The 144,179-nt window shown below is 41.7% G+C and overlaps 1 protein-coding gene and 1 long non-coding RNA gene across 2 annotated transcripts; both read left to right on the forward strand.

Annotated features, from left to right (window-relative positions):
• The first annotated feature begins 7,172 nt into the window (after nucleotides 1-7,172).
• Nucleotides 7,173-104,030, forward strand: LOC122161423 (multiple epidermal growth factor-like domains protein 6). The gene is made up of 16 exons (XM_042820862.1): nucleotides 7,173-7,235; nucleotides 53,362-53,484; nucleotides 70,677-70,799; nucleotides 79,571-79,693; nucleotides 82,785-82,907; nucleotides 85,026-85,163; nucleotides 87,303-87,425; nucleotides 87,856-87,978; nucleotides 88,678-88,824; nucleotides 90,717-90,848; nucleotides 92,791-92,919; nucleotides 93,271-93,399; nucleotides 94,349-94,483; nucleotides 95,330-95,464; nucleotides 99,773-99,904; nucleotides 103,897-104,030. Coding segments are annotated over exons 3-16 (1,704 nt in total). The 5' UTR covers nucleotides 7,173-7,235; nucleotides 53,362-53,484; nucleotides 70,677-70,798.
• Nucleotides 104,031-116,170: 12,140 nt separating this feature from the next.
• LOC122161452 lies at nucleotides 116,171-119,778 on the forward strand. Its single transcript, XR_006169194.1, has 4 exons — nucleotides 116,171-116,251; nucleotides 117,229-117,354; nucleotides 117,812-117,940; nucleotides 119,708-119,778. It is a non-coding gene; the product is annotated as an uncharacterized LOC122161452 (long non-coding RNA).
• Nucleotides 119,779-144,179: the final 24,401 nt, after the last annotated feature.

Consider the following 144,179-nt stretch of genomic DNA (forward strand, 5'->3'; position numbering starts at 1 on the left):
GCCCTGCACTGCGGTGCTGTGGGTGAGCAGCTGGCTGGCAGCTTGGTGGTGTGGTACCCAATAGGTGAGAGGAGATGCAGCACGACTTCCTTACTGCAGATGGCACCCAGACAGAAAGTGGGGCAGCCCTGTTTTGCCTACTGCAATTTAATTCTTAAAGAAAGTGGAGACTAGCTCATTAAAGCGTTCGAAACAATTTGTTAATTAGCTTATCTGTTCAAAAGGATACACCTAAGAGACTATGGAATAATTGGACTGGAATAACTGGAATTCCAGTTTCCATGGAGAAGCAGATTCAGAATTTTAAATCTAAGCAAAAGCATGCAGTGCACTAGCTCCCACTTCAAGCATCTGAGAGATAGAAAAACAAAGCTAGTGGTAAACCAAATCTCAAGCAATTCATTTAGCTGGAGAAGCTGCCCCAGGGACTTAGATCTTTTTCCAGAGGAGCTTCACTACCAAATGTTTGTTCTCTTTTTTTAGCTACAGCAGGGTCAGTCCTACCATTTTATTTCTCTATCTGTATATATTTTGTTGGTGATGCAAAGAAATTTTTTATTTTCGTTCACCCACATTTTCAGTTTGAGAAAAATGAATCCAAATCAGAACTACTCATCTTCTGTGCTTCATCATTTTATTTTCATATCTTTTTTCCTAGAGCTAAAATATACTTAGCCTCAGACCTGCGTGGCTGATACACTCACCCTCCATAAGGTTTCTCTATTTTGGATGTCCACTGAGACTTCCAGATAAATTGAATTGACCTGTGCAGCTCTCTGCCTGTTTTCTTGCCTGATCCTCCTCTACAAGACATGCATACAGATTGGAATGAATGTGATTATACAGGAAAGCAAATCCTCATTTATAATTACTTTCACTTGCTACTGCTTGGCAATAGGAAGTTCAAAACTCTTTTTCTATTCTTCCCCAAATGCGCTGTGTTTTTTTTTTTTCTTTTTTTCTTTTTTTAAATTTTCTGCAAGTATTTGTTTAAATGGAGAATTGTATAGACCAGTGATTGTGCCATGACTGGTTTGGAGATAGAATTGGTTAATTGAGAGCTTTGATTGCACGCCTAGTACTGCTGTTTGTTCAGGAACACGTGTACGTTTTTGCAGCTAAGGAAGACTCTGATCTGAGTGGAAATAATAGCTCAGTTTTTTGGTATTCTGCCTTATGATCATCAGCTCTACAAAAGCAGTTTTCCCATTTCATGTACAGTCTGTGGGAAATTTGTCTTTGTCAGCAGTGTTCCTCTGCTCTCCATACCTGAGGATGTCTTTTATCAGGTGCTTCAGAATTATTCTTTGCTGCACAGGAAGTCTCAGAGGAGGAATTTCTCCAGTCCTTTGGGCCAGGGATGTCTTCCCTCTGCTGCATTTCCTATCCAGCTTTTGCAATATTATGCAAACCTTTGCAAACTGAGAATTGTAACACGCTGTAACCAAGAGGGATGTTCACAACTGTGTTTTGCCTCTTGAAGGTGTAAATAACAAACATCAATGATGCAATGTCTGTTTCACGTCTGCTGCTGTATGCCCTCCCCTCCTTCCCATCCACCTAATTCAGTTGACGTTCCACTAAAAATGAAAAAAGTAAGGCCATTCAATCTAAAAGTGATGCATGTCTGTCCTGTCTGTCTTGCATTTGAATCACTGCTGAAATCCCCATCAATTTTTTCCCCTCTGTCACTTCTGATAGCGGTGTGTTCAAGGCAGGTTTTGTATAAGAAATTTAGGAACTCACTTTTTAAGAAAAAACACTGTTTGCTATGACAAGATAGTTCTGTTCTTTTCTTGCATAGAGAACACTGAATTATTTTCCTTTTCAAGCAGCTGCCTACAAAGTGAAAGGAAATGTTAAGTGCTACAGATAGCTAGACACAAAGCGAGGTGGGACAGGAATCTGCCTGCTGCTGCTGCTAGCAGCGACAGTGACACTGATGGCTTGTGGCAGTTTTGCTTGCCAGACGGAAATATTTCATTCATCACTATCTGTTTCAGTTTCTCACAAAGAATAGGATTGGAATTCATCTCTTTTAATCGCTGTTAGCGGAATTAATAGGTGGGGAGTCAAACAGCAGCGTTAAGAAGGCTGGTAAGTTTAATGCTTATTTTTAAATAATGAACTTACATATGTGGAAATTAGACACTTTTTTTCCCCCCTCACCTTATCTCAATGTGTAATCACAGACCTCACAACACCCATTTAACCATCTGGCACTGAGAGCTTCAATACCATTCCCCATTCCCCAAACTTGAAGGCTCATGGGAATGCCTGCAAGCACATATTAATAATACATTTTTCGTCTGGATTGAAATCATTTGTAGCGTTCCTAAAAAAGGAGATAAAATTGAACTACTAAGTCTGTCTAATTTCTCTGTAGAGCAGTGTTTTCTTCTTGCTTTTCAGAAATTTGGAGATGTGGATTTATCTAACATGAATGTTAGCTAAGCAGAGGTGCGACTAGTTTTCCTATGCCTTCTTGGAGAAGAGCATGCTATTTTACAGTAATAACTAGATTGTTGCAAGGTGCAGTGTTTGGTTGGGCACTTATCTGGCTCTGGATGTACAACGTTAATTTTGTTTGTGTATGGCTTCGTTCTCCCCAAGCCTTGACTACGGAACGTCTAAGCCTCAAACTTGCTCACAAAGACCCTACTCCCATCTTCAGACTACACTTATTATCAGCAAAGGCTCCCTGTAGGCATTACACAGAGCAGTCACAGTGCGAATCCTAACTGCACGTAAAGCACGTGTCCCACAGCAGGAGCAGGGAAGCTGACATTCCCAGCCACTGGTCCACCAACATGCCTCCATCACGCAGTCACTGGTGGGAATCCTTCCCAGCACAGAGCTGTTTGTTCCTGCTTTGGACTTCCAATAAGGCAGTATGTGTAAATTGGGTGTCAGTGTGGTGAGATGTTCGCTGAAATCTGAGTTGAAATCCTTTAAGTGTGGAAGTAGTATTAGGAGCGCAGACCTTACTTAGAAACCTGTGATTTTCAGCAAGTGTAGAATGAAGCCAACCTAACAAATGCTGATTCTGATTATCTGTGAGTATTTCTTCTTGCTGTGTCACAAACAATGGTGCTCTGAGTGCTATACATATTTAGATACTAAAAGCTGTTTCTTATTAGGCAGCTTTATTCTCTGAAAATATTTTTTTTTGCACCAAAAGAATTAGTGAAATCTCAGACCTCCCTGCTTGGTCATAAGCCCTCTCCTCTTCCACCACCTCCTTGCAATGATGCCTTTAATGAGACTGCAGTTCACATCTGGCTTTTAGTACTGTGGATGTATGACAGAACACAAAGGGTTCGTTGTCTAAAAGTGAAGACCTGAGGCTGGTAGGAAAGCTGTAGGAGTTGAAAGTGACTCTAAACAAAATCCATTTTAAATGAATTCAAGTCTTCAAGAGTGCTTCTTGTATATTTTGCATATCAAAGGCTTTCTTTTCTTGTTTATGATAGTTGAAAACCATATAGGCCATGGGTTGGTATTTTGTCTTATTTTACTGTGTGGATGTTTGGTTACTTCAGGGTATTCTGTCAATCTATTTATCTGTTCTATTTGTAGAGAGACAGTGAATCTCTATTCTCTGCTCAGGATCTTTATGTTCATACCGGACCAAATATTGCTGGTTTTTGCAGAGGAAACAGCAAAGCGTTCTGTCTGGTAGGCAGACCCTGCTGATGGGGGTTGTGAACACAGGACAGCTTCCAGAAGCCCTGAGGAGGAGGTGATGGGGCAGTCCAAGAGAGCTTTAGTGGCTGATAGGTCCAAGCTGTTGTGAGTAAGGGGCTGTGAATCCTGCAAGCCAAAACCTCCCATATTTCAGAAAAGAGTGGGCATTTTATAAAGCGCTTTTTCATCTGCAAGCAACAGCTGTGGAATGACTTTAATGGTAATCTGTAGCTGTGAAGAAGGTTATGATCTTTTGCTGTCCAACAGAAGGTGCTTGCACAAAGCCCCTTTTGCAAAAAGAGCAGAAATACATTAGCTTCAAAAATTACAATTTTTATATCTCGTGTTTTTGCAGAAGTTCACCATATGTTAAGGGAGTGATATAGCAATATATATTGCTAGGGCAAGCAAGGGGGCTCAGGAGACCTGGCTCTGCTTTGGCTTTGCTGTAGAATTGTTTTGCATAGTCTGCGTTAGTGCGTTCTTTTTTTTGCTTTGGAGCATTGTTGCTTTCCACCTCCTATCATTTCTTTCACATTCATTTGAATTACTTCATAACGGGGATGGTTTCACCCTGCCATGTGGTCTCATCTGTGTCAGCTTGGATTTTTCCCCAGATTACCTGTTGCTATTTCTGCAGCTCATTTAGCCACGCTGCATCTGGTGGCTGAGTTAACTGGAAGCTCGTGGGAGGTGCTGGGAATGGCAGTTTGCCCTGCCGTGTAGGCACACCTTGATTGCTTTTGTACAGGCTGCTACAGCTGAGATCTCTAGATGATACCATAATATTTGTGCTGTTTTTAGATGGGCTGGTTAAGATTAAAGCAGCTTGTGTCTTTTTGTACTTTTCTTCGGTGCCTAGCGTTCCTTCTCAGCATTACTGATTTCCTGTAAAGAAATACAGTGTGGTGCTTCGAATTAATGGCATGTGCCCTCTTCTGTGAAGCCATGAGATTCTGGAGAAACAGGAAATTTGTGATTATGAAATGACACGTATTCCTTCTAAGAGTACACAGAAAGTCATAGAATCACAGAGTGATAAAGCCAACTCTGTTTTAGGCAATGTTTCTCTTTCCCACGTAGTCATTCAGGCTGGAACTTCAATGAAATTAGGTTAGAGCTGAAATTGGAAGAGAACAGAGATTTCTCCCATAACTAAGTCTACTTTTTTCTCTTTGAGCGTTTTTTGTGTAGTTCCACAGTAGGATTTCATATCTCTATTTCATATCTCTACGTGCTTTCAAGGCAAGCAGCTTTCAGCTGGACAGCTGGAGTTAGTCAGTGTGCCCAAAACAGTGCGGTCCTCAAAACAGCAGTAAGGTTTAGACTTTGCATTGTGGTGTGTGAATACCCTTTTTGTGTATAACCCTCAAAAGCAGGCAGAAAGTCTTCTTTCCTCTCCTCCCTTCTAGAGGAAAAGAGGGAAATGAGCATAATGAGCTGTAGTAGCCACTGATTCAAAGAGTGATGGAGAAACAATTTGTAGTTGGGCTTGAATAAAACACAAGCAAGTTAATTTTATTGCAAAATTTCTGTTTTTCACTGACAAGCAGCTGCTGGGCGCAGCCTGGAGGTCAGAGCGAGCCGGGTTGGCAGCTGGTGGGGAGCAAGGGTGGCTGCTCTGATGTCTGCCCATTGCTGGGACAGCTGTTGGGCTGTCTGGTTGGGGTTGGTGATCCCAAGCCAGCCCTGGATGGGGGATTACAAGGTTCAGGTGTCCATGTGCTCTTGGATGCTTACTCTGCTGATTTTGAGGTTTCTGATATATGACAGACAAGGCCCTGGAATTTTGTCTTCTGGGAAGTTGTGTTGTTTGTGTTGCCTTTTGTTTCACAGAGGTTGATGTACTTTTTGCTGTTTTCATCAGTAATGGGAAATTTAGAAGACTTGATTCTTTGTAGTCAGAGTATCTCCTGTGGTTTGGCACCTGGATCTGTTCCAGAGCAAAGATCTGTCTTCCTCTTTGGATTTGGTCAGAATATTCCAGGAGCTTTCAGTCTAGGCAGAGAGAAATTTAATAGTTAATATAATCAGGCTTATGCAAATGAATCTTGATCTATTGTTCTGATGCCTATAAATATATTTTTTTAAGTAAATGTTAATAAATGGCTGAGAGCTCCAGCGAGACCAATGTTTTGCATTGCTTTCCTTTACTAATCAGGCAGCATGCAGTGCCAAGAAGCATGGTGATGGTTTTCTGATATTCCTTTTCCTGGTGTGCCACACACTGCACCACTCGTGCTCTTGGGCAAACTGGCACATATGCTTTATGTTAAACAATGTTCCCTGTGTGTGTGGTTGGTGTAAGCTGTCCTTCAAACTGAAGATAAGGAGTTTCATCACCTCTGAATTCTGAACGGTTGCCTTTGTGACACATGGCATATTAAGAAATAAAGCCAAGCAACTAAACGCAGGAAAGATCTCTACTGCCTAAGGGAACCAAATACAAGAAAAGAATTACACTGAAAAGCACAAGCCTTCATATTTAACAGACACCAAAAACTCTACTTTCTGTGGACAAATTGTTTTTTTGACTGTTTTCTGTTTCTAGAGCAGACAGAACTCTTCCTGGCCAAAGCAGTTTTCACCTTCATTCAGTTTCTCAATATGTGACCTGATTTTTTTTCCTGTTAACCTTTCCTGCTCACACAAGGTTAAATCTTCAGGGATGTTTCCCTTTCCAACTAAAGCTCTGGTATGAGGAAAGCACAAAGCGTAGCTTAATCTGTTGCAGCTCCCCAGTTAATACAAACTCTGCAGAGATTGCAGGGCTGGCTGCTGAATTGCTTTTGCCTACCACTTGTCTGAGAGGTGACACAGTAATGGTTTCTAAATGCCCCCCCAGCACCTGATCTCAAAGCATATGGCAGATTTTGGTGGTATAAACTTTGTGATAAATGAGAGAAACTGGGGCACGTTGGTGTTTGGGGATGGTGGACGTATTATGGCTTATTGAAATGGCCATAATTAAGCAGAATTGCCCAATCTCAGGTTATTTTTTCAGCTCCTACGTTGCAGCTCATGCAGGATAAAAACTGCCTTCGACAGATTTGTATTTTGGTGGAAATCTGCCTGTCTTCCTGCAGAACTGTCAGCTGCAGAAACTTCGTTTCTCAGAAGTGCTGGCTTCCCAGATTGTTAGAGAAGGCAACTGTGTAGGTAAGCTTGATGTATTCGAAAGCGTGGCTTCTGGGGATGCAGGATGTTACCCACTGTCTTCCAAAATTCAGTTAATTCTAGAAAATGGATGTAGCTTTCAGCAGTGCTGTGGCTGAGCATAAATTCAAATATTTATTTGAGACTTTTTGGATGGAGTGACGTACCGTGTGGTATAAATAAGACCTTAACAAGCCTGTCTGAAGCAAAAATACAGCTCTTCCCCATCCCTTGCACTATCCCTCATCCTATTTATTTCTTTTCTGAATCTTTATGTTCAAGAAGAAAGAGGTCATCCACTTCCTTGAAGCTAAAGAGAAGCGCAGTGATACTTTCTCCTTCCTCCTTAAGAAATTCACAACGTGGAAAGAAATTCTGTGGGGAAACCAAACGTAAGCATCTAATACTTTATGAAGAATGACTTCTCCTCTAGGGTTACTATTTCATGTTTTTATTCTAATAGATCTTGTTAACCAATGAGGCAGGTAACTCTGTCCCTACTTTCAATGACTGGTTTTCAACAGAGCACAGCTGTTCATCAAGTTGAGTGCTTAATTATTGTTCCCTAGGCCATTTACAAATATACCATGAAACAGTCTATCAGTGCAAAGATTAATTGAAGTCATTTTGATGTCTGGGGAAAATCTGAAGTCATTTTGTTGTCTGGAGAGAATTTCAGCAACTTTTTGTGATGTTCCCTGATCTTGTGAGTAGGATCCCAGAAAAGTTGTCCTGGACTCATGTTGGGGTTGTCATGTGTAACAGACAGCATTTTCTTTTTTCTAAGCTTTAAACAGCCTGTCACCATTCCCAAAAACAACACACTTTTGCTCAGCAGCTGATCCAAAGCCTGTATCTCAGGCTTTCAATCAAACCCTGGCTAGCTGGTTTGTGTGTTTGGCTCAGCTGCTGCTTGTTCCCTGCTGTGACTCAGAGGACCAAAAGAGCATCCACTTCACAGCCATCAACAGGCTGCAGTAATAAGAGAGAATGGAAAGACAGTTATCTCTCTTTTAACAGCTAGAGAAAGTTGCTTCATTAAACCAACATCAAAAAATACCCTCTCAAATAGTCTGTGCCTACATGCTAAGCAGTTGGTGTCCTGGGTAAGGTTTTATATGTGATGTTTATCCAGCTTTTCATCAGTGACTTTGGGCTTTATGAAGAGTTTATGAACTCCTTACATGTAAGAATTTCTTTGTTTCTCTCATTATAAAAAATACATTAAGCGTAAGGATGGAGATCCTCAGATCACCTCAGAACACCTACTAGTAGCAACTGGAAAAATATGCATTTGTTTATTAAAAATAATTATTTTCCTCTTATAGAAGCATGTAAAGGTATTAGTCACTTGGTGCCCATTTTTGTTGAGCCACGTAAAGCTACATTGCAGGAGGATGACTTCCTTTCCATGCATTAGCATAAGACAAATATAAAATGAGCAATAACAGGTGGAGGCAACAGATTGAGGGAGCACAAGTTAATGATGATATCACTATAATTAAAGTATTAGCAGTGGTTACTTTATGGCGACTGCTTAGTTGCTGTCAGGAACAACCTATCCAGCTCAAAACACAGATTGAGATAGGTGAGAATGTAGCAGCTAGTGACAGTTAACAGCTACAATCTTGGCATTCATGCAAACACATCTTAATACTTACTGGATATAATAATAGTTCAAAATCACTATTCCACCTCTTCAAAATCTGATCTATAAGATGGACTCGGAGCATCTAATCTTGTAGTCCTCTGTTTGCTCCTAACCCATGTTGCTTTTGATATGCATTTTTAAAAATCCTGCAGCTTTCTGTGTTTTTGGGGGAGATTGTATTAAGGCTTAAATATTGAAGTTTTAAAGAGTTCTCCCTTCTGGGCTACAATCTTGGAGTCTATTGTTTCAAAAATTGATAGAGAGACAGAGGGAAGTCGTGTGTCTCTGGAACCATGCTGAGTTAAACTCTCCTAAGGCAACAAATGGAAGGTGAAAGGAAGGCACCCATTTCATCCTTTTTTGGGAAATCTTGAAGCGTGTTGCCTGATGAGGAAGCCTGATAATAGAGGGCAAATGTCCCTGCAAGTGTATTCAAGTGTCTCAAATTTGTCCAGACTTCTCAGGAGGAGCTGTTTTACCTTGAGGTAAAGCATCAGCCAGAGGAATAACACTGAGAATGCTATGGCCATAAAAACAAGAGCAGCTTCAAGGCAAGCACCCCATTTGAGAGATTGGCATAAAACAAGTTTTCTTGCAAAAGCTGCAAAAATGCTTAAATTTCAAAAGATCTGAAGGCAAGCAGCTCAGGGTGAGGAGCACGTGGACTAAGGTAGGGGAGGTCCGAAGTTCTCCTTCTCTAAAGTTCCAACATATAAAATATTTCTTATTTTAGTCTTTGCCCTCGTTAAGATACGCCTCTGAAGCAAATGCCATTAAGAAGATGAGTAACTTCTCAGTGTGCTGAGAAATGCCCAGAATCTAATAAAATTTGGGAGCTTGTCCCCACCAGGAGGTAATTGCTTTAGTCCTCAAACAGCTGATCTGCATAGAATAAATGATTGGACCAAATACATCATTAGCATATGAAATATTTATCCTAGCTCTTCCTAAAATAATGACAGTGCCTGGAAGAGTGCAGTGCAGCTGGAATGGCCACCTTAGTTTGACTTTTTTGCTTCGAAGAAGTGCTGCTGTGCGTGCAGGATGAAGGTGAGGGACCAGGAGAAGCCCTTGGCAGCAGGTGCTCATTAATCCCTGTGGGCTGCTCAGTCCTTGCAGCTCCTCCAAGGCTCCCAGTGCTCCGATCTGTGCCTTGTCCTGCTGCAAGCGGAAAACAGAAGCAGCTGGGAAAAGAAATATCCCAAGTTTTGAACTTATTTTTTTCCAGAAAAGAGTATGGAAATGTCATATACAAGAGAACGATTTAATAGGAAGAACTCCTTGAAAAGGCAGTCTTGCTGATTTTTAGCTTTGTAATAGACCCTTTTGCAATGTAAGGTTGCAAGACCTAAAGCATGTTTTCCTTACTCAGAATATTTCATGTATTAATAATTAAAGTTGGATTTCAAGGGACAGCTGGGCTTTGATATGCAGCTCCTCTGTTCTGCCTCTCCCTTTTTTGTTCATTAGAGACCTTTGGAGTGAGAGAGGAAAAAAAAGAGAGATTTGCATTGCCCTTTTGCTTTGCACGGGGACCGGGGAGTTTTTGAACTGCATTTACAAATTCATATTTTCATTGGAGTTGCTGATTGGATTAGCAATACTGCTGGCTTTATTATTATCCCTGATTAGAGTCAGAGCACTGGGGAGCTGACAAATGAAATCTGTCTGTAGTTCACCCAGCACACACTGTTTAATCCTGTTGATTGCAAGGCTTACCAAAATTGTTTAGTCACAAAGCTAGTTCTGTAAGTCGGTGAGGAGAAAAAAGGTAAATAAAAGATGACTCAGGAGGAAATGAGTTTGCAAATTATGTATGCTTACATAGCCTCCTTCAGCAGTCCAGAATATCAGGGTGTTAGAGCTCTGAATGACCTTTCAGTCATCTGGTCTGCATTTGTACTAATGCAGGATTATTTCCTATGGTATATGTCTTTTAAGTCCTTGCAGAAAGGAGATCAAGTCTGAGTGCTGTGCCAGTGAAAATGGACTTGGTAGCAAAACAGGAGAAAAAATGGTACATATTTCTTTTTTTTTTTTTTTTTTGGACCATAAGACCGAATAGAGTAGTGATTCTTTACTAAGAGTACTAATAGCAGACAAGTAACTAATCAGCTGTTTTTTGGCTACGATCTTTGAGGTTTGGGGTTGTCATTTCTCTCCAAGAGCCCTATGTATGCAGCCCTCCATTGCAGGCAGCAGCCCTGCTCGTCTCCTACCGCCTCCAGCCCAGGAATGAGGCTGCAGTGAAATTTAATGGCAATCCTTCTGGTCTGTGGTCAGAACAGCTGTGGGGCTGGCAAAGCTCAAGGCAGGACGCAGGTTTGCTGCTCTGAGCAGCCCCTTAAGAAAGAAGTGGAAAGGTTTTCATGTCCCTTGGTTTGTGAGCTGTGTGCTGTAGTTATGGAGGACTAAGCAGCCTCAGGGCAAGCCAGAGCTCCACAAGGTTCCCCACTTTGGTGTGGTTTCTCATCAGAGCGCTGAGGCTTGGGGGGTGATGGCACAGAAGACATTTTGCCATGTTCTTTCTCATGCTTGCCATAAGCATCTGCTGGCTTCTGTGATGGTGAAAATGTTTAAAAAAGAAACTATCAAAGGAAACAGGACTCTGATTTTTTTAGCTGGTTTAACTGATGGATTTGCAAGACAACCCTCAGGCAAAATTGTACAGAGGTGTAATTCCTGTGAACACATTTATGTGGTGCATCCCAATGACTCAATGCATCCCATGCTGCTGAGAATCATCCTGCTACTCAGCAGAGAAGTTTCTCAAGTTTCTCAAATCCGCCTGACTCAGGCAGACGTCCCAGCACTGTGCTGGGTTTCCATAAGCACCACGCTTAATTCCCTACAGTCACCTATTTTCTGGTATGGTCATGGTCAGCTTATGACTTCCCTCGTTCAAAAGCATTCTGTTGGGTTCCCTCTTTGCACAGTTACAGTGGGAACTGTTTCAATGTTTGTGCTCCTGGAGTGAGCACCAAGTCTGGTTTGTGGTGTCCTGCTCACAACCACTGCTTCAGGGGCTGGATTTTTTGGATTTATTGCTTAATTCAGTACAGTAACACTGGAAACCTTCTGTTAGCAAATGCTAAATTGACTTTAGACTGTAGAAGGAGATGATATAAATGAGATGTGATAAATCAAAGCATGTAATTTGTACCGAATACTCTTGGAATGAGTGTTGTGGCTTTGGAAACTAGATATTACAATTTCAGAGTGGCAGAAATATGTTTTGGTGAGAATTAATTCCCAAGTAACAGAACTATGTTTGTCTACTCAGCCTCTCCCTTTCCAAGGCAGCATCTGGCTTATTTTCCTTCTTCATTTTACATTTGGATGAGGTCTGGATGGCTGTAGAGCAGCTGAGCAAGGGATGCAGTCCTGCCGAAGTCCCTTTCTAGCTCTCAGCTGCTCCCCATGCTGGTTTGTAACATGGATTATTTTTCTGTAGATCCAGTTAACAGAGATCAGTGAGTTCAGGTGGGAGTGGTACTGGACCTAAAAGGCTCTCCTCCCCCCTGCTGCCTTTGGCAGTTCATGTTTTCAGCTCTTCCTTGTTAAACTTTCTTACTCTCTCACCTTTGAGGCCTTGGCTTCTGCATTTTTTTAGTACATGTAAAATATGGTGTGGTGCTCCAGTCTCGTGAAGCAATGTCTGGGCTGCCCTGTACAGCAAGTTAATTGTGTGATCACCACGTGGTTTAAACGTCTGCTTTGGATTTGAAGCAAAAATGCTGCGTAATTGCTCTCCACAAATTGTAACTCACACATGGGCTGGATTCTGCCAGGCAGATGTTCTTTTCATTGCCCAGCACGCTCCATGGCTCTGACTCTTAAGTACTGATGCAAGCAGAACATGCTCAATTAGCTCGATTGTCTGTGGCTAACCATTATGGCCCACGTTTTGTTTCTAGGTATGGCTCTGCAGTAACTCCCGACAATTTTCTCATGCATTCATTGATGTTAGACCAGCGAACCGAGCCAGAGCTGCAGCACGTGACAGTACAGAAATGCTAAGGGAACACAGGGTGATAGAACGGCCTCCTGACACTTGGGCATTGATAACATTTACAGGGGGAGGCCTGCGATCCTCCCAAGCCAATGCCACCTCTCCCACCAATCCATGAGCAAAGCCCTCTCCAAAATCTTGAGCTTTCAGTAGCACGCGAGGCAGGCGGTGATCAGTCTGGAAGCATTGTGGTAGGGCACAACTCCAGTTGTACTTTCAGAATCTCTCCTCTGAGACTCTGCAAGTGCTTAATGTTCTTAGGACTACAGAGTAGATCGCTAGAAATATTTGGAAAGATCTGGTTTTGGTACTTGTAGTGCATGGTAGCATTTTTCATAGAATCATAGAATGGCCTGGGTTGAAAAGGACCACAATGATCATCTAGTTTCAACCCCCTGCTATGTGCAGGGTCACCAACCACCAGACCAGGCTGCCCAGAGCCACATCCAGCCTCGAATGCCTCCATTCCTCGTCTTCCTGCTCATCATTTCACTAACTAAAAAATTACATCTACTTTTTCCTGATTTGCAGCACATATTCATCTCTAGTCAAACACATACTGCCTTCTTGCATATGGATTGCTTCTGCTTGGCATCTCTTCATTGGTCACAGTGTTCTTTGAGATTTCCATTACCCTTTTAAGTGTATTTTAAAGGCAGTGCATCTGGTGTTCTGCTGGGAAAAAAATGTAATAAATCTTTTTTTTTCCTTCAAGATGATTGAAGGTGATCCATCACGTTATCCTCAGTCTTCTTTCTTTCATCTATCCCATAGCTCAAATTTATTTATGTTTTATCATGTTGCAAAATATTCCAAAAGTGGAAAAAAAAGCCCCCAAAAACTAAGGAAGAGTTTATTCTACGAGCTTGGAAAAATTGGTACAAAGAAACCCAACTGTAATGTTAGTTCTTAGAGCTTAATTAAATCAGCTCTAATCAGCAAGTACGAGGGATTTCTGTCCATGGTGAGGCAGGAATTGCTTTCAAAGGTGCTGTGGTGGGTCATGACTGTAGCATTGAAGAAGAGCCTAATCTTGTATGGAACAGGCAGAGAGGAGTAGTAGTGATGGGATTTGGGTGCCTTGAGCCCCAGACTTTATTATTATTGCCATTCTATGCAATTGTTGGCCATTAAACATCTAAAATCCAAATGTGGGTGCTCAATTTGTCTAAATTTTCTCTAAGAATTCAAATTAGACTCTCCTCCCCTTACTTCTCTGCTGCTGATTGCTGACAAATTACTTTTTATATCCCTTTGTCACCAATGTAAGGAGAAATAAATATCCTTGAACACTGACTCTATTGCATAGGTGGGACCATCTGCTTTTAAGTTCACTCTGTTGTACATCAGATCCTGAAGATGTCACAAATGAACGTTAAAAATAGGAAGGCAAATGTGGTGTCTGAGGTCCACATCACTCATAATTCTAAATAAAGCACATTTTGAGCTGTAGATAATATTTCCTTAAAAGCAGAGGAGCAGCAGAAAGTGTGCACATAGGTGCACTTGTCTTCTGCAGGATGAGGTGCTACCAGGACATTGGAAAACTCCTGCTGCTGAATTAAGGAGTTATTAGTAGGAGCTCAGATCTTAGAAGCTGAAACTTCTAAGTATGGTATGCCAACCCTGGGGATGCCTCAGGCCGTGGATGGGGGTCTGGGCAGCCTGAGGTGGAGGTGCAGCCAGGCCACAGCAGGGATGGGGCTGGTGGGCTTTAATTTCCCTTCCAACCTAAACCATTCTACCATTCTATGATAAGTACTGATCACACTTAAGAACACGTATGGGATAATTTTTCAAGGGAAATTAGGGCAAATGGATAATATCTTGCTCAAGAACAGCCTCCAAACTAATTTTAGGAGCCTAAAAAAAAAACAAGTAGCTCCCAAGGTGCAGAGTAAAGCTGTAAAGTGAATGTAGCTATAGTTGAGAGTCTGAGAATTCCCACATGGTCATCCTGAAATATTGTTAAATTAAGTTAAAGTTGTCTCATGATAAAAATTGATATTATGTCTCCTCATTGGAATTCCTTCCTTCAGGAGAAAGCAAACACATATCATGTTTGTTGTATTTAAAGCACACACAGGCACCTGGAAATCTGACTGGTGGATTAAAATGTGTTAGGGAATAACAGAGTTTCATTTCTGATCCAACCAGAACTTTCATGCTGAAATTGATGTGGCTTTTGGGGAGATCTGGTCTGACTGTCCTGGGCAATTCTGTTACAGAAAGCTGCAGCTGTGCTGTGAGGGAAGGTCTGATCCATGGTTCTCATTAACACGAAGGGGTCTGAAATGTGGGCAGGAAAGAAGAGATGGAAACACAGCAATTCCTTGGAGCATGTTGACATTTAATATTTCAAGATAAAAGATGATTTTCAGTAATGTTATGATACATCTTGAGCCTCACTGGTGCTATTTGTCTTTGCATTACAAGTCATTAAGGATTGCCTATAGATTAACCCAAGTTCCATGTGCTCTTTTAAAACATTGAGCTCTTCTGAAATCTGTTATCAGGATTGTCCTAATACAACAATGAACTTGTTGTGGCCAAACCAAACTGCACACTACGCTGCAGTATCTTGCACCCTTCCATCCAAAAGCTTCTCTTGACCTGCTGATAAGAGTACAAAGGATCCAAGAAATAATTTTTATAGAGGATCGTACTGTGTGTCATAAGAGCTACACTAATGAGGATTGACTGAGATTCACTGATCTTGGAAAAGGCAGGAGAATAGCTAATTATTTTGTGAAGGTAAATAAGTAGGAGATGAGATCCTTGTTTATGGGATTGTTTTGTGATAGAAGAACACAGCATCCCCCTGAGAGCTTAGAAGTGGGATAGAAAGCATGCCAACTGGTTGTGCTAAACGGTGATGGTAAATGCATGGAATATGAAGAGATTGCTATCAAATAATTCAGATTTAGGATTGGAAGAAAGCTCGTGAGCCACTGACAGAGCTCCCAGCTAACATGAACAGATGTGTCTTATTAATTCCTCTGTAAACTTTTTAAGCAGTTGCTTTAAAAAAGACTGATGTTCTCATATTTCTATCTTTGTTGGATATCTTGCTGTCATGAAATATTTTTCAGTGCTGTTGTTGTTAAACCATCTGGCTGTGGATGCAGAGCTCTATTTTTTTCCCAGGTTTTCCTTGTCTCTTCCTGCTGGATTTTGGCTTTCTTGTTTAACAGCAGACGTAAATCCAAAGAAATGAAGAGCTGAAGGGCTAAAACACTGTTACTTCTCCTATTTTATGACCCATGCACAGGCAGCTCTGATTTATAGCATAGACAGAACCTTGACTGTTGTGATGGAAATTCTTCCTTTACGTTGTGTTTAATTAAAACAAACCTTTGAGAGCACAAAACATCACAGATCTTGGATGACTTCTGTAAAATCCGTCTGGGCTTTGTTCAGGGAATCAGCAGAAAAAGTATGAAAAGAAAAAAAGAAATCCTATTGCTTTCCCTGCACAATTTGTCTGCCTTCATCCCCATGGGAATGTTTTTCTCTACACAGAGTTGGCTGCAAAGGAAAGTGTTCTCAGGAATTGGGCAAAGCAGCCCTCTGATATCAGAGCTGAAAGTGCTGTGCAATATCCATTTTGTTGTAGAACAGGACAAAAAAAAATCTTAACACTCTCAACCAACTTCAAAGTGGAGAAGCTAAGAAATGTTCTATTTCTGCTTAGACAAAAGAAAAAAAAAGAAAAAAAGGAAGAAAAAATAAAGCAACTTCATGCTAATTGGAAAACATGACAAAATACCTGTAGATGAGCCTGACCAGTCTGTGGCACTGGGTGCTACTGGGGAATGAGATAGCAGTAAGTCTGGGAAGGGAGACAATGTGAGAATGGAATGCTGCAGTGTTACTGTAGAACAAAAGCAGGTGACTACAGGGATGTCAAGTAACAAAGAAGAAAATAGGAAAAACCTAAAAGTATGTTTAAGTAGAGTATTTATAGTCAACTGTGATGCTTTATTTAAAAATTTAGACATGTCGCTGCACACGAAGTGCAAAATATTACAAATAATTTTAAAAGGCTTGATTTTTTGTATGACGTACATGGACACGAGGCACGACTTCTCAGGTTGTGGTTTTCTGTTTTGCTCTTCAGTGATTTAGCTCTTAAATGCTGTCACTGGACGATCACGGCTTCTCCTGGCTTTCTGACGGCACTCTTGTTGCGTGAGTCAAACACGGCTTGGTTCTTTATCAAATGGGCAGCAGCCAAGATGCAAAACACAAACTCCTTTGTCAGTGCCTGCTAAGGCTGATCGTATCAGCGTGGGGAAAGGCAATGGTGGGGGGAGGGGTTTGCTGACACCTCCCCACATTCCGTGCTGAGTGAGGGTCTTTCCTCTCCCTTTTACAGTCTGGTTCAAGAAGTAGAAGAAGTGGCTTGGGGGTCTCTTCCCATTTTTGGTTTCCCTTTTCCTTGGGTTAATGAAGGTCACATTCCTCTCTGGCACTGTTACTCTTTTTAAATACCTATGTTTCAGTGATCGATTTTAGAAATGTCAGCTGGAATGCAGGATGAAGTCCTTTTGTTGTCCTTTTGGATTTACATGTTGATCTGTTGTGGACTAAAATTACGCTCTCAATTTTCCTTACTTTCCTTACAAGGTGACTGTAAGACCCCCATCTCCACCTCCCCACCTTGGTTTGAATTGCAGCTCCAGCAGTTCACGTCAATATTAGGTATATCTGCTTCTCCTTGAGCAGTTGTGAGAACAGAGGAACCAACTGAAAGTGATATCAAGTGCTGGTGATGCTATTTTCTTTCCTGGGGCCAATTTGAATCACTCTAGCTAAATATTTTGGTGTGGTACACTTATACGTGGTTTCTATCAGCTTAAATATTTACTTACATGTATATTTCAGCTTGAAATATTTATTTGAGCCAGAATTGGCTCGAAGAGGTACCCCATAACAAAATTATTTCTGTACTCAAGGTTACCTTTGGGTTAAGCATCTTGTCTACCAACCTGATGTTGGATCCTCTTCTCACAAGCAGACTTCCCAAACAGTAGAGGAGGAGCCAAGCAATCCCTGCAGAGGGCTCAGCACAGCAATCAGTGCTGCCCCATGGTGCCACAAAAACAACTCGAGGCTCCTGGGTCACACGGCACGGGGAGGAAGAGAGGATGGTTCCAGCTGAATATTGAGAGAAGGCTGATGGGGAATTTAGGTGCCTCTGTGACCTCATATTGACTCTTTCTCTGCAGTATATCTGCTTAGTTAAACCTTTCAGTGCGAGGGTATGTGACATGTACTTTTCCCTATATCAGATGAATTACCCTGATGAGAATTTCACTCCAGCAATAAATTTTGCCCTGTGCCTCCCCCTCCCCATCTCTCCTTCCTGTTGTGTGTGGACTGTACATCCTGACATTCCCTTGAAGTGTCTTTACAAACGACTGTATTAATTTTCTTTCATGACTCCTATCCTGTGCACTGGCGGCGATTCGCAGTGGTGGTGGAGTTGTTTTTTAGCTAATGACTTGTATTTGATATCAAATGCCCCATTTTAAATGCAAACAAAACATATCCTGCCAAAATGAAAACAAAGCGTGTTAAGCAAAGAGCAGGCACACAGGGCTTGACAGATGCTCAGAAGTTATTTTTTTTCTCTGTGAACTCTTGTCAAAGTCTAGAATTCATGAAAGCAAAAAAGAGCCTTGATTCACTTCGTGTGCCCTCGGGGCGTATAGATGGCAAAAAGATTTAAAATTCTGATACAGCAGCTTCAAAAAAAAAAAAAAAAAAGTGGCATCTGAAATAAATTACTTTCACTATAGACCAGCAAGTGAACTTTTACACTGAAATTATTCCTTTTCAACTTCTGCATGGTGAGCAATGCAACTGTCTCAAGCCATCGGGCACCAGGCAATCTCTGCCTTCCAATGCTGGCAAGGGCTTGCAGCAGCTGTCAGACTACTGTCTGCTCCCTGGTATTGATCATTTGACTGGAAAATGAAAAGATGATTAACGGCCTGGTATTTAATAGGGATTTGTTCTAAAACAAGGCAAAAGCGAGATGGAAGGGATTCCTGGTGGAAATTACCCGGAGATTGCGTGTTTCACTTAACTGCAAATTCGCTTCCCATCAATCGTAGCACTTCTGTTCCATATTAAATGGATTTAGTGTCAGCAAATTTTAAAACAATGTCTGAAGTGTCTAATGAGTTTATAAGCCACTAGAGAAGATAGGATGCTTTGCTTGCAGCATGGAGCTTAATTTGATATTCAAGGTCAGCACATCAAACTTCTTAATCAAGACCATAATGAGGAAAACATTTCTACTCAAGCAAAGGAGCAGAAAATAGGAGCGGGACAAGAATGAACATTTTACATTGCTGATGAACATGTTCTTGTTTCAGACTCTAGCCAAAACTCTTAGACGTTCTCCTATTAAACTAATTCAACAAAATGTAGAAAAATTACCTTGTCTTCCAGGGGGCTGGTAAATGGGAGTGAAGCCACGTCATTCCATTTTGCTAACGAGGTGACAATGTTTTGGCATCCTACATTTCAAATGGAAAATCTGAAAGCTTCAAGATTTAAGGCATTAAGTTTTGCCCCAACAGAAGCTGAGCACAGGGACCAGGAAAGCTTTGCAAAGGAGCTGGGAGCTGCTCTGGGAATTAGCGAAGGTATTCTGTTTGTATTAGCAAATGAAGATAAGGACCGCTCAGTTCTATAGCAGCAGAGTTAAAATCTCAGTCCTCAGGGCACTCTTTTGAATGGAAAAAGTCTGATGCTTTAATAATTGTATTTATATGGCTGATAACAGGAATGGCTTCTGTTTGAGCTAGCTGATGACCAAGGCTTGGAGCAGCAGCGCTGTAGCATTGCTGCTTTCTGTGAGTGCTGGAGGCATCGCCCTTTGCTTTGCCCTTCAGCGGGGTCCTTCAGGCTCCGTATCTCCAGATGACATAAGCAGAGTCTCCAAAATTATTTCAATCTGAGATACTGTCAATATGTCATCAGCGGCAGCCTTACTGGGGAGTTTTAAGATTCTTTCCAGCACATAATGGATATATCTGTTTAAAGAGCCCTTAAAATTCTGAGGAGATAGACAAACCCAGCAGAAAATCAATACTGCGTTGCTAGTGGCTGTATTATTTATTAATTTCAAAACATCCCAGTGCACTCCTGTGTGAATATCAAAGGGGAGGGGGCTGTTATGAGACACTCAGGTTGGGTAAATATCTCTGGAAGGTCCATCAGTTGGACTCTGTTCCTTTGGAAGTCTGAGCTACATTTGCACAATTTAAAACGCAATTTGGGTATATGGTGATATTTCCATAGAGCTACTTTTCTTCCTAGTGCTTTTTTCTTTTTTTTTCCTCTGAAAATATTATGGGTGTTTTTTTTTTTAAAATATGTAGGCCTTGAGTATGATCTTTGTGTCAATGGCGTTCTTTAATCTTGCCAGGAAATGAAACAAAGTGAAATGTCTGATACACAGAGAAATTTCCTTTCATTTATTAGTCTGATGCATCTCATAAATAAAGATTTAAGAAAACCTGTTTCAGTAAGCATACTTGTATTGAGAATAAATCTTTTATCACAGTACAAGCCATTATTGCTCAGCGTGAGTATCCACTATACATTGGCAATAGCTTGGGGCAGCTTTTAAATGGTAAATCTTGATTATGAAGATATTAAAGCCTGGCACTATTCTGAAAATAAGCACATAATGATGATACCTTCTTACTTGCAGCTCTACTTTCTGCATGTATTCATAGTCCAACCTGCTAATGGAAGAAACTAAAATAGATTCTGCTTGCTCCTGGTAGCTCTGTAGTCAGCAAACTCCTGGAAATGGGAGTTGGGCTTTTCTCAGGGCTAAGCAAATCCACCATACTCATTATGGAAGGATCTTCGTGACCTGTAATATATTCAGCAAGAGGGAAAAAAATCAAGGTTAGATTCAAGATGAAGTTGCCAGGCTAATGGAAATCAGTGAAAGGAAGCCCATAAACCAAGCATGGGAAATCTAGAGATTTCCTGGGAATCTGGGGATCTCCTGGACAGCTTTTAGAGTACCATTTTTATAAAGAAAAACAGCATTTCGATGTTCAAAAATTAATGTCATTGGGGAAATCCTCTTCCTTCCTGCAAAAATGTACGGTCATTGGGATTTTATTTTTTTTTAAATAATATTCTTTATTTGAAAATTCAAATCTGGTCTGCTGTGAGTTTGGTGGGCAGTCAGCAATATACAAGGCCAGAAAGGAAAACCAAGCCCTGGACTACAGGCTGGTTCTTCTGCTGTGCTCCTAGGAGCCATGTGAACGTACCCTCGTGTGTTTGCTGTGCTTTTGAAACTGGTGTCAAATACCAAACTTCTGTCTTCTCATTTGAATTAGTAAGGCTGGGTAACCCAGGAGGTGGAAATCTGTTCCAGGTGGTTAAGCATCACTCACTGCCCTTGTTAGCCCCTGAGCAGCAGTGCCTTCTGGTTTCTAATTAATCCGAGTTGCTGATAGGCACCTTTTAGTTTTTGTAAATAGGTAGCAAATTATTTAAATTGAATTTGTAAAACGTTTATGTGTATTATGATTCTCTGAGAACTTTGCAGAGAGAGGTGCAAAGCTTTCACAGCAAGTTTCACACCTGTGGGCTGGTTGAGATTCAAGCCTTAGGGCTTATTCTCATCTGGCATTAAGGAACCTACTTCTTCCATGTACAGAAGTGGCAACTTGCTCTTTAGCAGTAAGCTGACTGTGCTAATTGATGGCTTTTAATGCACATCTATCCATCTGATATATAGCCCTTGTTTTACACCATTGTCTTCCTCCCTATAGCCCTCATCTTTCACCATTATCTTCCTCCCATGTGATGCAAGTGAAAGCAAATTTTTAGATTTTTTTTCTGTCTATATACAGGATTTAAGCCTTATAGAATAAAATCATAGTGCGATTTGTAAGACTTTGTAATGGAGAGGAAACTGCCCATCAGGTTTTTGTATTAATTGTTTCAGTGCTGTTTAATTCCTGTGGTTGAGGTAGCACTATTCTTGTTTGGGCTTATGTGCTTGAGGTGTTGTTTATGTAGCACGGGTACAAATTCCATCTGGACAGCCTTATGTACTTCGCAGGCACTATGACTTAAGATACAAAAATAAAGTATTGAAAAGTAGTCAAATTTGATTCTAAACTGTCTGGCCAGCCAAAGTCAACAACCAGTACAGAGAGAATGGTGTCATACTTTGAAATAAAAACATTTAAGGCACTAAAAAGGATGTGATAGCAGCTCTTAAGGACCATAGTCGGAGTTTGATTCTCTTGAGTTATTTTCCAGTCTAATGAATCTAAGCAGCATGGCTTTGTGGTCTATTCATGCGTTAGTATATGGAAAATTATGTCCAAATTATGCATGAATTTGGCCAAGTTTTGTCCAGGAAGAATGTTTACAAAATACTCCTGCACAGTGTTCTGGTTTAGAAGGTAAATGTACTGAGGTGTAAGCATGGGCTGGCACAGAACTGGAAGGAAATCTCTGCTACCCTAAGGATGCAGCATCACTTTGGGTTAGCTCTGGAGCCGGGTCTGCTTTAAGGGAAGGAATCTCTCTCTCTCTCTTCTGCTTTTCTGAAGCAGATGCAAGGAAAAAGGCCACAACATGAAGAAAATGTACAGCAAAAAGTCATGTACATTTCTACATATTACCTCATCTCCCTGTGAAATCTAGAGAAAACGTGTTTAAAATCTTTCAAAATGAACACTTATGTAGTGCTCAGGCATGGTAGTGCTTGTTGTTTCAAATAATTTTTTGTAGTAGTTTTGATTATATTTTAATTTTTTGAGTTGAGGTAAAAAATAAAGCAGGAAGGCATGCACTAAAACTAGGATTTACTCCACTTAGTAGCTTCTCTGTAAGAAAGCTGTACCTGTTTTATGAACTGAGTGATGGGGTGTGGATTTAGGGCTCCTATGGGAAAAGCAAGAAGTGGATGTGAGAGAGGTGTATGCTGTAAAAGCAGGAAACTTCAATTCGGGCATTTCCTCTCATTCTTTCAGCAGCAATACTCATTTGTTCTGTTTCACCACTAGATTGTGCAGCTGTAAGTCCGTAGTGCAATTTATTTTTCTACTTGGAATTCCAATTGACAATTGTAAGGAATTTCACATAGTGGGATTTGATTTAGCATACTTTTCTGTAATATATTTGAATATGCAAATACTGTGTTCTAGTTTATGGTAGCAAAATCCCTGTTAAATACACTTTTATCTTCCTTCTCACTAGAAAAGTCGTTGTTATCTGAAATATACTACCACTTTTTTGAAGATAGAACTTATTTAAGATCTTTTTTGTTTTCAATAATTTATGACATATAAATCTTTGCTTATAACTTTATGAAGCCTTCAGGCTGGAGGCATTTTTAGAAGAAGAGTTATATGAGGCAGTCATTTTTATGCGCTCCTAATAAATGGAACTAGGCTAGGTAAGGGTATAAAAAAGTCAATGCTTAAGAAGTAAAGACGTGAAGGCAGTAGATTGCATTTCTATTCTAGTCTGAATAAGAAACAATGCACACAGAATAAAGTGATGAAGCAAGGCTTGACTTGCATTTGAGTACACAGCAAATTCTGTGAAAATTCTTATTTTCAGCAAATTCTTGTATTATTCTTTTAAGTAACCCAAGTAGTTTCTGTGTGTCAAGCAGTTACATTTCAGCACAATTGTTTATCTTACATTTCAGATATGTAAGTACCTTTTTGATCCACGTTTGCAGGAAACTCGATTCAGCACAGAGATGAATTGCAGACGTAATTTTTCACCAAACAACTCTTTAAACTGTATTGATTGTGTGAAGCTATTCTTCCTTGTACAAATCAGTGCATGGGTGCACAGACTGAGGTACAGAAAGTGACAGAAAGAATGGCTTCACCCAAGGGATAGCAGGGTCTGTGGCTTTATGTTCAGTCCTGCACCAGGATATGTGATGGGCACTTGAGTGCTTGCAACAGGAGCTGATGCTCAGTGACTGTGGCAAAGGTAATTACACCTCTCTCAGGGCTGACCAGAGAGCACTTGAGACCATAGAGCTCTGAGTTTATAAATATGGGTCACATTCCATACTTGCATATTTTTATGTTAAGTAAAAACAGCCACAAACCAGGAAAAATTAGAAGCTTTCACCCAACGTGCTCTGCCACCCCCAGGGTCTACCAGCTACTATCTCTAACAAAGCCTGGATGTGTTTAGAAGAAAAAGGCCTGAGTTGCACTTCATAGTGAAAGGATGAATTGCCCAAAAATTTGGATGAAATCTGTCATCTGTCCTTCAGGACCATCTGCTCATGCCCATGGTCTGCAGCATGACATTGGGATTGCTGTGGTAGAACTCAAGGCTTGTGATGTTCAGACATAGAACAGAAATGAAAATGAACTTATCTTCATGCAAAGTGGTAAAAAAGAAAAAAAAGAAAAAAAAGTGTATGATATCTACACACTCAAGGACTGAAACAATGTCACCAGACACTGAAGTTCCCCAGTATTGGACTGAAACTGTGTCAGGGTGCCCTGCTGGTCAGTGTCTCCCCAAGCCAACGCTTGGTTCTTACGATGGAGTGAATCTGAGACACTACCTGGAGAGAAAGATTAATGTGTCAGTGCTGGCTTAAACTGTCAAGCAGGTAATATTTCTTGGTTTTTTTTCTAAAAAAGTAATTACTAGTGAGGTAAAGGATGGGCTTAGGCATCCAGAGGTTTAAAATGACATGAAGTATTTGGTGCTGCTATTATGAGCGGTGATTTATCCCAGTGGATCCAGAAGGCTGGTGGAATGAAAGTGTTCCTGCATGCTGTTACTGCTTACCATGCATAAAATCCCTCAAAGAGAAATATCTGAACCGTGCTGAAGAATAGCACTGGAACGAAACCAAGTATGGGTGGTTTCTTGCAGCGTATGAGTTCCTTCTTTCGTTCTGTTTCTGTTTTCTCCTTGAAGATTCCAGTAAACTATCATTAATATTTACACTGAAGAACTCAGTTTTTAGAATTGTAAACTGCTGACCTATAATTGAGGTGTATGCGAGATTGTTTGGCTGGTTGCCTTTTCACAATGACAGGTTTCCTTGTTGAGTGTGAAAACTAAATGCCAGTGTTTAAGTCACAACTGCACCTCGCCAACCTTTGCAGGTAGATGCACAGGGCTCTCCTTGAGGCGATGTTGGAGCCACATGGCATAAAGCAGTAATTGATGGGACTGATCTGCACATGAACTCTGCACGGTGTAAGATGTATAGTGGTGAAATTGCAGAAGCTGCGGTAATGAGGCAGGTTGTATTTTAGGCCGTTTTGCTAGATGTACACTGCTGCAGATTGCCCTGCTTTATGTTATGATACATAGTAAAAGGTGTCCAGATATAAACTCGACATTTTATCTTCAGTTTATTTCGAATCGGCTTCAAAAGTGTTCAGTATTTTGGAACAGGGATTTTATCAGAAGTACAAGTTGTCTTTTATGCACATTGTGCCAAGAAAGGGACGTAAACATATATATATATATGCATATATATATATACATACACATTTTTTATTCATTTGTTTTGTACTTTTTACGTGTTTACTTGCTTCTAAACAAAAGTTGGTGGCATCTGGAACATGACCTGTAGGTTTCTTGACGCTTGGACTGGATGATCTTGTAGGTCTTTTCCAACTTGGTGATTCTGTGATTCATACCGACTTCCAAGGTGACTTCTTATACATAACAGAACAGGTGTCTAACATGTTTGAAGTTCTTCAAAGAAAGAAAAGAGGTTACTTTTGTGAAGTAGCTCTTAAATTAATGCATGTGAAAGCAGCTATGATCTTGCTTAGTAGCAATATACCCATTTCCGAATTTGACCATAATTCTTCTAGCAAAAGGAGACAAAGGTTTAGATATACATATAAGGCATCAGACTCAAAATTTCACATTGAGTTATATTACTGCATATCCAATATATTTCAGATTTGACATTTCGGTTTCCCTTAATTCTTGACAGGAATCACTACTCTCAAAAACGCCTTTCCTTGGCTCTATGTGCTGAGAGGTGCCTTCCTCTGTTTCCATCATGGCAGTGTTTGGCACTTAGCACACAGCTCCACAGCTCAACCAGGGGCTTACGGTGCTATGGAGAAGCATGTCAGAAAGCCACCACATCCCATAGGCCATACCAAATGGGCCTTCCTCTTCTGGCTTTGTCAACCTCTATCACAGATGTATGCGGAGTCATGATGTGAAAGCAGAAAAACAGAAGAATTAAGAAAACCGATAGTAAACTGACTGAACAAGTGCGTGTGTGTATCCCCTAAATGATGGGCAAAGCCCATACAGGTCCTCGTGTCTCCTCCTCTGTTCCTGCTTTCTCCGCACTTTCAGCCATGGAAGTGCGCATTTTGGGTCTGGATTTCTGTGTAAAAATTAAGGCTACCTTGTGTTGCTGGAGATCAGTGATCTGCCAACCGGGGCAAGGAATCAGCGCATGGCAATCGTGAGGGGGGAAAGGAGTGGAGGGCTGCTAGTGTTTGGATCAGAGGAGTGGCTGGAGCTAAAAGGGTCATGAAATTTATGCATTATTGACAGAATAGCCATAACGACTCCTGAGGAGCTATTATACAGTGATATGCGATGGCCTACGTTGGGGATGATTTAATTTATGAATCATTTCCATGATGGATTGCCTGTTATGTCAGACTGGCTGCTGCACTGTGTTCCTAATTCATTATGAAAGATTTTATGCAAAGTAATTGCTGTACAACAGCTACTCTTCAGAATGAAATAATGTGAATGTTTTTTTCCCTTCCTAATAGCTCAAGCTTTTGTTCCTGTTATGAGCGATGTTCAGTTTGTGGAGGATCATCTGGAAAAGCTTTGCTAGGAAGCAGAGCTGCTAAAGAGCAGAGTTTCTGAAATGGCAAATAGTTTTGCATGTTGAGATCTAATCTTTCAGGTTTCAGATTTCCTTCTGTTTAATGGAATCTCGTGTTAACTCACACGTAGATCACATAGTGGAATTCCTCATTCACAAATCCTCTGGAGGAATGTAGGAGCTGGGTTTAAAATAGCTGAGGTGAAATTTAAAAGCAATGGATTTCTATTATTTTGATTGTCTTCCCATGCAGTCTTCAGTGACACTCATCATCTTTCTCTGCCTGTCTCTCCCCGCTGTGCAAAATAAAGGGAACATTCCCTTTCTTGCTTCTTCCTTAGAGAAAATGAACAAGTTCTTTCTAACAAGCAAAACAACAGAACTCATTTCTGTAAAATGAGGAGGACAGAAGCGGAGGTGAATTCAGAAGGCTCGGACAAATGCCATGCCCATCACTAACTAGGATGCACTTTTTGTCCCAGGAAATCACAGCAGAACAGAAGAGATCCAACTCTTCTGACACAGTGATTTCCCAGCCCAGAATAACAAACCAGGTCCTGGTCACAGGGGAGGCATCTCTCCTTCTCTTCTTTCAGCTGCAAGCTCTTTGTGGCCATGCACTCTGGCAGCAGGCAGTGGGAGCCCAGCTCTGCAGGCGTGGGGGTGCAGGGCCTGGCAGGAATACTTGTGAGCCCCAGCACAGGGAGTTGCATTAATGTGGTGCACACTTAATTTATTCTGCTCCTCGGGGGTCGAGTTGCAAGTCATTACTAAGAGAGAATATAAACACAGAAATCCAAGGCATGGTTCCAATAGTTATTATTATTATTATTTTTTTAAATCTTAATTCCTTCATTCTGCTTTCTTAATTCAAAGCGTGGCTGAAATGGTAATATATTCTTTTGGGAAGCATAAAAATGGATTCCTTTGGGTTAAAAAAAAAAAATCAAGCTTGAGCTTAAAAATAACTCAAGTGATCCTTTTTCTTTCCACTAATATATGCTATTTTTAAAGCCTAGAGATGAAATCTTCAACATTTCTGTTTAATAAATGGGTGAATATCTTCAAAGTGCAATCCTAGAAATATTGTGAGAGGGTACGAGCACCTCTGCCTTGGACAAGATTGATGAGGTTAGCCTGACTGGCAAGTGTGCAGTTTAGATGCTAATAGAAAATAGGCTGTCTTGCAGGGAGAAAATACGTTGCAGAGTAAGTGTGGAATGTTTATTAGTCCCAATAAAGTGCAGTGGAGACGGTACGAATGATGTAAGAGAAACGTTGTGCGGGAAATATAAGTCATTAGATCAGGCATATGTGTTTCTTGGCCAAAACCCTTTTGTTTTATCATCAGTCTGTAAGGAGCTGGTGCAGACAGGCGTCGCGCTCATCGCCATCCTCATGTTTTGGGTGCTGCAGGGAGCAGCACTCCACCAGAGCTGCCCCATGGCTCCAGAAATCAAGGGTGGGTAAGACCTCGTAGGACAACTGGCAGGCGACCCATACTTGGTTTCAGGGGCTGTGTGGCTGTCGTCAGCGTTGGCAATCTGCGTTCGCAAACATCAGGCTTGCTTTTTGTTGGTGAAGGGTGAAGCTCTCACCTCCCTGGTGATTGCACTGGTGATAAATCACAGAGAGGTTTTGTAGCATGGCAACTAAAAACAAAATGACAATATATCCCTGCTGCACAAGGTAAATATGAAGCACCTCGACTTCATTGACTTTAGCATCTTTGTGAAGAAAAAAGGAATTTTGTTTCACGACTGTGACTAGCCCATTACTTATGAATTCATCCTTTTTTTTAAGTTTTACTATTACTCTAGTTTTGGAGGAAGAAGGGAATCACATTTTTTGGGCTGTCCCTACTTTTTTGTCAAAGAGTAGAAGATTCCAATTAGTTTTCCTTTTTTGAATTCTGGCTTTATACGCATCCCTTCAAATAGAACAAGAAATACGGCAATGACTGTGTGTTCTTTTTATCTTCCCTACATAAACCTCTTCATTGCTTAAGCATGCTGGACAAACCTATTGAGTTTTCATTCACCACAGCTGGGAACGTACCCAAATTTCCATTTGTCCTGTTAGAATGGAAATTTCCAAAGAATGCTGCCCTTATGAATTGCAGGTGAATCAGGGTAAAGCCGGCAGGAAACAACCAGAGCCAGAGCAGCTTGTCCAGTGCCGTTGAGAAGAAATACAGCAAATCCATGGTACTGTTTCTCCTGGTAGTGAATCTGTTCGTGTTTGTTAGCATAGCTTCTGCTTTCAGTTACTCTAATACATCTCAGATTTGGTGTTCTTCAAAACACCTGGCCAATGGGCTGGACTGAGTAATCAGCACTTTGCTACATAAAGAGCATTTGAAGTCTTGTGCTTTGATTTTGGTTTGCCTCCAGGTACACAGAAGCATATGGATAAAGGACGTGCAGACAAACATAAGCCTCTTTTATATGACCAGTTGTTAACAATAATCTTAAAACGAGCCACCTGCTCTGAGTATGCCCCAGAAGTCACCATCAGCATCTTTTTAATCTGAAATGCTTAGAAATAAGAAAAACTCCAAAATGGTACTTTGATATAAACAGAGAATTCATACATTGGAAGGCTCTGGTGAAGAGATTAGGGTTTTTTTTTTCCATTAAAAAAAGAAAAATTCTCATTTATGTATGCCATTTATCCTTCCTGATTTGCATACTGGCAATGAAAATAACCTGCTCCCCCATTATTGGAATAGGCTTTTCAAGCCTGTTTCTTTTTTTAATTGCTCAATTTCCTTCTGGCATATAAGACAGAGTCTTTATTTTTTTTTCTTCATATTGTGGTGTAATAATTTTCAGATACATGCTCTTCTAGGAATATACGGTTTTCTGTACTATATTTTTAAAGCTGATTTACTGTTTTTCTTTTCTTAGCTTAAGGGTTAGAGGCTTTGGGCAGATTTTAAAGTCTGTGTTTGATCTTTTTTCTCCTATGAAGTTGACAGTTCACGGCAATCAGAGCGCTTTATCTCTCTGGGTTTTCTGCAAAATAAGTATCTCTTTATGTGAAAGTATATTTTTACATTTCAAACGGGGGCCATTTCAGAAATGCTTTTTTAACTTTTTAAAACAATGATAATGGTAAGAGACGATTCTTTCAAAACACAGAAAAAACAAAGTTCATTCTCTACCTTCCACGTTATCTCAGTGTGGATTTTGCTGTTCACTGGGATGAAGGCAGTGCAGTATATGCGTTCTATAAACCCAAAGCTGAGAGCAGTGGCATTCAGATGTGAACATAGATGCTGGTCCTGCACACAGCACTGGCTCTGAACACGTGCTCTGATTTATCTTGGGAAACCATTTCTGATTATACAGTAGGTGGCTCTTTGAATTGGGCCCAGTAAATGGACTGTGTTTCTATTTACCAAGAGAACACAAGTTTGACATTCTTCATTTTTCTTTGGCATGCTGATGCCTCTTTCAACTGCTATTAAGAGAGCAGATCTGCTCTTCAATGTGTGCACACAGAAGCCCTTTGGGTTTGGATGTGTAGTAATGTCCTGCTCTGCATACTGCTCTATGATGGAAATGCCGGAGGAGATGTTGATTATTGTTGACTGTGAGATAATACATCATAAATGTTGGGTATGGAGATATTAAAATTACATTATGTTAACAGCTGTTGTTATTTGTGATACTTATGGACCATAGGTAACTATAACACATCTGAAAGTGCTGGAAGTACGACTCCATTTTAAAAAATTTTTGTTTTGGTGAAGAATTGCTCATAAGGGCTAACCCCATCATCTTTTCCCAGTGAAAAGAGGGAGAAATTTTGTGCCTAAGTGGAAAGCATTTAACCATGCAATTAGCACGTTCATCTGGAGGCACGTGACAAAAGGCCCAAGAATCCTCCGGGACATGCAGTGCGAATGCCAATGCATTAATTAAAATCTCTTTACATATGTCATTACTCTGCAGTTGGATCCACATCTATCATGGGGCCATCTTTTTTCATAAAGTTACTGTGTACACATACAGCAAATGATGTTTATCTTTTGCAGAGCCACTTTACTTTGGAGGCACATTAAAGCCCGGAGGCTCCTGGGTTTATACAAAAGTCTCAGGCTGCAGAGAATCAAATTGTCCTTCCTGCAGGGAGACCCTGAGACACCCGCACGTTGTGCAGCGTAAAAGCAAGTCTGTTTGGGTTGTCCATCTGGTCTCCTTTCTTTGTTGAAACTACAAAACTTGCAATGTAAACACCCAGTATAAATAGCCCAAACCAAATGTCATCTATAAACTTTTTTTTTTTTGCATTGGGCTTCATTGTTTAAAATTCTCTGGAGTGCAAATTCCCAGACTCCTTATGCCTGGTGCTGAATCAGCAGATGCTTCCCTTTCATCCTGCTACTATGATCCATTCCACCAGGCCCAGGTTTTGTGGTCATCTTAGCTATTTTCTGTCTACTCTTACTCCTGCTGTCCTCTGCTCTTCTCAGTTACTCTCTTTTCCACTGTATTCTACCCCAGTTCTAAAATTTACTGGTTGGGACCCTAAGCCACATGAACTTAAAGCAAGAACAAATGTTGGTGCCTTGGAATCCACATCCCCACCAGGACCAGCAACCAGGTAGTGATGTAAATCCATGGGGCAGATTTTGGGGTAAGAACACCAGTTGTCATGCTGCTCGTGCCAAATCTCAAGGGAGATTGCAGCTGGGAGGCATGGCTGCTGGCAGCTCACTCAAAGGTAGCTGCAAGCACCACGCATCCCTTTGCTCCTGTGTGCCCCAGGTGGGGAAGAACAGTCAGAGACACACATTTTCAGCTGTTAATAGGCTGTAGTTGGCTTGACAGTGCCCCTTTAAGCAAGCCCCTCACGAATCCTATGTTGCTATATGAAGTTTGTAAAGTTTTCCCATACGATTTGTTGTTGCTAGGTGCTGGGTGTTGTTTTTTTTTCTAGTGTGCTTGTTATGAAGAAGCCTTCAGCAGGATAAGAATATTTTATAAGGTTAGAAAATGGTGTTAAATGTTAATTAGCAGTTGCATAATCCCAGGTGGCATCCTCCAACATGCACTCGTCAATTTTTAATGAGTGTCACTCGTGCACATCAAACTCAAAATTAGCTTTCTTTCCCAAGCACTGTATTTGATTTCCACACTCACTTCCCCTCCCCTTCTCCTTTGATGTTACTGACACAATATATCATGCTGGCATTTGCTTTGGTTTCATCTCCAGTGCATATTGTGATGTAGCTAGTTAGTTTAGCTGCTACATATACACATACTCATATTAATGGAAGCATGTCCTGGCTTCTTTTGCTTCTTAGGTGTATCATGTAGTAACTTGAATAAGGGAAATTTGATGCAAAGGCATTTCAGCTTTCGACCTCAGAATTAAGAGATATGCTCTCCCAGCTTCTCAGAAGGTAGCTGAAGGTGACCCAGTGACTTGAATCACATTGCATCCATTGAAGCCCTAATCAGAGGTGGAAAGGATATTTAGCATCCGTGTTTATTCTATATGGGAATGCCCTCTGACAGCGGTTGGGTTTGGGTTTTTTGGAGGAGAAAGGTTTTCAAAATGAGAAAGTTGCCAAGCCCAGTGGTGTCTGGCAGTTGTACATGTACAGATGCAGTAACCTCATGATTGTGATTCTTGCACTGAGTCATTGGGTGCTCTCAAAGCAATAATGGTGTTACTCAAAGAGCTGGTCTCATGGAGCACCCATACACAGGATGGATGCAAATAAAGGGACAAGCAGGCTGAGTACAGTCATTTGAACTTCTACAGAGTCTCTTTTGAGTCTCTCACGTTGAACAGGTCTGTAGACTCAGGTCTGTTAACCAGCCTGTATGGAAATCATGGACTGACTGAACAGAAGACTGGAGAACTGAATTTTTGTTGCTGATCATTTACATTTTTCTTCTTAGACTCCCCTTCCTTTGCCCCCATCTGCCCCTGTTCAAAGCGCACCATTTCCGTCTTTGCTTCTGATTTTGATCACATAAATAATTTTCCTTTGGTCTTCATTTTGCTTTGTTTTTTGTTTGTTAAGGAAGGAGCTCTTCCAAGCATTGGGGTGATTGTGTTTTGTTAAATGGAGTTGTTAGCTCACTTGGCAGGAGGCTTTGTGCAGACTTTGCTTTGATTTCCCCTAAGAATACCATGTGTTTGAAACATATTGGCTTCTTGACACCATAGTGCCAATGACCTCTCTTTCCAATAGAACAAACTCAGCTTTAAATTATTTTTATTAATCAAGATTTTATCTCTTACCAGAGATTGACAGTTTTCCAAAAGCTTTTTGACAGCTACTGTTGCATGCAAGAGGTGAATGAGAATTAGCGATTAAGAGTCACAGGCCTGATTCCTGCTGTTACTTACTGCAGTGTAAATTGGGGGAAAGCTCACTGATCCTCATGCAGTTACACCAGTGTAAATGAGATTACAATACGGTTGTGTATCCAGGAAAATGAAAATGTCACGGCAATGACTTGTGTCCAGCTTCTGAAATAAATAGATCCAAAAGTAGTAATTACATTTTGCTTTCGCCCTCTCTCGCACACAGACAATTCTCACCAAATTTTGATGATCTGTACTGAAAGTATAGATGATAATAAATACTTCCACACTCATTGCTGGTTTGCAAGAGTGATGTAGCCTCTTAATAAGAAGAAGGCAGCGGGATGATGATACACAAATCATTGAAATGTCAAAAGGCCTCTATATTTTCTGAAAGTTTTCTGCTTAAAATATCTGGTTTTTTTTTGTGTTTGTTTCTTCTTTTTCAAATTACAAAAGGAAAGTAGCAAAAGGAAAAATAAGAGCACATTTTTGTTTCGTTTTGTTTTGCTTTTCTCATATCTCAGCACTGTGTAGGTGCCCCAGTCACAAACAGAAGATTGGTGCAAACCCTGACCAAGGAGGGAGTAGGGATAACACCAAATGGTGCAACTGCTGCTGTCTTCCTTTATGCTCTCTAGTGAAAGCAAGGATATAAAATGTCCTAATAGAAGTGTCCAGTGTCCTAATAGAAACATATTGTGCTTTCATTTCAATGTTCTTATTGTGTGGGAGAACTTACAAGAACGTTCTAATATTAATTAAACCTTTTTGATCTTTTGTAAGAAAAAGTAATCCGTTCTAAGAGGAATCCAGCTCTTGCTGCTCCTGAACTTGCAGCCTTTCTAGAGCCATCTGGAAACTCCAACGTGGTAGATGACTTGGAGAGAGAAACTAGTTTGAGTTTTTTCCAGTCTGGACCAGAAATTGGATGTTCAAAATTTAATGAGATAGCTTGTTATTGTGGGAATTGGCACCCTGCTGGAATTTCTTAAAAGCTTTGAATAATAAGCAGTATCTATTAAGACTGAATTTAGGCTCATTTTGATACTCTGTCCACATTCTGATTTTCCTAGTTAGTTTTTCAAGGGATTTGGACTGCTGTCCGTTGAAGCTCTGATGAGATAGACACCACTAAAGAGGCTGGGTATTTCACACTGTTTACGTTGGTAGGTTATTAGACAAAATATCTGTTCACTCTGGAAGACCTCCAGTCATTTCATGTGAATTTGTCATCAAGCACGTCCTGCCAAGCCTCCCAAAGGCAGGCTTAGTCTTCTGTGTCTGCTGAGCCAGCTGCATCAGCCTTAAAAGGTTGTCTGAACTCTGACTCAACCTGGGAGAAAAGAGCAGAAAGGTGTTTTCAGTGCATTACTTCTCGGTCTGTTTCCTGACATGTAATTATATATTTTCAAACACACATACTATAGTACGTGAAACCTATTCATTTGGAGGGCAGGATTTTTTTTTCCCTCGCTATTGAATTACGGTTTACTTAAGGTAAGATATTCTGCCTTCCAAGAGACAGAAAATTGGTTATTTCTGCCAATATTTGGAGTTATAAGCCGTTGCTTGAATTTGATGATAGCATTAATCCCAACGTGTAGATTGTTATGCAGTTAAGGACTGTCATATCAGCTCTAACAGCCCTTGGTATTGCTTCAGACCATCGAGCAACAAATTGTCTGCAACGAATAATTTCTTGACAGCCACCCCCTCCCTTTTTGTAATGAAAGGTATTATATTTAACATTATGCTGTCTTTTGTTCAGTTGTCACCACCAGACAATGCCATCAACCCTTCAGTCTATATAATTGCCCAGTTATTCCCTCTCTTGGTAATGTTTCTCAGACAAGATGAGATCAATTATGAAGTATTTTGAAGTATTGGCAAGTTTGTACTTTTTGGTAAAGTTCATGAAATGCACATCTGTGCATTACTGTTTTTCTTAGTCCGTGGCAATTTTTAGGACAGACAAAAACAGATTACAGTCTGCTTTGAGTGTCTATTTGCATGTCAAAATGAAGTTTTGTAAGTTCATATATCAGCTTAGAGAAAGTTGTGGCACAGGAGGAATGTGCCAGAAGATGGAATTGCTGAGGAAACATGTATAGTTATTGGATAAAATTATTAAATAAAATTGGGGATGTGAAAACATCAGAACATAACCTTGTTTTGAAGTCAGATATGTCATCTTCTCAGTTGCATTGTGTCCAGGTCTGATCTACTCACACTCTGACTCTAGGTTGTGTGGTGAAAAGGGAAATAAACCTGTTGTTCTGAATTAATTTATTCCCTCTTCACAGCTTGTTCCACCAGAAAGAGGGATAAGGGCTTTTTTAGCCTCTTTCCTTGAAGTTTTGAGAAAAAAAGGAAAAACAGTAGGTACAAGATCTCAAGATGTAACAGTCTGGATGGGACATCATGGCATCAGCAGCATTGAATGATCTTGCTGTATCTTACTGACAGGTGAGGTCCCTCCTGCTCATAAACAACGTCCCTGTCTCTGTACCCCTACATGGGTACAGGTGGAGCAAATGCCTTTGATTTCATTTTGCTGCCCCATTGGAATTAATTTTGTCTCTCTGTAAATCAGCTGAGAGCTGGCCCAAATGCATCCCTAAAAATAGGCTGAGCAGCTGGGAGTAATGAGCAATTACACTGTGTAACGTCCATCCACCTGGAACTGGGAGCTCACAGGAGTGTAATGTTATGACATAAGGCAAGAAACCTGCGTGGAAGGTCTTTTCTTCTTCCTTGGCCATTTTATATAAGTATGGTTTAGGGTTAAATAAATGTTGGATTCCAGCTATTGTAGTGATCTGCTCTAGACAGGTATTAGTGCCTTGTTAGCACTTGGGCAGGGTGAAACCTGTTAAATGCCCTTTCTCCTCCAATCATTGAGCTTGGAGAACCTATAAAGCCTATAGAAAACTTCAGGGAGAGATGGTGTGATGTTGGTACATTGGTGGGGAGGTGCTGATTGGTACTGCCCAAGGAATTTGCCTCCAGTGAAAGGTGGGTTGCATTTTTTATCCCCATTATCAGGAGAAGTCGTGCTTTAAATTCGAACTGGCTTAGATATGTGCAAATTTGTTGAAAGCTTTTGGTGATGCAGAGAGTAACTAGGATGTAATTTGGCTCTGCAGAACTTGAAATAGGAAAGTGAGAAGTAGGGGGTCTGCTTTCCCTTTTAGGGTAATGTATCAGAAATAACTGCTGAAATTAGTGAACTACAGAACTGTAAAATTTGGGGAAAGTGAAAAGCAAATAAGTTCCATTACTGTTTTACTTGTAAACTCGATATATCTGATAAAGAAATCATTTAGAAATAATAAACATGCCATTTCTACAGTCACATTTCAGAGCAGAACTACACTTCAAGGGCTATAATTGTGACCTACATTCTGAATTAGTTGATAAGGCTGACCCCCCACGATAATCTCAAATTAAAATCTTATAAATTACCACTTTCTGGTAAGTAGGCTTGCTGTTATCATTTCAGTTTGACATTTATTCTTTGCTGTGGGTCACTGCTTTATTACTGTAAGAGCTTTTGGCCAAGTGCTGTTCCCAAAGCACAGGAAAAACGTTAAAGGTTAATTTCTTGCCAACTGTGAGAAAATGTTACTTCTCATTCATTTGGTCTTGCGTTACTGAATTTGCATTCTTTTTATAGTATGTGTATTAGTATGTAGCTAAAATCCCTCACAGCAAATCAACCAATAAATTACATTGCATTACAGTGCAGTAATGAATTGCTTGTCAGTTGGTTTCCAACAACAATAACAGGAACTTTTCTTTAGTGCTCTTAGCCAGACAATTAACGTATTCTCTTGTGGTGTAACTCTGAAGCCTGTGGAGTAATGCCTGCAGAATATTTGGCCCAAAGGTTGTAAATACCATAACAGTTGTTTGTCATATCTTTATCTGAATATGTCTTGGGCTGTAGAATTGCATTTAAAAAAAAAATTGTAGTGAGAGCAAATGTTTGGATCTACTGTGTGCTGGGTCTTCAAATGGACAGGCAATTTCCCTGGAAATGAGTAGCTGTTTCTCAAAGGAAAAACAATTCTTGAATGGCCAGCACAAGGCTGGATGGGTTAATACCTGCCAAAAAGAGCTCAACAAAACATTTATTCACCATGTAAGCTAAATTCTCCTGGGATTTGATGAGAGGATGCATGCAGTGGATTTCTTGGGATTTACTGGAACACGACCCTTCAGGTGGTGACGAGCCCAGAAGGCAACAAGGGTGATGCAAAGGGATAATTGCCCTCTGAATAGATTGTATTTGATGTGAAGTTAAAGGTATTAGTGTCAACCTTCCCAATGGGGACATTCTTCAGAGGAAGTGCTAATTATCTCCATGCTCATCTGCGATCCAGGAGAAGTAGGTGAACTAAAATGTCATAACTGCGTGTTGCCTGGGCAAGGACTTTTCCCCATGGAATTGAGGTTGTCCTTAAAAAAAATAAAAAAAGTGGAGTACAATGTGAGATTAATAGCAGTAAAGATATCCCCTCACCCACATCCCTTTGGTATCACTCAGAGGAATTTGGCTGTGTGGAATAGGAGGGAAGGAAATATTGACACAGCTCTTTACCAGACAGAAATGATTAAAAAATGAATCATGGTTCACAACATACAAGTTATCACCAGTGCTTCCCCTAAGAAATAGATTAATAAAGTCGTGGCCTAATTAAATCTCAGGTCTTTTTTTATCTCCTTGCCCATGTGAGGTTGACATTTTCAGGACTTCACCATCCCAGGGTCTCATGTGCCTTGTGTGTGGCTGTGGAAGCAGGTGAGATGTTTGCACACTGGGTCACTTAAGTATTTCCCTTTTGCACGAGGAAGTAATTTGACCAATCAATTAATTGCTTACTAGATTTTACTGCAGGTAGTTTATGCTTAAGATCAGGAAACATCTGTGCGACCTCTCCTGAGGTTTCTGTCACTACTCTACTGCCTAGCTTTAGTCCTCTCCAATTATTTTGGTGATCTTGGTTTCTCCCTTTACTGCTGAGTTTGGAGACTCCAGTAAGCAGGAAATTAAATGTGTAACCTGTGTGCGTGAAGAGCATCCATATCTTAAAGCCTTTGCTTCATTTTGAACGGCGTGGCTCTTACAGCAAGAGGAAGGTGAGCAATGTATCAAAGATTATCCAAGATTTGCTTTGGTGCCAGTTGATGGTTATTTGTAATTGAGGGTCTCCCAGGAAAAGCAGACAAGTGACGTGTGCATTCTCCTGGTACTGGGGGATTGCTGTCACTCATCCCAGGCCTAACACTAGTAATAGAAACCAAAGGGGTTCATCATTCCCAATGCTGGATGAAGTTCGTTTGAAAAAATAAATTTGATAAAATACTTCCTAAGGTGCTACATTGTGAGGTGTAAGGAATATATATACATAGCATGAAATTCACATCTTCATCTTTTGTGGCTTTGTAAGGGTTAAGATATAAGTTGGAGCATTCCATGTGTCCCAATTCACTATATATTCACTGTGAAGGAAGTCTGACCCTTTGAGACTTTTTTCTTCTACAGTTTGTAAGTATACTCCCTGTATTCTTTCATCCTGATTCAGACTCTTATTTTGAGTTAAGCTCATTGATGGCTGTCTGTGAAGGATGTACTTGCTGCTGCCCATCTTAAAAAGATATTTGAAGCTTGAGCAATTCCCCAACACGCACTGGTTCAGAAACATTAAGGGTTTCTGAATTGGTTCTTATTTCATTTGCAGTAAAATCACTTTTATCTTTCTTCGGGGAAGGAATGTATTCGACAGTGATTGGATGAGAATATGGATTTCAGGGATAGATTTTTATGGTGATATAGGTATGAAATACAAGAATTAAAGAAGCCACTGATGTGCTTATAATACCTTTAATATTAAATAGAAGGGGCATGCATTCCTCACAGAGCTAGTTCTCTTTTCTGATTCTTGTTCATGAGTAAAGAAATGTCAGTGATGAGGTCATTTTGGAGTAAGATCTATGGTTTTCCTCTGCTTTCCTTGTACAAGGATGTGGTTTGGTTTTGGACTTATAAACGAGTTTTTTCTTATGACTCCATTAAGTGGAGAAGATTTGATTGTGATACACCTTTGCTTTTGGACAGCTTTAACATTATATACATCTTCAACTTGTTCCTTGCACACACCCACAAGTCAGAATTTCTTTGCCAGTCTATTTGACAGAGGGGTCAACTTGATTGACCGTCTGACTGAAGAAAATCTTCCCTTGTTAGCGTATTTCCTTAAACTGTCTAAGGATTTAGGAACTAAGTAAGGAAATATGTGGCATTGGGTCATCCAAGCTTAGTGCTGTAATTCAAACTAGGCTAAGGAATGAGGAAAGGACGTGTTATGAGCCTAGAATTGTATCACTCTGATGACCAGTTTATCAGTGTGGCTTTTTTTATTGCCCATTGATGCTATGCTTTAATTCTAAATTTGAAACATGCAGTTTCAAATTTAGGTGTTAATGAAAAATAATCTTTTTTTTTTTTTTTTTTTTTTTTTTTTTAACCACACTGGTAATTAAATCTGTTAGTTAACTCTGGTTTTAAATCTTTGTCTTCACCCTATTCCTGGAAATAAAGTCAATTCCAATTTTGTTTAAGATTATACAGAATTTTGTTAGGCCCTGAATTTTGTTAGGCCCTGAAGGGTCAGGGTTTCTTTACTTTCCTTGAGGTTTTGAGCCCAAATTCACCATAATTGAAATGGTGTTCAGATTTACTTTTAAAAACAATGAATTGAAAATTCTATTCAGTTGCTGCGTTAAATGAAAATAATTCTTAAGTGAAACAGATTGCAAAATAGTGAGTTGTGGAATTTTGAGCACTAGTCTCGTAATTTGTATTGGAAAACAGATGTACCCTCTCTGCCTTCCCTTAGACTATCCATTGCATCACAGCTCAAATTAGGTGTGTTATCCATCATTCAGTAAGGGCTAGAGCTGTATCTCTAAAATGCTGTAAGGAGGTGAGGCTGCCACCTCCTGCGTATTTGTATGGTACTTCCATCAGTGTATGATGGAAAGTTGTTTAAGAAATGCAATATGGTCATTTCAAAATCTTATGCCGGGGAGAAAGCAAATGTTTCTCTGCAGAGTAAAGGTAGGAATAGAAAATGGCCAATGGAGTGGATTAAGGGGAATAAGGAGGAATTCCCTTCTTGCATAGTTCTACTCAGTTCTGCAGTTCCTTTCAATCCCTTGCTCTGGATGAGTGTATGTACTTCACTGATAGCAAACTGTATGAATTTGTCCTCTAGGTAAACACATTTCTGTTTTAAAGAGTGGTGAAATTGCTCCAAGATACAAGTAAATGACCAAACTTGCTATCAGCTGCTGGTGTAATTTTTGGCTTATTGATTTTGGCTGCGATCAGATACAGCACATTTAAAGCCAGACAAGGGAGGCAGTGGAAAACATCCTCCACTGGCATGGGCTGACTGAGTAACACAGCAGTTTTTCTACTGCAAATTCTGGTCTTCTAAATAGCAAGGATACAATGGACAACTTGAAAACAAGCAAGAATAAACCGACAGAAAAAGCTAAGGAGTTCTAGCTACAGATATTTGCTGTTAAGGCTCCTGAGATACAGTTCGACTGACCAGATTGTTGCTCTTCTGTTTGAACACACAGTAGAACTTTTTGAAAATCACTTGTACAGGCATGCTATTTCTCTTTGAGTAAAAACAAATTACCAGCTTTTATTTCATCTATCATGTGTGCAGGGCAGCAGCATTACCATACTAAGACTAAATAATTTTTCCTCTATTTCCTTAGCAGCGTTCGACATGGAAAACAACAACAACAAAAAAGATTTTCAAACAATTGAATAACCCTATTTCCTTATGAAAAATATATATATATATATATATATATATATATATATATAAATAAAATAAGGTTTGTAGCACACTTTAGTGCTTTAGGTCAAATGTGCTTAATGTAAGCATAAGTAAAATAATAGCTATTGTAATATTTATGTAAGAGACATTTTGCTGTGTGCTGTGTAGCAGAATTGTGGCTGTTTTATGGAGATTCCTAGATGCCAAGATTTAATAATCTTTTTGATTTGTCACTCTGATGGAATGAAAGAGCTCGAAATACAATTTTCTAATCGTTCTTAGGAAAATTAGAAATATATGGCAGATTAACAAACCAGCCATTCATCTGTTGGGTTAAACATACTAACAAGATCTTAACAAGCCGTGTCGTCTTTTAACACATGCAAAGGACCAAATTATCTGCTGAAAGACTGACATTATGTAAATGTAACATTTGCTGGACCTCTAAACCCTGTGATTAAATTACTGTCTAAATTATTCTGCAATATGAATGTCACCTACAAAAAGAAAAGCTGAAGAAGAAATGACTGTGACATCTTCTGCATTTGCAGTATTTCCAGAATGAATGTTTATAATGAACAGTTTGTATATATAACTCAAAATTTTAATGAAATAAGAAAGACAATGGAAGATCTGATTGGAGTGAAACTTTGCATAGGGGAAAATTTATCACAAGATTTCAGCTAGACTTCCTTAGCAGAAGTATGAGTTAAGAGGGGAATTTCGGCCTGTAATGAGGGCTTACCACGAGAGAGATGCACTCCTGCTTCCTTCTGTGAATGCACAGGGCAGTCAGTAGCAGGTAACCAGCTTTCACTTAAGATTTCATGAGAGACACATGGATAAAACAGCAAAAACACAAACAGAAGTGTGCTGAGACGCTGCAAGTAATTACGTCCCTGAAAAGCCACTTACAAACTGTGTTCTCAGCAAATAGAATCAGAGGCTTGAGTTGGAAGGGACCTCAAGGGTCTTCAAGCTTCAACCCCCCTCCACATGCAGGGCTACCAACCTCCCCATTTAATACCAGCCCAGGCTGCCCAGGGCCCCATCCAACCTGGCCTTGAACACCTCCAGGGATGGACGGGGCATCACAGCCTCTCTGGGCAGCTGTTCCAGCACCTCACTGCTCTCATATAGTGATCTAATAGTAATCTCGTGCAGAGCCAACCGGTCAGTTAACATGTGCTGTATCATGAACTCTTGTGAATTATCTTTTTCATTTTCTGAATGACTGAAATATGAATATCTGGAGGAACAAAAATCCTTCAAGAAATGGAGGGATAGAACGTTCTATTAATCGGCTGCTTAGTCAGCCTCCCCAACACCAAGAGGGACAAGGCAAGAGAGCAATTAATGGAGCCTTGTTGTACACCTGTGTAGTGAGTGAGTGACTTCTGTGATTACACAGCACCGGAGCCCACAGAGATGGAGAGCTGATGTTCCTGTTCCCTGAAAATCCATAAAAGATGGTTTGTCCCTCCCTTGGTGTCTCCTTGTCTCCTTGAAGCTGTGCTTGGAAAGCAGTGGTGTTGAGGTGCTTAGAGGAAAAATGTGGTGACCATCTTGTTGAGAAGCTGGAGATTTCTCTAAAAACTCAGCTTTAATTTTTTGTTGGACCTTTTATTCTGTGTAGGCATTTTTCTTCTTGCTTGCTCATCAGTGAATGCTTAAAGATAGGTGAAAGGAGAAAAATATGTCTTCATTTAGCTGAGGCAAGATGCTATATTACTGTTTTTAGAGTGGTTAATTTGAGCTCATGCAAAAGAAGACTGATAGAGAAATGAAGATTTAAAGAGTGGTGACAAGGGAGAAAAGGCAGGTATTTTTGGCAGATATTTTTATGTACTTTCAGATGTTCCAACCAAACCACACTTTCTTCACATGAAAGTCTCTTGATTTTTGAGATACCTTGTTTCATTTGTGCTCTTAGCTGCTAGGTACTAAGAATTTCATTCTGCCCAATAATACTTTGGAGTGTTTGTTCAGAAGTCTATATGAGAAGAGCATGCCCAGTGCTGGTTCTCAACAGATGGATTTTCAGGGTCCTTTTTGCATTAGTCTTGTGTACTGATCGGTTTTCCTTTAGGATTTGTTGTTACCCCAAGGGCTCGGATCCACAGCACCTCCCCAGTGCTACTGTGTAATCATGAAGACCAGTTCCAACCCCTGGGAACTCTCAATGGGACTTCCCAATTCTTTTTGTACGTTTTTGCTGTGATGACTAAAAAACAGACTGTGAGCTCTGTACCTGCAATGCATGTTATCTTAGACTGCTTGACAGCAGTATTTTGCTGACAACCGCATTCATTTGCTTGTGTGCCATTGCCTCTCGTATCATGAGGGTATCAATTCTATGTATATTACTCAAATTCTGAAGAAATCCAGATGTAATTTCCAGCTTAGTAGCATATTTCAATGAGCTGAGCCATTGTGGCACCATTTTCAGATGAAACAAATCTCTCCCAATCCTATGCTGTTCATGGAAACTTCCCTCATCTCCCTGTTCTCCCTCGTGATTTCATTCAGTGAGAAAGGGGATGAAGGGGACTCTCATTCAGGTAATCCTGCACTGAGCCTACCTGACTCAGCATACTGATGTTTGCCAGTTAAATTGGATATTACAGGGTTTTCTGCTAGAAAAATGCTTTTTGGTGGAAAGCCTGGAGATGAGCTGGTTTCCTTTGAAATCTTTCTGTTTGTTGTATGGGAAAGAAAGCAGAAATGTACAGGGGGAACAAGCTTCTCCCCAAAACTAGGAGAAGGCTGAGCAGGGGAATCTGATGAGGGAATCCGGCGAGGGAATCTGGCTTTCTTTGCCCCCAAACCCAGACTGCCTCCAAGATTTACTTCACTTTTGGTTGCAAAGGAAATATTTCTCCTGTTCCCCTCTGCCCTTTTGGTCAGTATCCCATAAATACACCAGCAAATAGTCCCTGCATTGCACTCTGTAATTAAAAATTAGAGAGAAAGAAACAGAAGCAGGAGAATAATTGGAATGTTCCCTGTTTTTCCAATTTATTCATATTCTGGAGAAATGGAGACGCACAGGAAAATAAATGAGTTTGAATGCTATGAGAGTGAGAGCTGGTCCTATATTTGATTCTTTCTGAAATGTATATTGCTCTTAGTTACACCATAATCCATGGTAATAGAAGAGATTGGTTACTTCTGGCACAAACTTCAGTAGTTTTTCAATATCTTGCTACTGAGCCTAAATTACTGTAGGTTTACAGTTGTGTAACTGTAAACTGAACTTAATCATTAATTTTTCAGCATTAAAAAGAAAAAGTAGGCTAAACTTCAGCTATAGATGAAGTATTTAAAATAATATCCCAAAGCCCTTCATAAATATGACATTGATTCATTGATATACAGACCATTAGCAGTTAGTCTCCTCTGTTCATATATCATTTCAATTATCTCTAGACTTCCCCAGGGTCTTTGACAAATGGGAGACAATTTGCATTTTGTACATTAATGACCTTGGTAGAATTTATAATTCTTTTTCCCCCCTTCTTATTGTTATACATTAGCATTTGAGAGGAAAACCCCACTAAACTTTGGATGGTCAGTTTGTAACTTGTAACCAGAAGTGGATGGCTGTGAGAAAGGGGAAAAGGAAGAGCTGTCAGTCATTCCCCCATACCAGCTGATTTGCACAGGAGGGACTTGCTGGTCTCTTACACTAGAGGAGAGAGAATTCCACATCTCTGCCCTTTGGAAGGGGCAATAATGAAGCTTCTAGTGGGCCAAGAAGGTGGTACAGTGTACAGAGAAAGTTGAATTGCCCACTAATTGTAAGTCAACTTGATGGATACTGCATCAGTTCTGACCTCAGAAGTCCCCATGGCCAGCTGTCAGGATTTGGGGGCAATGTGTTGCTTTTTTGAGACTCTTGTGTAGTAGATCCATCCCTTCTGATAAAAATGTGGTTGCTGCCATCCCAGGAATGTTCTCCAGCTGATAAAAATTCAGCATTACCATCAGTAACGGAGCGTGATACCTCAGATACCAGAGCCTTTGCCTTTAAACAGTCACTGCAGTCTCTCAGGCAACATTAGGTGGTGACTGTTGGCAACTGCTATGATGTTAGGAGCAACTTGTTTCCAGCTAGATCTTCAGAACCATCCAAAGCGCTACACTAAATGTGCTCTTCTTATATATCACACTTTCCTTCTGTGAGTCAGAACGATTTTTGGCTGTCTTTTCCATGCAAAAACAGTAATTAGGCTGGTTTGAATGTGAGGAATTTATTTTTTGATTGGAGCTGAAGGGTGAAGTTGCAAATGTGGGATGTGAAATATCAAATTCACTGATGCTCACACTTAGGAGGAACGGATGCATGCAGCAAGACAGGTCTTGGGTCTCAAGAGCCCACAGTGCAGTGTGAGGGAGGCTCAGGGCAGGCTGTTGTGCGTTGGTTTCTTCTGATGTGCATCATACTACTGTTATTCCACGTGCTGGAGAGCTATCAGCATTTGGCTTGAAGAGAGTGGGATAAATCAGAAGCTCTGAGTGGCCCGTAAGAATGAGTGAAAGATGAAGGTAAACATATTATAGATTTATTTCATCACCTTCTGAGAGCAGGACTAGGCCTCCAAATAATACATGGCTCTGGAATATGTCTCTGTTTGCCCAGGTTGCATGCTCTGCACACAGATGCTGTGTGGATGGCTTTATTTCTGCACAGCTTGCATGGCCATGCTTTGATTTTTCCACCCCGAGCAGTTGTTGTCCTTTGATGTCTGTTTTTAATTTGTTGAACATCTATAATAAATCTTAAGAATATTAAATATATTTCTAATAAATATTCTACTTAAGAGTATTAACTTTAATACTGTGACCTTACTGCTGCTGACAAAGTACAACTGGTTATCTTAAAACCAGTAACTTGATAGTTGTGTGCTGTTATTTAAGATTTTACAGCAGTAAACCCTTTTTAATAGTCAGGAATGTGAAAACAGGCCTAACATTTGCAGGGAGAAGGGTGAAGGAATGTATGTTTAAAAGTGTAAAAGGATCACATGTGAGAAGACCAATTGGATTTGTGAAGGCAGGAGTGTTTTGCACCATCTCACCAATGCTTTGCTGACAGCACAAATGTGAATTTCTTTGGTTATACCCCTGGAAAAAAACAGGGTAGTGGTTTGGACATGGCTTGTTTTCAGTCTTGCTTAACTCCATCCCCAGGCTCGGGTGTCCTGCTTGAATGCATCAGCAGGGATTCCTTTTCAGTACAGGGGTGCTCACCTCACTGCTGATTCTGGATATTTCTGGAACATTTAGCCCCCATTTAGAAACATTCGAGGCAGCTGTGGCTTTCCATCAAGGTGCTGCACAATGCTGCTCTTAGGAAACCTGCCCTGCAGGAGCACTGAGTAACAGCTAATGAGCACCCACTTGTGCCAAATAAGCTAAAGGAATTTGGAAGACAAATTAGGCAATGAGGTCTCTGGGAATAATGACTTCCCTGGGGTTTCTTTACAAATTAAACTGATGAAGATTTAATCATTTGTTTTTATTTCTGTGGATTCTTTTGCCCTTGACGTGCCAGATCCGTTACAAGAAGGCACTGTGAGTGAGCACAGCTAAGTGGCAACGACGTACGTCTGTGCAGACCAAATGAAGAGTTCTCATTTATGCTCGTTATTAAAGGGGTGACCTGGTTGTATGGTCGTGTTGCAGCCACCCAGGAGAGTAATTACAGAAAAGTTATTTTCCATAGTAGGAAAAAGTGAGATGGCTTTACAACCGTAGCTTGCAGAGGTTATTTAACAAGGTATCGAGTAATTCTACATGGAGAGATTTTGGGAGTCTTGTAATAATGAAAGACAAAAGACAAGAGGAAATATTCAGGAGGAAATAAGAAGAAAGAAATGTTTAATGCAGAAGCAGAGGCGTTGTCATTCATTGCTGCCTGATCTAATCCCTAGTGATGAGCAGAGCCTGTCCTACCAGTGATAGACATTGAATGGCAAGGACAACTATTAAGAAAAGAGAAGAAAAGAAAATAGAACTTTCCAGTTAAAACTCAATCATCATTGTAATTCTAAACCAGAAGCCTGGCATACACCTGTTCCACACTTCAGTTATCTGTATCTTCATACGCTATTCTGGCTGGCAGGAGCTTTTTTGTTTGGTGGAGGAAACAAATGGCCACAAGCATTTTCTGGAAAGGTCTCCGTGTGCCACCTTTTCCAGTACTGTGTCCCCTTTCCTACATGCATACAAGGTGAACTGAAGTTCCAAATTTGCAATTATTTTGCAGGACTGAAAAGAAGGAGTTGTGCATTTGCTTCTGTCAATCCATTCTTTTCCTGAGCACAGGAAAATAAGAGAGTCAAAGCTGGAATAAATACTTTGCTTTACATTTATAACGGTATTTTTCCTTGTTGCCTTTCCTGGAATGAGAAGAAAATAATCATGATTTGAAGTTCCATTATATTATTTGGAATTCCTTTTCCAAGGAGGCTGCTCTCAGAGGGCCCCACTTGCTGCTCCCATATCCTGTTGCCTTCAGCTTGCCCTGCTCTGTTGTCACCACCTCTGCTTGCTGCCACGTGTGGATGCTGAGGTAACAGCATTGCAGGCATCTAAACACCCAGTGTGTGCCACTGCTGATCTGGTTGGCTCTGACCCATTGTTACAGGCTTTACCTGGAATCCAGAGTACTTATTTCTTTCTGAAACTGCTGCACAGTGTTCTCTTTATCTCTGCTTTTGTTACTTCCGTGCTCAACTCGCAGTGCTCTACGCAGGAGGTGACATCTTAAATCTCTTGAAAATAGAGGTTGAGCAGAAGGTGCCTTCACATTCCTGTCATGCTTCTTTGATGTCAGTGCTGTTCACCTCTGAGATTGTGTTTGTTCCTGAAGATGTTGGTGTTAGCTAACCTGTAGCTACCCTTGGGTTATTTCCACATATATGTCAGTTGTCACACTCCTGCTATTGTGGCCTGAGAACCCCAATGGTTTTACATAGCCTTGACATAGCCTTTACATAGCCATTGTTTTGGGTTTTTTTTGTGTCAAACTAACTATTTCTTACCACTTGAGATTAATAAATGTAAATGCTAAGCTTTTAGCAATGACCTAGCTTATCTGCTTTTTCTATACAACTGCAGTCTGATGACCCATTTTATGGGTGATAATGGGAAGGAGGGCATAAGGCAGTAGTTCTGCATATAAATTTTCTTGAGATACAGAAGATGGAAGCTGGACAGCTCAATGGAAAAAAAAAAAAAAAAAAAAAAAAAAGAAAAAAAGAAAATACTGTGAACATCTCAGCCTTCATTTTTGATCAAAACCTGATTTTCTTACCCATGAAACAAGGGGTGGAAGGCTGCCAGATTGTCCCAGGGTCGAGTTGCTCTTCGTGAGCTCCCCAATAGGCTCCAGCACTTGGCTTGGCTGGAACCCAACACCTAACTGGTGCCTTCAATTCCTGCCAGAAATTGAGTCGGTCAGGCTCCCGAAGTCTCAATAATAATAACTGCTTTGGAAATGATCTTCACAGAATGTTTACCTGCCAGCAAGTTAGATAAGAGCTTATGTCGTGAAATCAAACCTCCAAAGTTCAGAGTCTTTTCTCCTGTTTGCATGCATATAGCCACCGCTTGTTGGTAATGGAAGTCAGATATAGCACAAAGAGAAGGCGTTTGTAACACAACTGTGTTTTCAGACAAAAGCAAAGGCTTTTAAGGATGTCACTGCAAAGCCTTGCGTTCTTTCTAAAAAGGCTCCATTTTGTGGCGTGTAAAGTCTGAGCAGAAAGAAATCCGTCTCAGAAGAGCTCTGCTGTAAGAAAAGATACATTACAGCAAATTAGGCTTTCTTTTATGTTTTGCTCATAACTGTCATAGCAGGGGAAGGCAAACTCTTGTCTAATTTGATAAAATATCTTTAATTGCAGCAGTGCTACTCGCGGTTTGGGCTGGGTGCTCTGTTTGTAATCATAGCTCTAGTTGTGCTCCACAATCATCTCCAATCACATCCAATTAGCAGTCGTTAGTCTGTTGTTGCTTAATTCAGGTGTTCTGAGATGTTCGGTTTCATTATTCATACCTCGTGTGCAAAATTGAAGTTAAAAATGAGTACTATTATGGGATTCCATTGTACCGATGGGCTTTTTTCCTTTCGTTGTAGTCATTCCTGTTGGTGTAGAAAACTTCATGTAGGTCCTTCAGTTAACTTTGAGGAAGTCGCTGCTCGTGCTAAAGGCAATTTCATGAAGTGGGATGAAAAAAAATCCAAGCAGTGTTTTTTTTTTTTTCACCCAATAGTTTGGTTTGGAAGTTATTGTTGCAAAATAGCATTGAAGCTTAGGAACATGAGAAGGAAAAAAGAGAGTGAAAGAGACCAGCCGTGTGTGTGGTTTTGGAGGATAAGCAGTAAGATTTGGAAGGACTATTAAATGCCAGGTTACAGGATTTAGTCCTGAGAGCAGGTGTTGGAGTGGGCCTTCTCCATCTCAGAGCACACGCTGAACATTTCCTGATCTTGCACCAGATTAACGGCAGGTTGAGCCCAGCACAGCAGCCCTGGCCAGTGCCTTGCTTTTTTAAAGCTGTTCTTTAACTTGCTATTTAAACTCTAAGGTTGGTGGGTTTTTTTCCCTTTTGCCAGTTTTTATTCTGATTTTAAAGGACTTATTGATGCATGCAAGGGCAGAGCACTGCTGCATTTTTTGGCTCTTTTCAATCATCAGCTATCATTTTAATAAGAAAAAATTAATACTGTTGATGTATGTCTAACAAGGAGTTTTATTTATTTATTTTTTTGTTTGGTTTCACATCAAGATTTCCTGAGATCAGGGTTTTTTTTAATGATGCAGTAACAAAGGCAAGCAAGCTCTTCAAGGATCCACCTCCCTGGGGAAGGGTGGGCCACGAGCACAGCAGATAAATTGGATGGTTGATGCTCTCTGTGTATAAGAATGTGACAAAGGGCTGGAGAGGAATGCATGCAGCAGTAATTTTTCTCTGAGAAAGGGAAAAAAAGATGTCTGTATAAAAGGAGGTGCTAACTGGTGGAAGCACAGGTTTGACAGCTGGGGGATAAGGTGGCAATGAGAGAAGCTCTCTGAGAGCTGGCTGGAGAAAAGTCTGTGCCAAACTCAGAGATGTTTGCTCTACTAGTCGGGAGCTTGTTAATAACAGCTCAGATTTACAGTACTTCATAACAGCACAAGAAGAACTATTCCTCCAGTTATTGACTTTGTGGAGAAAGGAAACCTAATAAAGCATAAGAGTGCTTAATCAATACACGTGTAGAACCGCGCCTGGCTATCAGAATGAGCAGCATTGTTTTCTATTCAGATGATAATCTATAGTTTGTGCTGGAAGTGATGGATGTAATTTATGTTTTCAAGACAATTACTGTCCAAAGCTGACTGTTATATAGATCTTGCATGAAATGAAGAAAAAGAGAGATGCAGGAGCTGGGCGTGAGCATTGTGCACTCTGTGTGTAACGATGCTGTGTTGCGTCTGTGTTCACATGAACTGTGCGATGTCACAGCACAGAGTGGCCTATAAAGTTCAAATCAACTTTCCCAGGCTTCAGGATTTATTCAGACATATGGTTTTGGTGGCAGACCATCTGGGCTGTAGTTTTAAAAGCAGTGTCTAAAGCCTTGTGGAGTTACGCATTCTCTGCATCTCTTAGCTCTTTCAAAACTGGAATCGAATTATTTAGATCTGTAAATGAAAAGTTGTCAAGTGTGCATTATAATTTGGAGGCACTCGCCTGTTGCACCTCCTTGTGAAACAAACAGCATGCATGCCAATGTACTTCTTTGTTCATGTACCAGGCACTTGTCTATCGTAAGATACTCAAATAGGTGCGTTTAAGTTGCACTAGATATACTTACACTCTCATTCAGTACATTGATTTTGTGCTGCAGTGCTTGCAGGGCTTTCCCTGCCTGGTGCAGACCTTGAGCAAGCCTCCATCCCTGCAGGCAGGGCAGGCTTTGTACCTCGTTGCTGTGGAAGATGCTGAACTCTGTGCTGTTGCAGCTCAGCAGCCCATACACAGTAGAGGTGTGCAGGGCACAGTTAGTAATACTGCAGATCACCTCTGTTAGGTCTAAATTTGGAATTACTGATGATAAACTTCTTGTCCAATGCCTGCATTTATATAAAATTTGTATTTATTTGTGGGAAATCTTGAGTCATCTCAACTTACCTAAAACCTTGGTGAAAGTTCGTTTTCTCTGGAGCTGGGCATGTTTCAGGTTTGCTCTGCTTTGGGGTACTGTGGGACAGTGGCATCCAGCAGGAAAGCAGATGGCTATTGGGATCAGCCCTTCTCTGTTCAGCACATGGCTCTTACGTATATTTATTTGAGCAAAAGTGATCCGTTTCAAGACAAACAGACATGCTCCTCGACTGTGAAGATATCAAATATTTGAGATTTTTGAACAAATAAATCCATTTATATGTAGGGCAGTTCTGTAATGCCTCACATTGGGAGTATGGGACAAAGGGATATGCCTACAATCTCCATCCATGAATGCTGCTGATTTAAAATGCAACATCATTTTTTTCTCCACGTGTGGCAGATGTCACGTGCAAGTTAATATTAAGATCATCCAGATGTTTGCTCTTTTTAATTTCTTTTTTCTATAAGACTTCCCACTGCAGGATTGAAAGCTCACATGGAGCACATCCCATGGATAACGTTTTTGTGTTGCAACATTGGATCTATAAATAAATGTGAAAAATAGCAGTAGAAAGCATCACATTTATTTTTCTGAGGTGCCTACAGCATGTCATTACAGATGGATTGATAGTCCTGATAACATTGAACTTTCGTCAGCCCCAGCCTTGGCAGACTTGTTACATGTCAGAAATTTCCTGTCGTTTTTCTTGCTATCCAAAAGGCAAACATATTTGCAACCTTGAATGACATTGAACATGGAAAGCAGACAGAAATTTATCATTTGACAGAATTGTTGTCGTCTTTTCCTTTTTTCTTTCCCTCTTTTTTTTTTTTTAACTGACAATTCTGTAATCATATAATATAAAAAGCAGTAGATACTTGGTGTATAAAGCAGTGAAGAAAACAAATATTGGGGCAGAGAGAAGGAAATAAGGGACACAGGATGAGAAAGAGATGGAAGAAGAGGAGTTTGTTAGTTAGGACAGCAAGTGCTGCTACTGGGGCAAAATGTCCAGATGGGTCACAGGTTTTAATGCTTAATAAGAAGATTCCTGATTGAGAACGAAAATGTGTGGCAATCAGGAGGAAAAACATTTTGTACATTAATGTGCAACAGCACCATACACTTCCATGTAAGTTATTATTGTGAAATCAAGGGGATAATGATTACTCATCTGGAAAGGTTTACTTTCAGTGCTTTGGATGAAAATATTGGTATTTTCCCAGTTGTATATTGGTGCTAATCAGTTGGGTTGTGTTTGGTAGACCACACGATGTAATGTTTATGTCAATATTTTATGCTAGGAGATCATGTGGTACTGTGGATGCTGAACTAGAAAACATGAGTTCCTTGCATAATTTTGTTTGCAAAAGAAAGAATAAGAGATTTTACTAGTTTTCAGCACTATTAGTGCTTAAGATGTGGAGTGGGGTTACTGTGCAGCTTATCACTGTTTATTACCACGAGGCGTATTGAGATGTGTGTTATTCAGAAGGAGAAAATCACTTAGAACACGTCCGCTTTGCCAGCCCTCTGCGCGATGCTCGGCGCTGCCGTGCCTTCTTCCTGTGCTTTGAGGAACAGGACTGAGATCTGTCACTTGTCATATGTTCTCCCAGCTTCTTGCTGAGAAGCAAACAGACGAATGTCTTATTTTGGTACGGTTTGTTTTTTGTGTTTCGGGGTGTGGAGTGTTTTTCTTCAGAAAATTTTCTCTCTAAATCACCAAATTGAGAGCATCTTTGCTGGCTTTGTGTGAGATAAGCTTTGGGTTGTTGTGTAGCTCTGACATAACTGAATATTTTTTAATGTAGCCTGCCAGTGTCACTGGGGATGAAGAAAGTTTTACTGCATCGCACTGAATTTAGAGCTGTAGAGTAATGAGGTCTTTGAGCTTATGCTGGTCCCAATCCACATTGTCAAATGTTGATGTTTCTTTGTATGTTTGTTTGTTTGGTTTTGAATAATCTGAAGCATTCCTTAAAATTTCTTTTAACTCTTTGATTTTTAACCAAAATCTTAAGCCAATTAGTAAAATTGATCTCAAGCTCTTCAAAGAACAAGCCTTGGTAAACCTTAGTCATTAGCAGCTAAGGACTGCTGTTGAAAGCAGTTGTTGACTGCTGTTTCTCTAGGGTACATATAGGAAATTCATTCTTTCTTGATTTATTTTTTTAACGTAACTTTGTTTTTCTTTTGGACAAAATCCAGTTAGATTTAAAAATTAAAACAAAGAAAAAAAGGGAGAAAAAAAATCCACATTTCCCTATTGGTGTTGCAGAGGGTCTCTCAATGATGTAATTGCTTCCATTTGTACAGTCAAAATATTGCTTACCTTCTGTTGCTTAATCATCCTCCTCCCAGTTCTTTTGTTCTCTAACCTGAATGCTGGTTGACTTTGCAACTTGCACTCAAGCAAAGGAGGAAAGTTTCTCCCATTGCGGGTTGAATTGTGGGGCACAGTATCACAGATGGGAGTAGAGATGACCAGAAGGGTCCTTATTTATTTCTCAGTAACTTTCTCATTCTGTAGAACCAAAATCATATGCAGTTGTTCTTAAATAAGCATATAGAATCTGATCACAGCCCCTTTTACTGACCACCTGATCTTTTTACTGACAGATGTAAACGAGTGCAGCACTGAGAACGGAGGCTGTCAGGACCAATGCTGTAACACCATTGGCAGCTACCACTGCAAATGTCCAGCTGGCCAGAAACTGGGGGAAGATGGGAAATCATGTGGAGGTAATGTGCTGTCCTGTGCCTTACAGCTAGTGAGGAATCACAGAAGGTATTGGAAAAGAAATAGAAGTGCTAGCTTTTATCTGGAGCCAGCTCAAGAGTGTGCATTCAGAGCTGTTAAGAATACCGATCGTCTCGTGTCTGGATTATAAGGATATAACTCTAAGAACACTTCAAAGGGTTGTGTTTTTTTTCTTTTGAAAAATGGTTATCGCTTAACCTGGATTGGTTGTGCCATGTTCTGATTATGGAATTTCCATCATCAGTTTTAAAAACCTGAAGAAAGTGTGTATGTTTTATAGCATTTTGTGTCTCTAAAACAAAATGGGTCTTATCAGAAAATACATATACATTTTTGCATTTCAATCACAATTCCACAGCTAGAGATTAACAGAATAAAAAAGGATTTAAAATCACATGCTACATAAACCCATTTGTCTTCTTCCTAAGGAAAATAGGAACCCAGTTTCTGCATTATGGGGTAACATTTGTTCTTATTCAAAGGTTTGACTTTCTGTAAAACTGAAACATCACGTAAGCTTATGTTAGAATGCTTAAGGATTCACTAAAGTCATATTGGTAAACATGGAGTGGATGTAAAAAAAAGCCCATTGGATCTGTTAATCTGCAGTCAATCTGCAGTCATTTTATATTTATCTACAATCATTATATATCTATGTAATAATAATTTTCTGATTTTTCTCGAGAGGAGAGATGTTAGGTACGTTTTTGTGAGCCGTGTTATCTCTTTACAAGAAGCCTCTGACTTTTCCTGTTGCACATCTCGCAAATTCCTTTCCTCCATGATTTCGTTTTACTATTGCCCTTTAACATGTTCCTTAGGACTTGTTGCAAAGCAATGTATTTCTTACCTGTGGTCACACTCCTTATTTTAATTTTATGATTATCCATCTCCACTCCTTTTCTTTCCTCAAGAAGTTTTGTAGAAATATCTTGCAAGGTAAGCTATCATTCAATATTGAGCTTGACAATGTATTTTATTTATTTGTTTTTATTATTTATACATTATTTCGTTATCATAGTTTTTCACTATGGTCCTTGGTGCTTTCTTTTTGGTCTTTTGAGTGCTGAAGCTAGAAATAGTACGCATGATTCCCAGATCCCTGCTACTTCAGCTCAGTCTTCCCTTGCCCTCTTGGTGGCCAATTGGTGATGCTCCTGTGAGCCAGTGTATGGCTCTGTTCGTTGATGAATACTGACTGCAGATCTGCTTAAAAGTTTACCAAAACTTGTAATTTTCAAAAGCAAGGGTCCTGTTCATTGTAATCCTAGTTGTTCAGCGTGTGAGAGTACTGCTTCAGTTAACATGGGTTTGTATCAGTTAGATTAGTGTTCCTCTGTACGAATCTGCTATTCTTAAGATAGTCTTCAAATTCTGTTATTTTGGCATTCTGTAAAAACTCAGAGCTAGAAATACTTGATTCATGTGTTACATAGGAATGGGAGAAGAAAGTACTGTTAGCCATTTTGAAGCCTCTGTTTGAAACCTTCTAACAAAAATGGAAACGTGCAATGAGCTGAAGCCGCTCAAGTCATAGATCAAGGGGAATGCAGCAGTGATGATAATTGCACCTGAACTTTTGTGGTGCAGGTAACAACAAGGAGCATATGGCTGTACTTGCAGCAAGGCACTTTCAGCAAACTCGTAGCCATCAGATTTAGCAATGTAAGTGACTCAGAGGTTGAGGGAAACACGAGCTCCCAAAAATACTGTGCATGTTGCTGGAAGGTGCTGATCTCTCAGGACTTGGTGCTTTATTGATGCAATGGTTCTACAGTCCTCAAAGGGCTCTTTTTGCAGATGAGGGCAAAGCAGTTTCTCAGGTTGGTTTTGGGGGGGAAGAAGGCTGATAGTCATTCTGGATAGTTACATTCTTTTTTATAGCTTTGCTGTGCTTTATGTCAGCTCTTAGTCTAAACTGTAGCATTAAATGGCTGCGCTCTATTGTTCTGCTCCCATTATCTGTCTCGTGGTTGGTTTTATTTCACTGGTAACTGAAATGATCAATTGCTGTAGAGTGTGGGTTTTTTGTCAGCCGGAGTACAAACAAGGCATACTGTTACAAAAGCTCATGGAAGAAGTGTAGGTTTTATTCAGTAGGTCATTATTAGTGCAAAGATTGATCTTGTTTTTCAGAAACAAAATAGAGCATCCATCTGACAGAAAGAAAAGATGTCAGGAAATTACTACCAGAAAAAAAAAAAAAAAAAAAAAAAAAAAAAAGAAATGTTGTTAGCTATTTGTAGCTGTTTAACATTGAGGAGGAGAATGGTGAATAAAAACTCACTAATCTGGCAACATAATGAATTGTATTACTGATTAGTCAATAATAGCTGCTTTTTGTGAGCTGTGTTAGGAAACTCAAGAGCCGAATCTGACAGTGGGCAGTTAATAGGAGTTGAGACGCTCAGCATCTCTACCTTCCTTGCCATCAAAGGTGTCCACAGGACACAAGGCTACATGAATATCAACAAGACAACGGTACAAACAAGCATCATCCTTAAATAAAAAATAAAAAAAAAAAAAGCTTGTTGCAGTTAGGATTGAGCAAACCTAGCCTTGGGGTGGTTCTTTCTATAAAAGCTGTATGGGAAAGGGTCCCACAACCCAGGGTACCCCATGCTGTGCCCCTTGCAAAACTTGTAAGGAATGTTTCTTACTGGTTGTGGTCTCTTATGGAATGATATGTGATTCATATACGGTATGTAACATCTTATTTCAGTGAGGGCTACTGGCATTAATAGGCAGTTACAGTAAGATGAAGGCATGTGCATCTATATGGAAATGCCAACCAAAGTGGTGAGCTGATTAGCCTTTCAAGACTAATTAACTACATGTTGTAATGCACCTTTAATCTCCAGTCTTTATGGACAGAACTTAAGTTTTCTTATTTGACAGAGAAATATTTTTTGGCAGATAGTCACATAGGCATTACGGATTTTGACATAAAGCTCATGCTTGCCTCTCACTCTTCACACAGCCTGTTGAAATTAATGATGAAAGAGGATTTGGATTTAAATCTCTGCATCTTACAATAAATTAATATTTGACATTTATTAGTACATGGCTGAAGACCTTATTCTGTGTCCAATGCATCTGTAGCAGCATTCAATATTTCTGGGGGCAGCCTGGCTGATGTCAGTGAGGGAATTTGCTCAGAAAGTTGTAGCTTGGTCTGAGTATGGGAGGAAAAACACATATTTGTATGCAGAAATTGGCTCCATCTTTGTGCAATAGCTCCTCATTTCTTGGGCAGAAGTAACCTTGATTCCTACATGGTATTCTGTGATACATATAGTATTCTCTATCTGTATTGTATATCAACCTGAAACAATTTTACTCAAGCATCACAAAAAAAAGCAAAAATGTTATTTTCTAAACGTTAATACCATTTTTAAGCTCACCTATCAGCACAAGCTCAGATCTGTAAAGCGTGCTGAGGCTGGAGCTACAAATGCATCTTTTCACACATGAGTAAGCTACAGAAGTCAAACGAAAAATGTTGTGACCTTATGTTAACCTTCTTTGGTAAAATGTCATTTCTTATTTATATTATTGTGTTCTCATCTGTCAAGGCAGATGAACGAAGTCCTATGATTAGCTGTTGATGAAAAGAAGCTTTTATTTTACTGATCAGAACAGTATTGCAATCAGTGCAGCCCAGTCCCTGGGCATCCCTGGGGGCTGAGCCCAGCTCCAGAGCCTGAGCAGATCCCTGACCTTTGCAGGAGAGGCTCAAGGAATGGCCACCTTCAGAGGATGTGTGTGACTTTGCAGTGCCACTGCTGTTTATCCAAGTAATGTAATAGTTGTTGGTGTCAATCATTTATCTTGATTTCTTGTCTGATGGGAGCTCTCTAAACACTGCTTCCACAGGGAAGTTATTAGCTTGACTAAAAGGAATGGTGAAGGATTTGTTAAAGAAAGTGTTTATTAGGGCGACCTCAGAATTTATTTAATCTGTAAAGCTTGAGATTTTGGTCAGAACTTATTCTAATCAAATACTGTGTTTTTGCCAAAGAGAATAAGCACACTAATTCTGTATTTGGACTGGTTTCCCTGCCATCAAATCAATGCATCGCGCTTCTGCTGTGTCCTGTGAAGAAACTGAAGGACATAACACTGTGCACCTGCAGAGCAATGCTAAGTAGTTGTTTTTCCTTTTTATTCTTAATTATTTACTTATTTTAACTGAGGAAGAGGATGCAGTCTGTGGGAGGGATCCAGTGTCTTATTTCAGAAAGTTTGTGGTTTCATACTGCCGTGATGTGCAATGGCACAAAGGAGAACGTGGAAAAGAAATGATAATTTACAAGAAGAAATATAAATCAGACTTGATTGTACATGCAACAAGTACCACTCAGCTTGAACCCAAATCTTAGAGTAACCCAGTGAAGGCACTCCTTGATGTGCTTAAAGCCACCCATCCCTCTTTATCTATCTCTACTTCAAGATTCTGTCCTGAGATATGGAAATAAAGCAAAGTCGTAGCAATTGCCCCACGGTTATCTAATTATGTGTGACTTACAGACTATGCCCACTTAATGTCCAATTCCAAAGTAATTCTTTTGGAAATTGACGCTTCTCTTTTTGTTTTACCTCTGGTTCTTTTGGAGGAATGAATGCTGGAGGTCATTCTACCGTCCTTTCCTGTGCACTCCCGTGCTGCATTAGGAGCCAGCCAGGATCGATAGATGCTGGGAGCTGTTGCACTCTCCTAGGCAAATAGTGTCATCTTTCTGCATTTGTCTCTCTGTGACAGTATTACAGCCAAAAATATACTCAGAAATAAGTAGGAAAAATTACAATGGATTCGTAGTAAAGGTAGCATTAATTGTAGGTTATTGGACTTTTAAAGTGAATTACCTGAATCCTGATTAATGGCGAGCCCAAGGCAGGCAGAAACCTGAGCTGAATTTTGGGTTGCTAATTGAAGGCTGACAGCACGCAGTGAGTGCTGCAGGTTGGTTTGGTCACTGCCCTCTCATTCTGTGTGCCCCTCCAAACCTAATCCACTCAATTACTCACACAAACCTTTTCCATCTTATTAAAATGTATCATATACTAAACTTAGCAAAATCACCCTCATTTCAGCTCTGACCTGCTTCTCTTCTACCGGGGAGGGTGGGGGATGAACACAGCGCTCGAATTGAGCAGGGCAGACAGGACCAGAGACTTCCAGCCTATATCTTGAGTAACAGTGTGGCACTTTTAGCCAGGAAGAGAACCTGATACTCTGATAATCGATTCGTTTTAGAATTTCAATTGCATTGCATTACACTTTTCCTGATTCATGTTTGGCCATTGCAAAAATCTCCCCTTTCTAATTTGTGGGACAGAGAAGGCTGAGTGAAATCACGGATCCCTCGAGGTAGATGAGCTATCAGCTATAAATGCATCCATTGAAGAGTGCACTTGTTTACCCCAGGTATGTGTGCTTAGTGGAGCCAAGGACACACGCTGGAAGATTTTGGTCACTTTTTAAACAGGAGTTTCACACTAACCAGTTGGGTGCAAGCAGGTAGAGTCAAGAGCAACGCCTTACCAAGGGGCTCCAAAACAACAGCTTCAGTACAGGAGTCCTACACAGCTCCCTGGGCAGGCTGGATCCCAGGTCCTATTCTCTTCTTTTCCATGGAAGACTTTTTTTCTTTTTTTCTTTCCTGACTGTTTCTGTTTAATTCAATTGCAGCATTTCAATAAGCCATTTGCATGAAGTAAATGCAACAAGCAGTTTAATTTTAAAATTATGTAAGGATGGCTCTGAGTCTTGTGTAGTTCTACATATATACATACGCATATATGCATTATATATTGATATGTAATATGTTTCCTACGGCACATCTTCTGCTATGTTCCAAAACAGCATGATTTTTAAACAGCATGGTATTATTCATAAAGCACAGAAAACTGGCACCTTGTTCTGCGTGTCAGCTATCAGATGAATTATTGATCACTGTTCTGACACAGACTGAAAGAGAAAAATTGTTTCTCAGTGGCACAGGCCTCCCAGGTAACAGCAAGCTCAGAGTCCCAGCTCTGCTGCTCAGGTCCGTATGGCACATGAAAGCTCACCGTGTCTCATAGCTGGCTGTGGGCTCTATCAGCAGGGTGGAAGTACTGTCTGGAACCATAACTTGCTACTATCTTTGGAAAGAAGTGGTTGTGTAAAGTGCTGGGAGGATGGCAGTCGTTGCCTTCGTGGTTTTTCTGTATGCAGTGCTGCTCATTTGTGCAGAATGCTGGGGGTGGTCAAACATGCTGCTGTGATAACTTCTCTTTGTGCCAACTGATGTACAAAGCTTTACTGGTCCTCTTTAGGCAGTGAAAAGATTGGAGGTTGGGAAACACTGTAGTATTTACTACACGAGTCAGGGATTTCATCTGTTTTAATTAGTGGATGCAAAGAGCTTTGAATAGTTAGACAAAAAGCACAGTACATGACAGCCCTATTATTGTCCAGACAAAATAAAGTAGTTAGAAATAATATGACAAAAATGATAGACTGCAGTACAAATATATTTTGAGGCTTTTCTAGGGCTCTGATTAGTTTATATTAGCTAGTTTTTGGTATTTGTGACTACCTCTGAAAGGCAGGTTACGGAGCATGTTAACGTTCCACTGGGCTGATTGACAATAATTAGTTTATTTTAAAGGAAAGGAAAGAAACACGGTATTGTTGCAGCTGACTAATGTGAATTAAAAGCGAGGTAATCTGTTCTGCAATTACGGAGATACAATGATTGCTGCTGTCAGAGAAGAAAATACACTCATACTTTCAAGAACCATTGTGTAGGAAGAGTTTTGCAAGCCTGAAATTGAAGCCCTGTTCATGGTCTCCAAAATTACAGTTAGTAATTTTATGCTGAACTAAGAGTTTTGAATACTTAAATTATAGCTTGTTTGTAGCAAGGTATTTACCAGCAAATATAAGCATCTTATAAACAGCACATGAGTCATCTTGGTGTTGGTTTTGAGCACATCGAAAATGTAAATTGCTCCGGAATTACTCTTGCGGAGAGAGGCAAGGCTTGGAAACCTTCAATTCGTGTTTTAAATGGAAATTATAAAAGGAAAAATGTGCACATTTGCCTTTCAGTGGAGAGCATTGTGCAGGGTAACTATTGCATTCTCTATAGCTTTGCCTACAGGCTTTGTAAACAGCGATGAGCAGCAGATACAGAGATGTGCAAAAGTACGGCTCCCCAGCGCTGTTTATATTCCTCTTTAGAAGCATTTAATGCCATCTTTAATGGGGACAATAACAGAAATCCCACTTTTTATTGAAATGCGCCTGGATTTTATGAGCTATCTGATATGTCCCAGGAAAAAAAAAAAAAAAAAACAACACGGAACTTTAAAACAATTTGTGATAGAATCTAAAGCGGAAGTCTGTCAGCCTCTCTGTTCAAAGCACTGGCCTGGAGGAAGCGATCCAGACGTGACTGTCAGCAAGATAGCAACTGCTGGGAAGGCTGCAGTTCCTTATTAAAAGATCAGTAGTGTGATCAGCATCGCATTGGATTACTTAAACTTCAATTACATGAGTACCTGAGGGTTTTATCTGGGATTTATTAGAAGACTGACTTGAAATATACCTGCTGGTGGTGCATACCAGATCTTTGGAAGACCCACCTGAACACCTTGTTAACTGTTCCTATCCCAAAAGGGATGCGGTGTCAGTGGAGGAGTGTTTTGGGATGTTTGATGCCTCTTCACCTGTTCTTATGGAGGAATCTCTGCAGTCACGGCTAACATATGTCATATAGTGTCAGGAAGAAAATCTCTGTAATATACTGTCTTTTCCTTGTTGACAATTTATGTTTTAGAAGTTCAGTCTGGTGTTACGATAGCTCTAGTGGGAGCATTTTGAGGAGGCATCAAATGAATGAATGGCTGTAGAGCAATTTCAGTGAGCTGGATTTTCAGTAATAGTGTGGGAAGTACTGTGGTCTCACCTGGGGGATGAGATATGCTCAGCTCAATATTGTGTTATTTCTTTCCCTATCTTCAAATACTGACAGCACTGCAAGCATTTCACGTGTTGAACAAAACAGATCTGACTGGCAACTTCTCCACCCTAACCAATTATCACCAGGACTGACTTCTGTTCCATTCAGTTAGCAAGATGAGACTATCCAGGTGATGGCAGAAAGCTGCATCCCAACCCATGCACGACGTTTGTCTCAAATAAGCATTTATGTTTCAGATGAGCAGAGTGCATGCACAGTAAGCAGGAAATATCAGATTATGAAGGTATTTGCAGCATTATCCTTTTTCTTGCATATTTTACCTACTGTGGAAAAGACGTCTCTGTGCCCAACCGCAGTGAAAATGCTCATTGGGCACAGCAAGTGTGCATTAATGCTGCTACGAACAACAACAAAAAAGAGGTGTTCTCATAACAGTCCTTTCTCCCTTTTTATTCCGTGACTGTTGTTTTTTTTTCAGTGACGTATCATGCTAAGAGAAGATGCTGATGTTCCAACACAAACCTCCTTAGTACCTCTTCAATTCAAACCCGCACAAGAAATTTGGCTGCATTGTGCTGTTGCTTATTAATGCATCTCCTCATGTATATCCTTTCCTCCTTTGCCACCCTCTCATCTCCCAGCATGGCCTAACTGAATTGTGCAGAGGAATTGTCTTTAAAAATTGATGGCATGATGCAGTCCCACAACAAAGTGTCCTGCTGCTGTTGTGCCTCACGTCACAAGCTATTCCAGTAGCACTGCCCTGTACCTTCTGATGCAAGTGATATCAAAGCCTCCTTCTTAAGCAGAAGTTACACAAGTGTTCAGCCCACTCTGTGGCAGTGCACAGACAAAATGTCCTCTTCCAAATTCACTGTTTGCAGCCACTTATCCTGGCAGCAGTTTGTCACTGCAAGCCTACGTCCATCTACGTGGGTTTCATATTGATGTGAATTGGAGTCATCCAGTGGGTCTGGCTCCCAAAATATCTATTAGTGTAACCCAGCACGGAGGCCGGTAACCCTATCAGTCTTCCTTCTTGGCTGTAATTCTCTGTGATGTGTACTTTGATCTGAGATTCAGAAATGGATCATTCTTTTTTCATTTAAAAAAAAAAAAAAAAAAAGGTGAGAGAAATGTGCAGATTTGCATTGTAAAAAGAAGATGGAAAGTATTTATTCACTGCTAAATGCAAGCGTTCAGTGTAGTCTGAAGGCTGCCCATGAGAATTCAAGTGTTCTTTAATTCTATACCCTGACTTTCTTTCAAATCATCTGACCCCAGTCGTTCCTTAAAGCTCACATATAGATGTCTGCGTGCATATATTTAATGAGGAATGCCTTGAAACTCTAATTAGGGCTGCTTGACTCCAAAGCAGTTTACATATCGCAGGCTCACACAGCTATCAAACAGATGCTTCTCCTTTTTTTCATTCAGCTGACATTTTCATTTTCTCTGCATATTTTGAGGACTGAGCAATGATGTGTTTTGACTCCTGAGGCTATAGATGGTATCAAAATGAGGATTAGAAATGAAACTTTACCTGTCAGTTAACTTATTAAGCTTGTCCTCCACAGCATCTATGCTTTCAAATGGCCTGTTTATTGAATTTGAAATAGTTTTCATTCCTGACCTTGTTTAAATTGAATGGACAGTTCTAATTACAATCTTCAGAGTTTTCAGCTGCAGCATATGGTTTGTATATAGGGCTGTGGATGAAGGGCTCTTGACTGTTTATTGAGTTAAACCACCACTAAATATCTCAGGAGAGACTGGTGTGTCAGGCACTGAAATTAAGCAGAAATCAGCAGTGCAGCTATTGGCCATTTTGTCTTCACATCCCTCTGCCCGTGAGATCTGCTCCTCACTGAGGAGTGAACTGAGATGGTGGGACCAGGATAGGTGAGGAAGAACAAGTCTCTGCCCACCACAATGCGGTTGCATTGTGTCAGTCTTTACATGAAAGACAATATTTAAAACAAATGAACAGCAACCACCAACAAAACCACCAGGCCCCAAAATGAATTCAAATTACCAGAGTTTTCGTCAAATCAAATGCCATTCTCTCAAATCAGCCATGGACCCACTAATAAGGTTGCATGCCATCTCACAGCAGTTTATTTGTGTGTTTATTGTCCAATAAGGCCAGTGACAGATCAGGAAATTGAAATCAGGACTTGATTGGGTGAATTATTCCATCCATCAGTGCTCCAGGCGTTGTCTCTCCAGATCGAGGGTGACTGCTCTGGCTGCCCCACGTTCCTCCCTGAGCAATCTGTACCTTAGAGATGACTCTTTCCTCTTCCCTCTTTGAAAACTGTCAAGAAATCAAGAAATGCATCTCCCTTCAAACCTGAGCATAAATATGTATTACCCAACATGAGCAGTGTCCCATAGATGACTTTAATTTAGTATTTTCCTCTGGTGTTCTCAGTATAAAGACAGATAAACTAGGGGTATGGGAGGGGAAAGCCAACCTAATCACAGCTTGAAGTCATTGAATCTATGAGGAAAAACATCAGAAATATAAGGCAAGATATCAACCACAGGGTAGAAAATTCCCCTCTTTGAGGTGACCGATTCAGCAGGGAGGTCTGAAGAAAGGAGACAGACTGAGAGTCAGTGAACCTTCTCCGGAAAGTTGTCTTTCTGTCTCTCCTTCTGTCTTTCTCTAATACCATTCATTTTCAGAGGAAGGTAAGTAATTAGATAACACGGAAAGCTTGTTTCCATGCATGACTAATTGGGTAGCCCTGCCGAAATAGGTGCTGGCTAAAGCTGCTTTGTGCTTAATCCCAGGCAAAGAAATACTGTGCAAAACTCACTGCACTAACAAGGGTCCTCATTCAGTGTGCAATTGGTTCTCAGCGACTAAATTGGGTAAAGAATCTCTTAACCATCCCTTTTAACCAATCCCTTATCAGATTTGACATGCTCCTTTCAGTATGACTTGCTCAAGCTATTCCATTAATTAATTTTGTTGCTTCCCTCGGACACCTGTGACTTACTGAAATTTAAGTAAGCTTCAGCAGTGATTTGAGCTAACCTGGCTGACTTTGAAGTGAAGCAGACAATGGATGCTCATATAATCCATTGGAGGGGCCAGAAAAGGGCAGAGACAAATGCCTGAGGAGCGAAAATAAAAGCCTGGGAGCGGCAGCAGTTTGAAATGACCCAGCTAACTCTACAGGAGCACATTTATCTCTGCTGAAAGCTGTTTCACTGAGGTGTTTTAACATCAGTTTCCAGTGGACCACTCAAGAGAGCTTGTCAGGTATTTATGGCATTTTTGGTGAAGTAGAAAAGAAAGTTCATGGAAGATTTTGCAACGTAAAACCTATCAAAAATTGCTCTCTTTGCAGCTCAGTTTGATTCAGTGAAACAGAAATAGGTTTTTAATTCAAATTAGCAGGAATTCTGCTTCTTCTTGTTGAACTTTAGACTTAAAACCTGTTGTATTTTATTCCTTACAGTCAGTGCTAATGTCAAACAACCTTCAAAGTGGAAAAATTGAACAAATATTTTTCTAGCACCGGGAGGTCCCAAACTCCTTGAATCAAACTTTCAAACCTCAAAACCCCTTTAATGGCCGTAAAGCAGGGGAGATCATTTTAAAAACTTCTGCTTAAGGAGCAAATCATGTCACGCTTCATAGTAAGTACATTTGTGAATGGATTCACACTGGCTGTCAAATTGCAGGCATTTCCAAGCACAAGACGTGAGGGGAGACGGCGTGATTTAAAGGGAGCTGAATGTGTCATAAAATTATCTACTGACAGTGGTTCTCACTTTATGTTTCATTCTCACAGAATTAATTTCTGAATATCAGCTTATGCACCACTGGATATTAAGCCTGTTTCCTCCCCTTCTCTTAATTATATAAATGATTTAACTTAGAAACGTGAAAATAATGTATAAAATCTACTTTGTGAACTAGTGGGAAAGACGGTTTGATGTTTTCGCTTCATCACTTGTGTGAGGTTTAGACATCCCTTGGATTCTACTAACCAAACCAGTGCAGCAGGATTTTTGTTAACTTCAATCCAGAAAATTCCCAGGTTAAACAGTTCGTGCACTTCTGGTGATGTTAAATGCAGCCCCTTTGTGTTTCTCATTGTGCTTCTTTACCTACTTCTCCCTGTCTCCCTATATCCCTACTGCACTGAATCCTCTCTGTACCATATCTGCGCCCACAGAGCTCCTACTTTACTAAACTCTAAGATGATGCTGCAAAGATCAAATCTATAAACAATTACTGTAATTGTTTCTAATTAGAGTCTGACTTTATAAATTTAAAACTACTGACATAAGACGTTCTCCAAGTAGATGGAAGCAGGATTTTGTGTTTCCCTTGGTTACATCCCTTCTGGTGGGTTGTGGTGAATGGAAAATGGTGATGTGCACGTGTCATTCATTCCAACTGCATGCAGTGTCTCTTGGGCATCTGGGAACAAGGGTGCAGTTGTGGAAGCCTTTGAGGTATGGTGGTTTCCCTCAGTGGGAGGAATTTTCAGTATTTCTGCAAGCACTGTGAGATCTGACATAGTGGCCATCCTATCCCTGCACCACAGCTCAACTCCATGTGTGTCACTATAGCAGAGAAAGAGGGATGTGAATGTACCACTGTGAGAGTGGGGATGCACTGGTTGTGGGAGTAGTGGCTGTAGAGATTTCCAAACAGCTCCCTTGGGGAAAAAAAGGATTTAAAAGCAAAGAGGACCTGGGATAGCAAAAGGTGCTGCCTGACCCCAACCCATGTTCAGCCTAGGGCACTGCAAATGGAAACCCACTGTAATGTGCAGCTGGTAGGAGCAGGAGGGTCAGGGGAATGGAGAGAATCCTGCAGTGCTTGGTCCTTCTGCTGTCAGAACTCATTTTCTTCTCTTTCTTTGGGCTGTCTTTAGTTGTGCATGTTATGTTTCTTAGTGTAAAAAGCGAAGCTGTTTGTTAGCAGGAAATTGATCTGGAAACACCTTGTTGTTGTTTTTTTTTCTTCTTTATAAAAACAAAATTGGAGGTCCACTAATTATCTGTGTCTGGCACTGCTCTCTGTTTATTTTTAAGGAACTGATTGATCATTGCTGTTCCTAAAGATTTTAAGTAGCAATACAAAAACAATCCTGCAGGCTGTGTACAAAAGCCACTGATGTGATGACCTTGAATTCCAAACAGGCAATCACACAGCTTTAAATTGTTTGTAATGCAATTTAAAAGTGTGTTTAAATGGGTATTTGGCAGGGAAATCAGTCTGTTGCCAAAGCAGCTGGGGGCAGACTTCCCTGAAAATTAGCAGAGCCCCCATTTAGAAATGTGGAGGCTTAAAATCTTTAATGTCGTCAGTAAAACCTGGCTTGGAAAGGGCAAGATGATGTGTCATTTTATGGGTTTGTGTGCCCAGCATCTGCTCCCACATTTGGAACTGGTGTTGTGCGTCCCCATCCTCTTGGGTGTGGGAATGGGCAGCATGCAGCCATGCTGTGTGGACCTCAGAGGTCTGCCAGTTTTCATCCTGGCACCAGGTAGCACTGACTTTTGGTTTGACCATAAGACCATTCCCATTGATAAGTGGGGAAGTCGGGGCATCATCTCTGTGCATCCCCAGTAGGCTGTGGACTGCCAGCAGAGACTCTCAAAGGGAGATTTCACTAATGTGCATCTCTGCCAAAACTCTCATAGGTGAACTGTAGGGTATTCACACACTGACTCTGCTTTTTTCACCCATCAGTATAATTCCATGTTCAAGGTAGTGCTGGGACGGCACAGATTTCTCATTTTGCTTCTCAGTCTCAATCTATTGCTCCACTCATCTCAATGGATGGCTCTGCCTCTGTCTTCATAGAATGGCCTGGGTTGAAAATGACCACAATGCTCATCCAGTTCCAACCCCCTGCTGTGTGTAGGTCGCCAACCAGCAGACCAGGCTGCTCAAAGCCACATCCAGCCTGGCCTCGAATGTCTGCAGGGATGGGGCATCCACAGCCTCCTTGGGCAACCTGCTCCAGTGCCTCACCACCCTCTGTGTGAAAAACTTCCTCCTCATATCTAACCTAGACCTCCCCTGTCTCAGTTTGAAACCATTCCCCTTGTCCTGTCACTATCCACCCTTGTAAACAGGGGAAGTGTAGTTGCTTTCATCACAGGGCAACTAGAAATAAGAGAGAAAAAGTGGCTTGAAATTCAGGTTATTTGGAGAAGCAGCCTCAATTGTAACTGTAGGCAGTGTAGCACATAGGTATTTTAGTTTGATCTGTGGTAGAAATGAATCCAAATTTAATTATATAATAGAGTTGAACAGATGCAATCTCCTGTAATCCTGTGTGGACTGACTTCATAATTTTAGATTTCCACAGTTATTTCTGTGCAGAAAAAGAAATGGCTGCTTGTCATACACCACTCATATGCTTCTGGCAATGTAAGCTGTTGCTTCCCTGGTGTGTGTCCTTTACACGTGTCGCTATTTTAATATAAAAGTGCCAATAGCTTACACCTGTAAAACTCTTAATTCAGCTCTAGCATTTAGATTAGTTCTGCTTTTCAGCCTGCTTCCCTAGGAAACATAATGAAGATGTTTTTCTTCTGTAACTGGGGGGCAGAGTTGTTTCCTGAGATGTAGGAGGCACCAAAGGCTGCTGCTTGTTGCGTATTTCTTCATTATATCCTCAGCACGTGGAAAGATCTTTCAGTGTTTAATTCTCGCCATGCTGATCTCCCACAGAAAGCCCCAGAGGGGCTTTTTGAGTGGTTGGAAAAGAAGGAGGTGGGCAAAGGGTCTGGCCATGCAGGGGGCATGCTGACATTTTAGAACATTTGGGGATGAGGTTTGCAGAAGGGCTGTGGCCAGTGCAGAGGTCCAGGTGCTGTGCTGGAAACCCAGGCATCAAAATGCTCCAAGAGAGTCTAACAGGTGGGCCTAAGTGTAATTGCTAGTTTTGGTTACCTTGGCTATTTTTTCTCCTTTGTAAGCACTGATGTCCTAATGTAAAGCTGTGTTTGGTGCATGGAGAAACTCCGCAGCTGACTGCAGCCTATAAAGGTAATACATTGAAGCTTGTAGCAACTGAGTTAATGGAGGTATAAATACTGGGATGCGAGAAACTATATAGCTCATCCTCTTCCTTCTTGTATTTCTCTGAGCCTTTTTTGTGTACTTTATTTCTTCGATACTCAAGACAAATAGTTTCTTGGTTTTGATTTCATCCTGGGATTTTTCAGCAGAGCATTTCTTAACTGCATAACATCCAACAAGATGAATAACATTTTCTGTTTACAGTTTACATTAAAAAAAAATGAAACTTCTGTTTTGGTTTGTTGGTTTTTTTTAAGTATTCCAGATGTCTTCAGGCAGTAGGAAATGTACATAGTATACAGTCCAATAAAAGAACAAATATAGCAGGAGGATTAAAAAGTGGCACACATTAGCAAATGGTCTGAATTTAAACGCTACTCAGCACCAGGACTTCATTTTAGGTGAGTGAAATTCACATGTGAAATATTAAAATTTAACTTGATAAATATGTTTCCTTAGGACCAGGATGTCGTGCATTTCCAAATCATCTTTAAAACTTCCTTTTTCATTTAATTTTGATTAGATTTTCTAGACTGGAATAAACATAAAAGCGTAACAAATGTAAACCATCAAAGCCAAATGTAAAGCAGATACATTGACAGCAAAAATATGAAAGCCAGACCTCTATGCTCCTTGAGTGCAATACCAGGGGGGAAGATCCCCTCCTTGTGCTCTCCTTTCCATGCTCCACTCTATTCCACATTCCTGGCTCTGCTACCATCCCCTTCCCTGCAGCAGCAATTAGGAGATGGTCTCTCCTTGTAGCCACTCTTGTCTTTCTTTCCATTCCACTCTCCTCATTCACAGCTGTTTGGACGAGTGAAGCCTTTCAGGTGGTTTCAGAATGTTGATCTAAAGGGATATTAAGTCAGTGTGAATCTTTAAGAGAAAAAAAGTCACAATAGGGGATACAGATACAGAATGCAGAGGGGAATTTAGGGAAGTTTGGGTTTAGCAACAAGAGGGAATCTTCAGCGGTCAGCATGACTTGGCTCCAGCATTGCCCATGGGTGAGATGGAGGGATGTGAAGCTGCTGTCCCAGGGGGCTATGAGGAAAGGACAGACCCAAGATAAGGATCTGCCAGGTCAGGGAATGGGTAACTGGCCCTTATTTCCAGTGATTTCTGTGTCAGTTTTTAAGGTAATGGTATCAACATGCCAGTCAAATGCTGTTTATTGTAGTGTGGTGTTGCAGAAAATATACAGAAACTGCTTGTGTGATACTTTTGTAAGTTCAGTCCTGTGAATTATTGCTGAACATTCAAGTGTTTAATTCAACTTTTGTTGCTCTTTTTTGTCCACCGTTGTCTTCCTTCTCAGATGAAGTGTTACAGCAGCTTTCTCAATTTGATTGTCCTGGTTTCAGTTGGGTTAATTATCTTTCTAGTAGCTGATACAGTGCTGCAGAAGACAGTACTGTTGGGAACACAGCAATATTTTAATTGTTGCTGAGCACAGATCCAAGGACATTTCAGCTTCTTGTGCTGCCCTGACAGTGAGGGGCTGGGAATCATAAGGAGATGGGAGATGGCACAGCCAGCACAGCTGACCTCCTTGGCCAAAGCCCAAGGGACAGGAGTCACAGAAAATGTGGCACAAAAAGCACTTCTGTGTAGTGCCTGTGCTCTCATTGATTGGGAGCACGAGCTCTGATCTTGCACATCTCTTTGCCATGCCAGTTGTATGTGCTTGTATCCTCAAGACCTTCTATAGGATTAAGGACCTGATGCATAAAGAAATCTATTTTCAGCATAATTTTGCAGTAGCCAAATGTTTGACCAGTGATGCCTTCATACCCAGACATGTTTAAATTCTGTCTTATCTCCCTGAACTCTTCTCTTGTCCCTGAGGAAACATTGGTGTCACAGATCATTCTAATTAGCCAGCGCTTCAAAAGAAGAGACCACAGAGATGGTGCCTGTGAACACTTTGAAAAACACCATCAAAATTTCAATTTTCTTTGCTCTGTTTACAGTGTGGCTGCAAAATAAACCATTAAAAAAAAAAAAAAAGAAAACAGCATCACAGTTGGAGCGTCGTGGTTGCATTATGTCCAAGCTATATGCTTCTCCAGGAGAACTGAACTATGTCTCTGCTGTTTGGTAATTTCAGCCATCTCTCTTTCTCCTACAGATGTGGATGAGTGTGCAGAGGTGAATGGAGGCTGCCAGCAGGGCTGCATCAACACCCACGGCTCCTTCCACTGCCACTGTCAGACAGGATACAGGCTGCACTCCGATGGGCGCACGTGCTTGAGTGAGTACATGCTGCAAAGCATGGATATATGTTTTTCTCCTATGTTCTTATAAAAGTGCAAGGTTTTGTAGACTTGGGCTTTTCTGCTGCAAATTCTTCCACTCTTTCTTGGTCTTTTTTTCCTGTTTTTCCTTAAGAAACACAAACAGCAGATAGCAAAGCTCTCTTGCAGTGCTGTTGTTCTGATCAATCAGTCCCAGAATAGATCTTGTGTATTTGGTGATAAAGGCAAAATAAAGGGTTGGGGTTGTCAACCTAAAGTTGGCTTTAAGTTGGCCCACAGTAAGTGAGATCTCCATTAGACTGAACGGGCTGCGGGTCCTGTGGGTTTCCCAGGTGGTTCCATGAGCAGAGGGAAACCATCAGCTCTGCTGAGAACTATGACAATAAAGGAGAATCTCTGACAGTGTTTTCCAGTGAGTGGAGGACCCAGAGCAGAGGCTGAACTTGTGAATAATGAAGATACTTTTAGGAATGTGGTGCTATGGGCTGGTAGCTGGAAAGGGAGTGATAAAAAGCTAACAAAAATCTGAAGTAGTGTCAAGTTTGCACACGGAGGTCTTTTCTGTTTTCAGGAACTGCTTAAAAAGAAACCTTTCTGATTGCCACTTCAGTCTCTGCTGTACATTTAATTTTTTAATATTTTTTAGGTAAGGCAGTAACACAAATTTGTCTGCTTTTAATTTTAATCATTAGGCAAAATGAGAAGTATGCATGGGGTGGGCTGGAAACTCTTTTCCAAGGCATATCACAGGAATGTTTTCTTGTGCTAATCTTTTTAGCTCACAAGGGAGGTTCTCATGAATATGAATGAAGATGAGAGTTTGGATGTTCTGCTCTTGCTGCAGGTTGATAATGTGGGTGCTATGGATTTGTGATAGCTCCTTGTTCCATCAGTAGTTCTGTCTCCTTTCATCCATTCCTGAATTTAAATCTGTCTTAAAGGTTTACATCATTCCTGTTTGTCAGAAATATGTCTTAATCTGCTGCAGTCGTGTTTTAGTAGCTCTGTTACAAGTCATACTGAATTCCTCTTCCTTTGCTCAGTGAGCAAAACCCATGCTGTAATTCTCTATGGCACAAAAGACAAGAAATGAAAGTCAACAACCAAAGAAGTTGCAAAACAAACCAATTTGTTCACTTTATATCATACTGAAGATCTCTCCTCTTGATCGGAAGAATCCCATTCCAAGCATCAAGGAGTAGAAAACAGTAAGAAGAGGGATTATATGGTCCTAGTGATGTAGAACAGTGGTCATTTCTGTGTTTGTTGAGAAGATAAGCAGTTCTGCCATTAGCAATAAATGTTTTGCTTCTTACATTGGACTCCGGGCCCTGAAGTGAGAGAGGCAGAGTTAATTCTGCATCTTGCTTAGAAAATCCTCGTATGTATATACATACTTTTATTGTATGGCATTTAAAATAGCATAAAAGTCAGGTTGTCAAGTTCTGCAAAAATAATGAAAATATTCTGTCACTTCAGCAGAAGAAGTGAACGTAATTTGTTTGAATTTTGAAGCCTGATTTCAGGTAATTTGAGAAGAACAGTCAAGTGTAGTCAGACCACATCTGCAGAATCAATTCACTCACAGTTTTGTCATTGTTTCTGTACTGCAGTGAATTCCCTTGGTTGTGCTTAAATTCAACCAAATATGTCATTCATTATTTCTTGTATTATCACAGCAATAAATTTACTGATGCAGCCAGAACACAAAATGAACTCGTGTTCAGGCTGCAGTAATAACATTTTTTTTCTTAATTTAAGGAACTTAGCATTTTAGATTTGTTGGGTTTACTGCATACAAAGACTTTCAGCATTTTGGTAATGAACTAGAATTAAAAATATGGCCAAGCCGGAATCTTTTCTTTGCTCTCTCAGTTGGGTAGAGAGTGCGTGAGGAAGCACAAGGGTGTGAGAAATAAATTAATTTAAGGCAAAAGCAAGATGTCTCATATTTACATAGAAGCAGAAGTGTATGAATTACAAGAGAAGAGAGAAATCCATCTCTCTCTGATCGGATATGAGCAGGTCTGACACAGAAGTGAAAGACGGGATGTTTGAATTGCTTTCCTCTCTCTGAATTGTCTAATTTTCAGCACTGGTAGAGAGGGAATTTCATACTAAAAATGACTAATGTGGCTTAGGGGGAGAAGTGATAGAGAAGTGAACGATAAATACAAAAAGTAGAGATTGAGGGGATTAAATGAGTTTACCTTTATAACACCCATAGCCTTCTGTGGGCAATCTGTAGCTGTTTGCTCTTGGCACCGATCGTAAAGCTCAGTTTTATGTTTTCCTAGCTATGAACATTAACAGAAAGTGAGTTTTCATTTTGGGAATGTAAGCATTGAAAAGCAGTTATTAAAAATACTTAACACAACGTTCAACTCAATATCTCAGAAATTATCAAAGAGAAACAGAAATAAATCCTGAGAGGAGAGACAGAAGGAAGTTACAGAGAGTTGCTATCATGGTAATGGATGTACACAATACCGAGCAGGGAATATTGAGTTCCATTTCAGCTATTTAGACAGGAAACGAAAATAAACGGATATAATAAACTCTCATGTGCTGGAGCACAAGACAGATGCTAGCTGACGAGGACAGGGAGAAGCATTTCATATAAAACCATTTTATAGCCCAGGGATTTGGGCATGAACAGCTCATGCTGCCCAGGTGCAGGTGGAGATGGGGCTGGCACGGCCTGCTGCTCCAGTTTCTACGTTTTGAGCACTCATCTGATCAAGAGGTAAATGGAGCAGTGCACGTCTCCTTCAACCTAGTGCAGCTGAGCAGAGCATCTAACATTTGCAGCAGGGCTCATAATAGCAAGAGTATCTGTTCGAAGAATACATTAGAGGATGTAACAGCCTCTCAATCATACAAAGAATAAAAAGGGTCTGCGTTCTGGAAACGAGCTGTTTATTGGAGGTTATTATCTCTGCTACAGAAATTAGAAACAAGGATCCCTTTAGACAGGATTTCAGATGCACCCAGCTCAGATTTCTATTTTGCTCATTCTTTCCATTTTTGGAAATCCTACGTTTCAGGGAGCAGTGTGCCAAAATGACTTCAGGGAAGCAGATTTTGATACCTCAATGTCTTGGAATTCTCCCATACATAGGAAAGGGGATCTCTCTTCTAAGATATTCAGCCCACATTTGAGGACTTGGAAACCTGGTAAAGGCTACTTTATTGTGAGGTTGCATGGGAGACTACTCAAGTTCTTTGCAGCAAGTCCAGTCCTCCTACTGCATCATCGTGGTGTGTTTGGGAACCATCTGTCCCTGGGGCACCACCAGCATGACCCTCAAAGAGATCTGAAGAAATCCGTTTGTCATTTCTCCTTTTCTCATGAGAAACTTATGCTTATTCTCCAAGGCAGATAACTTCTGAAGTGGGTTACTATCCTCAGAAGTAAACAGCATCCAAGAGCAAAATTCTTTCTTGTTGAATATTTTGATGATCTCTGATACTTTGTGTTATGCCACAGTATGCCACATCTTTTACAACGCTCCTTTTCTCCATTAGCATTTTGTCCCACAAAATTTTGCTCAGTACTGAATTCATTTTTGGTTATATGTGCCAGGCTGAGCATTCACTACCAATTAGGCAATTAAAATAACCAAAGGTAACAGAGTCCATTTCTTCTGTTTGGTTGTCAGTGCCTTGACTATGCTAATGTCACAAATTTAACTTCATTAAAGTTTAACCAGCTGGTGTCTGGGAAGCAGAGATTCAAACAGAAAACATACTTATGGCAGCACTGGGCTGTGCTTTTGGATTGATGTGAATTCATTGTTTTCACTGGAATTTATTCTTGTTTGAACTCCAAAAAGAGAAAGCAGAACACAGGCTTTGGAGCCCAATTCATCTCTGGTGCCAGCTGTTATCTTTGATGTCTGCCTTGTGTAGGAAAGCTGTTGGGATGCAGTTTTGTGGAGGCTTTCAAACACTGTGACTCTTAATAGGGGAAGTAACGAAGAAGGTATCTCTACAAATCTATAACCTTTGTTTTACCACACAAGTAGAAGTACAGTATGTCTGGTTACGTTCTTGTCATAATCTGAGTTGGTGAAAAACATAGGCAGAAGGAGGCTGCATGCTCTGACTCCATCGTTACTATCAATCTTCCAGCAAGGGTTCCATGCTCAGGGTTTCATACATTTTTTTAGCATTATTTTAGGCAATAACATGTTGAGAAATGTATATTATAGGTCAAAGCTTGGCTTTTCTGCCATACAGAAACTAATTGTCTGCTAATGGATAGCATAGGGTGAAATACCTCCTACAGCTGCTTTTGTAGCTAACACTTTCTGAATATCTACAAGAGATAACTGAATTTATACTAATATTAGTAACAGAAATGTCAGAGCTCTTTGCTGGCATCAGTGGATCCAGAGTTTGGTGCCTTCCATGGAGGACAAAATAGCCTTTCCAGCCACTGATGGAGAGCATAACACATCCCTGCTGTTAGTATGGATAGATGCAGCCCTGCACACGCTCACACGTACGTGTGTGCAGCACAGTAACGGGTTCAGAGAACCGATCTTATTTTTATATGCAGTGTGTGGATAGGTGTGGGTGTGTGCTAACGTGTTTTGGCAGGAAGAGAAATGTTTCTCCAGAGGCTGGGGGGTCTATGCTGAACAGAAAGAATATTAATTTGCCTGGGTGAAAGGAGAGGTATCTTCAGAGATGCTCAAGTCCACCTCAGTCCCTGTTGTTTATTCCATGTGTCTGTGCTACGGTCCTTCAGAGCCTGAAATGGGCAATGCCAGGGGGGCTGTTCTGTTTCCCCCTCCTTCCCCTGACAGACCCTTGGGCCCTTTGCTGCCATCAGATCAAAGAGTGGCTGCACTTCAATCATTTCTTCCTCTATTCACTGCCTTTGGCCAACATTGCAATGCCAGGCAGCCCTGTGCGTGCCAATGGAGTGACACAGGGGCTGGGATAGGTGCTGCAGTGAAAGCTTGGTGAGGATGTAGGAAGCACAGGACCGTGTGCATTCATCCCATTTCGTATAATCGATGGTAAAAAGATTAATGTAGCTGAGGTGTGAAGTTTGCCTTCTTTCACAGTCACAGAGCTTTTGCCCTCATGGACTCCTGGCCACTCGTTTCACTCTGGCAGCAATGGCATAAGTGAGGAACACGGTCACGTTTTAATCCCAACATTCATTACTCATCAAGTTGTGTATAGAGTTGGCCTCTCAATTTTCTACTACATGATGTCTTTTCTTTATCTGATTTTGGCTTATCTCGCTCCTAATCACAGCCTGATTCATTCCTCCCCTTCAGGCTACAGAGCACTTGCAAGCAGAATAGTAATGCTACCTTTGAGTTTGATTGTTGCCTTTTATTTTTTTAGCAAATCCATCGTTTTTTAAATCAAACCTCCCTCCGCACCACGACAATCTCACACACATGGCACCCTTGGATGTGCCAGTGAAATATGGGTCCAAACTCATGGATTTATTGTGCTAAAATTCCCATCACAAAACTGTTTCCATATGGCTCTGCTTCTCCTTAGGGCTTTTCTACGCTGTGTACAAAGTGTGAGTAAATCCTGCCGTCAGCTCCCGTGGCATGCAGAGCTCTTGGCCTCAGGGTCTGGCTTGCGTGAGCTTCACCACCGGAATTCCTGAGCAATGGCTGTGTCTGTGGGTCAGATCTGAGCTGGAGCCTGTTGTTAAACTGCATGCAAGGTGATGGAAATTGAAATGGAGAAGCATAGCCTTTCCAAGAGAGCAGCTGTGGGCAGAGGAAGGAAGATTTGTCTTGCAAGAGGAGCTTAGCTGGCAAAATGAAGGCTGAGTGGGATGCTTTTCTCCCATGAATGCCTTAAAGAGTAAAAACTCAGGGGAGAAAAGTGCTAGTTAAGCTGATGGACAAGGCTTTTGCAGAACAAATGAGAATAAAGTGGCTGTGAGTGCATTGGGTTGGCATTTAGGGCTGTCATCCCAGGGCTGATGCTGCAGCCAGGATCCTGAGAGGCAGCAGGGTGAAGCCTTCCCCACAGAGGCAGGGCAATGGGATGGAGTTGTGAAGAATCAGAGTGATGAGGTTGAAGCACCACGTGTGTGTGGATGGGATCTGTGGTAACACTGGTACTTCTGTAAAGGCGCAGGGCTGTATGAGTTCTCTGCTAGAGTAAGTTCTACACTGGGCTATCCAGGAGTGATGAGGATTTTCTCCTGTGTAAGGTCACAGTTGCCATGAGCAAGCAAACTGTGACAAGACCCAATTCTCTTTCTTTTGCTGTTCTAGAGTGCACAACCAGTAGGATTGTAGAACTAGACCTTGTCCTTTGCAGCCTGCAGTGAAGGTCTGGAAGGGTTCCCAGCACAATACAACACATGCTTTCCCAAGAGCATTGTTGCTGCCTCAAATCAGTGACTTGGTGTGGCTTTTTCAGGTTGCCCAAGGAGGCTGTGGATGCCCCCATCCCTGCAGGCATTCAAGGCCAGGCTGGATGTGGCTCTGGGCAGCCTGGTCTGCTGGTTGGTGACCCTGCATGTAGCAGGGGAGTTGAAACTAGATGATCATTGTGGTCCTTTGCAACCCAGGCCATTCAATGATTCTATGATACAATTCTGTGTCTCAGGACAGCCTGGGAACAGATCCGTTCTGGGATTGTTTGGGGTTTTCTTGGTCTTTGCTTTTTGAACACGGCATTTAACAGCTTGGAATAGAGTTTCATAGGATGTAGTCTGTAACCCAGTAATGTTAACAAGTCAGACAATATGAGACAAATGCTTAGAAGAAAGAACACTAATGAGATGTTTCTAGCTTTTCCTGAAACCTGCCCATGACAGCAAGAAACAGATATGTCAGAATGAAACAAAAGCAAGTAAAACAAGTCAATCTGTAGTTGCTTTATGTTCTGAAAATCTCTTTCCTTTACGAATTTTTATCTTGTCTAGGGACTTCCAAGGCTGCTATTTTTTATTCAAATTACTACATTTTACTACCGTGTACCCTATAATTTGTTGTTTGCTTGTAGTCATGTCACAGATTATTACAAGTCTTGCTCTCTGCTGTAATCATTCTCAAATTAAAGCTTTAGATGCTCTGAAAACCTTTATAATATGTAGGTTTAACAGATGCTGTGTGATAGTGATTTCACTTAATTTATCCAAATAATAATAATAAAAAAGAATCAACAAATAATATTTCGTATCAGTCAGAGAAAGAGTTCTTGCTTGCAGCTAAATCCTTTATAGACAGGCAACTGTTTAACTGCAGAGCCAAGCTGTCAGCCTTGAAAGTGTCACATAAGATGAAGTGCTGCTGTCCCTTGAAAACCTATTTGCAACCTATCGTGCTGAAAGTCCAACAGAAAAATTCAGTTCTAAATCCTTAACTGTGATATTATTTTATGCTATCTTGTCAAATTCTCAGCCTGCACACTCGAGTGGCTGTGTTCTTGGGATGTCAGGAGGTGAAATGAGGAAATTTGAAGGTGTTCTGGGGCAGTGTCCTCTGTTGCCAACAGTGACATAAAATACCACTGGCTACATAGGTTAAAAAAGCAAAACTTGGAGGATGTGGGGAAAAAAAAATGCACCACCATATTTAATGCACCACCACTACAAAATAAAGGTCTTGTTCTCCCAGCACCTTCTTCATAGCTAAACATATATGTGTGTGGGTAGCCAATGGAGCAAAGTCTGGAAGAAAACACCTTCAACTGATGCTGGCTTTCTTTCCCAGTTCCCCTCTAGAAGTTACTCTGAGTAGAACTTGAGATGAAGGAGAAGTGAAGGAGAAGTCAGGCTGGAGGCAAGTGTGGAGTATTGGTCCAGTGTTTCAAATCAGTCAGTAATTAGTAAGAAGCTAAAACTATGTTACAGCATGAATTGTAAGGAAATAGCCTTGAGTTTTAAATGGTTTAGAATGCTGAAAGACTCATTTTTCAAAAACATCCCACAAATTTGCCTGCATGCTGTTATTTACCAGCGTGTCAATGTAACTGAACTCCAACTGGAACACCAGCTCTGTGCAAAATATCAGATTTTAGTATGAAGACTCTGGCTCTTAACCCAAATCATCCTGTCCAAGCAGTCCCAGTAGGCCAGTTTGTGTATGGACAAAGTCTTTGTGCAAACACATCAGTTTGCTTCCAGCAGCCATGCACTTCAGAAATAAACACATTAACCACAGTGAAGTTTTTGAGGTGGAGACTTCTGCAGGCACTTTATAAATGTATTTTTAAGTACTCATCACTTAGAACTGCTTATCCTTGAAACTGCGTGTTATTGCTGAATAAGAGTGAAAAACGTTGATGTATAACATTAATGCCACGTGTTGTTAGATTAAAGGAGGTCTTCTGGTGCTCTTCAGCAAGTGTTTTCTTTGGAGACATCTACATATACATTATTCTTTGGCAAACTTCATGTTAAGTGTGCTTATGGGTTAAAACACTGGTGTACTAATTGCTATTGTTTAGAGCAACTCTTGAAATCTACTCAGTTATGGTGAAATAGGGATAAAAGCTACTCTCCTGTCCTGCTTACGGAGAGTAATACAGACACAATTTCCCTCATTTTATAGTGCTGCTGATCTATGGAAAATGCTGTCCAGGATCAGAGAAAATAGCAGACAGAAAAACAACAGATTTAACCATACCTCAACTTGTGTCAGATGTTTTCTCAGTCCAGTCCTTCACAGTATCGTAATCTCAGCTGTGGTTGCAGCGATGGCAGGTAAGACTGTTTTCAGGCACAGGAGTGACCTTTAAGCTGACAGTGTGCTCTAATTGGTTTCAGTGATAGACCCCTGCACAAGTGGGAATGGAGGATGCTCACACATCTGTCAAAATGAGAGAGGAACTGCCAAATGCGAGTGTCACCCAGGGCATTATCTTTCTACAGACAAGAAGTCCTGCTTAGGTAAGAAACTGTGGACTCTATTAGAAGGAAAGTATTGTTTGGTGTTCTGGCTTATTGGGCTTTGAATTAAAAAGTTCTATTTAATTAAGTTCTTTAGAAAGAGAGTGGTGAGGTGCTGGAACAGCTGCTGCCCAGAGAGGCTGCGGATGTCCCATCCCTAGAGGTGTTGGTTGGATGGAGCCCTGGGCAGCCTGGTCTGGTATCAGATGGGGAGGTTGGTGGCCCTGCATGCAGCAGGAGGGTTGGAGATTCGTGGTCCTAGAGGTCCCTTCTGACCCTGGCCATTCTGTGATTCTGTGTAAAAGAAATATTTTGGAAAAACATGTACGTGTTTTATTGAAGCAGCATTTCTCTTTGTGATATTTGCATCAGCCAGTAGTCATGGAGGGGCGCCTTCATGATGGCAATTATTCCGTGATCTCGTCAATCATTGTTTCTGGCAGTGGGATTTCGCAGTGCTGTAGTGTTATTCCTGTAGTGTCCCTTTAAAATAATGCCCCAGATACAGCTCCTGAGAAATTGGTTCAGGTAACACTTTGAACCAGGTCACCGAAAACCTATTTAGAATTCAAAGGGCTTTTTAGCTGGAGAACTGTTTCCATATTCATAAAGAAAGTACTGTGAAGAAAGAAATCACAAAGTCTACTTTTTCCAAAGAGAGGAGCTTAAAAAGTTGAATTCCAAAGTCCTGCATTTAGGCTGGGATTTTCAAAGGGATCTGAAGCATTTATGACCTGAAATGTGTGGAAATTAGTAACCAGAATTGCTGCTTTTCTCTTCAATATGGTGCTCGGAAGCAAGAATTTGTCAGTTTAATGAAGCACAGAGCACCCGTGGACTTCATGATGTGCAGGTTTCTAACAGCCTTGTCAGGATCAGGGCACGCATTCAGACACATTAATTTTAAACTCCTCTTTTTGAACACTTGGCCAAGATTGCACCAATGCTGGACTCGTTGTGTTATTTCTATGGGTCTCTGTACAGGATGCTGGTTGCATACAAAGTATTTTACTCAGCTGCCTGTAAACCCTTCCTTAGGGAGCACAGCGCACCTTGATGATCCCAGTCCTGTTGGGATGACTCGTATGTGTAAGGTTACTGAAAAAGCATTTTCAACACCAAAAAGTAGTTTCAAGTAGTGTAGCCTCTATGGTGACGATTAATTAGTGAAACAGCAGTGAGTTTGATACTGGGGTCAACATATTCCTCATTTTATCTTGAATAAACGTTGACAGTTCTGTTAATTTATGTATAAAATGAAGCACTAGATAACTAGCAATGTTACATACTGGAATAAATTTTCTTTCTGACCTCATGGCAACAGTCATGAGTTATTAGGCATCATTTCCTAACATGAATATACATATATATATGTTTCTCTTAGAAACTATTCCATGTTTTTTGCCAAATTCACGCTGGTATCTGACTCTGTAAAATGAGTTAGAAGGAAATCAGGGCAGGGAGGTGTCATGCTTTAGCTATTAGCTGTGTTTACCAGATATGAAGAAATGAGTACACCATGGTGGCTGTGGGATGGCTCTCTAGTTTTTGCTTTCTTTTTTGAAAAGCACAATAAGAGAAAAGAACTTTTCCAGCAACTGCCAACATTTTTCTACTTGCAAATTGACATTTTATGACAAAATAAGGAGAAATAATCCATTTTATTCTAAACAGCAGCTACACACATGGCCACTTCAGAGCAGCTGTCATTCATCCTGCAATCTCCATGGGTCAGTGTATGGTGTTTGCATTGCCTGGGGTCTCTTTCTGCAAGTAGGCTGATTGCATTCGTAAAGCTTCTTGTGTTCAAGTGCAGGAGTCTGTGAGCACGGGTCTGATTACAGCACATATGGAGTGGAGCTGTTAGAAAGCTGTTTTCTGGAGCAAGGAGCTGCATGCCTGGCAGCAGCTCCTGGACATGAGGTGCTCTGTCCCTGGATCGTTGCAGGGTATAATCTGCATTTTGCAAGTGCAGTGTCAGAACCAAAGCAGGAGCAGGAGGTGGGTAGGCGTGTGCTGTGTCTGCATGCAGGCTGCGGGTGTGCAGCTGTGCTACATGGCAGCACTATCTAGTACAAATAAAGTTCCCTTCCCTTCCACTGAGACTTTAGGAAGACATGCCTTTAGTGGCATGTAATTCCCTGCATACAGCTCCTTGGCTTTTCTATTTTCTCCTCTGAGGAGAGGGGATTCCTCTCTGCAGAAGGAACTTCAGGATTTGTGGATGTGACAGAGAGGATCTGTCTCCATTGTACTTGCTGCCATTTAATCCAAATCATTTAACACTCAGGAAATAATCAAATATTTCTTGTTCCACTACTTTGAACGTAATGGCTGTGAGGACCTACTGCTAATTTTAGGGTGGAAGGAGTTAGGACTTTTGTCTGCGTTCTTCACATGGCTTCTGTTACCATTGCTCTTGTTAGAGGAAATACAGAGAAATTATGTTGGTTGCTCCAAAAGTAATGCCTTCTATTTGTTACCACGGAAACTACAGCAGATACAAAGAGCACAATTACACTGTTTAATAGAGCAAATTCTCAGCTACAAAGCGCCTTTTTTCGACATAGTCAGCACCATGATGAGCTGATTGAGATGCTTCTCGTTGCACGGTGTGACAGCTGTGCATGGCCATCTGGATCATGTTGCCACTGCTGAAACACAACGTCCACTGCCTCAGTTTGCTCCCATTCACCATTTGGCCCCATAAATGTTCAACAAACATCGATGAATGTCAGTGAGTGCCATACTCTGAGTGGAACATACCATCACCATCTGCTTCTGACATCATGAGCCAACATAATAAAATAGGAGGCATTACTTTCAGGGCAACCCTCATACGTTGGCTGATACAGTAAATATGATGTCTAATGTAAAAATTCGTGCTGAGGGGCTCAAGATCAGCACTGAGTAGAAAAAAACTATTATTTTGGAGAATAATGCTGTGAGTTCAGTGTTCCTGGATCCGTCAGATGCTGTCATTTGTAGATCCACATCAAGATGCTCTTTCCACTGGACGTTTGGAAACGCAGCCACGTGATCATAAGGTGATATTTTTGTTAGTGTCATTGCCTTTCTCTCTGCTTCCTAGACATTGACGAGTGTGCAGAAGGGAGAGCCAGGTGTGCTCATGGCTGTGTGAACACGCTGGGATCCTTCACCTGTGCCTGTAATCCCGGCTTCGAGCTGGGGGCTGATGGGAAGCAGTGCTACCGTAAGTGACAGCTTTACAGCTCTGCCTTTCAGGTTGCCTTATCTGCCAACTGCTATGCTTCATTTTTAATTCAGTTGGATTAACACTCCCAGCAAAATAAGTATATGCAAAAACTCAAGCTTAATATTATTTTCTTCATCTTCTGCTATTGCCATTTTTGCAGGTTGATACCTTCTTAAGCCTCTGTTCACCGACCTTAATTACTGCATTTCAAAGAGCAAATCTCCCTGTTGGTTTATCTTCAGAGCCTGGTGAATTCTATTCCAGCAACACCAAAATATTACTGTTCTGTGAAATGTATTCATTTCTGCCCTCCCTCTCCCCATTTTCTTACATGCCTAGTCTGATGCGGAAGAAAACCGACATGACATTCTGCTCCTGTCTTCATCTGCATAGGTTTACTCATGTTTCTGCAGAGATTACTGACACTGTTAAGTAGATGCTTAAAAAGGGGAAACAAAACAAGATTTAGAATGAAAAAAAATACATTGGAACAGCTAAAATTTCCCAAGCTAAAGTAAGTGAGCCCTGTTTATTTCCCTATGCGCACAGCAGGGTTTCCTAAGCTGCAGTGCTGTCCTTGAGCGGGGGATTGGCTTGTTGGGAGGCGATCCCTGCACTGTCCTTAAGGGTAAGATTAGGTTAATAAAAGAGATGGTGTGGGAGAGTTGGTGTTATTATGGACATAACATAAGCTCACTGAAATGCAGACAAAAGCATGACTTGTTTTAGCAGAGCTGGACAGTGGTCATTCAGTCCAATATTACAGTGCAGGAACTTTCAGCAGGATTTCTTTAGGAAAATACGTGGTGTGCCAGAGAGTGAATGTGTACTTCAAGAATCTGTGTGTAAGAAATATTTAATAAGGATGAAAATCGCTTTGAAACTATCAATGTACATGGAAAGCAATATAATAATGTATAATATATCATATTTTTACCTCAGTGTTCAGCAGGTCTCTGTAAATGGGGATTCTCTGTGCCTTATGCACAAAGCTATGGAGCAAGCAATATCAACACAAACATTCTGCATATTTTTGTGATCAGAATTATCACAGTGTTTGAGCAATTCACAGTCTTTGTTTATTCTCTCATTTCCCCAGCAGCATAGGGAAATCTGTGTTTTACTAATGAACAACTAAGACAAAGTAAATGGCAAAGATAATGCATAAAGGCTGGGTTTGTAAATCCCAACTTAGCATACTGGACAGCAACCTAGATTTCTTTTCCCTGATGCAAACAATCACACAGTGGATTAGATGTAGCCTTCCATATGTCTTCCTCAAATTGATGTCCTCTTCCAGGTAAGCTGAAAGGAAAAATGGAGTAGGATCAGTGCCACCAATGGAGATGTATCTATGAGGTGCAAAAGAGGGGAAATGCCATCCATCTGTGCCAGCTCTGCCACATGCTGCTCTGAGCAACATTTCTGGCTGTACAATGGCTCCTTTAGGGGCTTTGTTTCTCAGCCCCCCTGCACAGCATGGAAAATTCCTCTCTAGATTGCCCTCTAAGGCAGCAATAGGGTTAATTGAAGAGAATTAGGCTTTGTAATCGAGCTTCTTCCTAAAGAAATCATTTCATGAAGTAGCTGGATAGGAAAGAGATGGATAGATGTTCCTCTTCCTATAGGAAGGTTTCCACTGAACCTGACCAAAATGTCTGTGCCCAGACAAGTGTGGGAGAGTGGGGAGATCTGTCAGGGTGAAGGGGACTGGTGTCAGCATCGTGTTGTCTCCCCATTGAAGGGTCAAAGCCTGTAGGTTGTTGGCTAGATATTGGGCTCAGTAGTGGAACTCTGTGATGAAAACATACAGAATTTGTGCTTGGAAATCAACTAAAAGCAGCTTTTTGGAAAGCACAGGCACGCTTGGTAGAGCTGACTCACTTGGTCTATTCAAATGCTTCCATTCCTCTGGGACAAGGGCAGAGTGTGCTGCCTATCCACATAGTTCAGTGTCTCAGGGCTGTGCTGTTTCTGCATGTAGGTGTGAGCTGGCTTTCTCTTCCTTGCCAGCATTTTGCTTGTTCATGGGTGCTTTCATATGCAGCACTCATTCTCCAGTGCCTCTCCACTTGTGCTCATTTTTACCATCCCTTTTATTTGTTTCTCCACAAGGCATTGAAATGGAGATAGTGGACAGCTGCCAGAAGGACAACGGTGGGTGCTCCCACGGCTGCGAGCACACGGCAACAGGGCCACGCTGCTCCTGCCACGATGGCTACGTGCTCAGCTCAGATGGCAAGGCATGCACAGGTAACCCAGGGTACAATTCATGCTGTCAAGACCATGTCTGCATGCAGCCCAAGCAGCACATTGCTGAGGCTTTGTTTTGTTTTCCTCCCCTCTCTAGCCAGTTTGGGATGGGAGCATTACGACTGCATTAGGTTACAGCTGCATTAAGTTAGCTGCTTTTCAGCAGTGCTGCACGTGCAGACTCTGCTTTGTGCTGTGGAAGTTATTCTGTTTCCGTGCTTAGTGGTGAGCTGTGTGAAGTGTCACTTAGGAAGTGGAAGCCATAGAATTACAGTTGTTTTTGCTTCAAAAAGAGCTTAAAAATTCCTTCATGTTTTATATGTTTTTGTGACAGGATTGTTTTTCTTTACAGCTTTTGCTATGCTATCTTGTTCTATTATCACTATGCCATTAAAATTTTAAGGAATAGACAAGAAGAGAGAGGAAAAAAAGGAGCAGGCATTGTGGAAAAGAACAGTTAGATGGAAAGAGAGAGGCAAGGAGTGGGAGCTCTGGGGACAGCATGGACAAAGGTCCTCAAAGGAGAAAAGAGCAAGGAGGATGGATGGGCAAGGAGGAGGAAAGCACAGCTCTGTAAGGGTGGCTGGTGCTGGGGCACAAAAAATGAGAATAAAAAGGAAGGAGAGAGAAAGGCAGACATGGATCCTGAGCCAATGAGTTGGGCTGAGAAGGTTCCTTCAGCCACATTCCTGTGCTGAGGAGGAGGCAGTGACTTGCTAATGGAGATGTCAATGTGAGAACTGCCCTGCTGGCCACAGCCAGGGAGGGAGAGCAGAGGTCAGGGGCTTGGCAAGGCCAAGGGAGTGCAAAGCTGCTCTTAACAGCAAAAATTTCCTTCTTTTGGAGGCACATTTTGCATTCCTGCACAGACAATGGGCTGCTAATAGACCCCAGAGCGAGGTGTCATCTGACAAAGTGCAGAGAAGCTCAGCTTGTGACATTTCTGGAAAACACTCCATGTCCAAATAACCTACATTAATAATTCTTGTGCTGACCTCTTCACCTTGACTGATTAATTACATTTTCCTTCTCCTCTTTCTCCTGCCCGTTCTTCCTAATAACGTTGGTGCTCTCTCCAAGGTTAATTGAGACACAGACCTTTCCCATCTGCGGCTCTTCGCCTGGGTAACGTTCAGAAATGTTTTGCAAACTCAGCATTGACAAGATGGCCTTCAATGGCCACTGAGCAGGGCAGCAGGCTGGGAGGGGGAGATCTGCCAGGAGCCTGCAGTCAGAAGATAGCAGCTCGATTCTTGAATCTTTGAGCTGGTGGTGTGCACTTGCAGCCCTTAAGGCCAATGCGTCCTGGGCTGCATCAGCAGAGGTTTGGCAGCAGGGAGAGGGTTCTGCCCTCATGAGATGCCAGCAGCAGTAGTGCATTCAGGCCTGGGGATGCCAGTGTGAGAATGACATTGATGACAATGACAAAGAGGTTTTGGAGCAGGTCCACAAAAGGGCCACAGAGATGCTTACAGGGGTGGAGCTTCTCTCTTCAGAAGCAAGATTGAGGGAGCTGGGCTTATTCAGCCTGGAGAAGGGAAGGCTCCAGGGATACCTCGTAACTGCCTTCTAGTACTTAAAGGGAGCTAATAAATGGGAAGGAGATCAGCATTTTAAGTAGTCTGATAGTGACAGGACAGGGGGGAATGGTTTTAAACTGAAAGAGGGAGATTTAGTTCAGATATTTAGGAGGAGATTCTTAATGCAGAGGGCAGTGAGGCCCTGGCACTGCTGCCCAGAGCTGTGGATGCCCCATCCCTGGAGGTGCCCAAAGCCTGGGCAGCCTGAGCTGGTGGTGGCAGCCAGCCCATGGCAGGGGTGGAGCTGAGTGGGCTTTAAGGTCACTCCCAACCTAACCATGCTGTGATTCTATCATTCTAAGATCTAACCACAGGTGCATCTGTGCCCAGGTTACCAGTTATAGATATGTACCACATCTATGTACAGCAGAAAGCTGTCAGTTCTCAAGAGACTACATTTGCACTTTGCAGGCTGGCCCCCCAGCAGCTAAGCTGTTAGGCTAGAGCTCTGTTAAAAGCAAACTGCCTTGCAATAGCTGCTTGCTATGTGTGTGCATTGCATTCTGATGCTGGGGTGAGAGTTCAGCCCAGGGCTGACTGAGCTGCCCCATCCTTGCAGACCTGGATGAATGCGAGACCGGCGAGTCGTGCTGCTCCCAGTTCTGCATCAACTACGTGGGCAGCTACGAGTGCAGCTGTAGAGCAGGCTTCCAGCCCAGTGCTGACGGCTGTGGCTGCGATGGTGAGTGCCCTGCACTGATCCCGCCCAGCTCAGCGTGGTTTAAAAATGAAATTTCCACTTTGTAATTTTGGAATACAGTAAGCCAACATCCAGCAAGGACAGATGGGCCATGGGAGATGAATCAGGGACCTTTCCCCCTCTCTGTGCATGCTGTATGTGGATGTGTTTTAAAGACTACTTCTGCAAAAGGAGAGCCCTCAGAATAGCCAAAGGATCAACAGAGCTTAACAGCTTAAAGCAGCTGTTTTCACTTGAGGCAAAAACATAGGTGGAATGATCTCTTCCATGCTGAGCTGAAATGTTTTAATACCTTCAATAGCCCCAAAGTACTAAGAAAATTTGGTTTCCTTATGTTCAGAATAGCTCTGGCCCTGTACAGAGAGCACTTTCCCAACAGAGGCACTAACCAGCCTTGATGCCTGTTTATTAGATGTGGATGAATGTCGTCTTGAGAATGGCAACTGCGACCACGTCTGCATTAATTCCCTGGGGTCATATGAATGTGCCTGCAAGGAAGGGTTCCAGCTGGGCACTGACCGGCGCTCCTGCATCGGTGAGTTCCCGTTGCATCCTGAAGGGTTGGTCAGTATTTCTCAACTGTGAACTCAGAACTGGGATCTTCACAGGTCCTGGGATTTTGGGAGCCCAACTTGAGAGCTCTCAGATGTGTCCACGGCATCTCTGAGGTGTCCAGGTTCTGCTGTGATGGAGTCAGTGGCATGATTCTGGATTTCTGCCAAAGCAACCAGATCAGCAACCTAATTTTATAGCCTATATTAGCAGCCACTAAATTTTAGGCAAGTTTTGATTTAACCAACTGAAAGAAAGCCAGCTGATTTCCTATCACGGTAAGGCTTCAGCTGTAGTTTTTGGAAATGGGCAGCCAGACTTGCTCTGTCTTTGTCATCTCCCAGATGAGTGAGAGTAATGACCTTCACTCACTATCAGCAATCATGAACTTCAGGTGGGGAAAATTAAACTCCCATTTAAAAAATGGCACAGTAACAGGGATGGTCTCATCTGAGGCCCAAGGTTCAATTACAGAAAAAAGAGAAGTATTTTTGTTTCTCCTTGTCTCTTACCTTGGGCATCAAAAACGGTTCATATCCATAAACCAGAAAACGAATCGGCTGCAACACGATGTACCAAAGCATAGCTGGGAAGTCACCGAGCACCAAAGCACAAATGCAAGATGGGTGCTGGGGAGAAAGTCTGGGGATGCCATCCTAACCTTGTATGCATTGTGTGTCAGTGTTAGGAGGGGACTCAGCAGTGTCGGGCTTCGCAGGCGCTCCGGGGCTGCAGTTCAGAGGTGCCCCCCAGCTCCTGCACTACGTGCTCGGGGCCCTGCGTGAGGATGAGGATCAGCGAGGGGAGCTGACGCTGGTGCACAGAGCTGGTGAGTGCATGTTCTTATTTGTGAATTAAAAAGACGCACGTGACTTCCCTCTGGAGGTTCAGATGCTTTGGTGGTGGCTGGGGCACGTTCTCAGGGAGGTAACTACATAGAGATGAGGCAGCAGAGCCCACGCACATAGCCATAGGAGTGGGTGCAGAACACCATGTCCTGTGCTGCTTCAAACTTTGCACCCTCTGCACTCTACACAGCATCAGTTTCTCCCCAGGAAATGGAAACTGCACCAAGGAAGGGCTCAAACCCAACTCTCAACCTTTTGATGAGTGCTTATGGCTCACTCATGCTTGTTACATATGCCCTATGATTTTGGTATTAGCTCTAATTACTCATCTGAGGGCTGTGCCCTTCAGGCAATGAATCAGGAACCGGTCTCAGCTATGATCAACACAACCATTTAGGCCTCCGAGATCACGTAGCATCCAGGTATACTCAACAATGCTGATAATCATTTGGGAAACTGGTAAATGAGATAACCATGGACAAACCTCAACCAAATATTTATTAACAAGTTTTGTATGTTTTATCTATGTTTAGCCACACAAGCATGGGGATTTTTAGTCATAGTGAGCACCTGCTCTTTTTTTAAAGCTGAGGATTTACAGCGTGTGATGGTTTGTAGGAAAAGGTGGGGAAGGAAAGAAACTCATGGCTCAGTAAGTTGTTTTACTTCTCAAATATCCCTGTATTTTTGTGCTGGAATCTATATTATTAAAAAAAATATGCTTTAAATGATTAAATGGAGCAAATAATTAATGATTTTCTATAAACTAAATGACTTTCTAATGTAGAAGCGTGAAGTTCATAGTGGTAATTTGTATTCTTCTTCTGAAGTATGCATTTTCAGCTTGTTCCGAGTGGGAGCACTGAGATTCTCAATGCCTCTGCAAACCTGGGCGTTTGCTCAGCTTTAGAAGGAGGAACAGTCGGGTGCTGAGACTTTATGGAAATCTGGCCCCACTCATAAAATTGCTGGCGAAAAGCAACCAGTCTGCTGACTTGCTGCAAGCTGAAGTAATCTGCCAGCTTGCTCTCAGATGTTTTCTAAAATCCCCTTCTAAAAAGGCTCCAGCCACATTTGTAAAGCCTGCAAAGCAATAGTCTGACCACATGGATAAGATCTTCTTGTCACCAATGCATTTTAGCTAAGAGGAACCCTTATTTTTCTCTTCCTTTGTCAACAGAGCCCACAAAGAAGAGTGTGTGCCTGTGTGTGTTCATAACTGGGCAGAGAAGGAGGGCAGGATGGGGAGGCACAAATGCATTTTTGTATTTCTTAGTTTTTCTGCCTGGAATTACCCTTGCTAGAACCAAGAGGAAACAAAGAAGTGATAAATGTGTATTATCTTTTGTCTTCCTAGAATAACTCAAACTATGCTGTTAAAAATATTGCTTGTCTGTGCTTTACAGCACAGAATGCACCTACTAAAATCACAGAACAAGGTGAGCCTCACAAGGAGAAAAGGTTCTCTCCCAGTAAATATTTTTTGTTGTACACAATTCTTTTTAGCATTAGCACAATTTCAATTTTTCTGAAAGCTATTTGCTCTTAAAAAGTACTTTTAAATGCCCTTTGATGGGGAATCACAGTATTTAAGGGCATGAATTCCAGCTGCAGACCCAGTTTTCCTTTTATTCAGATTAAAATTTGAAGCAGAAAATTTGGGAATGTCCACTTGGGAGTACATTTTGGCACAGCTTGGTGATATTTGCAGTGCTTCCAGCATGAACGCTAATGACTTGAATAGGCTTTTTTTTCTGATTGGCAATGTCATGCACGTTCCCTTTTGTACTTGTGCATCTGGAAGGACAGCTAAGAGCCTCCAGAAGTGTTTTGTCTGATGCTCACTGAGCCTTCTGCATTTTTTTCCTTTCAGTTTGCCTTGATAATACTTTTGGCAATGACTGCAGCTTGAGCTGTGAGGATTGTATGAATGGAGGCAGATGTAACAGTGAGAGCAGTGGCTGTGTTTGCTCACCTGGGTGGACCGGCATTACCTGCAACGAAAGTGAGTACAGTGCATTGAACTCGTTTGAAAGGCAGCGACTTTGTCCTGGAGCTGTGGCACTGAAGATAGGGAGGAAACAGGAATAAACTGCTGTACTTTTAATCCAAGAAGCTCTTCAAGGAGCGCAGCTTTTTCACTTCCAGATCAACATTTTATTACAGTATGACACGTTAGGTGTAAATTGTGTGGATGCTACAACAAATGACACAAACCTTCAGACAGCGAGGTCTCTGCCATCCCATGCAGTGCAGCGCCCCATACGAAATGCTCACTTTGGGACCATTCCTATTCACTTTGCTGCAAGAGGTGCCAGGTGCTGCAGTGTGCTTGCAATGCTCCGCTCCCCAGCTCACCCAGCTGAGTTTCAGAGGGCTGTCCTGGCAGGTGGTGTGACTGTCTGGGTGGGCAAATGTGCTAAACTTGGGTTTTCCATTATAGAATCTCAAGACATTGCCTTTTTTTTTTTTAATTGTATTGGTAACACTGAGCTGTTTGTTTATTTTAATCATCCTTTTTATTATTAACATAGTTTTCTGGCACTGGTTAATTTTTAGCATTGCACATTGTATGTTTCAGAGTTTTCTTCTTATTCTTGGTAGAAGATCTTTCTGTTTCAGAAGTATGCATGCGAACCAACTGGAAAGACAACATTACTTTGCATCAATAGGCAGTGGTCCTCAGGTTAATCACCATCTTGTTTGTTTAGAAGGCATCATCACAGAGACAGAAATGATTGCAAATGATTGAAATCATCAGTCTGCCCTTAGTTACTTCTGGAGACCAATCCAGATTTGGTTTGTAAACACCAAGGGGAGCTGAAGGAATAGGAATGAAGAGAATTGAAATGATGATTTCTACCTACAACTACTCAGGCTACTATGTTAGGATGATTTTACTGACATTCATGGTGCTGTAGAGGTTCTAGAGAGATTACAAAAATTTCAGGACAGGAAATTCTTCAGTTCACTTGAAAATAATAATAACATTTTTGCTCTATATTTACACTAGATATCCATGCATGTAATGTTTTGGAATTTAACTTTGGCATTTAGAGAATGCAGACTAATGGAACTGTGTTAAGCCATACCTGTAGTTCAACGAAGCAAGCACTGACAAGAATAAATACGACATCTAATCTGTATGAAGTAACCAAATGTGGTGGCTTTCATTCTTTTTTCTTTCTTTCTCAAATGAAAAAAAAAGAATGGAGTAGTTCATGGGCTTAGGGTAAGCTAAGGAGCTGAGAAATCTGGAACTGTATTTCTATAATAATACACCATAGAAACCAAATGAAAATGGATGTGAAATGTCAAGTTTCTTAATGTACATTGATAAAATGTCAGTTAAGTCAAATGACTCCAGCAACTGCAGTTACTCAACTGGCTGAAGGTGCAAACAGGAGCAGTGCTCTATTTCACCACTAATTTTTTTTATTTTTTTTATTTTTTGTACCGGAGTAATCAGAGCAATAAGAAGGAGTGCCATGCTGTTGTGGACCCACTTCTGTATTATGGGCAGCTGTGGAATTTTGGAGAATGTATAATTAAAAACACAGCATTTTCGTAATGGTTATTGGTGGATGGGAGGTGTTCAAAACATGCATTTCCAACTGTATAAAACTGTGCTGTGTTTTCAAGCTTGGTACTTCCTAGGCAGTTGTTCTGAGCCCATGAATTGTGTGAAGCATGCACAGGGGAGAGTATGGGTACCACACAATGGGTACTCTTCACTTGAGTTAATTTGGTAGTTTCAGACATCGCTTTAGAACCATCTAGTAAACATTAGGGGAATGTTTTTGCCCTATATAGAAAGACTATGACATTGCTCAGAGACTGCTTGACTACAGGGATTATTTTCTTCCCAGTTCTGATGCCTGCCTTCTCATTTTGGAGCACAGGGGCAGGATGTCAGGGCCCATTCACTCTTTCTGCTCTCCCTGCAGCCTGCTCCCAGGGCACGTACGGTGACGGTTGTGCCAGTACCTGCAAGTGCCAGAACGGAGGCTCCTGTGACCCCATCACAGGGCTGTGTCGCTGCCCACCAGGAGTCCAGGGGCCATTTTGTGAAGATGGTATGAGCTCCCTCATCCCGCCAGGTGTAGCGTGAGCCTGAGGCTTTGCCATCTCCCTTCGTTTCTCCCTGTCTGTCATATGGCGTGTGGTACATCTTGGCCACGTGAGAGTAGTTTCCATTTTGTGGGACACAGTGCAGCCCTGTGGAGTGCCTCGAGTGATGTTTGTTTAAATAAAGGCAAGAAAATGGATGAGGGAAAGCAAGGGCTTTGCTCCAGTGGCCTGTGCAGAGGCTCAGCCTGAGGCCATCAACATGGTATTTTCTGTAGCACCCTTTAAAAGAGAGCTGACCTGGTGTTCATTTAAATCCTTAACAACTGATGCATTGCCTGCATTTATTCACTCCAAAGGCTGTCCCAAGGGATTTTTTGGGAAGAACTGCAACAAGCCATGCAACTGTGCCAACAGCGGCCACTGCCACCGGCTGTATGGAGCCTGCTTGTGTGACCCTGGGCTGTACGGACGCTTCTGCCACCTCAGTAAGTCCCAGCAGCCTTCCTGATCAGTTTATGTAATGTGTGCACAGCATAGCAGACTTACAAAGATTCCACATGTGTCCAAAATGAGCAAGACTTTGGGATAGGGCTTGCTGGGTGGTGTTAATAGGAGAGCTCACACTGGGGATGTTCGTAGTCCATGAGCTCTGCAATTAGAGAGGAACAGAAGATGGAAGACTTCTCAGATACTCTGTGAGGCCCCAGAAACTCCATTTGCCGCCTTCTGCAGCAATTAATCCTTACTGTAAGAGCTGAGGTTTGTTAATGTGTAAAAGTGAGGGCTATAGGGTGATTTGGGTTGGGCATGTTAAAGTTAGGGTTGTAGATAAGGTTCAAGTCTGATAATTTCATTGCTCACCCTCTGGTCAATCAAAAGTCATAAGCACAAACTTTAGCTTTCCCTAAATTTGTGTCTCCTTCCCTGCGTGGATTTCCCAGCTGTGACATCCAGAATTTGTCCTGAAGTGAGAATGCTCATAGCACAAAAGCACAGCCGTGAATGCAACCAAATGTTAAGTGGGAATAAAATGGATCAAAACACAAAAGCGTCATAAAACAGGCAGTCCAGTTGGTTTTCACTTACAGTTTTTGTTTGGAAAATCCATGCAAGATAGAAAATAGTTGCTTGATTTTTTTTCTTTTGTCATGAAACTTTTGTTCTGGGCTATATCCAAATATTTTTCATTCCAAAACTTAACTAAGTTTGTGTCAAAACATTTCTGATTCTTGCATTTGCCACATATTGCTTGGAATGGAGTTAATTACTTTATATAGGAATCCTATGAACTGCATTTTACACACCCACATACTAATAGGCACTGCCATAGGAAAGTAGACACTTTTCGCAGTCATTGCATCCTGCACAAGGGTGTGATTTCAGATAACTCATGCCTAATTACAGACCTAATGATTCCCTTTAACCTGCCTGCAGCCTGTCCCAGGTGGGCTTTCGGTGTGGGCTGCTCACAGGAGTGTCAGTGTGTGAAGGAGCACACGCTGGGGTGCAGTGCACAGAACGGGACCTGCAGCTGCAAGCCTGGATATCATGGCAAGAAATGCCAGAAAGGTACAGCAGGAAGGGATGTTCCCCCTGTCTTTTTATTCCTTTGTCCTCTCTGCATGCCTCCTTCCTCCTCCCGTGAGCTTTACTGTGCTGCTGCTAATGGTAAATTCATATTCCACTAATTATTTTGTCTCTGATTTTTCATATTGCAGCCTCTGTGAGTGCCCGATATCACAGAGCCTGCAGGGACACCACTGGGAATGCAGTGCAACAGTGCTGTTTTTCAGCAATCTAGAAACCAAACTCTATTACAACTCTAAATAATGAAGATTGTGGGAGTTTTCACTTTTGCTCTTTTTTTTTTTCATGCAGACAGCATGTGGCAAAAACTGTGTTTTACACAAGGAGGCTCATTTGTAAATGGTTTGTAATGCTGGTTTTCCTTCAGCTTTCCAGGTCTTTGAATTCAGGTTATTCTGTGTAGTTTTGGGCATAGTTCAGAGAGAATTGTGTTCTGCATTCCTGTTTGTATGTCTCTGTAGGCAGAGCTGGAGTAAAGCAATATTCTCCCTCACAGTTCCTCCCTGGGCACACAGTAACACATTAGATTCATGGCACTGCGTCTGGGAGTTTGGTGAAGAATGGGAGTGATGATATTTCATATCCTCGTAGTCTAATATAGCCTCAAGTACTCTCATTCTGTTTCTGGGTTGCATTTAAGCAACGACTTCTTAGCAGTGAGTGTGCGTGTGTTTAATTGTTGCTTCCACTTCATTATCAACACCTCTGAAATACATGTTACAGTAGATTTTTCTGTCAAGTTCTGCTAATTATTGTTCTGACTTCTGTTAAATTTCTTTATCTCTTCCATTTCCTCACACACGCCGTGCCTTTACTTTCATTTTCCAGCATGCACACCAGGCTTTTATGGGGCTGGTTGCAAACTGAGGTGCAACTGTTCCACCAACGTTTTGTGTGACCACGAGACGGGAGCCTGCAAGCGTCCATGCCCGCCTGGTTTCCATGGAGAAAAATGCCATTCCTGTAGGTACTCACTGCAAGTTTCCCTGGGAGGTACACACTAGGTGGGAAAGCTTACTATGTACCTTATGTTCAGATGCAGAAGCTGCAGATAAAAAAGTACAGTTGTTGTTAGAATAAGACAATGACGCTGATGTAGATCACTCTGTGCCAGCACAGCTCTGTTTAAAATTGCTATAGAGGGTGAATGCTGTTATCTTTCAAATGCTTTGCTGTATTAATCGGCTGTTTGGGTTTCCTCTGACAGCTTGCCAGCCCGGGAGGTTTGGGGTGGACTGCAGGCAGAGCTGCAGCTGCGGGGGAGCACCCTGCGACCCAGAGACTGGGCGTTGTATTTGCCCAGCTGGGAAAACTGGTGCCATGTGTGAGAGAGGTACGTTCCATGCGGGGTTAGGGTAGGGAGTGCTTTGCTTTCGCAGAGAGGGTGAAGAGCTGGATTATGGCATTGTCTATCAAAACTGCTGCAACCCAATGTGCTTTGCTTTGAAGTACAGGTAAAGGGTGAGTCTTGGTGGAGGACTTATGACATCCACTCAGTGGGATTGCTCATAGAAAGGGAGCATTGTGCAGTTATCCTATCGTGTCCTCCCAACTCCATTAAAAACAGTGATTTGTATGCTGGCCTGGGTGCACAAAGTGTGCCCTTGGAGCTCTTGCAGAGAGTTGGTGAATGGTTCAGGCTAGAAGATACATCTGGAGGTCAGTCGGTCCAATCAGAATAGGACTTGAAATCAATGAAGGAAACAAAAAGGAATGCATTACTCTGGAAAACTGATAAAGGAGTGAATAAATTCTCCAGGACATTGCAGTGCCAAGGGGTCAGGGGTTTCCCCTCTGCTTTTTGCATGGGAGGTGAATCTGGGTATGAAAAACAGGATGCCAATTATACCAGCTAGAAATGCAGCTCTTCAAAGCACCTTCTGCATCCAGCCCAGCAGAAATACAAATGCAGCCCTCTTCTCCTGAGCTTCAGTCTAGATTTTCCTTGGCTGAGTGTGGAAATTCATTTTTCATATATACCCATATGCTCACAGTGTTACTGGATCAAAAACCAAACCAAAAAACAGACATGCAAGGCAAGCTGGAAGAGAGCCTTTGTGTCTGCCTTTAGATGTATTCCTGCATGCTGCACTGTAGGGTTCTGTTGGCTCTTTCAGAGGGTTTCCCTTGAAAGCGCTTTCAGTCCACAGAGATAACATAATGCCTGGGTGAAAATTCAGCTTCTGGTGTGGATTTTGCCTTCTTTCTGTTCTGTAAGATTTTTGTGGCATTAGGGACACTGACCCAAAATAAAGCACTCTGCAGCCTGAGATGTTTCCCAGGTCGAGTTTGACTATGTTTTGCAGACAGAGGCAGGTAACAGATAAACGCCAAAGAAAGGCTAAACTGCATCCCAAATTGATGTTATAATTAAAGCCATATTTAGTTAGAAAGGCAGTATTAAATAGCCATAATACTTGCATTGTAGTTCTGATTGCTTGGTGAGAGGTGCTGAGAAACTGGCCCCATGGGTTATATAGGCAGCAGTGCAAATTTATTGCACTAATTCTGTATTAAAGTGTGAGGACAAAGAGTGATATCAGCACTGTCTGTGTAGACCCATCACAGACCATGAGAATACCCTCCAGCCCCCAGTCTATGCTGCTGGAGCACGGCTCCTTCCTCAGCTGAGTGTGTTGAGGCTGCCAGGACAGACAGACATTCAGGACAGAGTGCTTCATGCAAGGCTTCCATGCTGGCATGTGTTTTCTCCTTGTTCATCACAAAATCACCCAGTGCTTTGGAGATTTTTCCTCTGGCTGATACTGATGGGCAGAAGTATCCAAAAGGCAAAACTGTCCCGCTTACAGGATTCAGCCCTAGCCACTCAGTACACAAATTGCAGATGCTTCCTTCATTTCACCATTTTGCTTCCTGGATCCAGCTAGTGCATGTTTTAGGGGACAAGCTGTTGCTGTCTTGTTTGAAAAGATCTGTGCCTGAATTATTATCTAGGCGAACTTGCAGTTTGCTCCTCTGCTTTCAGCCTGCCCTGTTGGATACTATGGACAAAACTGCCTGCTGCCATGCAGCTGCAGCAGTGATGCTTTTTGTCACCACATCACTGGGGAGTGCATGTGTCCCCCTGGCTGGACTGGTCACGACTGCAAGCACCGTAAGTCAAACACAGACTTGCTATCCATCACATGTGGTATCTCACAGAGACTCATCTGCTACTGTAAGAGCCAGCTCTGTTTGTTCTTAGCCTATTACGTTTTTTTTCTCATAGACTTCGCTAATCTTATTGCTCCTGAAATGGTGTATTTGTGGGTTTGCACAGCCTGGATGGATATAATCCTTAATTATCTAGGTTCAAAGTGTTGAAATAGATGGCCGATGAAGCACCAAGTATTGATATAAGCTCTTGTTTCAACACTGTGGAACCCTTCGCCCACTGTCGGCACTTTGACTGACAGTTCTGTTTTTCATTTCCTGCACATATTAGTTTAAAGATTAGTTCCTCCATTTTTCACACTGTTTAGGGGAGATTTATCCAACAAGTGAGTGACATATACAGTCTTGTGTCTTAAGGTCGCCCCCTAACTTGTGCATACAAATACTGGGAGAACCTCTGTTCTCTGGAAGAGAAGCACATCTTTCCATTGACTTTAGCATAGCTCTCTGCATTGGTGGCAATGTAAGAGCCCAGATTTGCCCTTTTTGGACAGCACTATTGGAATGCCAACCCATTCTGGTTGATTCTCTCCTTTTGTTCCTTTTACATCTTTTCTGCTTGATCTGTTACAATCCCTCTTGCAAAAATCCAAGAGAGCACAAAGCTCTCTCTAAACTTGAAATTAATACCAATTAATTGCAGGTGTTGACAGAAGTGAGTTTTGGATCTGGCTTCTCAGGCCTGATGCTGAAGAAAATTCTGGGAGAATTTGAAGCCTCCTCCAATTTGTGAATTTTAAGTTCAACCAGTAAGAAATACATGGAGCCATTTAGATAACTTCCCAGAAATCCTCAGGCTGTCTAAAGAATTACGTGACCATGGCAAAGAAAAGCTTTTATTTCTGTTTGGGAAGAGCTATGACAAAAGTTGTTTTGCAGAAACCTCTCAGTCAGACAGCTCTTCAGCTATTGCAGCCTGGGCATGAAACAGATATTCAGCTCCAAAACCGTTTTTTCTGGTCCTAATTGACATATTCATCCTTACTCTTACATGAAAGGAAGGAGATGCTGCGCTTTGGCTGTGGCACGCTGTCATAATCGTGTTATATGATTTTCAGAATGAAAGCGGCGCGATGCCTGAACAAAGACGCTGAGGTTTCTCTGTGTCCACATTTCATCTCCCCGTATTTTGAAAAGAAATCTTAGTCATGCTTCCAGTTTTAGCTGTGCTTGTCTTAAAACAAGGGGTGTTTTTCTTTTCCAGCAGCCACTGTCAACACACAGCTGGGAGAGAAAAACTGCTTCAGGGTAATTTGCAACCGTTTGAAAATCTGCTACGATTTTCTGTAGAAACTCTCCAGACAATGAAGGCGATCCCATGAAGCTGAGCTTCCTTTTCCCCCTTTCCCTGTAAATTCTCAAGTATGGAGATCCTTCTTGTTTATTTTTTGTTTTCGTTGAGTTTTAGAAGAGTTCAGGCGCTCGTATAGAGATAGAGAGATAAAACACACGTTTCTCAGTAGAGGGGAAAAGAGGCATATATTTTTCTCTTAGGACTTTGCTTGTCCCTGCTTCCCTCCCATTCAATAAACGGTTTGTACTAAAATAAAAATATCACTCTGCACAGAAATGAGGAATCCTTATCTGTCTTGCCAAAAGTCAAAGGCGAGTGTTCCAACACCAGGCACTCGAGCCTTTCGTACATACCTGAAAAAAGCTTAATTTTCAGAGGCAGCCCACTTCTGAGGCTCCCATTTTCTTCTGTCATTTCAAGGCCAGAAAGCCAGCTATTAGATTATTTGAAGTCTGAATCCCTGCCTAACACACGACAGCCAATCTCATCCAGTCACACTTCTGCTGAGCCCATTTCCATGTCCTTGACAAAGGCAGAAAGACACCCAGCTTTCAGGAGGGGGAGAAGCTGCCTTCTCATTCAGAACTTCTGCAGGCGGCTGGCTGCTAGCAAGTTACATGTTGTACAACCAGCTAATCCCAGTTATGCCTATTTTTGCTTTATCAGTTAACAGCTGATATTTTATCCCTACGAACGTCTCTGTGCTTATTTTGCATCCTTTCTGTTCTCTTATTTATGAGTGAAATCATCCCTCGGCCGAGCTCAGAGCTCGTTCTCAACATGAACACTGCTTTGCATTGCAGCCTGCAATAGCGGCCACTGGGGACAGCGCTGCGAAAACTCCTGTGCCTGCAATAACAGCGATGGGAGCTGCGATCCTGTCACCGGGTCCTGCTTCTGTGAGCCAGGATTCACCGGGGAGCACTGCGAGCAGAGTGAGTCTCCCTTTTGTCAGCAAAGGGAATTTGGAAAAGCAAGGAGCAGGAATTTGTCCTCCTTGCAGCCGCCTGCTGGGTTTCAGCAGGGTCCGATGCTGTCACTAATTTGGATCCCAGACAAATTATTTTCAGGCCTAAATGGCTGTTTTGAATCTTAGGATTTAATGTGAGTAATAAGATTTGATGTATGTTTGGTGTGTAGTGTAAGGTTTTCCATATTGATTATATTTATCCAGTTGTAGGTATGCATATCTTCATAAATGCTCTTTAAGACCAGGCATTGAGAAATGTTTCGTGTGGACATAACAGATGCAGGATCAAGAAGATTTAGGATCCTCCAGTAATTAACAACAAGAATGTCCCATGGCCTTACCAGCGACCCAGGATCTCCACCAATCCATCTCCAGCAGGGGTCAATAGCAGATGCCCGGAGAGGATAAAAACAGTCATATAGAGGATTTCTGATACGTTTTCCCAGGCTTCAGCAATTTGTCATTTGGAAGTTTCTTAAAACAGAAGCAATGTGTCTATATTTAATACAGTTTGGTATTTTCTTCCAACTAATGTGCCTATTCCCTTTTTTGATTCCATGCGAACATTTGGTATCCACTCGTCTCGTGGCAGTAAGTTGCACAGTTAAGCTATTTTGTTATTGTTGTTATTGTTGCTATTGAAGAAAATGAAGATTTTATCTATTAAACAGTCTTACAGTAGCACAGAACCAGCTGCCAGAATCTCAGTAGTGCAGGCAGAATTATCTGCTGGTGTCGCACAGAAATGTCAGAACAATTAATCTGGAGCGGTGACCCAAAGGCAAAAACCCTCAAAAGACTATCTTAGGGCTCTTATTGCTGTTGGCCCACAGGGAGTGAAAGGACAGCTATGGGAAGGCCGTAGCTGCCAACTCCACTTGTCCTTCTCTCTTGACCTCTCTAAAAATGCCATCTCTGCAGATAGGAAGCAGACAAAGAGCTGGTCTTCATCTTCTCTGACAGAGGAAGCAGGGAAGCCATTGCTTCTGACAAAGCTTTTGGCTACCCCTGATGTTCCCTCTTTAGATTTGCTGTTTTCTTCAGTCTGTGTTTTGTTCCACTTTAATTATATGTATATGATGCCTAGGCATCTCTACATTTCAGCTTGTCCAAAATATCTAATGTCAATTAGGCGACTGACCCTGTTCTTGACTAATTTTCCTATAACCCTGGAAGAAGTTATTTTCATTCTCAAGTGCTGCCTTTTCCTTCAGATAGAGAGCAGCATGCAAATCTTTTCAAACTCTGAACATGAACTGCTGTGGAGATGTAACCATTAATCTGTCCCACAGATGTAACGTGTAGGCTGTCCCATGAATGTGATGTGTTTTAAAGCAGAGCCCGAGAGTGAATTATGCAGCTGTCTGCAGGAGTCCATCATGTTCCATATTTTCTCCAGCTTTCTAGGGAGTGAGGATTTGCAGGAAAACAGAGGATATGACTCACAAGGAGGCAGTGGGGATGGGAGCCTTCCCCTCCTGGCAATAGGTGTCCCGGAGGACATGGGCATGTTAGCAGTGCTAGAGCATCAAGCAGAAAGAGTGGAGTTGCAGGCTTTGCTGCTCTCACAATCAATATATTTTTTCCTGAGCAGAATTCAGTCTTCTAACACCCTGACATTTTCCTAAACAGCAGAGTTTTAATAAACAAGCCCCAGGAGAGCACTTAATGATATCAGATGTAAGGCATTACCTTAACACCTCGAATCCTCTTTTGCAAGCAGTAAGAATTTGTTTGTCTAAAAATTTCTCTCTGCTTCATCATTCACCCCGTATCTGGTTTGGATTCCTCGCTGCAGGATGTCCTGAAGGAAGCTTTGGTCCCAGCTGCAAGCACAGCTGCCAGTGCCAGAATGGGGCTGCATGTGACCATGTGAGCGGAGCCTGCACGTGCAGTGCTGGATGGACTGGGACCTTCTGTGAGAAAGGTGATGTGCCTGCACTGCTCCCCATCCTTTTGTACATTGAATACCATGCATCTGTGGGTGGATCTTCCAAGGGAACTCTTTAAGAACAACCAACCTTTCAGCTTAACAAATCTGACAGGTCATCTCCTGTGATAATTTGCTAGAGTTGGAATGGACTGGATAGATTTCTTAGGGACGTTGTTGTGAGCCAGTTCGTGGCATCATCTGAAGTGTTGTGTCCTTGTGCAGATCATAAAAATATACAGCTTTGGGTGCAGCAGGAATAGCACATAGTCAGACATTCAAAAAATTGTTTCTTAATGATTGAAAGTTTAATAAGTGATGATCATTGCATCAAACCCACAGTTATTTTATTCCAAAAACCTTATCAGCTCATTTATGATGGTAGCATTAGAGGGAAATGGCAGCACTCGCAGGACCCTACTGCCCTCTGATGGGAAAGTGCTGCACAGCCTCCCTGCTCACATAGCAACATGGGGCTTAGTGTTTCCATCCTATTCTTACCAGGGGTTATTCTATGAAACGAATATTCTTTCCAAAGCTCTGTTACCGAACGTGTCTCATAATTCATGGTACCTACATTGTGACCCTTTTAAAAGTCGCACTTTTTATTTTAACCCTATTTTCATAAATTTTTCTTTTGTTCTGTTGTTTTTTTTGCTCTAGAACACAGAAATTCTGTGTAATGCATGAATACAGGGCTGTCATTCCCAAGCAAGACAGTGCACATCCTGTAGCTCCTTTGTTATGTTGTCATAGGTATGACATCAGGAGCTGACAAGCCAAATCACCTGGTTTGGGTCTGTTTAGTTAGAAATTAAGTCATACTACGTGAGAAATATTAGTTGTGGATACATCAAAAGCACTGGTTTCTGCAGGACTGTGACAATACTGAAAAAGCAATGCTGTTGTCTGTGTGGTGTTCTGTTCATTTCGACAGGAATCAAAAGGAGGACAAACTGGCTAAATATCCTTCTGCAAAGTAGGCGTGAGGAACAGGGGGAAACCTGGGTGATACAATTGGGAGAGAAAATAAAAAAACAACCGAATTCCAGTTTCCAAATCAGATTGGACATAGCTTTTTAAATTGTTGGAAGACTGTAGAGGTGAAAGTAGAATTTTGTGCCTGTTGCTCGTGACCTTCAGTTGCCGCCAGACCCCGTTTCCCACGTTTTCTTTCAGGCAGGCTGAGTGTTTGCTCTGCACTGATCTGTTTTACCTTTTCACATAGAAAATTACGGCTAGAACAGTTAGGTTGGTTCCAAAAAAGTGAAGGCAGAGGAAAACGTGTGGGTGGCTTGCCCTTGCTACAGCTTTCCAGCACTTCTCCCAGGAGCTGTAGCACTTCTGTTTTTAGTGGCTTGGCTTCCTTTTGGCAGGGATGTGCTTTTTGCTGTGCTCTTGACAATCCACCCACATGGGCCAAGCCTGTGTGAGGATGCAGAGATGCAGACTGGAGCTGCTAAGTTGCCTCGTGCTCCCAGCAAACTGCTGGTGCTTCATTCCAGGTCTGGGAAGGCTTTTCCATCATCACATTGAATGTGACAATTTTGCAGCCTCCTAACTTTGAAGTCTTAGGAGACGGCAATGTTTCCAGTAGCTAAAGGAAGCCCATGAACAGGAGGTAAATCAACTCTTTGAAAGATAATAGCAGGACAAGGGGTAATGGTTTTAAATTGAAGGAGGGAAGATTTAGGTTGGATGATCAGGGGGAAGTTCTTTACCAAGAGAGTGGTGAGGTGCTGGAACAGCTGCCCAGAGAGGCTGTGGATGCCCCGTCCATCCCTGGAGGTGTTCAAGGCCAGGTTGGATGGGGCTCTGGGCAGCCTGGTCTAGTATTAAATGGGGAGGTTGGTGGCCCTGTCAGTGACTGGAGGTTGGAGTTTGATGATCCCTGAGGTCCCTTCCAACCCAAGCCATTCTATGATTCTGTGATAATGTTTTCAGATCTCAGAGATAGAGAGGGGGAAAAAAATATTTCAGCATTCGCTGAAATGCTAAAAAAAAAAAAGGTTGTTTTGCAATTTCAGCTTGCCCAGAAGGATTTTTTGGGCTTGACTGCCACCAGGTGTGCAACTGCAAGAACGCTGCAGGCTGTGACCATGTCCTGGGGACGTGCCGCTGCCTCCCGGGCTGGAGGGGCGAGACCTGCGAGCAGCGTTAAGTACAGTGACAGCTGGGCTCTGCTGGGTGTGGGGCTGGGGGCTACAGGGTGGTACACACATTAGATGGTCATCTTCCTGCCCAACAGTAGCAAAAAAATGAAACAATTAGCAGTGGTGCAAACAGTCCACTTATTTTTCTTGTTTTTAGCTGATGTTGGGACTTTTTCAAGTATTTTAGGCATCGTTTATTGAATAGCAGTGCTGTTATCTGACTGGATCTCAGCTTTACATTTTGAGAAGTATAAGGAGACGAAGTGTTGTGTCTGTGTTGCTCAGGTAGCTTTCGATTATAATGTGGCACATTACAAATGTACAGTGTGGAGAAATGAGAGCTGGGACTGTTGCATTATATAGCCAGGAGAAAGTAATTATAGAAGTAATTCCTAGAAAAGTTGTTATTATTTTTTTTAAATATCAGTTTCTTGGGTTTTCATACGTGCAGATCATCCCACAGTATTGGGATTGATAAGACTTCTGTATGTCTGTGTGTATACCATATAAAATTGGCTCTTCTGAGAAATTGGTCACCAAATTTCATAGGAAATGGTACTATTTTCTTTAGCTACATGGCATTACAAGTGTTTTCAGGTGTTAACTGCTCAATTAATTTCCTAGTCTCACGTCAGGGTGATGCCATGGTCTATACTTCCTTTTGAAAACACAACTGCTTTCTGAGCACTGTGCTGTAGAACTGCTGTCTGAAGCAGCAGTGTACACGAACCCAAATTTTGCTGATAGTAAATGCTTACTTCCAAGATTTCTTTAATCCATAGGCTGCAGACTTCTGCAATAGAAAATATGTTTAACTTAGAAAACAGAGAGAAATGATACTTGCATTGAAGCAGTCTGATTTTCCACTGCAATATATCCAGCCCTAATTGAGGGCTGCATTTGCTCCTGGCATCTTTCCCTCATTTGCCCTCCACCACCCAACATGTCCCCCGAAAGGATTTCTCCCATATGATTCCTGGCCCTTTTGGTCCAGCAGTCTGTCCCTTTGGCCCTTCCCTGCTCTTTGGGCTGTCCTAGAGTTGGGAAGCTTTCTCCTCTCATACTTCATTAAATTCACTTAGGAAATACATCTCTTTGTCAGCGGCCTTGTGGCCCCTATCCATCCACTTGCACTGCAGTTGTTAAAGCCCTGTGCCAGCTAATTTCTTTCTCCTTTGGTTTAAGATTGCAAATCCTACAAGGTCTCTTCTGCCTATAAGTAAAAGAGCAAGGTCAGCCAGCAGTGTGGTATGGCATCCTGCTCTTTCCTTGGCTGGATGGTGCATCTCCATTCTGACTTTACTGCTATCTGGTAGCACCTAACACTACAGCAGTTATTACTAAAATAGATGGCAGTGCCCCTTTTCAGATCATCTGGTCGTGCACCCCTCCCTGTCCCTGCCTGGTGTTAATATTCACCCTACTCTGTCCTGGGGCTTGCCAGCTCTGGCAGCTGGGAGATCAGCATTTGTTTTCAAGTAATCAGATTGCAGGCAATGTGCTGGAGGATACTGAGGAATAATTTTGACATATGGGATTTGAATTGATCTTAAGGTGGCCATGCAGTGAGTTTTATACACTGTATCTAATTACAGGAGATATGGACAGTAATGCCTTTTGTTAAAGCTGCCCGACACTTTCCATTACAAGACCATGTTTTGCAGTTGCTTATAAATGATTTATAATAATTTAGGATGAAATCTGCCAAGCAAGCTCTCCCTCCTCTTGCAGATGTGTTTGGCAATTGTATTTTTTCGTGAATGTCCACCTAAGATATTTTAGGAATCCAAGAAAGTATTCTAGATACATTACCAATGTTTGAGAACATTTCAGCTTTACTTTGTTGAGTATCATGATGCCACAAAGATATAGCAGTGATGACTTGACACTTGGCATCTTTTTGTGCCAGAGATGTAATCTTCCCTTCTGCATACAAACTCATCCAAATTTTGTGACCTCCAAAAAGAGGAGAAATAATAACAAAATGGTGTCACATTATGTATGGACACTCAGCAAAGGTATTTTGCCCTTCTTTTTGTACATAAATGCCTCTTTCTGAAGCAGCCATGGCTCCCCAGGACCTTCACAAGCAGTTTCCCTTATAGTAAACAGAGACCACATTGGTTTTACAGATAAAGAGTTCAGAAAGATTGGTTCTTCCAAGAGCCTCTGCTCAGAGGCACTGATAACCAGAGCTGTGACATTTCACAGTATGTGAACACTTGACTTTGCAAATTTCCTGATATTTTAACAACATTTTGGGAAGCATAATCCACGGAAGCTGTATGAAATCCAATCTTCTGGGCACCCCATTGAGCCTTAGTGCACATCTTTTTCCCCATGCTCCCCTACGCTTTTGATAGATGTTGACTTCCAGACTGAATGTTTTGGCTTCCAGTTTCATGTGTTCCTCTCTCTGCATGTAAAAGCAGATTTTAAAGACTTTGAATGAATAATTTCTCCTTTCACGGAGGAAAGGCACTGAAAGGAAAATGTTGAAGCAGGAAGAAATGTAATAATTTAAGCCTTGCTGATGCTTTCCTTTGCACTCATCATTAAGAGAGGAGGAAAAGCCCCAGGGATGTTCGTACACTCAATTGAGGAACTGTGTGAAAGTAACTGCAACATATCACTTATCTTATTCTACAGAAAAGTGGTTTGATAACTAAGATTGTCCTAGAGAGAAGCTAAAAGAAGTTTGTTTGCACCCAGTAGAATACTTAAAGTTTTCTCCTCCAGAAATTTCTGCTTTCTTACTACAGTTTTCACTAGAAAACTCTTTTGTCTTCATAGTAAGTATAACAAGAGCTTAGCACACATGCTCCAAAAACCTCACTCAAACCACTAGTAACCAGTCAGGGGACATGGTTATGAGCTGGTTTTTCCTTTGGCTTGGTTGTGATATAGTTCTGGTCTGTATTGTGGAAATGTTTAGTTCTGCTCCCAAAACTGAGCCAAAGCTCTGTAAGATGGGCTGAACCCATCAACTAGAACTTGGCAATCAGGCAGCATTTGCAGAACAATCTTTGACTGTGATGGGACTGCGCTCCTGCACTTCCTTGTGGTTTTAACATGGATGGGTTCCAGGTATGTGAAAAAAAATGAATTGTTGGGAAGCCTTGGGAGAAATGGTGTCTGTGAGAACCATGTCTGGAAGCTGGAAGTCTCCAAATGGGAAGAGAAGGGCTGTGAATGGGTCAGATACTGTCAACCAAACATGCTCTCACAGTCAAGATGATTTCACTCCTCCATCCTGTCCCCAGGGACATTTCCTCCTGCAGCACTCCATCATGCTTCGCCAGCTGGCATCCTCAGAAACACAGAGGTTCTGGTGGAAAGAGATAGTTTGGGTGTGATCCTGGGAGATGTCCTATTCAGGGAGTGCAGGACACTTTTCTGGCTCGGGGATCTGAGCTGTTCTTGTCCCTACAGCACGTGCCAGCAGGGCTGCAGGGAGGAGAGGTTCTGACGGCTCCATGCATGTGAGTAGGAGCTGCTTGATGCAGACACAGCCGTGCAGTGAGGCTCTCCAAATTCACCAACTCTCTCTGCACGCTGTGGGGGATGTTCCAAGAAACCAGAACAGCAGGATTGCCTGTTTTCCACCATATATCCAAACCTTCAGAGCAATGGAGACCAGAGAAATTTTAACACTGCCATTCTTCATGGGTGGCAGCACTGCAGCGAGATGGTTTTATTAAACTTTCACCTGGGAGCCAGCTGCTTAACTGAACGTGTTGGAAATATCACTCCTCTCTGACCAAAGAATGAGGCTCTGGGTGAGCTGGTGCATCCAACTGTGAAAAATGAACAATGAAAACAATGAAGTTGTCAGGTCTCTTACCAGGATGCAAATAAATACCCAGGCTGTCAGGCCGGTGGTGCTGCTGGACCATTAGTTCAGCACAAAGGAATTCTGCAGGGCAGGGGGATGACAGCTGATCCATCACCCCAGCAATCCTACTCTTTTGTGGAAGTCTCCTCAGAATGTGCTATGATACATATTTTTAAGGCACATTATTTAGTGTCAGGGGTGGTTAATGCACGGACTTATGCACCATTAAGTTGTGAAAGGCATGTTGACAGAAGGCAATTTGCAACTGGCACTGGGTTTGTTGTGCGATGCCTCCTTGGATGCTCACTGATTGGGGACTCCTCTCATTGCAGCGTGCCAGGGGGACAGGTTTGGGCAGGGCTGTGCTCACACCTGCAACTGTCACAACGGAGCAATCTGTGATCATGTAACGGGGACATGTGCCTGCACCCCAGGCTGGGGAGGAGCCACCTGCCAACAAGGTATGGCCAGGGAGAAAAGTCCATAAACCTCCATTTATGACACCAGGGCACACACTTTCTATGCTCTACTCTATTGTCCCATGCCTTTGACTGATTCACATCATTACGGTGTCTTCTTCCAGACACAGTCTAAATCCAGAACAAGTGAAAGGCACTGGGAGCTGCAGCTTTGAGCCCAACTCCAATGAGGCTTAAAGAAGAAGGCTGGCAAACTAAATGTCCTGGTTTGATCATTGATTGTCAAGCATACCCTTTTTCTTTAATGATATGTTTGGAGAATTCTGTGTTTTTTCTTTTTCCTTTGGAAGAAAGGAGGTAGAAAAAGTGTGTGAGGATGGGAAAGCCATCCCCCAGTCACTGCTTTGACAGAGGAAGAATTTGCTCCTGTTAGCATCCTAAAAAATCTGTCCATCTGGTACATGCCAGAGAAATAGGCTCTGCCCATCAGTTCTGGTTGTGATAGGCATTAGTAAACCTGTTTAACTTAAAATTAGGTGAACTGTAAACTGTTATCTGGCAGCTGTGGATAGCAAGATCAATTGCCCATTGGAAAAGTAATTGTGATATAAGAGCACTGTACAGAGAGACGCTGGAAGCTGTGAAATCAATAGCTCTAGTCCTTGGTTTTGAGGAAGCTGGTGGAACCAAGGCTTGTTTTCCATAGGTGTGAACAGAAAGTCTTAAGGGCGTTTGGTGGCCTGTAGTTAGCTCACTTCATCAGGCGTGCTTTCTCCTGTTTCATTCCTGGAGCAGTGTTACATTGTTACACCGATGTAATTACTTGCAAGTTATGGTCCCCATTTGTACCTCCTGCAGCACCAACAAAGCCACTGGGGCAATGGAAAGTGAAAGTTTGTGTCCTACCCATGTCCTCCTGCCCTCCTAACCCATGACTTTGCTGCTCTCTCCTCTCCCCAGCCTGTCCTCAGGGCTGGCACGGTGCCGGCTGCCTGCAGCGCTGCATCTGCCCTGGCCAGACTGCATGTGACCCCGTGACTGGAGAGTGCCAGTGTCCCAAGGGCCTGACAGGGACGTCCTGTGAGCTTGGTGGGTGTTTTCTCAGTCCTTTGGTACCCTTGTGCCTCATGTCACTGAGCTGTCACTGTGCTGCCTTACTGCTGAGTGTGAGGATGTGAGGTACGGAGTGGGCTGCTGGCAGAACTGCTGCAGCCGTAATGGTTTAGATCACTGAGATTGCCCAGATTTAATGTAGTTTGTGCGTTTACATCTATGTAGATCCCTTAACAGCAATCTCACAAGCTCAGATCCCTCACAAGCAATCTCACTAGGTATCAGATGAGTGCAGTGTACGTTCAGTTTCTCCTTTGGCACACTGTGATTTTTGTAAGCCATGAACACTGTTCTGCTGCACTGTAAACTGCTGAGGGACACAAGGGTCACCTGTAACACCATGTAACACCTCATAATGCCAACCTCACACCACTTCAGGCCTCACTTTCTCCTAGATCACTCTGTAGGGACCCATGAGTGTCAGCTCCCCCTCTGTGCACCTAGCTGTAAAAATAAATGGTGCTTTCATATCTATAGAGATCATCTGTATATGTACTGTAGACATCATTATGAGTTTTCATTAATAACCAATGCTGAATGGTTTTATATTTTTAATATTTATTTCAATTACATTTTTGTGGGCATCCAGCCTTCTGAGCTCCCATCACCATGCAGTGAACAAGCAACACACTGTCTCTGCTGCAGCACTAACTCATGCTCTCTGCCTGCTTCTCCCCACAGCGTGTCCCCCAGGATATTTTGGAGAGAGGTGTGAGGAGCAGTGTGACTGCATTCACAGCGTGTCCTGCCACCCCCAAACAGGGGCTTGTCGCTGTGCCAGGGGGTGGCGAGGCAGGCACTGTGACAAACGTGAGTGTCTGTGGGGCACGCATCCCATAGCCATCTTGGGATCCTTGCACTCCGAGTTGATTTTGAGGGCCTGTCAAAGAGGAGTGGGGGGAGCAGCTTGGTGCCATCCTGTCCTGGTGCTAATGGGATTTGGTGTCCTCCTGCAGCTTGCTTGCCTGGCCACTACGGTGTGGGTTGTGCCCGGCGGTGCCACTGCCCTGCAGGCATCCCCTGCCACCACCTGACTGGTGAGTGCGGCTGTCCTCCAGGATTCACTGGCCATGGCTGCGAGAGAAGTAAGTCACAAGGATGCAAATAACTAAAAGCTGTGGGGTAACAATTAGTTTCTTCACTGTCTAAGGCAGAAGGAGCAACCTTTGCAGCAGTGAAGCTGGACAAGGATAGGAGTGCGGTGCACAGCTGTGCTCCATATGCATATGTCACTCACCCAAATGGTTTGGCTGGTTCTGAACGTTGTGCCTGGTATGGTTTGGGCAGGTGAGGTTTGTTCTCTGGAGGTCCGCAGCTTTCTGACAGCCAACAGAGACTGAACTGGATAAATATGACTTCCCCTCCCAGTAAAAGCTGCCATTCCTGTGTTTGCTTGGATAACCTACAGATGCAGCAGTGCTCCTGCTGCCCCTCCTATCCCTTAATGTCCTCTGGGCAAGGTAGCCTGGACAGAGCCTAGGGGAACATGAAGGTCAGCTGTGCCTCTATTCAGAGCCACCACTAAGAACTAGACATGAGAAGTCTGAAAAATGGAAATGATGTCCTTGTCACCAGGCAAAGTGAAGCCCACAGAAATGTTTGTGCCATAGCAGCTGTGCAAGTTTAAACTCTCTGCAAAAGGTAGAATGTCTTTATCCATATGTCTGGTCCCTGGTGAGTTATACTGTTATTTCAGTCAATTTTACCTGACATTTCCCTATGATTTTCTCTAGTGACAAGAGAATTGTATCTGGCCCTTGACAGTTGGGCACAAATTGACTGAACGAAACAAAATCAAGTGGTGAAGTAACCCCCAAGTAAATGCAATAAACCCAAAGTCCCGGAGGACGGTGTCGTTCTGTGGGCAGGGGTTTTATTCAATAAATTCCAGCTTGCTCTTTGTTTGAGTGCTATATTTACCAAGGCAAATTGAATTTATTGGTTTACGTTTCCTCTTTCCCGAGCTTGTCCACCAAACACGTATGGCCAGAGCTGCAGCCAAACCTGTCGCTGCCGTGCTGAGGAGGACTGTCACCCCATCACTGGGCAATGTGTGTGCCACCCTGGGTACCACGGGGCCCTGTGCGACCGCCGTGAGTATCACAGATGGGATGCTCATCTTTTGGGGGGGCCCGACATGCAGGAGTGCTCAATTCATCTTGTCCTTCAGCACTGACTGAGACACAGTAAGCAGAGTGCTAATTTACAGTAATAGCTGTGCCTGCCTTGTTGCAGGGGATTTACTTTTTCCTGGGGGAGAGCGTGGTTTGCTACCTAAATTCTTTCTGATTTCACGCTGTGCTGAAGAACGTCAGTGTAATTCTCTGTGTGCACACTTCTCATCTTCAGCTACACCTGGATATTGATAGCTCTTTCATTTCAACACACCTTGGCCAAAACATTTCCCAAAATCTCTGAGTGCTGAAGTCGGGACAAATGGTTATGATAAAACGACAAGCTGCGGTTGGCAGTAAATCTAAGCGATTCATAAAGGCAGTTAAGTTGCAAGGCCTTCTGAGGAACAATCAAATTAAACAAATTGTTAGTCTGGATTGAAAAACGGTGAGCAGCGTAGAGGACGAAATGCCAATTGGCTGAATGCTCCATCATAAAAAATATTCCCAGATCCACATGCCTCATGCTGGTATTTTAGGACATCTGTGAAGTTGTTTCTGGTGGAATGTGACAACTGATAAGAAACATATCCCAAAATATCCAGAGAAAGGAGACAGTTAATTGCCTTTTTATTTACAACTTTAATTTTGTTTTTATTCTGTGCTTGTAATAGTCTGTCCTTTCAAGCTCAGTCTTTTTCTCTCATGAAAATGCTTATTTTCCTTTCCTAGGAATTTAGTATGGCTGTGTTTGGGTTGCTTGGTTTTCACAGAGCACAAAGGGCAGCTGCAACATAGGCAGCTCTGGTAAGGGTTAAACTTGTGCGTTATTCTTTGAGCAGAAATGGCTAAGAGGCTCACTTTGGAGACAGACGTTTGTATTACCACCCTGTCATCAAAAGTTATTCTTTAAAATATAAATGTAAATGTAAGGATTGATTCTATCCTCCTTTGTACATCAGTTCTCACTGTGAGTGATTGAAATTCAGCCTTCAAAATCTAGACTAAAGCCACCTGGATCCATTATACATTAGATTATAATAAATATTATAGCAGAGCAGTAGTGGAGATCAACTATTTAACAGCATCATTTTAAAAGACTTAATCATGGTTAGCCTATTACCTTTAACGTAGTAATCTTTCAGTAGTGATTACTCGTGCATATGGTACTAATTCTCCATAGATTGTAATAAATGTCCTTATGTTTGCTTAGGTCCCTAAGATTTCACTGGAGAATTTAAAATTTAAAACATTAATTATACTCCAGTTCTGTTACAGAAGAAATTACTTACAAAATCAAATCTGTGTTTCATTGCATTTGGAGGGTGTTTTGTCATGGACTTTGGTGCCACTGGGATCAATCTACATCGTGTGAGATGTGATCCTTCAATGCATTTTGCTGTCCTACATAAATGCTCAGCAAGTTCTCAATCATTATGAGTTTTGTTAAACTTCGACAGGAGAGGCAGTGGAATGGCAGAGATTCACTGAGGGAGAAAACTTGTCTGGCATCTATCATTTCTTTTTGTTATTCTCTCTTATGCTGTTCAGGCCAAGCCATAGAGAGACACAATAATGGAAGGAAAGCGGTTCGTGCTTGAGGCTTTTTTAGCTCTATGTCAATGGAGTGAGAGGTCACAGACCTCACTCTGAAGCAACTTATCTGACAACTGTGGATAGCTCGCGTGACTTTGGTGGAAACGCTCTTTGTTCCTGCCGTCCTCACTGCAGAGAGAGCTGGGGCTGCTCCAGGATGAAGAAGCTTTCGACATAATATTAAAAACAGCATAGGGAGCTGCTCCTGAGACGTGAAATGGGCTTCAGGCCAGTCAACATGTGGTTGGATGCTGCTGGAATCAGTTTCTGGCAACTACTGGTGTATTTATAGCACTGTGAAAAAAGGTTCAAGAAAATATCTATAAAAGGTGTAGTTGGCTGGGAAGTCAAATTTCCAGGAGCCAAGAGCAATGAGGCTTTCATGTTCTCAAATTTTGGAGTGAAGAGCTGAAACAGTCTCCTGTTTCAGGCAGGATCCTGAGGAAGCAGACAAGCTAGCAATAAGGTTCCCATCATCTGTCTGTAACTCAGAGGATGGGCAGATCTACTGGAGTGGTGTTAGGAGCAAAACCCTGTAAGGGCTGTTGTCATGGGCAGAAAGACCATGCTACATCTCGAGTTGGGTGAACCCTGAGCCAGAAAGACATCACCAACCTCACCTTCAAGCTGTGGGTAACAGGATGCTTCCAAAATGTATTTCTGACGGTGCGTTAATAAAGCGGTAAGGAAAGACTTAGTGTATGTGGTTGGTATGAAAAGATTTAGGAACTATTGGTCATGGCAAAACCACCCAAACCAGAAGGGAAAACTCAGGAAATGAGTTAGAAATCTGTCTGCTTCTCCTGCCATTCTCAGAATAACATGTCAAATGCACAGGAAACTGTTAAATTAGAAAATGTCTTTATTAGATAACTAGTGGTTAGAGGCTAACCCTCTATAAATGGCAGGACTGCGTGTCAATTGCTGTAGCTGTCTGCATCGTTCTCCCCCAGAGCAGCAGCAGATGAGATGGCATTGGTAGCAGTCACGTAGCCAACAGTTTTGCCCTGCTTGTGCTGCTCCCTCTTGAACAAAACTAAGTGAAATGTTGCAAGGGTAAATAAATTGGTACGGGGGGAATTGCTGCATCCCCTTTTGTTAATGGAACAGCTCTCTCTAGTCTTGAGGAACAGCCCTGAAAGCTTTGCCAGGGAGAAGCCAAGTGTGTGGGAGTGTGGGAAACTGAATTAAAAAAGAGAAAAGCCAAATGATGACTGAAAGGAAAGGGAGGATGAAGAGAGAAACTCACTCAGAGTCCAATTAAATCATTGAATCAGGGTGTGCCCTTAGCTTCATTTCCATGAAATAGATGTTGCAGGGCTCACACCTCAGTGCCAGGGTTTGCACATGAAACAGATTTTCTGCACCAACAGATGGAAGCACTGACAAAGTATTCATTGAGATGAGAAGGGCTGAGGAGAGTATCTGCATGTTGGAAAAGTGTGTATCTGTTTAGCCCTGATGATCTGCTATCCTGATTTGAGCAGAAGCCAATTTTCAGCTTTATTTTAAAAGGCATCCCTTTAAAGCGTTACCGTAAGCTCTCCTTCTCTATGGAATGGTTTGAAAAACCCAAGGATTTCTCCAGGCACTCAGACCATGCTTTGATGCTTTCAGAAAACAGAAAAAAAAATATAAAGTTCCTTATACAGAGATTGCAAGAAATCTGTTGCCTGGAGACGTGCAAATATACATTCAGCCAGATTGCCAAAGTAGCCATAAGCTTTCCTTTGGTGGAGATTAAGAGAAGGAAGAAAGGAGCAAAGAAATGTCATTCGGAGGCAGGGAGATGAATGCAATTGTTGAACAATGATTGCTCTAGAAGCACAGGCTTTTCACTCCTCTGGTATACTGAAAACTGGGAGAAACTCACTGCCATATAACACTGGCTTAGTAGTCCATCCAGGTCTCGTGTTTGTTTGAGTGATTCCAAAACAAAGCCTTATTTTTCTCAGAGAATTTTCTGGCTTTGCATTTAAAGCATCTCATTCCTGTATCCACTTTCTGAGAAGGCATCACCTGAAATTCCGCATTACTGTCACACGCACGTCTTTGAAGTCTTCCATCTACAGCTCACTAGGTTTGCCACAGCACTGCAAATTCCAGTTTGGTGGTGAAGAGTAGATTTTAGAGGAATCCAACTTTTGCTGCTTGAACATTTTCACAAGATGAAACTTGCCTACTTTCTAGAACTGCTCAGCTAAAACAAGAGCACAATGAGGCAGTGCTGCTCATGGCTCCTCGTGATAAAGCAGGCTGCTGTTGCCCAATGGAAGAGAGACCAGAGCCCCATCTCCTTCCTATGCCATGGAAAGGAAAAGAGAGTAAGTTGATTTGGTGTAGAAATCTAAGAGGAGAATCTCTGAAGACTTCTCTAGGAGGAGAATCTCTGGGCTTGCTTTTCTTGCTACCTTCAAGGATGAGAAATAGAAGGAGGAGCCAGTCAGGCTCTCTGGGGCTTTGGCTTGGAGTCAAAAAGAGGTCCTCTGCCCAAGGCAGCCATCTGCTTGTCAGTGCTTTCTGCTGATCCTCTGAAAGCAAATAGAGTTAGAAAATGAAAATCGAATTTTGCACGAATCATAGAATCATAGAATCACCAAGGTTGGAAAAAACCTAAAAGATCACCCAGTCCAACCGTTCACCTATTCCCAATAGCTCCTACTAAACCATGTCCCTCAATACAACATCCAGTCTTTCCTTGAACACCCCCAGGGTCGGTGACTCCACCACCTCCCTGACCACCCTTTCTAAAAAGTAATACTTCCTAATGTCCAGCCTGAATCTCCCCTGCCGTAGCTTGAAGCCATTCCCCCGGTCCTATCACTAATGACACGAGAGAAGAGGCCGACCCCCAGATCACTACAACCTCCCTTCAGGAAGTTATAGAGAGCAATGAGGTCCCCCCTGAGCCTTCTCTTCTCCAGGCTGAACATTGAACGAAGGCAACAAAGGGCTTATGACATGAAATGTGAAAGTCCCAGCAGCAACGTAGCCTAATTGCCTTTTTGTTTTCCTTAAAGCAGGGTGTCCAAAAGGTACTTACGGTTCAAACTGCCAAAAATCCTGTAAATGCATGAATGGAGGCCATTGCGACCCAGTGTCGGGAACTTGTGATTGCGCGCCTGGTTTCATTGGAGCCGACTGTAGTAAAAGTAAGCCAACATTCATGTTCTGTTTCTTTCAAAAAAACAGCAGAGAGAATAATCTGCGTAAGAATTTGTCAGTGTAAAAACAGACAGATTGCAGTTACCTCCTCCTTGAACTGTAAATCGGGATTCCAGCTTTGTAAAAATTCTCTTGCAAAATATTTTCCTTCTTTTCTGTGTGAGTAGAAGCGAGGACACTCATCCCAGGATTACAACCTACTTGCCCAAATTTGTTTCGAGAGCCAACTCAACATGAATTGCTCAAGTTCCTTCTTCCTGTCCAAAATTTCTAGGTTGAGAAATTGTCTCAATATTTTGTTTCATGCTACGGTGCCATTATTTTCAATAAATGGGAAAAAGAACAAGTTTTGTCATGGCAAAACTGGTAAAGGCTCCATGGCAACACTTCTCGTACTTCTCTATTTCAGGGCTAGATCATGTGGCTGAATTTCTGTGGTATTTCCAAAGTTAAAATCTCCTAATATGGATAAATATAGAGCCTTTGGGATTTCCACTTGCTATACCTGTACCAACTATAGAGGTTTCAGTGTTAATCAGAGCTTAACTGATGTTTTATCATCTTCAGTCCCTTTCTGAAGCTTCTTTCAGCTTATTCACAGAAAGACAATGCTTTAATGCTAAGCAGTTGGTAGCTTTGCTCTTCAGCATAGGAGAGCATCAGTATTAAGGAAGGAAAGAAGTCTTTAGCTTGAAGCATGAGCAGCTGATATGTACACTTGCCTTACTGGGGGAAAACCTACTAAGTATTTCATGTGAAAGTGTAGGCTATATTTACAACTTTAAAAGAAAGATTTCAGAGGAAGAGGCAGTCATGTCTTTGGAAGGGATTTGTTTTCACAGTCGTTTTGAAGTGTGTTAGATGGAACAAAGAGGAAGCCAACTCCCATCTATAGATCCTGCCTTCATTGGAAATGAAAACTGGCATACCCTAGGTGTTAAACAGAAGTCTGTGTTTCCTTCAGCTTGCCCAGAAAATCGATACGGGAAGGACTGCGCCCTGTTTTGTGCATGTGGTAAAGGTCAGTGTGACCCACGGACTGGCAGCTGTACCTGTCCTCCTGGCCAAATGGGACCTGGCTGCCAACAAGGTAACAAAGTGGGACCGGAGTTCAGCTCGTCAGCTGGGCTCATAGTTGCAAATTAAACTCAGTGCCAAGCATTGTGTTTCCCACTGTGTTTGAAGCCAATATTGGCTTGATAATGCTTGCTGCATTTTGCAGGGTCTCAGCCTTGTCCCCCTGTTCTGCTGCCCTGCCCTTTTCCTACCCATCTCTGCCCATGTCTCACTGCCCTTCCACCAGCACCACTGCACTGCTTTCTGTGCAAAGATAAAGTCACTTCTTTCAAATACTGCAGCTCAAGCAGCATGAACCTAAAGATGGGGAAAGTGTTCTTACCACACGGGGGGGGGGGCGCTGTGAATGGATGTTACATGGGATACTCAGCAGGAAGCATGTGTTTGCATTTATTCCCTGTCACTTTCATCTTTTGGGGGGATGCTAAATTTATTATTTTTTTTTCCCAAACTTTGTTAATTCTCTGTAGTGTGTCCCCAGGGATGGTTCGGCCCCAGCTGCCGCCTGACGTGCAGCTGTCAGAACGGTGCTATCTGTGACCACGTGGATGGCAGCTGCACTTGTGGACTCGGCTGGACAGGAAAATCGTGTGAGAAAGGTAATGTTCTCCTTTGGTAGTAGTGAACACATGCATTCAAGCAGGGGTTTGCAGTGGCTGTGGGCCTTCAAAAAAGGAACAGGTTTTGCTTAATTAATCTCACTACCAGCTGCTTTCATCGTTGTAGCTTCTCTCATGCTGCCTTGCCCAAAGTTAGAGCTTTAGATCTCTTTTTAGAAACAGTTTCCTCTTGAGTCTCACTCTGTAATCCTTGTAAATTCCTTTGAATGGACTCTTATTTCTTCTCCTATCCAACTTTTTGTTCTTTTGTTCATGGGAACGTTTTTTTTGTATCTTCTTTGAATTGCTCCCCTGAGGTCAGTAGAAGCCAGCATCTCAATCCCATCTTGTTACCTTCTCTCTCCATTTTCTCTTCCCTTTGGCACTGGACTGCAGTTAAACTTCTCACATATTGACTTCCCTGATGTTCTGGCAACATCTGTCCAAAACGATTGAAATTATCATGCTATCTTGTCCTCACTTCTCTGTGTCAGCTCTCAAAGCACACTGAGCAGAATGAGCACAGAGTCTTTTTGCATGTCTTTTCTTTCTTTCCATCTCCTGAAAGGCATGAGATTCAGAGCTCTGCTTTATGTATATAGAATAGCTGCCAACTGGAGTGATGATGTCAATACCACTGTGGATGAGCACTAAAATACCTCTTCCCTTCATCTCCAAATTAGTGCTGTTTACCAATAACTGGCAAACACAGTGTTACATGGACTGTGAGCATCTCTGCCTGCTCCTTGAAATTTGTATAACCGTACATGGGCTGTGTTTGGGCTGCAAACTGTGATGGGATGATGCAGATGTGGAACAGTGTCTTGTGTGCATCCTCTAGACATGCTTAAATAAAATGACTTCAGTGTCCAACACTGGGGAGAGATGTGCTCGTTGCATAAAGGATGGAGTGCTGTATTGCTAGGAAGATCTTCATGGTTGTCTTTTGACATACATACTGAGCTATGGGAAAACTGAATCTTTCTTTCCACAGCAGTGTGGTTTTGAGCCTGTTTTGACTAGAAATCAAAGATCTCTAATCAGGTATCTTTCTGGTGATTAGATGTGATTTTTTCCAAAGACCTTATATGCCATTTGCAGTTATGAATCTGATATGTACATGGCCATGCTCTGTTAAGTCGGTCTGCACTGCATCCAGTTATCACTTCTGCAGAAATTATGCCCATATTAGTTATATTGACCAGTCACTTTTGCATGACATGGTTTTCGACAGTTTGAGATGCACTTAGTTCAGTACAAGTAGATATCTAGTTATACATGGAAAGTCTGTGTGTGAAAAAGAGACCTTCCCTTTCTCCTTTATGAGGAGTTCAAATACTGTGAATTCCAATGATAACATGGAGCAGGAAAAGCTGTATGTTTTCTTTCACACTTCGTATGTGTCTAAAAGAAAGCATTGCTGTAGATGTAGAGGGTGGAAAAAGAAGATATCATTTATTATGTGCCTTTACAACACTTGTGGGACTGGAAAGGCTCAATATAAACAATATAGTGAAAGAAAATTGAACTCTTCAAACATCTATAAAGTATAAATCCTCATCAAAGTATGTAAATACATAATAATGGTGCAGAAATGCTATGTCTTCAGTGAGCACAACTGCATGGAGAGAAAGAAATTCACAAGCATTCACCTGAGCTCTGCAAGTTACTATTTGAGCATCATGCCTCAGCTGTAAAAGCCATCAGATTTTGGTGTGAGATGGGTGTTTTTTTTGTCCTTTTTCTCTGTCCACACGTGGCCAGCAGAATGTCTTCCTGACAAGTATGGCCCCAGCTGCAGCTTGGACTGCTCATGCCAGCACAACGGCACCTGCGACAGGTTCACGGGCTGCTGCCACTGCCCAGCAGGGTTCTACGGCCGCTCTTGTGAGCATGGTGAGTACACACACCCCACACAGCCCCACCACCTGTCCTCCTGCAGGGACAAATGGGGACTCAGAGATGTTCCTGTAGAGCAAATGGGATTACTACCGGCAGTGGCAAATATCAATTTTGCTGGCTCCCAAAGAAGGTAGCTGCAAATATAGAGGAGCTCAAACGGATCCATGTTTTTCTTCCTCCTGTTTCCTCACTTGACACTTTTCCTTTCTCAGGGTGCCCCCCTGGGTTTTATGGGCTGAGCTGCCTTCATGCATGTGCCTGTAAAAACGGAGCGAGCTGCGACGCCGTGATGGGACAGTGCGTTTGTCCCTTGGGGTACCATGGTATCCACTGTGAGAAAGGTACTTACACCCACCTGGTTTAAAAAGCAAATAAACCACATCCTTATCTAAATGTTTGTTTGTTCAGAACCACTTCTTCCATATTTTTCACGTTTCTTGAAACACTGAATTTGTGATTGCTTACCTGTTCTGTAGCTGGGTGTTCTCAGTTCCTTATGCGTTAACCACTCTGGTTCTGATTAGCACAGTGAAAGTCCCGGTCTCCACGGTGTCTTGCAGCAATGAGTTCCACATGTTGTTTATTAAGAATAAGTTTCTTTTACTGATTTTAAGTTTGCTTCTAAAATTCCAAGTAAGATTATTAAATTGATGCATGTCAGACCAGTTGAGTGTTATGAAATGGTCTTCTAAAGAGCCCTAATTAAAAATGAAAATAAGTGCCAGTAACGTTTTGGGACAGATTTACAAATACTTTTGATAAGTTGGATTAGATGAAACCAACTTAAAGAGAGTGCACATAAATATTATGCCTATCCGCTGCATTCGATCCTTCATTAAGCTTGGCATTAGCACTGAGTTCAGCTCAGAGTTTACGAACTTTCCTCCGAGCCATCCTTCAAGCCCTGCTCTGGCTGATGTATTTGTTGTGATGTTGGTGTGCAGTTCTCCTAACAGGGGCATTTATGGGGCTCTTCCCTCCAGGCTGTGCCAGCGGGCGCTTTGGTGAGCAGTGCCAGCACCGGTGTGACTGCGGAGGAGCTCCTTGCAACCCAGCCACTGGGAAGTGCCTCTGCCCACCTGGAAAGACTGGGGACAAATGTGACATTGGTAAGGGAGTATTTCCTGTGTGCTGGTGTGCAGTGAAACCCATTGGTTGGTCTGAGCACAACAGCAAAAGGATGCGTGCCAGTACAAAGTATTCCAGGACACACTGTTTGCAGCAGAGTATTCTCCTGCAGGTTGCCAGGTTTATCAATAGGTTTACTCTGATTTCAGTGTTTAAATTGGTGCATCAATAGGAAAACCATGTATGGGCCAGCAGTAAAATGTCATTTGTCATGAGTGTCAGCACAGCACAATAGGAGGGGCTCTAGGGTTCTGTGACAAGCAAGAAGGGACTGGGTTCCATGGGGATTTTGTCACAGGGGCACTTATGGGGTTCTTCAAGGATCTCAGAGTGTCTAATTTGAGGTGAGGGTGGTGGAACTGCTGCAGTGTTCCTGGCTCTGAGGACCAGCAGTAGTTCGGGAACACTGACTCCAAATAGCGTTGCCTCATTCACAACACAGGAGCTGTGTGCTTGGTAAATGGTTGGCCCAGAGAAGCAGAATTGTTTTGCAACAGGGTTGTAAAAATAGGCGAGAGAATTCTCCTGTGAAGGAAACCGAGCAAACTGTCAAAAGCATTGAGGGCTGAGAGGCAGTAAGGACAGGGATTCTTGAGCCAGATTCTGATCTCAGTTGTGCTGGTGGAAATTTAGGGCAATCAGTTAAGAGAACTGCACTTTTCTTTTAGCAAGTGTGGAAAGGGATGTGTGATCCCAACAAGCAATGTACAGGGTGGTGAGCATCCATGTGCTAACACTGAAGGATCACGCAAGGAACCACATTCCTCCCAATCCCCAGTGTCACAAAGGGAGAATATTCCTCATCCTTTTGCTCTGGGATAGGGCAAGAAACAGCTCTGAACATCCTGTTATTAATGTAAGCAAGAAGTCAAGTAAATTCTGGGAGCCTGAAGGCTACTGCAATCCCAAAAACTAAAATGGAGATTGCCTTGCTTGCCAACCTGCACCATCATCTTGCTAGAAACTGAGCAGCCCATCCTCCTGCACTGGTGCCACTGGACTTCAGCCACCCAGCACTCAGCACCGTGCATCAGAGGCCTTTCCAGTGCGATTCTAGCAGCAGTGGAACACAAGGGGGAAGCTCAGCACCGACGATGTGAACCAAGGTTTTGCTTCTTGCAAACTCTAGGAGTCATTTTTATTTTTCTTAAATCAGCTAGGGTCGCCCCCGTCCATGGAAAGCTGTTATGGGGTAGGTTTTATTTGCATTTTTATTTTCAATTAGGCGCAGTTCATCTGTGATATAACTGTGAGCAGCTGTGTCTGTGCAGCAGCCATAAAGATAAAAGGCCTGATTTTAATTTGAACTCTGGTAAAGCACCCATTAAACAGGCAAAATGTTAATTAAAAAAAAAAAAAGAGAGAGAGAGAGAGAGAGAATATAACAGACTTTTATGGGCGTTCCTTTTCTGTAGTAAATTAACATTGCAGACTTTCAAACAGATGTCTTAAATACACATTGTTATTAACATGAAAATGTGGTATTACATAAATTAAAATCAGGTCCAGAGGTGTTTGTGGAGACCTTTTCTCATAACATTTCCTAATTGAAAAGGCCGAGCTCTGAGCACTTGGGGAGGGTTGTCCCACGTGCTGGGGCTGCAGCTGATGTGGGGCTGGGGGCTTGGGTTAACCCTGCAGAGCTATGTGAGAAAGGCAGCCTGGGTTACTTACAGCACTGTTGGTGAGGTGAGGGAAAGAAGGCTGTTGTGTGCAGGGCTCTCAGCACCCTGCCATGGGACATGCTGGGGGCTTTTCCTTCTTACCTGTGCTCTGCCACATATAAAAAAAATTACAATGAGAATTTGCCCATAAAATATATTTGCCCATCCTTTGCAGAGCTGGGAGTGAGACCTTTGTGAGTTTACATTGCCAGGGGGTAACTGAATTGTGCAAAGTGGGCATGATGTACAAATATACCTAAAATGAATTAATTTCCATTTGGAAATTGCTTGAGTGAAAGCTCTTTTCTGCTCCACGCTGATAGCCAAGCAGCCCCAAAACCTTTCCTTTTGTGCTGCCAGCCCCTGGGTGTATGCCAGGGATGGTTCCCATTTCAGGAACTTCTTCAGGTCAGGTGGATCACAGTTTGGGTGGGCTGTGCAGCAGACAAAGCTTGAGGATTGCAAGGTGTTCCAAAGTGTCATGGCTCAGTATTAGCAGATGTAGGTGTCAAAGCAGATTCCCAATCCCAAATCTGTACCTCCTGAGAGAAATACAGCAAAAGCATGTCATAATTTAGGACAATTCCTATACAGTATACTAATAACTTACTGAGGCTTTTTTAGTTTCATACTGATAAGCATATAAATTTAGGCAAAGTAAGAGTCTGGGTTAGAAGAATTAACCTCATGTGAAATTATGAAGGCGTTTTTTAAGAAACAATGTTATTTTCAGTTCATCTCTTGAGCCTCACAAAGCTTCCCCTAGTTTACAGAGCTTGGAGGTCTGAGTTCTCACTGAAACCTGTGTGAGCTCTACGTTCTCTCCCAGTGAAAATCCAGGGACTTAAATATATTTTTTTTCTAAGTAAACATCCTTAATTTCCCTCCTGTGCTTGCATTTTGCCCTGAATGCTGACCTTGGTCTGAATTTCTATTACATGCACTTTCAAGGATGCTCCTCACCGTAGCACAGCCATCGAGCAGGGAAAAGCATTTATCCTCTAACAAACACTTCTGTCCTTCCAGGCTGCCGGTCGGACCAGTATGGCCCCGACTGCTCTCTGCGATGCCAGTGTGCCAAAAAGTCCCAGTGCAACCCATACAATGGGAAATGTGTCTGTCCAGCCACGTGGATGGGGCCAACCTGCAAGGAAGGTAACACTGCACATTGTGTTACAGACATTGTGCTTTGGTTGTGTGTTGGAGAGCATGGTGAAATAGTGGCTGGGTAAGAAGATAAAACGTCAGAAGATTGATCTGTGTGGGTGACAAAATGCTCAACAAAAAGTTTTCGTTTGGTTCGCTTTTTGGTTCTTCATTTAGATGATTGCTCATTTTAATGATGCATAAGACCATGCGGAACTTTTCTCCCACTTCTAATCTAAATATGGTCAGCTTGCTGGTAATGCCATGCAGTCCTTCCCTTAGTTTAGGAAATACTGTGGAACCTTCCATCTGAGGGACTTTTTTAATGTCTTGCTTGCTCTGCCTGCCTGTGTGAGGTGGCCAACATAACTCAGTCCTCTACCTTCCTCTGAAGGTTATCATTCATTAAATTATATAAATGTAAATTCTGTGATTTATATTGCAGTATTATGTTATATAGACCTAAGGCTGCATTTCTACTTAATTCTCTAGGTGGCCCTCCAAAGCTTCCTTTTTATGAAGAACAAACTCAAGAAGGAGGGAATATTTTTCCGAGAGCTCTACAACAGTAACGTTTGGACTAATAAATGAACTCTTTTATATGCACAGAAGGTATTTGAATTTGGATATGAAAACAGGTATTCAATTCAGCCTGAATTGTACTGAAGTATTCACACTTCTTATGGAAGACTACAGAGGCCTTTTAGTAGCTGGTTCCTTTTAAAAAGTTGAATCTGTTTCATGTATTTATTCCTAGCCTGTTGCCTCTCCATTAGTCTACTTGGGACATTCTTTCTGATAAGTAGTATAATTTCTTACTTGAAAGCTTGGACATGTGGATTTTTTGTTTTCTTTTTGCTTTTTGTAAAACCAGCTCCAAAGAGGATCAGTAACACACCAATTTAAAGTGAGCCATGGCATGCTAAATGAGCATTTAACAGATTATGAAGCTAATGCAAGTTCACTGCAAAATCACGTTGCTCAGAAACCAGTGGGATTCACCGAGTCTGTGAAAAACATTGTATGTTCTAGAAAAGCATCCAGTCTTAAAGTTACAGCTGATGAAGAATCTGCCACCATCTTTGATAAGTTATTCATTCATATGAGAATACATATCACATTTCAAGTGTGAATTGGCTGGCTGGAAGGTCTCCATCCATATCTTGTTTGCATCTGAGGCTCCTTTCTAAAGAGCACAATGTTAACTGTCAGGCTCCTCTGGTTTTCTGTGTTCTCCCATCTCATCAGTGGAGTTTCTCAGCAGTTTGTGAAGTCAAACTGTTCAGCAGTTCTTGCAAAAATTTCTTACAATGGAGGAAGCTTTATCTTGGATGGAGAAAGCCGATAGTGAGGATAGATATGTAACAGTAATCTGAGTTCTCTTTATGTAAAGGATTATAATGTGATCTTTACCACACAGTAATCTAATTATCAGCTTTAACAAGTCCTGATACCACTCAACAGCTGCTGTTGGTCACCTACAACAATGGCATTTTGGTGCTATTTTTGTCTCTTTAGACAGGCTTTTTTTTAATGTAGGACCAAGTCATTATTAAGAAATGATATTCTTTGTTTTAGTATTCTGAGTTAACAAGGCTAAAAGATTTCAGAGTAACTCTTAGTACTTCTCTTTAGATTAAGAGTTACAAAACGTGCTCAGTAACCTCTTGAGTCTTACTAAATCAGGAGTGCCTTTGGTTAAAGGCACCAGAACCACGGGCCCTGGCCAGGTAGCACAAGCTCTTCCAGGTTTTGTGTTCATGCTAGCATTACCATTCACACACCACAACGAATCGCAACTCTGCAAGGGATTTTTGTCATAGAAGAGAGAAAGTGGCAATAATTGAAGCTCACTTGTGATTTTGAATAATGTTTATGTTTGCAATTGGATAATGAGTATGTGAAGCAACAGTTACCTCTTGGTTCTCCTCAAGTCCAACCAATATGTCTGGTTCGAAGCAAGTAATCCTTGCTCACCTGGAACTGCAATTCAAGCTGTGATCTTTTGGAAGCAATAAAGGTTTACTAGGTGTTTTTTCAAGCCTCGTGGAAGTCTTATTGTTGTTATTCAAAATTTCATGGGTGTTGGAAGCCGTTCTAAACTCAGTAGAGATATTTGTGACCGCCGCCAGATGAACCAACCAACTGTGCTTTCAGCCAGAAAATGTCAGGGCTGGTTCTGAACTCTTGTCCTTTCTTTATGATAGCTCTGTAAATTGCAAAAAAAAACTTTTCCTGATGCAAATGTGATAAATCTATTGTCCCCAGACTAGTCTGAAGTGAGTTGTTCTCAGCAGGATTTTTTCTGTAAGCCATGGTAGTTAAAATGTTCTTTTGGAGATGTGCTGGCCTAGGTCTGATCTCTAACTGTGAAACTGGGGCAATTTCACTGAATTGGAAGTGTTTAGGTAAATCTTGTGCAAGACGATTAGATATCATCATAGTAACTGATGGAGAAAAAAAGCATCCAGGTCCAGCAACAGGCATCTCTTGATTTCAACTACGGATTTACCGCAGAGCCAAACTATAATAGTAGTGTAAACCACTGCCTCATATTGAAGATTTTTCATATTAAAGAATGAGATTGGATGAGATCTGGAGGTCCAGGTTTCTCTTCGGCCACCTCCAAGGTTAAATGAGATTGCTCAGAGATTCATCCAGTTGTTTCCAATATCTCCATGGATGGAGAGCCCACAGCCTCTTTGGGACCATGCCATAATGTATATTTCATATCCATGATTTATTTCTCCTAGTTTCTAACCAGAATTTCCCACATTTTGACTTCCATCCACTGCTTCTTGTCCTTTCAAGTGCACCTCTGAGAAGAGCTTGGCTTCATCTTGTCTGCAGCCCCCATGGGGTGGTTGAAGACAGCAGCAGACCTTCCCATGGTCTTCTCTTCCGAAGGCTGAAGATACCCGGCTCCTTCAGCTCACCTTGCACGATGTGTGCCCCAGTTTCTTCTCACCTTACGGACCTTCCATTGGCCTTGTTACAGTTTCTTGGACATTGAAGTTTTTGGAAAGATACTCAATGTCTGATGTGGTTACTCAGCAGCTAATGCATAAAACCTGAGAGCTTACATTTTACTGTTTGACAGCAGCTTATAAAAAATACTGCCTTTTCTTATCTACATATCTAAGTATACTTATATGTGATTGGAGCAGCTAATCAAAGGGGAAACTTTTCTCAAGCCATATTCTTTACACCTGTGTACCTTGTTTACATTTTCCACAGTAACTTGATATTAGAATTGTAAATATGTACTATAAAGGAAATAAAAGATTTTGTATGAAGTATTATTAAAGAATGTCACCATTTTAGGTACGTGATGAAACACGTATTTTAAGTGGTTGACACTGAGTCTGTGCCAATGAATCAGAGGGCCAAGAAGATCTGCTTGGGAAATACTTCAGCAGACTTTTTGTTTTTAATTGGAAAATGCCAATTCATACAAAACTATTCATATGCAGCAGTCTTTTTTATTAACTCCTTCTTCAAAATACTTCTTAATTACTTAATGTTATTGCCCTGATGAAAGAAGTTTACTTCAGTTCCATAGAACAGACTGTCCTGATTTGGGTCTCGATATGAGTTTTGGTTCCAAAACATAGAATAAAGTACAACTGTATAAAACTACGAATCAAAATTATGTATTTCAGATATTTTAGCAGACTTTTGGTAGAGTACTTTTCATTGTCTTTTCTTGGTTTGCTATATGTGAAGGTTTTCACTTTTCACAAGGCAGGGAAAAATGCTTACAGGATGTCAGTTTCTAGAAGAAAAGTTAAAGCTACTCATAATTAGCTATTAAGTAATTTTACTTGTTTGTGATATCAGTAGTATGTTTTGATACTATTCCTTTCTTCATATTAACGAATTTACCTTATTCTGTGCATGCTAACTTGTTTCTCTTAGACTGTGTGTACTTTTTGTAATGGAAAATCCACTAAATTATTATCCTAGTAGATTCACGTTATGGAAGGTGAGCTTAATTACTACTAAAACAATATCACTCCCCTTATTTTGTTCATCAGTGGAAGACTGTTGGGATGATAGCATCCTGAACATAGCGCTGGCACTTGTTGAAAATGAAAGCAAAAGATTTCAGTGAAAATGCTTTTTGTGTTTAAATTCATGTCCGTCTTCCACTTGGTAAATAACTTTCTTGGCTCTGTATCCCAGAGGACCTAAGTTAATTATGCTTTCTTGAAATGAGCGGTCTGTGTATTCCACTGTAGCACACTTGCATACACAGATAACTCCTTTCAGAAAGACATTTCAATTATTTTGAACATGCTGTTTCTGTGCCAGATGCCACTCTCTTACCTTGTTGTTCGTTCCAGATAACTCCAGTTTGAGAAGAGTGGCAATGAGTTGAGTGTAACTCAGTGGGTCCGGCAGAATTTTATTCAATGAGAATTCATGAAACCAGAACAACATGTTTTAAGTTAGACTTCAGTATTTATAACACTATCCTCATAGGAAAACAATCAGAATTTTAAAAATTCCCCGCTTCTCCTGCCAAAAATTATTATTCTTCTTTTATCCTTTTTATGTTGAAGAACCATAGCTATTAAAGTTTGCCCAGATTTCTTGCCAACCATATTATTTTGATTGGCTGCAGATTTCTGTTTGTGTAAGTAATAACCATCATAGTATCAGAAGTTGCCAACAGGACAAACATGGAAATTATACCTTTATGTCCTTTCCAGAAGAGCAAAAGACAGAGTTTGGAGCCATCGTGGCTTCATGCTGTTGATCTAACAATGACAAAAAACAACGTCTGTGTTAGAGATTTCTTTTTTGTCGGAGCAGAATTCTGAAGAGTTCTTAAAAAGAACTGGTGGAACCAGAAAGCTCCATCATCCCATCCCTCTTCTTTTTTGTAGTTAAGCTGGAAACCTTCTCAAACCCGGGTTCCTGAAGGACTTTTCCTGTGTGTTGACCTACGACTGACTGCCACTGTGGTGCCCAGCAATTATTTTGCAGGGCCAAAGCTTTAGATTCAAACACAGTAAAGCAATTTTCAGTAGCAAGCGAGGATTCTCTGCTTTTAGAGTATGTATTACTCATTCTATTGCTATTAATAGGCACATGCATAACAGTATTATGTCTATGGGTTTGTAGCCTTTTACAAAGAATATGTGGGGTATATCCCAAATCTGTACTGTACCCATATCGTAGTGAAAGGATGCTGTTTTTTATGGTAAGATGTCATTAAATTTGCTCATTTTCTCCTTATTGACAGTCTTAGTGCAATAGAATTGTGTTGTAGATGAAAATGTATTAAACTAATTTACATTCAGGGCAAGCACTTGGAAATCACATCTGCTTTTAGTGGTTTGCATGGAATAAGTAATGACCTTATGTATAAGTGGGTTTATATAAAGATCCTCGACCAGAGCAACTTGTCCTGTGACCGAGCCTGATAAATAGAGGTTTCTGGCACTCGGACTCCAGAGTATAAGAAATATTCAAAACAGAGCATAAATCTTGTTGGAAGAAGCTGGTTATGAAGTGTAACATTTCTGGAAGACTTGGGCATTAAGCACTTTGAAGGCATTTGAAACCGCACACCTGCAGGCTTCCATCAGACTTCTTGGACACTTCCCAGAGCCTAATACTCTCTGAACATATAGCCTTGTTCACCTTAAGGGTATTGTCTTCTCACATTGGCAGGAGCTAAAGGAACACATGGGCCTGTTTAATGCCAAATAATGCAGTAAGTGTGTGCTGGTTAATTGGAAGTAGCATGCTAAATTGAATTCAAAATGTGTAACAAAGGGGTGACAGTATATCAAGCTGTTGGAGAAGAAGTGGACAGATGTGGAGAGTTAGACCCTGGGAGAACAGCTTTACATTCTTGGGCTTGTATTTAAATTTCAGAGCAAACACTTCTTAAACTGAGCTCTGCAGTACTGGAGGATTTTGATGTATGTGATTTACTTCATTTTTCATACAGTTTTTAGTAAGGAGTAGAATAATTAACTTCATTTGGTTTGTCATCTTTTTGACATGTGTTGTAAAGATAGTCCAGTAATTCTTGTAACGTGTTCAATGTTTTTTTTTTTTTTTTGTTAGAAGCAACATTTAAACCATTTAGAGAAGCTGTTGAAGTTATTGCAGTAATCTTCAGTCCCAGTGGCTGCTGTTAAGAGCTGATCAAAAGTAGACATGGTGAGTTAATGCACCCAACCTGCGCAGAGCTAGCGTTGGTCTGCATCATAAGCTTTTAAAAAAGATGTTGCTTGAAAAGTTCACGTATCCTCTTAGTAGATGTAAGTCAATGGGAATAAGAGTAATGTGACTGTGATGCTGGAAGCACTGCTCCCTGTCACAGTCCCTTCCACATCTTAAGAAAATGTTAAGCCCATCTGTAGCCAGTACTGTTTATCTCTTATTTCAGCCCACTCTGAGAGTTCACAGAGTGATAGTGCAGTATTCTGTATATACAGAAAGAAGGAAAAATAACAATAAAAACCAAACTGTCCAAAACCCAGGAATGATTTAAAAATAACTTATAAGTTCAGTTCGATAAGATACTGCTTTGTTGATTTCTTCAAGCATGGTAGTTAAAAAAAAAACACACTGCTCAACTCTGTTGTTTTATATAGGAATAAAGATGTCAGCAACTAGTCATTTAACTGTCCATGCCATTTGGCAGTATCTAGCTTCCTTCTCAGTAATAGCCCAATAAATCTTTATCTTTTAGTAAGCTGATGACAGCAAAACATCTTGAGAAGCTGCATGTGGTGTAGATATTATAGTTAATTTTTAAAATGCTTCATGCCACCATCTACAGGATGTTTTCTCCAGTCCAGATGTAACATCTTGGCGTAAGGCATATTCTCATGTCTCCCTCTAGTGACTCCAAGGACCTGATGAGATTTTAATTAGTTACTTTCAGGGCTGTGATTGCTTGATGTAAGAGATCCAAGCTAGTGCTGCTGCTGCCCAGAGGTCAAATTTTGATTAATTGATGACTGTTGTAAGCTACAACCTACCAGCATCGGTAGCAGAGCATGGTCCAACTGAGCAAAGGCTGCCCAAATGGAGCACTGATGGTCTTGCCTGAGGCCACTCTGCTCGTCCTAAGCAGCAGAAGTCCATCTGTTCATACGGCCCCAGTGCTTGCACAGACCTCTTAGCAGCGGTAATACAGAATTTGCAGGTTTCCAATTTGCGGAAGTTTCTGCGTTGATGTTTTCTACATCTGCCTACAACTCCTTCAGAGTTCTTCCAGAAGAATGAAGGAAACCCACTGTGAAACTTCAAGGTTTGTCTCATTCCTGTGCTGCTCAGAAGATGTGGGGGCACCAGGGTTAAGTGAGTGCACGTTTCCTGCTCTAGTGGAGCCCCATTTGGAGTTGAAATACTGCACTGTTCTCACCAATTCTGTCCCATTGTTCCAATTCTAATTAATAAGAAGCCGCCCTGTCATTTCTTTGTTATTTTGTCAGTCTTAGAGTGCTATAAATTACTTACAAAGTGACTTAATGAAAATGCTCCAGTTTTTGCAGCTGGCGTTTTTTTTTTCAGACAGGAATCCAGTTTTGAATGATTTATATGTCTTGTAAGATGTGCAGTGCGATTCCTTTTTTTCTGTATGTCATCAACAAAGAGTAAGATCAGTACGAGCAGAGGCTGCGGGGGCAATTCCTGCCTGTCGGTTTGCTTTTTTGTTTTTTACTTTTCTATTTGACATTTATGTTGTGGTAGCCAGTGTGGATCTTGGCCTTGCTCTACTAGGCACATGAGAAATCTGCTCTTAATTATTGCTTTAACCTTAAGGGTATGTATGAAGTACAGAACAGCAAGCATAAAAGCATCACATTATATATGGGATGTACTCTTGGGTAGCGAAGGGTTGGATGGCTGCAGGATAATGAAGGCTGTGCTCATGGTGCTGCTCTACTTGAACCTTTTGCTGTGCCCTATCCCACTCTCTTTCCCCCTCTGAAAGCAAGAAGTTTGATCAGACACCATCAAGAACTATTAGAACTGTTCACAGACACATTTAACATGTTAAATTTTTACAAGAACTAGTGAATTTGATCAGAAAATAGTTATTTTTGGCTGCCAATGTGGCAAAACCACTTAAAATGCAAACTCAAGAATGTGTTGAAAGGAGACATTTTGCCAGCACAGCTATTGTTGTAGCAAAGGTTCCCCTCTGATCCGGCGGGACTCTTTTCTCCACCATATATTATTCCAAAAGCCAAGGTGGAAGTCAAGAGCCTGGAAAATCGTTATGTCATTGAAAAGGGTGTTGGCAGGGTTGTTTTGGTTTGGTTTCTTGTTGCAAAGGTTTTCTTCAGTGGAGTGGCACCTGGCTTTTTTCTTTGCTGGACATTAATTTCTTCTTTTTGCACATTAGTTTGATAGTCTTGTGCCTTTAGTTCATAAAGTTCCATCTACAAGGGATAATGGAGACACATGATTTGTGGGCGAGCCATTACAGAATCACAGAATCATAGGCTAATCTGGGTTGGAAGGGACCTCAAGGATCATGAATCTCCAACTCACTGCCACAGGCAGGGCCACCAACCTCCATATTTAATACTAGACCGGGCTGCCCAGGGCCGCATCCAACCTGACCTTTAACACCTCCAGGGTGTTCATTAGGCAGTGCTTCCAGCACTCTGAAGTCAGTTTTTCACTGAAGAAACAAACAAACAAAACAAAACGAAGTATGCTGTAATGATGAATTTGTCGTCAGTTTTCTATTAGCTCTGATTCCTAGCTACCCCCCCCCAAAAAAAAATCCTGAATTTTTAAAGTCACTCTTCACTATAAATCCTAAAGCTTCCTGCTAACAAGGGAGGTTCTCCAGGGATGCAGGGCTGGTTCCCTGAGAGAACGATGCAGGTCTATAAACGTTTGGGAAAGAATGATTTCACCAAACCATAGCAGCAGGAAAAATTCATTTAGTGTGTATCTTGGTGAGTGCTTGTGCAGGCAGAGAACAGTCACTGAACACTCCAGGCACTGAAAAAGGGGCCCATCCACAGCGCACGTTATCTTGAATACATAAATGGTGCTTTGGAGCCCTGAGCTAAAGCAATCACGTGATAAGTGCGTGCCAAGTCATGTGAGATGAGAAATACATAGCAGCTGATAAAGGCATGTTTCATTTTGAGTAGGCATAAAGGACGACGTTGAAAACTGGGTTTCTTCCTGACTGTGCTGCCAAGAATACAAAGCACCACACAGGAGACTTTGAAGGTCCCTCTGGGAAAAATGCCATTACCAACTGAACTATGGTGTGTTGTCCAAGTTGCCCTGAAGGAATCTCTGCCAGAAACACCTGTTAACAATAAGGACTTGTTAACATTTCACAATTATTTTCCCAAGTATGTTATTGCTACGCTAGTTCCCAACACCAGAAAATTTGGCAAACATTAAATGCACACAATACTTCTGGAAACCTCTGGTCTGTCTGCATCTGCAAAGACCAAGATAAAGCTGTACCTTCAAGTCTGGTGAGGGCTCGGAAGAGCTAAGCTTGTACCCAGCAGGGAGGGATTAATGAAGTGTGTTGGGCACACATTTGAGATCCTCTGGGAACTTGTGCTGGGGAAGAGATGTTTGTCCATAAGTGAAAAATGATCTACTCCAGGTCCTCCTTACCATAGCATTATCTATCACAGACTAGTTTGTTTGCCCATCCATTGAATTCTCACTTTTTCAGTTGAACTATCCTTTTTGAACTATCCTTTTTCAGTTCAGTGGGCCACTTCATTACAGATGAAAAATGGCCAACTTCTGCTTTTTACACCATTCCCCTGACATTGTGTAGCATCTCTCCTCTACTCTATATGCAGAAAGAACAAAGAGTTCTGATTCCTAACTCCAGAAAACCATCAGTTCATGCCACTTGCAAATGAGTAGTTTATCAGAGAATGAGCTTCTTCCTTCAATGTGCATTTACAGAGATCTTTACACGCATGGTAGATTTCTGCTCATGAAAATCAAAGCTGTTGGTTTCTAAAACCAGTACTAAGAACCTGTCTTCATTCTTGAGTCTTTAGCTGTATTAAAAATACCATCCTCAGGCTTGATGCACATCCTTAGTGGGTATTTAGATGTAAGTAGATGCTTAAATCTCATCTGTTGCATTCAGTTTATGTGCTGCTGTTTAACAGCTTACGTTTCCAATTAGTGACTGGATAGTAAATGACACGGGTCCCATGGAACTGTTTGCACTGATGATGCATCTCTCCTAGATTCTCATTTGCTGAGTTTCACATACATTTCTTACAAAAAAAAAAAATTCACAGACTCTGACAGACTGATTCATTTTGCTTGGGTTTTCTGGGGGAATAGGTGAATTCAAACCTGCTGAGATACAAGAGGGAGATAGATTTGGCTTTTCCTACACCTTGGGTAAGTGCTCTTGTCATCAAGTGAGCTGATGAAAGGAAACAGTTATCCATGGCTCTCTTCCCACCAGCTTATGAATTTAGCTTTCATGTTTGTTTGTTTTTATCTGAAATGAGCAAACTGGCTCTTTCCACAACTTTTCAGCCTTTAAAAATGTCTGAGTATCTCAGTAGGTGGCACCCTTTCTATTCCTTTATTTTCCACCAAAAGTCAAAATGAAATCGGAGCTGAAGCTGATGAATATGTGAAATGAGTTCAGTAAAAATGTAAATGCATATTTGTCTCCTTAATTGAATATATTATATTGTGAAATCATTACTGTCACGGCACACTTTAGTTTATACGAACACTTAAGTAAGGAAAATATATAAACCTAGATTGACTTGAACAATTTGAATGTGATAGCAGACATCTGTGTTCAATAAGGTTACTTTGGTAAGCGGTGTTTAATATTTCATGTCAAAGTGAGGAGAGTAATAGAACAGGGTATTTTCTGAATTCTTAGATTGCTGAAGTTTATGGGACGGCGTAACATATAATCTGTCCTTTGTCAAGCTCACCAGAAAGAGCCCTACTGCAGCTGAAGATGTAACGTGCTCTAATATATATGTTTCTAGACCTCTCCCTGCTTGAGGAATTAATCTTGGAAGGTGCTGAGAGCCCTGAAGTGCCAGTGAAGTCAGTGGGATTTGAAGTTTCTCACAGCTCGATGGACAGGGATCCTTACAGGGGATAATTACCCCGCTCCGTCCCCGGCCAGGAAAGCCTTTAAGCACTGCTTAACTTCTAGGATGTGAGGAGTCCTCTTAAATGGGGGTGAGTAACTCTGCTGAGGTAGTGCCCAGCTCCCGCCTCTGTCCTATTAACCTCTGCTGCTCTCTGGCCTGGGGAACTGCAAATGTGAATGCAAAAAGGTGAAAAAGAGGGAGCGAGCTCCTTGCCCAGGGCGGACCTGCCACCAAGGGTGAGCCCAAAGTGCCAGAAAATGAACCGCTGCCATATGATCTAAACTTGGAGTGGTGAAGGAGGCAGGTAGCTGTGTATGTTCATTTGCTCCACACAAGGGACATACACAAATACACAGCTGGCTAAAGGACCCTGTTTGCTTTCAAAAAGTTCAAAGTAAGTGAAACTTCTCTAACTATCTTCCAAGTCTATTATTAATGAACAATTGCATTGATGTTTTTGGATGGGTTCGCACAGAATAATTCATCTACAAACAATTTTTTCTTTGGTATTTTCTCCCCAACCCCATTCTTTTGTATTTCAGTTTTAGGTGAAATTCTGTGGTAGAACTGGCCAAAAGAAACACTCTCCCAAGCCTTTTGCTGAATGTCTGTCTGGACGTTTTCATTTTAACTGCAGCTTGGGAAAAAAAAAAATGTCAACATAGTGTTGGCATCATTTCTAAATTGAAACTGTCCTTCCCCCATGATCAAATACATTATAAATGTTTGCTTAAAAGACACATGTTTATTCACCTCGTCTCTGAGAGAATTACTGTGTGCATAGGTAGTCACAAAACTGTATTGAAGAGTGAGAGAGATTTCCCTGGTAAATGGCTTTTTCTTGACTTCCTGTTAAGCATCTTAGTGCAGCTCTGCTGCAGCCTCTCTGAGGAGGAATGGTTGCACCAAGAAGCAAGGATTTTTAAAGTTGCAGATGGTTACATGCAGTGAGCAAATAAGTGGTGTTTTTGCCTTTATGATACTGGAGAGAAAAAAAAAAGAAAGCCTTAAAAAAATACATTACACGTAACAGTTACCATGATGAATGCTGTTCCTGACATGCCATGTCACTCCTTACAAGGCAGATGATCTGCAATCATTATTCCACAATATTCTTTTTTCTTACTGGTTTCTCAAGTGGTGTTTTTTGATGTGACCATTCGCTGCTCCTGGGTTTGATATTCGGATGTTGCTCAGGTACCCAACTGCGCCACTTATCACCTTGTGCTTTCGTCCCATGATTACCAGTACAAGACTTTTTACGTGCAAAAACAATTTCCAGTAACGTTTTGTGCATGAGACTGTGGAATTGCTTTTCCTTGAATGTGGGTCACTTGGATGTTTGTGGAAAGAAAATGCAAAACAGGAGGGATTATAGCAGAAAGAAATTAATCAGGCTGTTTGTATGGCTAGAGGCAGGACTTCCCAGCTTTGTTCACCCAACTAGTTCTCCTATCCAATTAAATGTGCACTTGGCAGTCATCAGACTGAAAGACTCAATTTGCCATAGAAGCTGGAGATGGAAAACACCTGCTCAGATCATCCTCTATCCAGTGCAGAGCCATTTCCCTACAGGACTTAGGTCGTCTGTAAATTCTGCAACTGACATACTATATACAACCTCAACTGGCAACATCCTGTCCAGTGCTACACTTCATAAATCAGGCTTAGGCCCAGTAAATCGGCAAGGAAGAGCAGTTAGCAAAAGCATATCTCCCTTCCCAATGGCTTTCTTATGTTTCAAGGAATCAGTGGCATGTCAGAAATGATAATCTTACTCAAACACTAAATAGCATCTTGATAGCGCTGTGTCTTGCCAAGTGAGAGCATAAGCAAACACTCAGGTCTTCACTGGGGACTTGAGCAATTGCCCTCCACAGCCAACATTCCTCCCAGCTGTTTAGGCGCCTGTCATAGGGTCACTGCTGTTGTTATCAATAGCTGATATTGTTGTTGCTGCAGCACTGTGTCATATTCTCATTCCTGGGTGGGAGGATGAGTGAAACGATGAATCCGTGCGTATTTGTCTCAATGACAGCCTCTGGTTCTCCGTGTTTCTGTGGAAACCTGGCCCTGGTTTAGCTGAACTGGCTTTAAAATCTGGCCCTGCTATGGGTGCTGAGCACTCAGGGAAGGAAAAATATCTGGTTCCGAGCTCCACTTGAAAATCTGGTCCCAGATGTAGGGGTGTTTGTTTATTTTTACATTTAAGAGATGTAGAGAACTGCACCAAGATGCAGAATAGCACGACAAAAATAGTCTTTGCAAATGCTAATCTGTACCGACTGGCACTAAGTGGATGTGTATCCCTGTCATAAAGTTCTGGGTAAGTTTAACTTTTAAGAGGCCAAAAAGGAAAGATCAAAAAAAGCCTGTATCAGCCAAGATCATTAGTTTAGACTGCACATAGAGCCAAAAAAGTACAAATTACACAATTTCATCACATGTACCCATTACTTAACCCTTTCTGGAGTAGTCAAAACTCAACAGAAGTTGATGACTCCAGCAGGTAGAGGTAGACTTCATATTGGGTTGTGGCAGCTACTCCTCACCATGGACCTTTGGCCCATTAGTCTCAGTATAGGTAACGCAGATGATGCAGAGTTGTTACTTCCTTACTTGGTGCCACAAAGAGTATTTTGAGCAGAATCCCCTCAGCTTCTATTTGGAAAGAGCGTGCCTTCTCCTCCATTAGATACAGATTGGAAGCAATTCTCATTAACAGCTGTTGCTTCTCTCTCTGAAAAAGGCCAGAGCACTACATTATTGTGTCTGTCTTACTGGGTCCTGGGATTAGGTTTTTGAAAGTGCACTTGAGATACCTGTAACAGATGGTGACATTTTCAAATATCCGCCATGCTGGAGAGTCTGGACTGTAATGTAGGCAACTGCCACACTGCAGTGACACTGGGGAAATAGCTGAAGTCTGGCTTACAGAGCAAAGATTAAGTAATATTGTCCAAAGTTTAATAAGGTTATCGCAGTGGGTCTGGGAAAACTTTGGCTGTGCAGTTCTCTACAGGAAAGACTTTGAGGTACTGTTAATTAAATGACTGCTGTGTTTTTACCTCCCATAAAATGCTCTAACTCTTGTAAAAGCTTTTTAGCTTGACAAAACATCAGGCAGAAATCCTGCCCAGTGTGCCTGCTTTTGAGCCAATGCCTTGTGTAGCTGCTGTAGGCAGCCACAGCTGTGGTGCTAGCCCCGTAGCCCAACCTGCATCAGGTTGAACAGGTCCCCAAAATGTTTCCTCTGCCCTGGCTCAGCCCCACGCTTGGGCGTAAGTGAGACAGTGGCACCAACCTCCTGCCTGATGACTTCACCTGGGCAAAATGGAGAAGGTATGAAAAAACATTCAGATTGCCATGAGTGAGAAGCAACACAACATCCGTATTGCCTCTCTTGTTCTTGGCATTGCAACAATGCATAGTTTTCTGTTGTCTCTGGAACCGCTCAGGCATATAATGAATGGAGTACCAGTGATTGGAAAAGTTCCTTTTAAGCGGATGTTTCCATTACTTTGTTTTCCTCCATAAGACTTGTAATGGTTTTTTCAAGTGTCAGCAGAAGGACTGAAGCATCTCTTGATCTTGCAGATCGCATGTCCATGTGGACCATTCCAGGCACTACATGGAATTTTCAACACAATATTCACTTGTTCTCCAAGCTCTCAATGTTTTTATTATTTCATTTCACGGGTACTAAGAAGGAAAGGCTTCCAAGGTCTGCATTTTTTTAAGAGATTGCAGACAGTGATTCTGTTCTCAAACATGAAAAGTAAAGCTGATTTTCAGAAAAGATGAGGTCATCTTCTTCTCCACGACTCCAAGCAGGCTGACGGGAGTTTGATATCTCTGAAGAGCTGGAAAAAATGTTGGCTACTCCCTAAAATATCATCTGAACCTTTAGAGTTTCTTCAGTCCGCGATGTACCCAAATCACAAGCATGCTGCAGCTTTAAGTAGCGCCATGGTCAGCATATCTCAAATGAGCAAGAACTGGGATTACAAACCTACACTGAGTGCATCAGAGCAGAGATTTAGTCTTGAATTTTCCACACCCAAAGACCTAAATTCCAGGCCATTAGCAAGATAGAAACAGTTGTCAAGCATCTATCTTGTTCAGCTGGAGAGTGGGGGTAGACAGACAGGGAGGGAGGAGGAAGAGAGGAAGGGAGAGAAAAAAACTTGAAGATTTTGGCTTAATCCCAGTATGGAAACCTTTTCCCATTTTGATTTAGCTGAAAATAGAGCCAAGACTAGCAGCCAGTGACTTAGTAATGTAGGAACCCTACTCAGCAAACTGTCGAATCCTATACTTAAGTGTACGTAAGCACATGATTTACACTGAAACTTGCTTGTTTTGCTAAATTAGGATGGATTTAGTTGGAAACTTGAAGATTCTGTAGAAGCAAACCTCTATTTCCAAAGTTTTGGTCTTTAATTATGCAGAATACTTAGCAGCCAATAGACAGCCAGGTGAATACTGAAAGAGGAGACTACTTTTCTCCACCCTGCAATGATAAAACGTAGAATTTAGAGCCCACTATCCACGTACTCATTTTTTCTTGTCTGTGAGATGCAATGCAGATTTGACACAGTAATTTAATCTCTGAACATCTCACATAAAAAGGAGTGGTTGTATTCAGAAGATGGCTCTGAAAAGTCCCCAGAAGTCATTCCTACATTCAACAGCAAGCACAGGTGCTCAGTGGGAGGATGTTCTTGTCCCCTCATGTTGAAGTTGTTCTTCTTCAGCAGAAGCGTGCTGGGCAAAGTGAATTAGGAAGCCCAGAAAAAGGGCCGGGAATTTGGATGTTTGTACCATGAAGAAGAATATACATGAAGAATATCCTGTGTCTGATTTTCTTTTGTATCAGTGTAGTAGAGGAGTCTTGCACTCTTGTGCTTCCAGACATGCTTGATGGATTTTCATGAGCTCACAGAAATGTGAAGTTGGCTGGGACTCTGGGAGGTCACATAGTCAAGCTGCTGCGTTGATGCCAAGACCATCCCTGACATGTGTTTGCCTTCACTGTTATTGAAAACCTCTTCTCAAGGGACTCACTAACTCCACTCTTTTCATTAAGTGCTTCACAACCTTTGCAGTTAGGAAGCTTTGCCTAACATCCAAACCACAGCACCTCTGCTGAAAATGCAAGTGATTTCTTTCCTCACGAGATGCAGAGTTGATCATTGCTCTTTCCATAACCAGGTTTTTTGTGTTGGGAGACAGCTACCACGTCTCCCATGTGGAAAAAAAAAGAAGCATCTTTTTAATTCTCTTTGGACTTCCTAAGCTTGATAGCTCAATCCTGTTATTCTCCAAGTCCTTCCCAAATCCCCCCAAGTCCAACATCGGGTGCTGCAGGACCTGCGAGTCCCAGTGGCCGCGTGAGGTAGCCAGGTATCTGGTGGTGCCTATGCTGATACAACAGCATCATTGTTCTTAGAAGAAAAAAATTGGCATCCAGGCATGACTCTCCCCCACAGAATCATAGAAGTGATTTAGTATCTTAAGCTGTGAAACGTCTTTTAACAGTTTCTGCAGGGTGCAAGGGCACTTACAAGATAGCGCTGTATTAGTCACTACCATGGGCCACCTTCTGAATATTATAAACCTTAATTTACTTTTTTTATAATCTGAATGGATTTTTTAAGTGTATCTAAGGGAATTGGAGCGAGGAGAACCATTGCTTAATTCAGCCATTGCATCCTTAAAGCCAGATTGGAAACATGGAAACCATATGTGAACTTTTAGCTAATAAAATAAAATGCCAAAATGTGCCGGCTAAAGCTATTGCACCCAAAATATAATTGCACATATGCTCATTTACTCACTTATAATCAAAACATTAAAAAAAAAAAAATTGATACTCAGACTAGGTGTAACTGTTGGACTAAGTTATTTTACAAAATTATTTTATATGGAAAGAATGTGCATGGGGTTTTCTAATGGTGATATGAAAAGCAAAGTGAATAAATGCAACCACACACAGCACCGATTGATAATGTTTCACCTGAGCACAAAAAAAGTCCTTAAAATCCTTTACAGGCCAAATTTATTTTAATTTTACTGTAAAGTAATCTTACTTTTAAATGTCTCTAGACTACATATTAATAGTAAATATGTTTTTTTGTACGTGTGTTGAATGTGACTTTTCTTAGCTGTAGGTTCAGTTTTCCTTGATTATGAGTCTCAAAGAGATATTTAGCACTGCCAGAGGTGCCAGAACTGAAATCATCTCTTTACTTAAACACTTCATCCCTCATGTCCTTCCTGTGTCTATAACATTTTACTTCTAGTTGCTTTTATTCTCTTCAGTCTGAATTCACCCTCCCAGAAGTGATTGGAAGGTTCACAAAGGCCTTGGGAAAGAGCTGCTTAAAAACAGGTCTGTCCCCTGTAGAAACAGCAAAATTCAAGCCATGGGCACTCATTGCAGCTCTGCTGGATGCCATCAGCGGGGCAGTAGAGCTCAGAGGTAAGTGGGTGTGCTTGAACGTGGGACTGGCACAAAAATAAGAAAACAAATTGCAGGGGGACTGTAAGAAAAGAAGGCCATGCACAGCTATGGCAAGTCAGTCTGTTCAGTGCTGCAGAACCAAACTCCTATTTTTGCATCAGCAGACCTAACTTCTTATCAGATGCAAAACACAGGGGATGACAAGGCTGAGTTATGTGCATTTTAAAGCTGTTTGCTAGCTACTAGCTGTACCTACAGCAGTGGCTTGTGCCATGAGGGTGTGATAACTTAATCACTTGGTCGTACCTCAACTTTTCATTCAGAGATTAAGAGCTGAGAGGTTCCTTTTCACTTAGTTGCTATTGGTGTCATACTGGTTGCATGAATTCAAGGAATCACAGTTGTAATTTGGGCGGCTAAGTTGGTTTTTCACAGGGCATGGTCCCTCTGGAGATGTTTGTTAAAAGTCCACAGCCTAGCATAAGGCTGCCATCCAGAGATTGAGGGAAGAACATTTATCACATCAGTTGTGAACAATGAGGTATAATGCAAGGCTGTACTGCTGTTGGGGCCATAATAAATCCAGTTTTGCTGTGGATTAGCTGTCAAGAGTGGGAAGCAAGAGGGGTAGCATTGCTCTCTCTGACCGATAGGCTACACTAAAACTTGCCTGAGCGTAAAGCCCAACCTAATGTGCAACAAAATGCCACTGCCCAGCTGGAAATAATGGGAGCTACTCTTTCATTCTGGAGGCACTGACCTTGCTGGCATTGCCCAAGTGTGTCACTGCTGACAGCCTGGCCCCACGTTGGGCAACTGCTAAGGCCTTTCCAGAGCTTTGTTCCCAAAGCCAACGTGAATTTCAATGAAATTAACCAAGTTGACTGAAAAACAAAAGCAAAAAAAGTGTGAAATGCGTGAATAATTAGATTTTGCACACTATCACAAGTACTTCATATTTATTTGTTAGAAACGTGAAGGAACGGTCTAGAAATTACACTGAGACTGTAAAGTTGAGAGAAAAATTAATTTATGGGGAAGCAATTGGTTGGGAACATGGGTTAAGTGCCTAGCTTTGCCACTGGCTTCTTTGGTAACCATGGCCAACAGCCATATTTCTTTCTTTTTCCAACCTTCATGGCTCTCCTGCCCCCGTACACCATCTGTAAAGTAGCTCCCATCTGCAAAGTATTTCCATTGTTTGTCTTGAGAGCTTGATGGCTTTTGACTATGTGCAGCACATTGCACAATGGCCTCTGGATACTATTTTATAAACAACAAATATAAATAGAAGACTTCTAGGGAGACTAATGAAAAACTTGAGGAATAATCTGCTTAAAGTGCATTTGAAAGTGAAAAGCTGATGTGCAGATGCATTACTAGGAATATCTTTAAGGCAGGCCAGCCAAGAAATAGGACTTTGTTTATTTTCCTATGTGATAAGTTAGATAGGAAAAATGTTTTATATATATATATATATATTTTTTTTTTTTTTTTACAAAAATTAAAAAATCAGATGGCGCAGCCAAAATAATGAGTGAAGTCAGATCAAAGATGACAAATTGAGTCTGATGAGATGAAGAGTTTACCTATTTCAAATGCCCAACTTAAAAAGCGTAATTTATAGAAAATTATTTCTTTTTAAAAAAGTGAGGAAGAAAAGAGAGAAAAAGAGAGAGAGAGAAATGAAAAGAAAAACATGCCATCGCCAATAAGTTGTGAAAAACTGTGGAGACTGGCACTTTCAAATGCTTGGCAGGTTATTAAGCCAATTTTTATTTAGTCCACTATAACTGTTGGAGGGTCTGTGATTCCCAACTGTTTCACATCAGAGAATGAAAACAACTATAGCCCAGCCAAGACCACATTGGTGACTGCCAGCCCCTTTAAGTGCCAAACATGAAAGCAACAAGTCCAGATGCTTTGATCCCAGCATTTTTGGATTTAGCCCAGAATGTTTTTAACTCATGTTAGGACAACATACATTATAACTGGAAATCAATCAATAGCACTGTGACCTTCAAACGCAGTAAATGTTTGGAGTTAGTTTCTGAGCATGTAATCTAAATTGGGGATTGGAAGTTGGAAGAGATCCTAACCTAACAGGAAAAAAAAAAAAAAGTCTAATTTTAAAAGCTGGAGTTGTAAGGAAGCAACAAATGAAGGTTTAATTATCTAAGGGAAGAGCATTAGGCATTGGAGATGCATCTGATGCAGAGGGTCGCATAAGCCCAAGGAGTAAATCAATGCCATTGGATCATCCACCCCAGCATAAAGGGGAAACAATAAATGTGACAGTATAGGGGAAAGATATAAGGAGCAGCCCTCTCCATATCCGGGCTGGGGACTACGAGTCCATTTCAGTTGTGAAATAGTCCCTGGGTTGGTGTCACAAAAAATGGGCCTCAGCCGCCTGGTGAGAGACCGTTGGCATCTGCCTTCAGCACAGCTGTGGTTGGCCTCTGCTCCCTGCTGGGGGTCAGCAGGCAGGGTGGTACTTCAGGGGACGAGATGCCTATTGAGAACAGGCAGAGAAAGCGTGTCCATGACTCACTGGGGGGCTTTAAGCATGGAATTTGCACCTAGGGCATGTTACACGAATTCCTGAGTCACCGCATGGTGCTGTGGCACTGCTTTGGTAAGTGCTGTATCAAAAAAAAAAAAAGAAAAAAAAGCACATAAAATAATTTATTGCAAATGTAGCTGTAACATAGACCAGGTTTTAGGTAGGCTTATAGGCTGACACTGTGATCCCTTTAATCTGTACGCTGTTGCAGAGTCAGTGAGTAACACCTGATTTGCACTGATTTAAATCACAT

This window comes from Centrocercus urophasianus, unplaced genomic scaffold (assembly GCF_019232065.1).
Source record: "Centrocercus urophasianus isolate 14NV4802_14NV808 unplaced genomic scaffold, USGS_Curo_1.0 seq_19, whole genome shotgun sequence".
Classification (NCBI taxonomy): Eukaryota; Metazoa; Chordata; class Aves; order Galliformes; family Phasianidae; genus Centrocercus; species Centrocercus urophasianus.

What these genes read in the sequence shown, in the direction of transcription:
- LOC122161423 (XM_042820862.1), top strand. An exon ending in TGACGGCTGTGGCTGCGATG is followed by an intron (nt 87,426 to 87,855) that starts GTGAGTGCCCTG and finishes CCTGTTTATTAG; the next exon opens with ATGTGGATGAATGTCGTCTT. An exon ending in TGGAGAAAAATGCCATTCCT is followed by an intron (nt 95,465 to 99,772) that starts GTAGGTACTCAC and finishes TTTGCATTGCAG; the next exon opens with CCTGCAATAGCGGCCACTGG.